This window comes from Elaeis guineensis, chromosome 2 (assembly GCF_000442705.2).
Source record: "Elaeis guineensis isolate ETL-2024a chromosome 2, EG11, whole genome shotgun sequence".
Lineage (NCBI taxonomy): Eukaryota > Viridiplantae > Streptophyta > Magnoliopsida > Arecales > Arecaceae > Elaeis > Elaeis guineensis.
The window spans coordinates 116,446,525-116,586,238 of record NC_025994.2 but is presented as its reverse complement, the minus strand read 5'-3'; the positions used below and the strand labels follow the sequence as shown (position 1 = coordinate 116,586,238).

At 39.5% G+C, this 139,714-nt stretch overlaps 8 protein-coding genes, 2 long non-coding RNA genes and 1 other non-coding gene across 16 annotated transcripts; 4 read left to right on the top strand and 7 right to left on the bottom strand.

Moving 5' to 3' along the window:
* Nucleotides 1-5,760: 5,760 nt before the first annotated feature.
* LOC105040942 (serine/threonine/tyrosine-protein kinase HT1) lies at nucleotides 5,761-12,936 on the top strand. Its single transcript, XM_073252916.1, is given in 6 exon segments — nucleotides 5,761-6,118; nucleotides 6,400-7,267; nucleotides 7,664-8,265; nucleotides 11,118-11,433; nucleotides 11,436-11,572; nucleotides 12,297-12,936. Coding segments are annotated over 5 exon segments (1,923 nt in total). The 5' UTR covers nucleotides 5,761-6,118; nucleotides 6,400-6,639; the 3' UTR covers nucleotides 12,537-12,936.
* Nucleotides 12,937-17,801: 4,865 nt separating this feature from the next.
* LOC140855833 (beta-glucuronosyltransferase GlcAT14A-like) lies at nucleotides 17,802-20,769 on the bottom strand. Its single transcript, XM_073252915.1, has 4 exons — nucleotides 19,444-20,769; nucleotides 19,269-19,344; nucleotides 19,037-19,152; nucleotides 17,802-18,431 (listed from the first exon to the last, which is right to left on the bottom strand). The coding sequence occupies exons 1-4, from the start codon at nucleotides 20,027-20,029 to the stop codon at nucleotides 17,932-17,934; spliced, it is 1,278 nt and encodes a 425-aa protein (XP_073109016.1). The 5' UTR covers nucleotides 20,030-20,769; the 3' UTR covers nucleotides 17,802-17,931.
* A 5,262-nt stretch (nucleotides 20,770-26,031) lies between these two features.
* On the bottom strand, nucleotides 26,032-26,436 carry LOC140855500 (uncharacterized). The gene is made up of 2 exons (XR_012138414.1): nucleotides 26,323-26,436; nucleotides 26,032-26,222 (listed from the first exon to the last, which is right to left on the bottom strand). It is a non-coding gene; the product is annotated as an uncharacterized lncRNA (long non-coding RNA).
* An 8,609-nt stretch (nucleotides 26,437-35,045) lies between these two features.
* Nucleotides 35,046-38,097, bottom strand: LOC140855832 (uncharacterized). Of its 2 annotated transcripts, none has more exons than XM_073252913.1 (3): nucleotides 37,830-38,097; nucleotides 36,422-36,668; nucleotides 35,046-35,626 (listed from the first exon to the last, which is right to left on the bottom strand). In XM_073252913.1, the coding sequence occupies exons 1-3, from the start codon at nucleotides 38,034-38,036 to the stop codon at nucleotides 35,220-35,222; spliced, it is 861 nt and encodes a 286-aa protein (XP_073109014.1). In that variant the 5' UTR covers nucleotides 38,037-38,097; the 3' UTR covers nucleotides 35,046-35,219. The 2 variants fall into 2 exon arrangements, with proteins under 2 accessions (XP_073109014.1, XP_073109015.1); XM_073252914.1 differs by having other exon boundaries at nucleotides 36,422-36,647; nucleotides 37,830-38,096.
* Nucleotides 38,098-45,497: 7,400 nt separating this feature from the next.
* Nucleotides 45,498-46,774, top strand: LOC140855499 (uncharacterized). Of its 2 annotated transcripts, XR_012138413.1 has the most exons (3): nucleotides 45,616-46,084; nucleotides 46,170-46,246; nucleotides 46,382-46,774. It is a non-coding gene; the product is annotated as an uncharacterized lncRNA (long non-coding RNA). The 2 variants fall into 2 exon arrangements; XR_012138412.1 differs by having other exon boundaries at nucleotides 45,498-46,246.
* A 13,059-nt stretch (nucleotides 46,775-59,833) lies between these two features.
* On the bottom strand, nucleotides 59,834-73,142 carry LOC105040909 (protein SPA1-RELATED 4). Its single transcript, XM_010917664.3, is given in 9 exon segments — nucleotides 59,834-60,226; nucleotides 60,368-60,810; nucleotides 61,647-61,706; nucleotides 63,501-63,812; nucleotides 63,946-64,092; nucleotides 64,173-64,708; nucleotides 64,711-65,147; nucleotides 71,501-71,658; nucleotides 71,789-73,142. Coding segments are annotated over 8 exon segments (2,613 nt in total). The 5' UTR covers nucleotides 72,563-73,142; the 3' UTR covers nucleotides 59,834-60,226; nucleotides 60,368-60,621.
* Nucleotides 73,143-89,696: 16,554 nt separating this feature from the next.
* LOC105040900 (probable L-type lectin-domain containing receptor kinase VII.2) lies at nucleotides 89,697-92,183 on the top strand. The gene is given in 2 exon segments (XM_010917652.4): nucleotides 89,697-90,672; nucleotides 90,674-92,183. Coding segments are annotated over 2 exon segments (2,178 nt in total). The 5' UTR covers nucleotides 89,697-89,727; the 3' UTR covers nucleotides 91,907-92,183.
* A 1,695-nt stretch (nucleotides 92,184-93,878) lies between these two features.
* On the bottom strand, nucleotides 93,879-100,818 carry LOC105040894 (uncharacterized). Of its 4 annotated transcripts, none has more exons than XM_073252910.1 (4): nucleotides 100,436-100,818; nucleotides 95,721-95,963; nucleotides 95,449-95,615; nucleotides 93,879-94,043 (listed from the first exon to the last, which is right to left on the bottom strand). In XM_073252910.1, exons 2-4 carry the CDS (start codon nucleotides 95,903-95,905, stop codon nucleotides 93,913-93,915), a joined length of 483 nt encoding a protein of 160 aa, XP_073109011.1. In that variant the 5' UTR covers nucleotides 95,906-95,963; nucleotides 100,436-100,818; the 3' UTR covers nucleotides 93,879-93,912. The 4 variants fall into 4 exon arrangements, 2 of the variants coding, with proteins under 2 accessions (XP_073109011.1, XP_073109012.1); XM_073252911.1 differs by lacking the exon at nucleotides 93,879-94,043 and adding an exon at nucleotides 94,264-94,978; XR_012139201.1 differs by lacking the exons at nucleotides 93,879-94,043; nucleotides 95,721-95,963 and adding an exon at nucleotides 94,264-94,586 and having other exon boundaries at nucleotides 100,436-100,808.
* Nucleotides 100,819-101,857: 1,039 nt separating this feature from the next.
* LOC105041975 (outer envelope pore protein 24B, chloroplastic-like) lies at nucleotides 101,858-118,133 on the bottom strand. Its single transcript, XM_029261507.2, has 5 exons — nucleotides 117,900-118,133; nucleotides 117,725-117,791; nucleotides 107,592-107,852; nucleotides 104,632-104,690; nucleotides 101,858-101,935 (listed from the first exon to the last, which is right to left on the bottom strand). Exons 1-5 carry the CDS (start codon nucleotides 118,131-118,133, stop codon nucleotides 101,858-101,860), a joined length of 699 nt encoding a protein of 232 aa, XP_029117340.2.
* A 1,135-nt stretch (nucleotides 118,134-119,268) lies between these two features.
* Nucleotides 119,269-131,080, top strand: LOC105040886 (probable hexosyltransferase MUCI70). Its single transcript, XM_010917631.4, is given in 10 exon segments — nucleotides 119,269-119,777; nucleotides 120,555-120,785; nucleotides 120,788-120,844; nucleotides 120,944-121,157; nucleotides 121,288-121,397; nucleotides 121,484-121,683; nucleotides 126,571-126,674; nucleotides 129,901-130,088; nucleotides 130,173-130,372; nucleotides 130,656-131,080. Coding segments are annotated over 10 exon segments (1,800 nt in total). The 5' UTR covers nucleotides 119,269-119,506; the 3' UTR covers nucleotides 130,881-131,080.
* Nucleotides 131,081-133,821: 2,741 nt separating this feature from the next.
* Nucleotides 133,822-133,894, bottom strand: TRNAE-CUC (transfer RNA glutamic acid (anticodon CUC)). The gene has a single exon. It is a non-coding gene; the product is annotated as a tRNA-Glu (tRNA).
* Between the last annotated feature and the right edge of the window lie 5,820 nt (nucleotides 133,895-139,714).

The following is a 139,714-nucleotide window of genomic DNA, read 5'->3' as shown; positions in this document are numbered from 1 at the left end:
CATCCACATAGAGGGTCCAAAAGCAATCGGAGGGATTAGCTTCTTCATTGGGGGAGTTCGGGTGAGACTTCAGGTCGTCAACTTCGCCTTGCTCAGGCTCGGCCTCCTCTGGGATGGTGCACTCTGGGATGGTGCACTCTACTATGAAATCTACCAATATTTGGGTCTTTATTGCTGGTCTAGGTCTGTAGTTGATGTCGAATTCTGTGAGCTCAATCGCCCATTTTGCCATTCTCCCGGAGGTGTCAGCCCGGTGCAAAACCGCCTTGATTGGTTGATCAGTGAGTAGCGTCACGGTGTGCCCTTGAAAGTAGGGACGGAGCCTCTGAGCTGCAATCAACAAGGCGTAGGTCAGCTTTTCTAATTTGGTGTACCTGATCTCGACGTCCCTCAACGCACGGCTAATGTAGTAGACTGGTCGCTGGACTTTCGTTTCTTCTTTGACAAGGACAGCCGCGAGGGCCGTGGGAGAGACCGCCAGGTACAAAAATAGTTCCTCTCCAGGTTCAGGTTTCGCCAGCAGCGGGGGTGAGCTAAGGTAGCTTTTTAATTCTTCAAACGCCTGTTGGCATTCAGAGGTCCAACAGAAGTTCTTCGGCTGCTTGAGGGTTTGAAAGAAGGGCAAACATCGTTCGGCCGACCTCGCGACAAAGCGATTAAGAGCCGCTATCCTCCTTGTGAGGCACTGAACCTCCTTGATCGATTTTGGGGCGGTCATCTCTTGGATGGCGCGAATTTTCTCTGGATTGGCCTCAATCTCGCGCCCTAATACCATGAAGCCCAGGAACTTTCCTGAGGTTACCCCAAAAGCGCATTTGGTTGGGTTCAGCTTCATTCTATACTTTCGAAGAGCGTCAAAGGTTTCCTCGAGGTCGGCGACATGATTTCTGGAAGATCTGCTTTTTACAAGTATATCGTCCACGTAGACCTCCATGTTTCGGCCGATCTGCTCTTTGAAGATTTTGTTCACCAGCCGTTGGTAGGTTGCGCCCGCATTCTTGAGGCCGAATGGCATGACCCTGTAGCAGTAAAGGCCGCGATTAGTGATGAAAGCTGTCTTTTTTTCATCTTCCGATGCCATTCTAATCTGATTATAGCCGGAGAACGCATCCATAAAAGTGAGGAGCTCATGGTCTGAGGTAGCGTCCACCAGTTGGTCGATCCTGAGAAGGAGATAGCTGTCCTTTGGACAAGCCTTATTCAGCTTTTTGAAGTCTATACACATCCTCCACTTGCCGTTTGCTTTTTTGACCAAAACAACATTGGAGATCCACTCAGGATAATTGACTTCCTTAATGAATCCGGCCTTGAGAAGCTTATCCACTTCCTCGGCTATCGCCTTCTGCCTCTCCGGGGCATGACTCCGGATTTTTTCTTTTGTCGGCCGATACTTCGGGTCGACTGTCAGATGATGCTCCATGACTTCCGTGCCGATCCCCGGCATATCCGTCGGGACCCACGCGAAAACGTCCGCATTCCTTCGGAGGAAATCAACAAGACGCGTCCGCACCTCCTCCCCCAGGTTGGAGCCAATTAACACCACATGCTCCGTGTTCCCATCATTCAAAGGGATTGGTATTAGATCTTCGATTGGGCCGTCCCTCTCTTCAGTGAGGTCATCGCGGGCATCCAATCCATCGACCGGACAGGGGTCCGCTTGATCGCTTCTTTGCAAGGCGATGTTGTAGCAATGTCTGACCAGGGCTTGGTCTCCCCGGACCTCTCCGATCCCCTGGTTGGTGGAGAACTTCAATTTCAAATGGTAGGTTGAAACGACAGCTCTGAGGGCATTGAGGCCGGGTCGGCCAAGGATCGCATTGTAGGCAGATGGCGCCTTTACCACTAGAAAATTCACCAGAGCCCTGGACTGCTTTGGATACTGACCCGCGGTCACAGTCAAAGCTATCATTCCCTTCGTCGGAACGGCGTCACCGGTAAATCCTATCAAGGGGGAGCAAATCGGTCTTAGATGACCGCCAAGAGTGGACATTCTTGAAAAGACATCGTAGAACCAGATGTCGGCCGAGCTCCCGTTGTCGACGAGAATGCGATGGACGTCGTAATTCGCTATGTTCAAGGAAACTACGACCGCGTCGTTATGAGGGAATTGGATTCCCCGGGCATCTTCTTCGGTGAAGGTTATGGGTTCTTCAACTTTTTGCCGCTTGGGGGATGCAGCTGGTATGTTGGTTGCCTCCCACCGGGATTCCCCCGAGATGGCATTGACAGAATCCGGCAGGGGCCGGTTATCCGGCCACTCCTTATCGGCGACCATAGCCGGAGGCAGTTGTGCAAAGACCTCGTGAGAAGGCATCAGATGAGGGAAGGAGGAGTGGGTGCCGGAAAAGATGGCCGAAAGCGGATCCGTTGAGCGCTCCTTTAAGAACAAGGGTACTGCGAAGACACAGCCCTTCCTCTAGCGCCAATCCTGTTGGTGCAAAAATCTGCTTGCGCCGGAGAAGCTGGAGTCGGGAAAGTCGCGGTCGCCGCCGGGACCTGCAAAGGAAGTCTAAACTGGAGGTGGGGTTGCTCCGGCAAGACCTTCCGATGCTCAAGTCAGTTCTCTGCCTCAACAAGAATGGAGTGCTCGAACGGAGAATTTAGCAGAGTTTCGAGATAAGAAATGAGCTTATCGAATAACGTATCTGGGTCCCCTTTTATAGGCGGAGGAGGCAACGGATTAATGGCGACGTTTGTAACCGTCTGGCAGTGGGCTTCCCAGGGTCAGGCGGAGTTTGCTGCGAAGAGTAGTGGAATGGACCCGAGGCTATCGCTGGGGCGTGCCACGTGGAGTCTGCCACGTGAAGTGGGGCGGCGTTTGTCGTCGTGACTTGCCAGTGGATGGGAGAATCGTGCGGTATCTGTTGCAGGAGGTGGAGCAGGATCGCGGTCGTTTATCGTGGCCTGTCAGGTAGTAATGGAGCCGCGTGGGATCCGTCGTAGGGAGTGGAGCAGTGCTGCGATCGTTACTGCGGTCTGTCAGGGAGTGATGGAGCTGCGCGGAATCCGCCGCAGGAAGTGTAGCAGAATCGTGGCCGTGATTATGGCCTGGGAGTGCAGATCTGTCGGCTGAAGTTCGGCAGTGGTCGGAGTCTGCCCCCACGTAGGGGTCCGGGCGGAGTCCTCCTTGCGGTTGGGGTGGTGGGTGGAGCCCGGCTCCCGTGGGAGTCCGGGTGGAATCCCCTGCAATCAAAATTAGATGCAAAGTCCGGCTCCTGTAGGAGTCCGGACAAGGCTTACCGGCAGCTGATGTCGAGGACGGAGCCCGGCTCCCATAGGAGTCCGGGCGGAGTCCACTTGCGGTTGAAGTTGTTGGCGGAGTCCGGACGAAGTCTGCTTGTAGCTGTTGGAGTTGAGGACGAAGCCCGGCTCCCGTAGGAGTCCGGGTGGAGTCTCCCTGCAATTAAAGTCAGAGGGGAGGTCCGGCTCCCGTAGGAGTCCGGACGAGGCTTACCAGCGGTTGATGATGAGGACGGAGCCCGGCTCCCGTAGGAGTCCGGGCGGAGTCTACTTGCGGTTGAAGTTGTCGGCGGAGTCCGGCTCCCATAGGAGTCCGGACGAAGTTTGCTCGTAGCTGTTGGAGTTGAGGACGAAGCCCGGCTCCCGTAGGAGTCCGGGCGGAGTCTCCCTGCAATTAAAGTCAAAGGGGAGGTCCGGCTCCCGTAGGAGTCCGGACGGGGCTTACCAGCAGTTGACGCTGAGGACGGAGCCCGACTCCCGTAGGAGTCCGGGCGGAGTCCACTTGAGGTCGAAGTTGTCGGCGGAGTCCGGCTCCCGTAGGAGTCCGGACGAAGTCTGCTTGTAGCTGTTGGAGTTGAGGACGAAGCCCGGCTCCCGTGGGAGTCCGGGCGGAGTCTTCCTGCAATCAAAGTTAAAGGTGAAGTCCGGCTTCCGTAGGAGTCCGGACGGGGCTTACCAGCAGTTGACGCTGAGGACGGAGCCCGGCTCCCGTAGGAGTCCGGGCGGAGTCCGCTTGAGGTCGAAGTTGTCGGCGGAATCCGGCTCCCGTAGGAGTCCGGACGAAGTCTACTTGTAGCTGTTGGAGTTGAGGACGAAGCCCGGCTCCCGTGGGAGTCCGGGCGGAGTCTTCCTACAATCAAAGTTAAAGGTGAAGTCCGGCTCCCGTAGGAGTCCGGACGGGGCTTACCAGCAGTTGACGCTGAGGACGGAGCCCGGCTCCCGTAGGAGTTCGGGCGGAGTCCGCTTGAGGTCGAAGTTGTCGGCGGAGTCCGGCTCCCGTAGGAGTCCGGACGAAGTCTGCTTGTAGCTGTTGGAGTTGAGGACGAAGCCCGGCTCCCGTAGGAGTCCGGGCGGAGTCTTCCTGCAATCAAAGTTAAAGGTGAAGTCCGGCTCCCGTAGGAGTCCGGACGGGGCTTACCAGCAGTTGACACTGAGGACGGAGCCCGGCTCCCGTAGGAGTTCGGGCGGAGTCCGCTTGCGGTTGAAGTTGTTGGCGGAGTCCGGCTCCCGTAGGAGTCCGGACGAAGTCTGCTTGTAGCTGTTGGAGTTGAGGACGAAGCCCGGCTCCCGTAGGAGTCCGGGCGGAGTCTTCCTGCAATCAAAGTTAAAGGTGAAGTCCGGCTCCCGTAGGAGTCCGGACGGGGCTTACCAGCAGTTGACGCTGAGGACGGAGCCCGGCTCCCGTAGGAGTCCGGGCGGAGTCTACTTGCGGTTGAAGTTGTTGGCGGAGTCCGGCTCCCGTAGGAGTCCGGACGAAGTCTGCTTGTGGCTGTTGGAGTTGAGGATGAAGTCCGGCTCCCGTAGGAGTCCGGGCGGAGTCTTCCTGCAATCAAAGTTAAAGGTGAAGTCCGGCTCCCGTAGGAGTCCGGACGGAGCTTACCAGCAGTTGACGCTGAGGACGGAGCCCGGCTCCCGTAGGAGTCCGAGCGGAGTCCGCTTGAGGTCGAAGTTGTCGGCGGAGTCCGGCTCCCGTAGGAGTCCGGACGAAGTCTGCTTGCGGTTGAAGTTATCAGTGACGGAGTCCGGCTCCCGTAGGAGTCCGGACGGAGTTGTCATGTAGTCGATTCCACTGAGGACTTCGGCTGTGGGTATTTTATACCCTACACCTTCTATGCAGTTTTGTTTAGAAAAAAGAAAACATATGATTTTTTTTTTAATGATTATATCCTTTTATATTCATCGGTCTAAAAAAAAATTGAGGTTGATGAAGTTGTGAGGATCATCAGACATCCTTCGAACTACTTTGTTTAGTGATGGTCATCTGTCGAATGCTTCCTTCTTTTGAACAAAGCATATATATCATGTGCATTACATACTAGTTTTAATAAAGCGATGCATGTGAACCTAACACAAAAACAAGAATGATTGTCTAGTCCCCATGAGAAATCAATATTCTATATCGAGCAAGTATACAAGCCTTGGGCCACAAGGACGACAAAGAGGTTGAAAAAGCCAAATAAACTAATGGTCTCAGGTCAACATTTGTCTTCGTTGCACAAAATTTCCTATTCTAAGTTTGGATGGGATTTCCTATGAATTTCTTTGCGTGTTTCAACTTGTACCTTTTTTTATTCCTTGTTATGGGGGGGCTATGGGCCTTCGAATCATAAACCCTTCACAATTGTGCTCAAATGGATTTGGCATCGTAAAGTTCGAGAACAAGAGAGCCTTGATCTTATCAAAAACAAATCGAGCCGAATTGAATTATTGGAGCCAAGTTTGTCCAAAAAAAAAAAAAAGAAAACAAAATCTATTCAGATCACCGTACTCGCAACCCTATCCACCTACGTCTTTGCATCCCTACGTCGAGTATAATATGATCAAGAGGGTGGCTGTCTGGCTTTTGTTCCTTTTGCTTCCGAGTTTCACCTACGGCTTTCCATCCAGCGGTCACCACACGTTGGGCGCATGATCGAGCCTCTGCACACCCGAGTGGGAAGTCCGCAGCAGCGTCGCTGATGGCGACGCGCCACATTCTCACCTCCGCCTTCAATTTAGGAGGGAGTGGGGCAATACCCCTCGGTTGCTTCTCCAAGCCAAACGATGGTCTCCTCTTTCTTCCCCGTTTCGGAGGGCGAACAGCAAGACTAGGTGGAGCAAGTGGCGGCGCTGCTTTAATCTCTCTCACACCATCCATTTTCTTCTTCTTTAATTTGAGGTATCGCTTTATCCCTCTCTCTTACTCTTTCATGAGATAAAATCCTTTTCCTTCCTTCAGATGGCGAGGAACCCGTGACCCGACTGTAAAAAGGGCTTCTTTTTTCTCTTTTTTTCTTTTCCTTTTTTTCCTACACTTGTTGAAAAGGAAAGATTTTGATCCGATTTCGATGTTAATGAGGTAATGGACAGTATGGATTCATCCCCCGTTCGTTGAATGGAACTCATGGTTGCTTTTTTTTTTTCCTACTATATTTGGTTTTGTTGATAATTTTCTTTTAGGTTTTGTGGAGGACTTTGATTGAAGTGAGGAAGCTGAGTGCAGCTCGGGAGATTCAATGGCGATGGCAATAGTGCTCAAGGGGCCCTGCTGCTGGTGCTTCCGTGATGGATTTGGAGGGATTCTGGGATCCATGTTCTGGTCGTCGAGGTTTCTTTGATTGAGGTTCTTTTCAGATTGAAGGATTTGGGGTGGAAGTTTTGACCGTTCGGTGGTTGTATTGTTGAGTGGAATTGGCAGAAATGGAGGAAGACTTTGGTTCTTGGGTGACAAGGGCGAAGTTTTCGCAGGCTGTTTATCACCGGTGGGATTCTTCCAGGTCGCCTGCGGTTTGTGATTTCGATTGGGGTTTGAAGCCAAACAGCTCGAGTCTAGGATTGAAGAACAGGAGTTCAAGTTTGGAATTGAAATCACAGAGCTCGAGTATTGAACTGAAGAACAGGAGTTCAAGTTTGGATTTGAAACCAAAGAGCTCGAGTTCTGATTTATCTAGCTCTGCGATTCCGTCATCGGCTCAGCTCAATTCTGACCAGGGACTCAAGCCAAAGGTGTCTGTTTTAGAGCATTCAAATGCGCCTTTGGTCCAGTTCTCTTTCCTACCTGACAACGATCCAGTTTTGAAAGTGAAGAGCTTTAGTTCAGGTCTGTCTGTGCTGTCTAATCCATCTCGGGTACAACTGGATCGCAGCTGGGGACCAAAAACAATGAATACAAGCTTGGAATCTGCCAATTTTCTGTCTGTTCCATTCTCTTTCCAACCAGGTAGTAATCCCTCGAAGCTACAGCCCAAGGGCTCAGATCTACACTCTTCTGATTTCTCTTTCCGTCCTGACAGAAAACCTGACTCGAATCCAAAAAGCTCGGCGTCTGGTAAAGTTTCTAAATCTTCTTGGAGGGCTATAACAAATTATGAGTCTCCTAAATCTAGTTTGTTTACTAATGGTAGAAAACAGAAATCTAAACCCAAGCAGAGGTCATCATCTCCTCCTCCGACTACCATTCTTTCTGATGTTTTTAAAGAAGCTAGGTCAATTACAAAGAGATTCTCAAGCCCCCCACCTAGCAGAAAAAATTCTAATAAGACCCTTCAGAGGTTCATTGGAAAGAGATTCTCAAGCCCACCACGTAGTGGGAAAAATTCTAATAAGACCTTTCAGAGTCATAGATTCACTTGGCCATCACCTCCAAAAATGGGTGCTTTTCAGGATGCGTCTTCAATTAAAGCCTCTGAGCACTTGAAGACTACTTTGAATTCTAACGTTTCAGGTTCAAGCATGGTTTCTGTCTACTCTGGGAGGACTGCAACACTTCCTGATTCTCATAATTCTGTTCTGTTGACGAACAGTAGAAACTCTAAACCCAAGCAGAGGTCAAAATCTCCTATTCCCACTACTGTCCTCCATGATGTCTTTAAAGAAGCTAGATCCATTGGAAGGAGATTTTCTACCCCACCTCCTAGCAGGAAGAGAGCTGATAAGATGCATGAGCATCATAAGCTCACTCCCCCTTCACCTCCCAATCTGAGTCCTCTTCGGCATTTGTCTTCAGTTAAAGCCTCTGAGAAGTTGAAGAGCAGGAAGGACTCTGCTTGGGCAAAATATTTTGATTATGGGGGAGGGAGAGTTGCTGCCGTGGATACCTTGGAGAAATGCACAGTTGATCTCTCCAAATTGTACGTTGGGCTTCGGTTTTCCTCTGGAGCTCATAGCAGGCTATACCATGGTATTTATAAGGATCAGCCTGTTGCTGTGAAAATTATCAGACAACCTGATGATGATGAAAATGGAGTGATGGCTGCACGACTAGAGAAGCAGTTCACTAGGGAAGTCACCTTTCTGTCTCATCTTTATCATCGAAATGTGATCAAGGTACTTGCTCTATTTTTTTTCATTTTTTTGACATTTTATTTTGCATTTTTGATAACCTGTAAATAAATTTAGGATCAGCATGTTGGGAAGATAAATGCAATATGACTAGTTTGCTAGCACCTCCCTGTAGTTATCCACTGAGTTTCAGTGGTCTTGAACCAATCCTGAACTTCATAAAGGGTGACAGCTAGTGAATCATTGATAAATTGTTCATATATATTAAAAAGATGCAAACTAGTAAATAGGGTGCCAACTGGCCTAGGCTCAGTTGGTTGGCACTCTCACTTAGAAGAAGGTTCAGGTTTCATACCCTAGTGGTGGTGTCCCCACCATATTTTTCTTTAGAAAATAGAAATATTTTCCTCCGAATAAATTCCTTGAGCCTAGAGTGAGCTTTCACTATATTATTCTTTATGCTATATTTGTTGTGTTTTTATACTCAAATTTTATATTGGTTATGTACGCCTAGAAGATTTTTCTTTATGCAGTGCTACCTGGACACTTTAAAACCTGGGTGTTTTTTTCATGCCTCGACACTTAGACACTTCATGACGCTTCTTGACACTTCAAGTCAAGAAACTGTGATCACCACAGTTGCATATCAATTTGGCTCTTACATCTGGAAATTTTCAAGTCTAGCACCATATTTAGTGAAGAATACATGATTCTTTTTTCAAACTACTAGCATTGGTCTAACAAACTATTTATTATCCAAGTACATATAGACATTTATAACCATATCTATATAATATGGATCTGTCTCCACATCCATAAAATGTCCCGTGTCTGGTTCTCATGAACACTAGGGCATTTGAGACCTTTGCCACATGTCTAGGTGACATTACTTTTATGTGCTTATAATTGCTTTGAGATAAATATGCTGAGAAGTTATATCGCTTGAAACTTAGTTCCTTTTTTTCCAAGACAGTTGATTGCAATCATATTATCTGCTTAAAAGTTTTCAGTGGGAAAATTGAGCAATTTTCAATGTGGATTGAAAAGAAATTCTGATTGGAAGATTCTTCTTATTCTTTTCCCTGTAGTACAATGGATGATATGTGTAAAAACAAAGAAAAAGAAAAGGATGGAGATTAAAGCATCGTATGGGGATAAAGAAGGAGGTGAGCATCTTGTTGTTGAAGATGGCTCCCTTGATAAGATGCCCTGTGGAAGATGGAGTAGACCTTGGAATTTGGTTAGGTCGATAGAGACTAATTTCCTTGGATGATTCTGATTGGAAGATTCTTCTTATTCTTTTCTCTGCAGTAGAATGGATGATATGTAAAAAGAAAGAAAGAAAAGGATGGAGTTTAAACCATCATATAGTGGTAAAGGAGGAGGGGAGCATCTTGTGGTTGAAGATGGCTCCCTTGATAAGGTGCCCAGTGGAAGATGGAGGGTGAGACCTTGGAATTTGGTTATGCTGATAGAGACTAATTTCTTTGGATGATTTTCATCTCTTTAATTTGTAATCTGCTATTATTTGCATGTTTGTCTCTAGAAGGTCTAAAGTTACTAGAACTTTTTATGGGTGGGGCTCTCGACGTGATTATCCATACTTTGTAATGTTGTGTGTTGTGTAGATTTAATTATTGTTCAATGAATAAATAGTAAAAATGCTTAAAACAACCATGAACTTTCTTAGTTATGGTTTTATATAGCGAGAGAAAAAAAAAAAAGAAGCAAATTTTAATGTTATGTGTAGGGGAAGGACAAGGAAATTAAATGAATTGAATATTTGCTTTTATTTGATGAATACAAGTATTGATATAGGTATAACTTGCATGCTAAAATTTATGTCCTCTTAAATTTTTATCAACTGCTCTAGAAATGACATTATGTCCTCTTAAAATAACCTGGCCCCGTTAAGGAAAAGGAAAGACTTAACTGTGTTACTTTGACAAGGAATGATGGAGGATTCACAAGGAAAAAGAAAGATTGGCGATCAGTTTTAGTCGTAAAGTGGTGACAGGGCTAATATGTGTAGCGAGTCTTTTGAATTTTACATGGGAAGAGAGAATATTTTGGGATCTAATTATAATCCCTGGTTATGCATCATAATCCTGCTTCTGAGACAGGGATTAAAGTCATGCATGGTATTCTTTCCGGTCACTAGCTAGCACATCTTGCATATTGTACCGCACAGGCACATTCAGCAGGGACTGCTATCAAGAAAATAAACAAAACTGTTAGAGATATTTGACTAGCATGCCATGACAGACCACTCTTTCTTTCTCATATACAGTACTTTGCAATTCATTCTACTAAAAGCTACACATGTGAACGCTCAAACATAGTACTTGACCTGAACATAACAAGTGTAGCATTTTAAGATGCTTTAGGAATGTTTGTTGTTGCTCACCTATCTGTTCTAACTGCATACTTGCAAAGAAATCCAACCCATAAACTAACTTGGATGACACTATATTGGTCTTGAAAAGCAAAACTCATAGGAGTTCGAGAAGGTCTGGAAGAGGAATACTATTGTTGAAGCACTACAATTTCACTTGTATGAATGTGTAGTTAAGTCACACCTTTCTATTTGTACAAGCTCAACTGTAGCATATTGCAGTAATATCTTATGGTATGGGCTGATAAAAATTGGTATGTAGCTTTACAAGCTGGTACTGATACACACTGCAGCTTAGCATGTATAAAATAACATGATATCAGGTGGATTAGCACATGCTGCTGCAACATAGATGTGGTCTTCTGTTGGATTGATTTTGCTAATGTTTCTGTACTATTCAATAATCAAATTTAATTGAAAAGACATGGAATTATTTTATAATACAAGTGCATATCAAAATCATCTGTGTTATCTCAATTTGATTATTTCTGGTTTGATGCAGCTGGCAGGGGCATGCAAAAATCCACCAGTCTTTTGCATCATCACAGAATATCTCTCAGGAGGCTCTTTGAGAGCATTCTTGCACAAACTTGCCCACAAATCCCTTCCTTTACCAAAACTGATTGCAATTTCTTTAGATATTGCTCGAGGAATGGAGTATATTCACTCACAAGGGGTCATTCACTGTGATCTGAAACCTGAGAATATTCTATTTGATCAAGACTTTTGTGTAAAAATTGCTGATTTTGGAATTGCATGTGAGGAAGCATATTGTGATGCATTAGCTGAGGACCCTGGTACTTATCGCTGGATGGCACCGAGATGATCAAACACAAAGCTTATGGACGGAAAGTTGATGTTTACAGCTTTGGATTACTGTTATGGGAGATGGTGACAGGAACTGTCCCTTATGAAGACATGATGCCTATCCAGGCTGCTTTTGCAGTGGTTAATAAGGTATGCTTTTTTACTATCACACATTCCTTTTTAAGATCTTTTTTCCTGTATCATCTTCTTGGATAGCATTTTGTCTTAGCTACTGTTATGCAATCTTTTCAATGGCAATAGACTCATCAAAGTGGCATTTTCTGACATCGACCCATCATATTGCCCAAAAAACTTTGGGTGGTGTTTATGTCAAGACTTTGAAAAAGTCACCTTTTTTCAATTATATAGCTGGCCAGTGTTCTGCAAGGTAAATTCTGTATTAATTATCCTTGTCACTACCTGCATTTGCATTGGAAAAATCTAGTTATTAATATATAGAGATGATGGTACTGGAAGTGATGACTCTGTTCAAAAAAAAAAAAAAGAAAAGTGCATCGATCTTTCCATCAATGTTTACAAATTGACCAAAATACAAAATCACGACCATTATTTTATTTTGCCAATGCATGGAGTTCAAATGAACCATCTCTGTAGATGATTTATTCACATGCCATTTTAACATAGCGTTTAGTTTTGTATATTTCATTCCTCCGTATGACACTTTACTGGTCAAAAGGAATAGTTTCTTGTAATACCTTTATATGTTTTCATTGCTACTATCATAGTTCTTCGATACAGTGGAACAAGCTTTGCCACGTTTGTATTTCTAGATTTCTTGGTTTAACTTAAAAAGCGGAGAACATTGCTGGCAACTTGTTATTTATGCCCTAACAACTGTAAATGCGCTTTTCAGAACCTGAGGCCAGTCGTTCCTGCTAACTGTCCAGCACCCTTACAAGCCCTAATTGAGCAATGTTGGGCTCTGCATCCAGAGAAGAGGCCTCAGTTTTGGCAGATAGTGAAGGTCTTGAAACAGTTTCAGTCTGCTCTTGCTCGTGATGGAACACTTGACCAGCTTCACAGCTTGACCAACCAGGATGACAAGAAGCCGCTGTTCCATGGGATCCAAAAGCTCGGACCCTTGCATGTTTAAATTGCTGTAGATTCTCACCCCTGAATCAACTAAGTAGCTTTTCTGCCTCTGCAGTTATCATACTTCCCAACCGAATAGAACTGCAGATTGTTTTCAGAAAATTTTTAAGTGAACAGCTGGTTCTGCTGTTGCATTTGCTCATGAGCGAACAAGTCATCACCGGTTTTGGACACAACATATCCGTTGTATTTGCAAGGAAACAGATCATGTTTCATGTTAGTTTTCAATGTATCTGCCATTGAGAGGTTTTCAACTGCGTTGGTTGCTGTGGACTTTTTGCTGGTTGGTCTCGTTCGTGTTTTGTCTGCCTTTGTTGGTTGTTCTGTCTCACTGTGACTAAATCTATTCTATCTCTCAAGTTTGTATATCTGCTGTTTTACTAAGCTTTTTGATCGGTCCATTTGATTTTGTGTTTTGACCGAACAAAGCTCTTAGAAACTCTCTCAAACTAGTATCTTCTCTATATTCTAGTGGATAAAATCTACTAGTAGGTACTCTGAATAGCTGGAAATCATGTTTTGGATGCTTTCAGAAATCATAACATTTCGTGCTTTCGTCTGAAAGAAAGGTCTCTTCTAGAGTTAGTGTTGTATCCAGATGAACAAGACTCGTTACATTTTGTTAAGACAGAGGTGGGAACCTGCATCATATTCGGTTTCTCATGAGAGGAAAAAGGAAACAAAATAAGGCATTTTGGTTCATAGAAGACCAAACTTGCATTGACAATTAGAGGAAGGGAACTCCAGCTCCCCAACTGGTCAAGCCATATCTACTTTAAGCAAACATAGTTTCTTGGTTTTTTGCCATGGTAGTTACATATTGCTGGTATACTTGTTGGCGTTAGTCCTGTTAGATGAACATATATAGTCCCTCCCACGGGAAAAAAAAGAGAGAAGAACACGGTTCCTCCATCTTCTCCATTCAAGTTGGGTTAAGATATGAATACGATGACCAAAACGGGCTGTTGCTCGTAGGCTATTGGCTAGGTTGACCCAAGACTTGCACCTCCTGAAGCACATGGGGTCCCAACAACCAGCGTTGCACGGTTGTCCCTCACCACAAATACTTCATGTTAGTAAACAATCAATTAGAACCATTTTCCTTTTTTTTTTTTTTATTTTTTGGTAAAAAAAAGAGATCAATATCTACTCTTAGAACTTCTTGCACTGAGAAATTTATTAGTTTACCTTGAATCGGCTAATGAGATGCGCGAGGGAACGCCCAAGATTTTCCGTCCAAGAAGTCCAGCATGGGATATTCCAGCTCGCCCTCAGAAGCCATCCAAAAGTTAGACCGGGGGGAATCAATCTGGCAAAGCTAGAAGTTCCGGTTCATAAAAACACATTTGGTTCTCCAAGGATTCTGCTGGCGTTGTTTTCGTTATAATAATAATAATAAGAAAGCTGGACGCCTGTCGATACATTAGCAAACGCCGCCGGTGACGAGGTCAAACGGTTTCTTCCGGCAGCGCTAATTTGTGCCCTTTGTGGGCCTCGTCACCTTCGTTGGATCCGCTAGATTTCAAAAATTTAAAACTCGATAACTACGAGGACTTGGACGTTAACGCCTTCCTAACCTGCATCAGATTGACGTGTAAGTGTCCTTAAGAGCCGACCGTTCGGCAGCGTTAATTTAACTCTTTGTTGACCGTTCGGCAGCAATGAAGGGAGAGCATAGGTCGGACGCGCACCCACTTCTTCAGGATATTCGGATCTACCCCTATGATTTCGCTCCAATTTTTATTCAGCATATTTTTTGAGAAACGGACAATACCGTTGATTAGATCTCTCTTATATAAAGAAGCACACCGATGATTGGATCTAGCATCAAGATCAAATTTATCTACAAGTTCTGTAAAATATTTCATTTTTTGATCTTTTGAGATATACTCATGTTAGATCAGTGTGAGTATTTCCCCCTCCAAAAAAAAAAAAAACAAAGAGAGAGCATAGGTGGAAATCCAGACAAAGTCATGAGAGCTTTTTTTTTTCCACTTCTTTTTTTTTGGCTCTCATACCTTCCATCCTTATTTTCTCCGACGCTCTTGTCCATATTGCAATGTTTGGTTTGAGTCCGATAAAAATGATATGTATGTTGGATGCAATTCAACTTACAAGCTTAAACCATGACATATGATTTTCAACATTCTTCCCACTTACTCTACTTTCCATGCCTACTTGGTCTATGACTCATCTCCTACCAACTCGCATATATCCGTTCTTTATAAGAGCTGTACGGCTTTTGCCTAGGATACCATTTGTTGAGGAGAAACAAGAAGTTTGGATCCAACTAGAAAAAGACCTTTAATATATATGCTGAAACCTAGATTAGCACCGTCAAAAAGAAAAAAAGAAACCTAGATTAGCATAAAAGCTTAGACCATTAAATTTTGGACTCAATTATCTATATTAATCCATATACCTGTCACTGATTATTTTGTATGAGACAAAACTGATATATAATCTTCTACCTCTGGGTTTTAAAATCAATAGTTGATTAGGAGGATCTTCAAATTCAATGTGAATTATTTTGACCACCATGGATAGGATTGGATAGGATTCAGAAATAAAATCCACCATCAACTAAAATATCAAAGATAAATTTTTAGTTTTGAAGTTGAATTTGATTTCTAATCAAAATCAGAGTTGACAAGATGTAATTTATTCTAAAAGGTGCATTATTGATTTAAGGATAAAGGCAAGCTCACCAAGTTTTTCCCATATTGGGGGCTTGCGGCTAACTTTAGTTGCATGTTCTACCAAAAAAAAAACTTTAGTTGCATGTTTCATATAATGTTTTTTTTCCATCTGCGTCTGACCTTCACGGCTCTATTTTTCCAGAGTATCCATCTCCGGTCAAAAGTAGTGTTCCAGACTACAAAGAAGCATCACTTTCCATCCTCGGTGCACATACATTGGCATTGGGCACCCCTAATTAATTCATTAATTGCCTCCTACCAGCCATTGAAAATTTTGCTGCTTCAATATTATACGCAAAGAAATCCTTCGACCAAAGTATCTGTGGATCATTCAACTGCTATGGTTTTGAGATTATGGTAGATCCGAAAATGTTGTTGCTTAATGCGGCGGTGCCTACAGTCGCACTCAAGGCAATGGAAAGGGACTTCTCCTCTTGGCCATTACTAAAATCTTTGTTGGACCTTCATTTTGCTAGTTCGTGATTTGTCGGAAACAATAGATTTCATTGTTAATGATGCTAATGAGCTTGGTTTCACTGGTCGATGCCTTTCCCTCGCCGGCCTATAGCCTTTAGGTGGTAGAAAAGGAAAAGCAAGGAAAAGAAGGAGAGAAAAAAAATCATTCACCATGACTTTGTATGACAACCACTAACCAACTGATAGCTGTGTTAACCGAGACAATGGATCTAGTTGGTGAACATTTATTCCACTCAGAGCATTAGAGATACTGATGGAAAAGGACTCACAACATGATTGGAAAAAGTTTTTTAATAAAAAATATATTTGCATGGTTTCTATTTCAGTTATACAAATGGTTAAGAAATTTTATTTAAATTTTAAAATATTATATATAGAGTTAGGTAGGATGTGATCTTGTGTATTTGATCCCAAATATTTTATAGTGGAGATCAATAATATACCTCTTAAATGAAAATTGACACTATAGAACATTATCCTTGGTGCAGGAAATGCCTAGAAACAAAAAATCACGTAGTTTCAAGATTTTTAATCCATACATCATACCGGTGAAAATAAATGATTTTAAAGTATGATGGCATGTCATCATTGATTCAAAGTGTAAGCATTTAAACGAGCTGAAATTTGATATATACATATATCATCAAGATTAACGATTTAGATTTGTGAACCATATTGTGTATAACATAATCAAGCTCACTAGCTATGCTGCTACCACTGTTGGAACTATATAATTTACAATTTTAAACTGTTAATCTTGATCTAAAGATGTTTAGGATTTAACAAGCAAAATGTGATTGTAACCATATAATTTACAATTTTAAACCTTTAATCTTGATCTAAAGATGTTTAGGATTTAACAAGCAAAATGTGATCGCCCCCAGCTCTCCCAAAACCTACAAAGCCTGGCAGGTTCTGCCATCTAAAGCATGATTCTTTTTTCCTCCCTTAGGTTTTAAGCACCTGACATGCTTCTTATTGAACGCACGGACGGACGGACGGGTGCAACTAATGTGCTTGGTCGACTTCTAAATAAATAAATAAATAAAAAGGAACTTAAGAAGAAGAAGAAGAAGAAGAAAGGACCGTGCGCTTGGTTGTGTGAAGCCACCAGAACTCGGACCCACAGTTTCGAGGAGGTCCACCAACCAGTGCTATGCTAGCTGGGAGAGAAGTTGCTTCGTATGAGACTGCCAACGTTTATCCTCAACAGTTGCTTAAGTTGACTCCCCTGTAAAAAACCTTGGGTTTTATCCTGGGTCCCAATCAACTCAGAAGGATTCAATCACTTCATTACTTGGCAACCTCTATGTCAAGGAACATCCTCAGAAGTTTCAAAACATAATCTGACAAAAAAGTTGTTATTTTCAAAGATTTGTTGTGCAAATAGTCCGTTAATATACTCATGTTAGTACTTGACCGCATCCGATCTCTTGTACAGTAATTGTGCTTGCACTCATAAATGTAACAGTAGTGTGGTTGCTTCACTTCTAAAAGGAGAATTCTCAAAGACAACAAAAATGGAATGTATAAATCTCTCTCTCTCTCTCTCTCATGTAGGTAAGTGTACATTTTTCATCTCTATGGTGTAGCATACATCTTAAAAGATCAAAATCTCACAGAGTATTAGTTAGGTGATAGATTCCAACTGAATGTACTGACATTGTTGTGGTCAGATGCAGGAGACATAATCCTGCATTAATTAATTAACTTGGGAGGACGATTGCTGGCTCTCCGTCTAGAACTGAGATGGCAGCCTATAAAACATCCAAGAGCTATGGTTTCGGTTGTGTTGCAGCATGAAATTGCCGCCATGTTCACAGGTAACGTCTTCTTTTTTGGGGCCCTGATGCGAAGCTCATTTCAGAAAGAGCCATCAAATCCTTTGACAAGATCAATAAGCTAAAGGAATCACAACTTAAGCTATGGTGTCAATAACTCAAGTTTGTTGACGACCCTAAGAGTAAACATAAGGCTTCAAGCACCCAACTAAGAACTAAAAAAAAGAAGAAAAAAATCTGAAATTTCTTAGAATCACCTTCCTGCCAGAAATTTTACCGTTGGTTAGATGTTGTATGAACCTTGCACCATGCGGAAACCTCAGACAAGTGACATCTAAATAATTCCCAAATTCTAGTATCATGTAACATTTTGATTCTGGGCTTACTTTACCTTCAAGACCTATAGCTCTCATTGTTTCACCCAGAATTCTGACAGATCTTATTTACACTGGTTCCAACCAGGCGTCTTTAAGTGAACTATCCTCTTCATAAGCTTAGCTAGCCTATGAGCCCCAGGTCCAGGCTTCAGCTGTGTTGGATCCCCAATCTCCGAGCATGGCGGATTTCCCACACACCATCCCCCAGGGATAAAGCTCCCATTATTCCGGCCAAGGAGGTCTGCGTCTATCTTATCGAGTACTGTGACGTTTGTGCCGAACTTGCGAGCAAAGGGTGCATTGCTGCCAATCATTTTAGGGACATCGGCTAGGGAGAGGACGTGAGGATGCTGCTTTGGGGGCACATCCCATGCAATGTAGTGGAGGTCATGGTTCACCACCGTGCCCGCGAACTCCGGCGCGTTGCAGATGACTGTTTGGAAATAGCCTTCAGGTGAGGAAACGAAATTTGTGTAGTACATGAGGAGAGTTCTTGGTAGGTTGTCCCAACCCCAGACACAGTACTCGACGAACTCCCGGGTTAAGGCCATCCATGCAGAGCCTGTTAGAGTAGCAGCAGCAGTAACAATCAACCCCCAAGAATGAGTGATGGAATTCAATGTTTGTTCTATTAATATAGAAGGTAATTTTCTTTCCCCAGGAAACCATAAGAAGGGAACATATTTGTTCATGTAAGCTTTAGCCTATTATGTGATCAGGGAAGTGCTACACTGTCCCACAGAATTGACACTGAAAGCAAAAATATTTCGCTATGAGAAGCATAAGATGATTGCAGTTTAGAAGAAACTATTTAAACATAGCCCCAAGGTTTCTAAGATTCTTTTACTTGAGAGGATCAAAGCAAATATGAACGTAAAACGAAATTTTGGAACCCATTTAGGAAAAACAGATTGGGTGGATGACCTGATCAATTTATACTAGCTCAAGTAGAGAAGTAAAACTGATATCTAACCTGCCTCAGAATGACCTTGAATATTTACTAGCCGAAGAAGGTACAGGGTCGATCAGATTAAGTTAGATGATGTATCGAATTCTAGTTTTCTGGAAAGAGTAAGGTCTTAGAGAAGATTCCAGAGATCGAAATGTATGAATGAGAAAGCTGCCCTTTCCCTAGCCAAAACTAACATGATTTAGTAGAGAGTTTACCTGTAAACAGCTTAAATGCAGTTGGTAGCTCTCTATTGGGAGTCACCGAGAAGATTTCCTTTTTCTTGGACATATAGAGCCCAGGGTCTATGATTAATGGCTTTGCCCTCTGCATACTGTAACACCACCAACAAAACCAAATTCTCTTGTTATGCCACAAGATTTCTTCAGTTCAGACTGCAAAAAAGAAACTACCATGAGGCCTAAAAGATGATAGAATGATGTTGCTTACGCCTTCCATCCCAATCGACTCGTGTGCTCGACAAAATTCAGATTCCTAGGCAGTGATGAGAAGGTATGGAGGATATCTACACCCACAAACATAAATCATTAAAATTACTACACAGAACAATGAATCAAACCAACAACAATTCAAAGCAGAGGAGATCCAAAAGGCCTACACGCACCATCTTGCGTCATGAGAGGATAATCGGAGGCACTGAGGTTTATGAACCAATCCCAATCCTTGCTCTTCTTGAGAAGTATAGCACAAGCATGAAGAGTATTGGCAACCATGGTCGGCCCTCGATATGTAACCATATTAGCCTTAGTAATCACATGAACATTGCCGACCTTCTGATAAACTGTTTCATTGGCCACCCGAGAAGCCAATTCCGATCTCTCAGCAGGAGGGGATTCCAAGTCCAGATGGACCACATAGAGATTCCGAGGGTGGTAGAGAGCCTGCAATGTCCTCCATAGGCAATCCAAGTCACCCTTCGATCCCGAGACAAAGTAGGCCAGCCGGGGAATCGATGGGCCGGCAGGCGGTGGCGGGTTACTGGAAAATTTGATTTCCACAAACTCAGGACTCGGGCCCGTCAAATTCCAGGCTTTGAAGTTGGAGAAGATGCTGGGGAGGGGGGAGAGGAGGCCCATATTCATGGAGGTGACAAGGAAAATGATGCAGACAGTAGTGCTCAAGGCCAATGGACATGCCCATTTCTTCTCCATAATTGGAAGCAGAGGAGCTCTTGTCTTCATACATTCCATCGTATATCCCTATACACATATATGTATATAATAGTATATCCTGCCCCTTGAAGCAGTTTATTATGTATGGTTCCAAGTCTAGCTATATATACTAAAACTTCTGCAACGAAAAAGAGATGAGACAAGGTTCAGTGCTGTGGGATTCCCTGGAAACTTTTGATGCTAATACGAAGGTAAACGACACGGGATGAGCAGAGTGGAAGCGCTTTTGTGTAATCCACAAAGGAGACGCTGAAATTTAGAATAAACAAATGAAAAGAAGAATAACAAAAACTAAAAGAAATTAAAAAAACAGAAGGTTGAAAGTTTGAAACTTGAGAATAAAGAAATGGGAAGAAGAAGAAGAACATCAACAAATAGAAGAAAGATATGAAAAACAGTTTTTGAAGGTGAGATTATTTATGGAGGGAGTAACAACAAGATCGATGGAGTAAGCGTGAGTTTCTTAAAGGAATTTGTTGAGGAAACCGAAGCGGAACGACGACGGTTATGCTATATGAAACTAGTTAAAAACAAAAGGGGATCCAAGAAGAGAGAGGAAGGTGACAAGAAGACAAACAAAAAACAAACAAGAAGGAAGTGGACCAAAGCTCTCGGACAAAAGAAAGGATGAATCCCAAATCCAAGGAGGAAAGCCTCGTTCTTATCAGAGGAACAAGAGCTGAAAAAATACCATGGAAACGCAGAGAGGATTGGAGGTAAGCAAGATGAGAAACAGAGAAGGAAGCTATAATTTTTCATCCCATGTGACATACTCTTGTGTATTAATTATTGTTTTCAGTTTTCTTTATTAGGCTCATTTCACCTCTGATTGTTTTAGCACACACATTTTTGAGTCCCTCCCTTTCGCCAATGTTTTACAGATTGGCCATAGAGGGAAGACGGGTATATTATGGAAGAAGGGGGGTGGAAGTAACTTGACCGTCGGTTACATTTATGTGAGCTAATAAATCGGCAAACAGTTGTATCTAATGGGCATTGGCATCGCATTCACGCCGCCCAAGACGGCAGCCAGGTCGCCGAATTCAACCCTTGGCTCGCGTGGTTACGTAGCCATCTCTCTCTTCCCACGCTTCCGGCTGGTTGAGAGCTTTTTGGAGCCGTGCGCTTGCCACCCTTCATTTCCATGCCTTTTTTTTTTTTTTTTGGAATTATTTTTCCTTTTCCGTGCCTTTTCCTTCAGCTAACACCAACGGTTAAAGAATTAAAATTCTACTACATCGTAACGTTTGTAGTATCTAAATTTCGTCCAACACCAACATGCACGTCTGGTTCTCCTTGTTCATTTATTTTTGTCTATGCCATCCTCAAACAATGTTGCATCTCTTTTTAAAGAAAATGAAATACACATTTCATGGAAGCTACGGCACACTTGCAGTTAGATAATTAGTTTCAAAATAGGGATAGTAATAGGTTTAGATCAGATAGATCATTATTCGCCCCATACTTGCCTCAAAGCCAAATAGATAGAATCTTGGAGCAACATGGGATGGTAGAGTTAAAAGAAATGGGTTGGACGAAATGGGTCGTACAAAATTATAAAAAATATTTTTTTTACATATAAATTATTTTTTATGTTAAAGAAAGAATTTGTGAAGAAAGATATATCCAATCATATTTGGAGCTAATTTTATTATCATCCATCCTATTTGGATCCATTCAAATTGGATACCCAATGAACCGAGTAAATTATCATCCCGAATTTCAAGAACCTTTTGAGACCACTTAGAATACACATTCTATAGGAGATCCTAACTAAACTTGATTTATAAATTTGAGCCATGATCATATACTATTTTTATCTTTGAAGCCGCTGATGTTACTTTACCAATAAATTGGCCGGCACCTTCATGATTTAAAACAAATTATGTGATGTCAAGGTCATACATCTGACCTCTAGTAATCTTGTAGAGCTTACGGATTCTTTTTGTTAAAATCTCGAGGTTAAATATAATCTGGATTGTATATCATGCACGTTCGCTTAACTTGCATCATACCACTGCGTTACAAAACAAGGACAAACGGTTTGTACTTGAGAGGTATGCCTGCACGTGAATCTCTAGTGTCCACACAATCAGTCTTCCACAGCAATAAAAATTGTTGCCTTCGATGGAAGGTAGAGTCTGTGTCACTTCCAAAGAAAACTGCAATAGAAAGTATAATCTTTGATCCAAATGATCTATTGTTTAGAGGTTTAGGAATATTTTCAAAAAGGTTACCGTCTTACCGGTATCGTGTCTCACATCTGCATGTGCTTTCTATCAACCAGAAGGAAAAAAATAAAAAAAATTACACTAAAGCTACAAGGGGCAAATCAAGCTCCAAGAAAAAGCTCTTCATCCGGTTGGCTATGTGTCAAGAGAGGAATGGCATGATTCACGAGGTCAAACAAATTATAAGCATGACGTATCCTTGAAATCTTTTTTGATAGTAAGATTAGGACACAACGCATTTTTGCATATTATATATTGATTAGCCATGTCGTGGTGGATGATAGAATAGTGCTAGCTAGATAAGTTGAGCTTCGTGGCCAAGGCCTAACTTGGATGATTTGAAACTTTCAGTTCTTTAGTAATTGACACCTAAACGCATTATAAAATAATGGGTTAATCAGCCGGATTATTTCTGTGCGAAAGAATGACTCATCTTGTTTTAGCGCTGTGCATCATTGGAAGACCTATACAAAGAAATAGCAAGAGCAACTACAGAGTGCTTTGAGATCTATACGAGATATGACCTAATGATTGATATGGTGAAAGAAGATCAACCATCCTTTCATACGAAAGGTATGAGTCGAAGCCTAAAATAATATTGACCAATTTGATAAGGAAAAACAAGCGAGGCCGCTTATGTGAAGAAAAATTCATACCAGCAATGATGCAGTCACATCGACAAACGTTAGTGCGGCATGGGAAAGTGAATATTTGAAAGCTTGACCATGCGACTATGAGTTGCGGCCGGCAGCCACTGCCTTGCAAGCCCCTATGGGAGGCCACAAAGAAAGGAAGTACCTAATTAACTAGCCGATGACTGGTTCGGCCTCACACTGGTATAATTCTGGGGTTCTCGGGGAATTGTTGGTTCTTGGGGAATTGGGTATGATTCTGCGAGTATAATGTTGCAGGGGATTGCGGTCCCACGATCAATTGTGATTGTTCCCAGTCTTCTATCCTGTCTATATGTATGCTTGTGGTAAATGTGCTTGGTTTAATTACCATGTGAATTTCACTGGCGAAAATCAAGTTTTGCATCATAAAGTGTGACAGAAGACTGTATAATCTAGATGTATTTCTATTATACATAAATAGAAAAATAAGAACATTTTATTTTTGTATAAAAATTGGAGAATTTTGCTTTATATAGACTTTAGGATTAGAATTTTATTTGAATTCTAGTATTCTATTTATATACAATTTTTTATTAAAATTTTTGATTTATGTAAATCTATTATTATATAATTGAGAATATAAGTTTGTATTATTGAGATTTGAAAATATTGAGTTGCCTTCACTCTTTATCTTTTTTTTTTCTTTCTCTCATCCCCTCTTCCTTCTCTCTCCTTTTTCTCCTTTTGTAGTGTATCAGTTCGGTTCAAGAGCATCTTATTCTTCCTGCCTTTCGAATTCATCCTCCATCAAAATGCTATAAGTCTTCCGCATCATTTTTAAGGATTGTAAATTACTACTATTATTCTGGTCCTAAAACAACACCCTAACCTCCTATCTATTGCAATGAAAGTTAGCTATGCTTTACCCTAGAATCTGCAAGGTCATCACCTTGCTTGTCATGTGAGGGACCAGAAGAATACCAGACCTAGGCATCCTAATGGTTCCTAACTTCATGGCTCCTTTATTTGCCTCCATTGAGCAGCTTTGTAAACTATGCGTCTATATATTATACAAATTATAAACCAATGCATGAGCAAGAAAAAAAAAATTGTTAAGGACCCTTTTGTCAATGCATTTATTTTTTATTTTATTTGCAAACTAAATAATAGAGATCGAGATAAAAAATATATATTTGATGCTATTATTTTTATTTTTTATTTCAAAATATTTTTATTATGTCAAAAAAATATATTTTTTATACTAAAGCTATAGGTGCCAAATTTAGCTCCAAGAAATTAAAAGCCCTTCTTCCAATAGTGGGCTATATGCCAAGAGAGGATTGGCATGACTCACGAGGTCAAACAAATTATGAGCATGATCTGGTGTAAAGCATCTCTTATGACACCAATCCTCGAAATCTTTCTTGATGGCAAGATTAGGACAAAAAGCATTTTTGCATATTATATACTGCTTAGCCATGTTAAGGTGCATGATAGAATAATGTTATCTAGATAAGTTGAGCTTGGTGGCCAAGGCCTAACTTGGATGATTTGAAACTTCTAGTTCTTTGGTAATTGACACCTAAACATGGTTGAATCTTTCATGCGAAAAAATGATTCAACTTCTTTTTCTTTTTTTTTTAGCGATGTGCACCATTGAAAAATCCATGCAGATAAGATAGAGTCCACAGTTGAGATTTATACAAAATATATATAATTCAATAGTTGATGCTACGAAAGAAGACCTTTCATTCTGTGGTGTGAAAGGTACAAACCAAAGCATAAAATAACATTGACCTACTTGAGAAGGAACAATAAGCAAGGCCGTTATACGAAGGAAAATCCATATCAGCACGTCGACAAACTTTAACGGGGCACGGCAAAGTGAAAGTTGGAAAGCTTGACCATGCGAGTATAAGTTGCAGCCATCGCCATGCACACCCAATGCCTACATCACACAGCAACGTCGGAGGCCACAAAAGAAATTATCTATAGATTCTTAGATTGAGCTGAACTTATTTTTAAGCCCCAAAATTTTTCAGATAAAATAAAATTTTTTTAAACTATTTAAAGAGTTATTTTTAGGTCCCTACCATCCACAGATTTATGTTCAAATTATATAGTTCTCTGATTACCTAGTTTCAAGAATTAATTATACAGATTTAGGTTCAGATTACACAGATATATATATTGGTTACACTGTTATTTTATTCGGTTATATAGTTTTATTATTCGGTTATATGATTGGATGGCAGGGATCTAAAAATAATTCTTTAAATAGTTCAAAGAGATTTTATTTCATTTAAGAAGTTTAAAAATTTAAAAATAAATTTAGATCAATTTAAAAATCTGTAGGTAATTTTTTTCAAAAGAATACCCACTTAACTAGTGAACGGCTGCTTGGGCCTCGGACGGATACAATTCTGCCGGTTCTCTGGGGAATGGCCGGTTCCCGAGGAATTGCGTATAATTCTGCGAGAATAATGTTGCAGGAGAATGTCACGTGAATATGCCTCTCCAGTCTACAATTATGCTCGTGGTAATATATGCCTGGTTTAATTACCATGCACTACAGGAAAAATGGCCATTAACGACGCTATTAATGGTCATTAACGACGCTTTAAAGCGTCGCTATTCGGCTTTACGACGCTTCGAAAAGCGTCGGCAAAACGTCGACTATGCAAGAGTGGGGACGAATATCGCCGACGCTTTGTAAAAGCGTCGTTATTTTTTAACGACGCTTTAAAGCGTCGTTAAATTTGTCTTAACGACGCTTTAAAGCGTCGTTAATGTAAATCTTTACGACGCTTTAAAGCGTCGCAAAAGACAAATTTAACGACGCTTATAAGCGTCGTTAATGTAAAAATTTACGACGCTTTAAAGCGTCGCAAAAGACAAATATAACGACGCTTATAAGCGTCGTTAAAGGTTTTAAGAGGAAAAAAAAATACAAATATTATTTAAAAAAAAATAATACAATACATTCCTGTACGAAATCATATCACACCTGTACAATACAATAAACATGTATAATCACCACATTCACATTCACACCTGTACAATCACCATCATTCACATCACCTGTACAATACAATAAACATGTACAATCACCACATTCACATTCACACCTGTACAATCACCATCATTCACATCAAAAGCAAGCTGAAATAGAAAATTTAATCAAACCAAAAGACAATATTTTATATAAATAAAAATAAAGTACTAATCGTCCATTACAATCAAGAGTAATATAAATAAATATAAAAATATAACAAAAATAAAATAACATCAATCTGCAGGCGGATGGTCGTCGTTGTCTCCACGTGACGTGCCGCTATCTCGATGGGTGCCTGATATGCCAGGAGCCTACAAAAAATATATCAAAAGCATGATTTGCATATCTATAAATAAAATATATAAATCATTAAATTAATACAAAAATATATATTTAATATTATGTGTTTACCTGAGATGAACCATACATCTCTAATAAAGATGTAAGGCGATCAATCTGTCCCCTCATGGCCTGCATCTCGGCACGGCTCTGTCGCATCTCCTCCATCTCAGCGGCACGACTCTGATGGCAACATAGATTCTCCATGAAAAATCCAGTCGGTATAACCTCTTAAAAAACCATTCCATACCAAATGTTCTTCAACATTTTGTGGATCTAAAGAAGAACTATTTACACATTTCCGATATGGACATAAAATCTTTCCATTCAAACTACTTTTCTCCATACCAAATTTAATGAAGTCATGAACTCCATCTAAATATTCTTTACTATTCCTTGGTTTATTTATCCAACTTTTGTCCATTGTAGGATAAAACTGACCGAACTTGCAATTTATCTAAAAATAAAAAAAAATTATACAATCTATATTAATGCAATGAGTAAAAAATATCAGTCATTTCATAAAATCCAAAAAAATAACAGCTAGATAAAGTTTACATAGTAAATGCTTGCTATCATCAACTAATAGGTAAAGAAGGTCCTATCCCATTCAGAAAATGTATTAATTCTATAGGTCAATTACAAAAATCAAATGATATGCAACAAGAGCCGAAAAAAATTTCGGCAGCATTTTCCCTTAGTTCTTCCGTATAGGAAGAACAAAAGGAAAATACCATCCGAAATTTTTTCCAAACCTCTCAGCATACCATTTGATTATGGTAATGACCTATAGAATTACTCACATTTTCCAAACTGTCCATACTGGACAATCAATTAATCAATGTACATAATTCTTTTATCCGTACAAAAATAAATAAATGTACGGATATAATAGAATATGTACATTAATCAAAAGATGGGTCTATGTTTCGATGCAATGTAATTTTTTTTTAAAATTAATTCATAATTAACATTGCCTGGCATTAAATTCACAACCATCACAAAAACACCCATGAAAATCTACTTAGCATGCATTTGAAAATCTAGCCATTTCTGTGATAAAAAGTTGCAACTAATACTATAATTTAATGAGAGATTATCAACCAACTTGAATATTTCACAATGATATAGAAAACTATGCACCATGTGCTCATAATCTCCATATAACATAAAAGATATTTAACTTTTCAATCACAACAAAATGATCTTTGATCAGATGGCTGCGGATGAGATGGACTTGTTTAATCCCAATGACATCCCTCTTCTCCATGCACTCAAAAGCAAGATGCTGAGGTAAAATGGTTGGATACAGTGGAGTACCACCTTGGTGGTGAGTGGTACCTCTCTTGCTGGTTGACTGGCTCTGGCACAGCAACAGGGGAAAAAGATAACAGAGGTGTTTGCCCTGTGGCAGCTGAAATTTATACATGAAGCTTGTGGCTCTAAACAAAAGCTTACTTCTAATGGTGGCCTGCCCATCACTGCAAACCAACAATCTCTAACAAGTCCGATGGAAAAAGTTTTAGAATGCCTCACTTTGACTTGGTCAACCAAACACTTTTAGGCCTGTGATGAGTGAAGAACAGTTATTATATAAGGACGAGAAGATTTGCAGTTTGCTCTTTGCTAAGGAATTAGATTATTCTTTTCCAAGAACTAAGGTTCTGATCAGGGTAGGACGAGAAGATTTATCATTATTCATTTGCATAATCTAATAACATAAGTTATAGTGAACTAGCATCTTGGTGCCATGTAAAGGACTTTTTCCTCTCTCTCTCTCTCTCTCTCTCTGTGCATGCACGTGCATGTGCACGCCTGCACATGTGTTTGAGCCGAGATGTGTGTGACATATGAATTTACAGAAAAAAAAATCCCATATGCATAACTATGATTTTGTTGAGACTTTTAATATTTCTAACATAGAGTAATTTTCTTTTATCAGACCGCTCATAAGTCTCGGTCTTCCAATTAGACTCCACATAATGAAGGAATTAAATATAAAAGAAAGGCTATGCACCAAGAAAAAAAAAAAAGGCCAATACCTAATCAAGAGGGGTCAGACGAAAATATTTCAACCAAAGAAAAATCTCACCTCTTGCTAATGAAGAAACAAAAAACTCTTTCGTGGACAATTTACAGGCGAATTCCAGTAACATACTCAGGTAGTCCAGCAAGAAGAGCTTCTTTCACTAAAATAATAGGGATAATGAGTATATAGAAAACAAAAAGCCTATTCTTTCTTTTTTTTTTCCATGATGTACATGGTAATTAAAGGGTAGAACACTTTGCAAGAACTAGGAGAAATAGGGAAAGATTTAACATGTTAATAGACTGTCTCATATAGACCCTTTCTATTTAGCATTTCAAGTCCTCACTCACGGATCTCTACGCTCCAACTCGAGGGGGAGTAATGGAATCCTAAAGATTCTTCAAACTTTGCGTTGATAGAATTCTAAAAATTCTTCAAACCTTGTACATTTACCTGCATAATTACCATGATTATTTGGTCGATTTGAACAGCTCAGTCATAAATTGATTTATAGGATCTAATAAGAATCCTAAAGCTTGTTCAAACTTCTCACAATTATCAGCACACTTTTCACATATATTTGGTTAACTTGGGCAGGTTTGTCATGAACGGATTTACAGGATCTAATATAATTTCAAATATTGATTTATAAGATTTGTGTACATCCTGAATTAATTTTATAAACATACTAAATTTGTACAAATGATGTATATATATATATACCTCATTGCTATGCTCAATAAAATTAGGTTATTCTAATCTTGCTTATGATCAAACAAATTAGTTAACTTTCTGCACAACTTCTATGTCTACTCTAGTATACTCAATCCTCAATCTGCTACAACAAATCTGCCTTGATGTAAAGCACAAATCAAGTCAATGTGTGCCAAAGATATGGTAACACCAAATAAAACATGCTGAATGGCACATCATGCAAATCAGAATTCTCACTCTTATTGATTCATCTCTCAGCTATAACCCTGAAGCGTAAGAACATATATAAGCATAAAAGTTGAAGTGGTGTGAACACAAGTAAATTATTATACAAAGAAAAACAGAGGAAGGGAAGTGAGAAAGCACAATAATTGATAGGAGATCAATTAACAGGATTCTGAGAAAGCACAATAATTGATAGGAGATCAATTGACAGGATTCTGTCATTGGTTCCTTTTCAAGCAGATACACAATTGGAGAGCAAATCAAAAAAACACATGGAGGAAAAATGCGGCCTTTTTACAAGTTCAAAATTCATCACTTAACAATAGAAAAGAATGGATCTTTTAAGGAAATTTTAGCCTTCTTTTCTGAATGGCTGCTTAATAACCTAAGATTGTCAGCTCTCTAGGCCTAAGTCCAGTACAAAATGAGTTCACATGCTGCAGGATTTTATGTACATAAAAATGGTTACAAAATCAGGCACCAACAATTTCGGAGGCCTATGTGCCATGATACAAGAAAATCCAACAATTTTACTGTGCTTAAAACATGTGTCCTCGCAAGATGACCAAACTGGCGATTTTATCCTCCAAATCCCGGCCAGCAGCTGTCGGAATACCTCAATCGACCAAATCCCGGCCAGCAGCTGCCGGAATACCTCAATCGACCGACCGCTGACCTCTCTGGGGACTGAAGACCCCTTTTTCCGATGATGAGGGAGGGGAAACCGTCGGTTTGTCTTGATCCGGTGGTTCCAAATTTACCGCCTGCGATTTTTTTTTTTTTTTTTTTTAACAATGGGTTGAACGCCGGTGATCTATTCCGGCACCCCCTTTCCGGTCAGCTATAAAAACTTGATGCCGGCCCAGATGGTTGCCGGCGTCGGGTCCGGAGGTGATAAAACCCATCTCCTCTTGAATCTGGACGAGATTCAAGAGGAAAAAATTGAATTTACGCCGAAAAAAATCATTATGAATAACATATCTTACTTTTGTGCCTGCGAAGATGGCCACCGGGAGGGGAGAGGAGAGGAGGGCCGGTGGGGAGGGGAAGGGCTTGGACCGCGCGGGTGGGCGTCGACAGATGCGGCAGCAGAGGGGATCGAGCGACGGACGGTGGTGAGGCGTGGACGGCGGGTGCGCATGGACGGCAGCTGCGGTGCCGGCGGCGGAGATGGGCCGGGGTCGGCGGAGAGGATCGGGTGGAAAAAATGAAGGGGCGGCGGTAGATAGATTAGGGCACGGGCGGGGGTATGAAGGAACCTAACGACGCTTTTTAGCGTCGTTAAATAATGACGTAAAAAAGTGTCGGTATTGTTTTTATTTCACGACGCTTTTGCTAAAAGCGTCGGCGTTGACAGTGCCCAAATTTCTCGACGCTTTTAAGCGTCGTTAGATATCGACGCTTTTTAAAAGCGTCGGCAGGTCAGCGCAACCTGCCGACGCTTTCCAAAAGCGTCGGCAAAAAATGGTCGGTATTTATCTATTTTCTTGTAGTGATGTGAACTTCGCAGTCTACAATTATGCTCGTGGTAAATATGCCTGGTCTACAATAAAGTATGACAAAAGACTGTATAATGAAAAATATAGATATACTTCTATTGGACATAAATATAAAAACATAAAATTATATTTTTATTTAAAATTAGAGAATTTTATTTTATATGGACTTTAGGATTAGAATTTTACTTGAACTCTGGTATCCTATCTATATACAAATTTTTGTTAAGATTTTTAACCCATATAAATATATTACTATATAATTGAAAATTTAAATTTATATTATTGAGATTTGAGAATATTGAGTTGTTCTCACTCTCTTTATGTTCTTCTCCTCTTCCTTTTTATCTCCTTTATTTTTTTTTTCTCTCTCTTTTTTCTTCTTCTGTATTGCATCAGTTTGGTGTGAGAGCATCCTATTCTTCTTGTCTTCCAAATTTATCCTACATCAGAATGTTGGAAGTCTTCTAAATGATTTTTAGGGATTGTAAATTACTATATATTATTATTCTGATCCTAAAACAGCATCCTAAACTCCTGTCCATTGCAATGAAAGCTAGCTACGTTACACCCTAGAATCTGCAAGATCTTTACCTTACCAGCCATGTGAGAGATCAGAATAATACAAGAGCTAGGCATCCTAGCAGATCCTAATTTCATGGCTCCTCTGTTTGCCTCCATTGAGCAACTTTGTAAAATATGCATTTATATTATACAATATGCCAATGCATGGGTAAAAAAAAAAAATGTTGAGGACCCTTTTGGCAGTGCATTTAGTTTAGGGCAATGCATCTATTTTTTATCTTATTTTAAAAATTAAATCATAGAGGCCGAGATAAAAAAAATTATTTGATTCTCTATTTAAAAAAAATATTTTTATTACTTTTAGTAATAAAAAAAAGAATTTCTTAACTCATTGTTTTCAAAGATAATCAATTCATATGTTTTACCATTAACACGGATATCATTTCCATCATTATCATCATAACAACTATTGTCTCCATCATCACCATTGTTGGTTATATGACTGTCTCTATTTCCACTGTCACCATCATCACCACCACTATCACCATTTCCACCATTACAACTACTGTCATAGCCCTCATCATTCAGCCACTTTTGTCAAAGTGATGCCACCACCATAGTCTCTACTATACTATCACCATCATTATTATCATTATTACCACCATATAGTTGATATTTCTACCATCAATATCGCCAACACTTCACCATTATTGCCACTACAACCACTATAACTTTTATTATCTTTACAACCATTATTACTGTCTTGGTCACCATCATAATATTATTGTTTCTAAAAATAGTTGGTTATATCAAGTAAATTTCTATTTTAAAAAAAATTTAAAATAAATAAAAATAATTTTATGTTTTATTTTTAAAAGGTAAGGAAGATAAAAGTGATGCTAACTATGCTGTTGATAAATTTTGAGGATTGGCGGCAGAATTTTTAGAATTCCTGCCATGAAACCGTATCATTGCCTATCCGATCCACATTAGACCTGAAAGCCCGTGCCCAGGAGGTGGTGGATCCTCCATTTTCAAAATTTCTAGTGGAGATGCTATGGACAATGAACTGGCTTTTGTAGCTTCGCTTAAAGAACGATATACGAATCTCTCATGGTAAGATTTGAGAGTTTTCCATGATTGATTCAAATTTAACCGCTGTTGGCACTAGTTATAAAATAGCCCAGATTTGACTCGTTCACTGATGGTTGGGAACGCGTGGCTAGTCTGCATTCTTGAAGTAATAGATTTAATTAATATTTTGACCTGGTCCAGTTTATTGTTGCAAAATTAATGCTTCGCCGGTTGGAGTTGGGTCTCGCTCAAAGACTAATGCATTCCACTAGCTTAATAGTAGGTTAGTTTCGAATTTGACTGGGAGTAGGTCAGATCTTGTTCTGATCGAACCTCTCGTAACCATAATTTCTTACGCTCGACTAGAATAAGTGGACCACACGAATTGGCTCCACATTTAACCTGGCCACTTTTCAAGGGACTGGGCTTTTAGGTGTGCCTTGGCTGCAGCTAGAGCTGAGTATGGGCCAGGCCCCGGGTCTAACTTTTATTTATTTTTAATTAGATTTTGGGTTAGGCTTATGCAAAATTTGACATTTTTTAGGCTTGAGCTTAGCCCATGATTAGCTCTAATGACAACCTAAGAGACAGGCTTTTGTTGGATTGTAATAAGAGAAAGTCTTTGTGCATCGAGTGTGGTGTAATAAAATTGACATGGAACACACCATCCAACTACATTATAATACGTAGCCATCATTTTTCAATGCGCATTTAATATCTATAGTTCTGCTTTTTCGTTTAAGATTTTGAATGGCAAAATATTCCTTCTGTTCTGAAAAAATTATAACATCCTGTGGTCAAATTATGACTTTCTGTACACAGAAAATCATAATTTTTTTTTCAGAAATCATAAAGAATGAAAAGTATTTTTGTCATTAAAAATTTACGAATGTTTTAAATGACGAAAATACTCCTTCCTTCCTTATGACATTCTGTGGTCAAATTATGAATAAAAAGTCTTGATCACAGGATGTCACCACAAGATGTCATAATTTTTTTAAAAGATGAGGAGTATTTTCGTCATTCAAAATTTTAAACGAAAAAGTAAAACTACAGACATTAAATACATATTGGAAAGTGATGACTACGTGGTCCAATTAGATAGGACGATATATTTTTTTTAAACTATATGTGATGTATAAAGAATTACTCTTGTAATAAAAGTAAGTGACTGCCGTGCTCTGATCCAGTTAGTGTAATCTCTAGTAAAAGGTTTCCGGACAGGTCCAAACTTCTATAAAAAAACTGGATATCCCTTGTCTTTCTTTTCGAGAATGTTTGTTTCCACCATGTTTCTAGAAAAGCAAATGAAGTCATGGATTAGGCCGACACAACGTTTGTTTGGACAATCCAATTGAATTTGGATTGAATTTTCAACAAAATTCATAGATTGACAAGTTCATTTGAACATGGACATATCAACCTAATACACCTTAACCCGAATCCTGTGGAAAGGAAAAAAATCTCAATGGATCCTTCTTTTTTTTTTTCCCATCCGTTCACACCTACAAGTCCACAAGCTAAGATCCAGGCTGAGAGTTTGGGTGTCCTTTAGAAGATGTACGCTAGATGGCCAACAGATGAATCTCGTAGGAATAGAAATATCCAAACAGACTCTTAGTGACATCTATAGAAAGGATTTTATCCCCCTGAGCTTAAGCAAGTGGCATATCTTGATATCTCGAGGATATATTGCCAGGAACCATGTAATGACCCTATCTTGAATCCAAAAAAGAAAATGAGATGCAGGTTCAACCTTGGAACACCGTGCATGCAACCGAACATATAAGTTAGGCCCAATTTAAGGTCAAGAAGGGAACACCGTCTTGAGTCACTAAGCCGGATATAAAACTTGCTCGATAGGCAAGAGATAGCTACTCCATAAAGCCCTTCCTCACTCACTTCAACCAAGATTTAGCATCAACTAACCCTGTTCGTATATCCATGATATGGAAGCTGAAGAAAAAGATAAATTAGACACTATAACTTTAAATGATAACATCAACATCAGTTGTGCACCTTATCCTGCCCTAGCTATTCAGTTCTTGCTCGCAATGCGATACGAGAAACTGGCACATTCTTGGATGTGATATCCTTCAGACCTAGCATTCCTCTAAAGGGAGAGTTCTAGTGATTTATCTAGTATGATGTGCATGACAGAGCCAGGCCTACCTAAAGATGAACTGGTTAGAATTCCAAAGGTTGTGCCTTCTCGGGCCTGGAGCATTCTGACCACTTTCAGGCCAGGATGGTCCCAATTGATTAAGATTCTTATCCCTTTGTAAAGTGAAATAGATGCAGCCCTGCCCATTGTCATTATTAAATGAGAATTAATGTTGGTCCGAGTAAGTCTGCAAGCATCCAACTCTCAAGCGACGTGGGCCTCCTGACAAAGTGGTCTCAATCTCAACCTTAGCCAGAGACATGTCGCAAAAAGAAGACGCTTCTAGTCGTTTTCCTGGAGCCCAATGGGATAAGCTTGATCTCAAAAATTAGTTTAATAATTAATAGGGATGCTTGCTTTGGTCATTTTTCTCCTCCTTCTTTTGGGTAACATTTGGTCATTTTTCTTTGAATTATCAATGATGCTCAAGTGCTTGATTGGAATTGAAATTGGTCATTTTTTTTCTCCTAATTAACCCACTGTGCACCAAGTTGTCTAGCTACCTCGGCTGCTTCATTTCTTCTAATACATGAAGCCCAGCAAGTGTCCATGAACTGCCAAACAGAAGTTAGCACTTAACACACTTTCACTCATTTCATTTTCTCGACATACTTACAACTCTCACGCTAACAAGATCATCACTCAAATGCGGAACAAACACGCCAAAGCCGGAGTAGAAAGAAGTGGATGAGGAGGATGGTGATGAAGTAAGTAAGAAGCTTTTCTTCACAATTTTAGGTGATCAAACAACTTCCACAGCAGTGCAGTGCAAGTCGAAGGTCAGCATCGAAGCTCTAAGCTTTGGTTGCCGGTCGGACACCGGGGTTGGGTGGAACGGCCAAGGAGCAATCCTCTCTGGTGTCCCAAGCCATTTAGACTGCATGTACTTGTGCTTCCTCCATGGGCCCATGTGCATCTTGTTATCTTTCATGCACTTCTTTGCTGCGGAACACATGATCTTGATCACATTCTTTAGCTTCTCTGACTTGCCAACAAAGACCTCTGGAAGGCAGTTTACAAGGTTGGTGTATTCCCGGCTGGCTCTGGCCATCTCAAACTCTGTGCGGAAGTTTAGCTCTATGACTACTCTAATTGGGCTTCTTTTGCCATTCTTTGCCTCCATTACTATGTCTACATAACTGTGTTCTCCTGTGGACATACAACCCTAATAAGTCATATATTAGTGCAATCATATCGGTACTAATGCACCGGATCGCATCATAATACGTCATATACGGAATATGATGTAAATGGCAAGATATTATGAATAGAAAAGATAATGCATTAGCGAAAAAAGCAACCGACATGGGGAAGTGGATGATACATCCTGAAAGGCACTAAAGATACCAAATATCCAAGAATTGGATGTATACCGAAAAGCTTATTTGTCAACTGATCAACTTTGGGCCCGCCATAGATGCACTTGGTTAACTTTTGCAGATACTGTAGCCTAAGCCTAATCTGGCATGTTCGAAACAAACCCAACTCGTTGGGAAAGATACTTTAATCATCATCCACCCACTTACGTTAATATTTTGTGGCAACCTTACTCATCTAATCCAAACTTACCTTTCTTTTTAGTAAAAAATACTCCCTCAACTAGTTCGAAAAATGTCCAGCTTTGTCGCTTCATATCATGTAGTGGAGATGTCACACATGTGACGTTGTATTGTCATATAATAATGTCCATAAGAAGTAGATATTTTTCCAAATGCCGGATGGAATCTGGAAATAGCTCTCCGTACTAGGTTATTTTTTTTGATGAAACCTTGGCCTAATCCAAACCTATCCTGTTAAAAATCTCCCCCAACTTGGTTCTAAAATATCTAACTTTGTCACTTCATACCATGTAGCTAGTGGAGGAAACAACGTACCTCATGCGATGATATAAATTATCATGTCACATTATGATGTGAACATAAAGAAGAAGAGATCCCCAATTACCTGAAGGAATATTTGGGGACCGCCTCCACTTGGACTTACAAAGGGCGCTGTTATATCCTGCTTCCCGGAGCCTTTCGGCGATGTTTCTACGTGCACAAGTCCGGCATTTCTGGGGCATTCGATTCGGGCAGATGCAAACAAATCCCGTGGAGTGCATCTTCTTCACAGCATCCTCCGTCGCCATCCGTATCTTTGCTTCCACCGAGCTATTCTTAGACAGGGCCTCCTGGCACAATCCATTGTACAACTAGATCTAATTATATCGTCATTAAATAAAAATTATCAAGGTAATAACAGTTAAACACCTCCTCCCCCAACCATGGTCTGTCAATTGCTGGCACCCGCTCTCTCCCAATAATTTCATCGAGAAAATAAATTGACACGAAACATCCACCAAAAACGGATCAGTATAAAACAAAACTCTCCCTTAAATCATACTAAGTAATCTAATCGATTATATATATATATATATATATATATATATATATATATATATATATATATATATATATATATATTGGGGTAAGTCAATTGATCTCTGACTCAAATCAATCGATTATCAACTCTGACTCAACAACAGCCGACCGATCAAACATACAACTTCGACTGACTCTACATCGATTAAATATGCAGTTCCGATTCTTCATCAACCAACTGAGCGAACCGCACCGATTTATTACCGGTTGACTTACTAATGATTTGATTATTACTGATCGACAGCGGACGACTTAGACTATTGGCATAACATAACTATTAATCGACGATCACGTATGGATTCTACCGACATATGGTCGGTTCTACCGACATATGGTCGGTTAATCTGCTCAACATATCATAACCGTTGCGAACAGTTACCGGCCGCATATCACGGCACGATCAGTGAGAATTAATGATCTACTACGTGATTATGACCTGATGATAAGTACCATAAAATATGGATCATGTCTGACGATTACGACAATCTCATTTATAAAAGAGACAAGAGAACAGGATTGATAATCTTACGCTGGATCAAAATTTTACTACTATTTACATTAAATTTCTATCTGACTTAAGCATCGAAAAGTCTCCGTCGGATACAAATCTGATCTGTATCGATACTATTTTGTAGGTATTCATTCCCGATGACAAGCAATGAAAAGTTGACAGCAACAATATCTATATTGGGTTACATCATCTCGACTCTCAGATTTGATAAACGCCTGTACATGTTCTCAAAAGATAATATCATCTGCATGCAAATAATTTTCAGCAAACAAACAGCTGCATCCTTCTTTCATATATTTTTGAATCTGGTTGGTGTTTTTCCAAAATAGTACAATCAAAAGAATAAATCGTCCAACATTTCTTTCAAGTGATTGCGAGATATTTTCATAAAAAAATTGATATACATATATATTGTACTTACTTGGAGGAGCTGGTGTTGCGTCTCCCAGAAAGCCTTGCTTTCTAAAGCACCGCTCTCGGAGCCGTCACTGCCATCCTCTTCGTCGCTGTATCCACCATTAGAGTCCAAGGGGTCACCGCCCCATTCCTTTCCTTCCTTTCTTTCCCCTTCTTCAAAGAAACCCAACACCATGGCAGAAAGGCTCGCCATACCCATCTTCTCCTCCATTACTCTCCTCCTCGAAAACTATTCGTTCTCGGATCCGAACCCGGATGATGCCCAAACTCGGTGGCTGCGATGGATGACTCTATATACGAGGGCACGAGGCAAGGTGGGTCCCAGGGGATAACGTGGACGAACGGGCCGCCGGGAACGTGCGTCGGACAGCTAAGGATCCACGCGGCGTCTCGCCGTTGTGTAGGGCCCAGACTGCGGGGTGGGGATCGAGGTTGGTGGTTCGGATGAGGGTCAACAACAGCACAGATCCACGTCAGGTACGTTTGTCCGCCACTCAATTATAAGCCGTGGGTCCCATACGCTGTCCCAAGTATCTGTCGGAATATTCGCCCATCTCCCTCGCTCGTTCCGATCGTTACGCTCACTCGCGGATATACGTTTGGGATCATAAAGCACAGGAAACGTCTGTTACCGAATCGTTCCATGCATTGCTGGCATTCCACGCGGCAAGAAGAGGTTCTCTTTGCATCGGGCTTGAAGAGTGACTACGGAGAACCGCTTTAAATTATGTTATACGATATTCCGGGAGAGCCCTTTGGTTTTTTTGTGCGCTGATGGCGGAGCTGGACACCGGTCAGCACCATCGCAGCGCCTAAGAGTGACCGGAACGGCGCTCATCCGAATGGATTGGCTGGCCTAGAAGGGTTGGGTGGAACACTGTATATTATTTATGAGGTAGCTTTCTTCTAACCCTTTCAGTGGATTAAACTGGCTTAAGCTGTGGTTAGCTTGGGCCGCAGGCCACGCTAGCTTAAGTTCGAGGATTATATCTAGAATCTAGAGCCAGAGAGAGCCGGTGATTTTAAGATGTTAAACCAGTTATTTGAATTTTTCTAATTAGTAAAATTTTGAAATAAAAAAAAAGATACCTTGGAGATCTGATTTTAATATGCTGCATGAGAAACAATTTGCACAAAATATTAATAATAAGCTCTAGATTAAATAAACAAGTAAGAGTCTCTTTCGATGGTTGAATCCAAAATTTCAAAAAATTCATGAATTGCACCAATCCAACGATCAAAATATTGAATTATCAATTAGACTAGAATTTTTTTTGTATTTAAATTATTTTTTGACTGATCCAAATTTTATAGAAAAAAATGATCTTAACACATGATCTTTAATTCAATATTTTTGACTATTATACTGATCCATTATGAATTCTATAAAATTTTGGATCGGAAGAATATAATTTAGATTTATTTGTCTCAAAAATTTTAAGAATTCAGTTATTCTTGATTTTTTTTTCAAAAAATTTTATCTCGAATTTATGGTTGGATCTCATAATAAACAAGACTGAGATTTATGGTCCATCAACTTAGGTTAATAAAATTGGGACGCAGGAACAAAAGAAATTTATCCTCATCTGGAAAACTTAAAACAGTGGTCTGGCTTTCCTTTTTTTGAAAAAGACATTATAAACATCCATTAAACAGAAGCGCATCATCATGAGGCTAAAATAAAGAGATGGTGGTTCTTATCCCGAACGTCCGGTGGGGCTCGGACCGCCCCCTCCCATCGGTCAGACGAGCGACAGCTGTACGTCCGGTAGTTTTTATCCAATACCGGCCCGGCATTTATGTCTGTCCGACGTCACGGGCCTGGGCTTGTCGGCTTCTAATCATGCCGTGAATAGGGATAGGGAGAGATTATCCGCTTGCCCGGTGCACCAGCTCAGCGGTGCATCCAGCCAATTATTGTTCACCACGTAACGTGCCTCGCAACAGCGGAAAGTTTGCAAGCGGAGATGAAGGTGGTGGCCGCGTACGTCCTCGCCATCCTCGCCGGAAATGCTTACCCCTCCGCTAACGATTTCAAGACCATTCTTGAATCAGGTCCAATCACCCCCCACCGACCCCCTTCCTCATGCGATCATTTTGTTATCTCGTTCTTTATCTTGGTTCAGCTCTGTTGACGCGAAATTTTATTCAAAATTAGAGATACTAAAATGAAATGATGTTCGATGAATCAATGACAGTCAGATCTGTAAAAAAAATTTATTAAAAATAATTCTGATGAGGATCTTTCAATGCTCAAGTCAGCTTCATACGTAATAGATAGAAAAGAGTATTTGTGAGATGAAGAAGAGACGTACCTTGGAATCCCTTTGTTTATCTCTTTTATATAAAAGTCGGAGCCACGAAAGAGCATGGAACTGACAAAAATCCTGTCTCCCATTAATATTTTTAAGAATTATACCTAGCAATATCATTTCATAGCACGTGGGAAGCCGTTCACATTTATGGCATAGACTAACAGGGGGCTGCTGGAAGATGTGAAAAGCTCATCATGACTACTGTTATTAATTAATGAGGGTTTATGACGGATCATAAAAGATGCCTCCCACATTCATCATGATTGACTGTTAGTAAATATTTGAGGACCGTAAAAGTAGATCGACAAATGAAAGGGCTTCGGACCATGGAGTACGAGGACTTCAGCATGGCCAAAGTGAGATTCGATTTTGACAGGAACAAGTGAGAGCATATTCTCTCTCTTCACCCTATGGCCACCATCTTTGCTCTCTCCTCCACCTTTTCTTTTTATCTTATTGTATGGCCCTTAGCCCATGGGAAGATAAGACGTTAGAAAAGGAGGCATTGATGCCTTTATTATTTTTGTATGGTCACCTCCTCTCCATGGCTTCTTATATTATTATTATTTTTATCCTATTGTGATGTCTCATAAGAGAAAAGAATGAGCGGAAAAAAAGCATTTAATGCTCCTTGTCAGATCCATGTGACCCAGGGGCAGATACTCGAGTATGTGCACAATGGATAGCACAATCCGAAGGCCTTCCACCTCATGTCTTTGACCGATACAGGTTTACCGCCCAACAATAACCCCTCTTACTCTTGAGTATGAGTTATAACAGGGTCGAGCGAAGAGAGTACTATTAATTTGTCGAAGACGTACCGAGGTCATCCCTTCACTTTGGCTTTTGAGGGGTCTATCACATAAAAATAAATCTTAGATGTCTGTCATATTGGAATGCTCGCACAGCTAATCTAAACCTCAGCATTAGAAAGGTATCAGTTGGGTCTTTCATGACTCTTTGCTGATTTTTTACCAGCTATACTATTGGCTGATGATATAGAACAAAAAGTTTCTTCATCCTCACATTAAGAAGTATCCATGGTGGTCTCAGCATTCAGTTGGTTGTTGAAGATAATTCTAAAAATATTTTCCTCTCATTCAGATCAATTTGATCTTCTGCAGACATCTCACCATTGAACTGATTCTACGTTTACATATAACTCCTTATCTTCAAGTCGTAAAAGAGAACCAGATCCAACTCTTGAACTATCAAGAGATGATCCTGTGGAAAATGGCAGAAGTTCATGTTGAATCGCATGACCAAATAGAGAGTAAACCAAAAGATGCTCTAGTGAATAGGTCTCTGGGGCGACCAGTAGACTATCATGGTATATAGAATTGTGGAAAATAGCAGCAATAGCACATATTGGTATAGATATCTTTCCAGACACAGATGTGGTGGGTTCAGTGTTGATGGACCTCGGTGTCCATACATGGGTTCAGTGTTGACGGAGGAGCACGCGGGGGAGGTTCCAGAGCTATTGATCTGACAAGGCTCGCACAAGGGCCATTGGTCTTAGCTTAGTTGTCAGTGTGAGTGCATGAGAGAGATCTTGTGAGGCCCCAGGCCAGCCGATCCCGACATCGGCTTTTGACATCAGCCGCCCAGGATGAATCTGCTGTCAGACAATTGATGTCAAGATGAATCACTGGGTTCGATGTGCCTCACGAGAAATCGATGTTGATGAAGGCAAGATGCGCATGGGTATGGGCAAAAGGGGGGTTCGGTCGGGGATGAGGCGCATGGAGATGTAGGCCGAAGGGGGTCCGATCGGAGGTGGGACATGCAGAGGCAGCGTCGGTTGAAGGGGGCGCACGCGAACATCTCCGAAGAGAGGAGGGACATGCGAAGGTCGGTCGAGGGAGCGCATGGAGGAGGCCCAAAGGGCCGATGTAGAGCACCTAATCCCGGCCTTGGAGCCAACGGAGCGCATGGGGGGGATCGGCCATGCGGGAGGCCGTCCCGAGGAGTTTGATGCTGCTCAAGAGGGGATCGAAGTCGGAGGAGTTCGACGTCACTCAAGAGGAAATCGACGTTGGAGGAGTTTGGCCAGATGGGTTCAGCACCGCTGGGGATCAGTGTCAGAGAGGTTCAATGCCGTTGCTGACAACGTCCACACGATGTCATCTTTGGAGATCGCGATCCTAAGCACAGCGAACACGGGGGAGGCCAATGTCATCTTTGGAGCCGATGGAGACGCTCGCAAGGCAGGCCGATGTCGGCTTCAAAGCTGGCGAGAATGCTTGTAGTGGAGATCGACTGCCCGATCCCGATCACGGCACAGGGGGAGGCCCATGGCTTCCTGATCTCAGTCACGGCATGTGAGGGGAGGCCCATGACTTCTCGATCCCGATCACGGCGTGGGGGGGGAGGCCGATGTTGTCCTTGGAGCAGATAGAGACACTCACAGGGGAGGTCGATGTCGGCTTTGAAGCTGGTGAGGATGCTTGCAGTGGAGACCGACTGCCCGATCCTGATCACGGCACACAGGGGGAGGCCATGGTTTCCCGATCCCGATCACGACGCATGGGAGGAGGCCGATGTTGTCCTTGGAGCCAATGGAGATGCTCGTAGGGGAGGCCGATGCCAGCTTCGAAGCCAACATGGATGCTTGCAGTGGAGATTGGCTACCCGATCCCGATCACGGCATGCAGGGGGAGGCCCATGGCTTTTCGATCCCGATCACGGCACATGGGGGGAGGCTGATGTTGTCCTTCTTTTCTCCTCTCCCTCTCTTTTTCTTCCTCATCTATTATTTGATCGTGTTGTTTATAGGTGGATGGGGCTAGAGAGAGCGGCATGTGCCGAGCTCAAGTGATCCAGGGCAAATCTAAAGCATGTGTTTGGTGGATAATGGGGTGATCAGGAGCTGACAAAATACAAGAACAGTGCACCATTTGGTGCATCGATGACCTCTTAATGCATGTGGTACGGAGGCAATTAAAGACAATGCTGATGTTCTTTTAATTAAGGACCTTATTTTTTATTTTATATATATATAAGTATGGTTTGATCTTTTCTGATCAAATAATAAAATACTTTGAATTAAAATTTTTCATCTTCATCTGTGTTCATTGCTTCGGTCTTCATGTGAAGTTGCATTTCAAACATAAATATGCTTAAATTTGCACCAGTGAGGGCTTCTACCCCTTACTGAAGAGCGGGGGTCTTCGGATAGTGAATTTTGGCTTCTACCTTGATCACGGATAAACATGAGGATGTGCATGTAGGGAGTTTGTGATACAATCACAACCCAACAAACATGTAAGCATCTAAACTGAGGTCTTTATCTACACTCCCATCGTGGTAGGGACTTCATCTGCACTCCCACTATGGTGAGGGCTTCATCTGCTTTTTCATTGAAGAGTGAAGACTTTGGCTGTACTTTCATTGAGCAGTGGGGTTTTCGACTGCACTTTCATTAAGCAGTAGGGGCTTCGGCTGCTTTTTCACTGAAGAGCGGGGGCTTTGCTTGCTCTTCTACTAAATAATGGGGGCTATACCAGTTCTCTTACTGAACAATGGAAGCTTTGTCTGTTCTTTTCAAGGGTATAAGTGATCGTTCATGCCCTCCATAGAAGTTATGAGTTCTGTTAGGAAGCTCTTGGATCCTGTTTGACTCCTCATTAATTGCTTTGGCTTACACCTGAGCTTTTCGTCAATTCGAGCTTATTTTTTCTTTAGATCAATCTAATTCTAGACTGTAGATCGGTCTAGATTTGACTTCAGCCTCAGCCCTTTTATTTTAATGCTCATAGGCCTGCAATTTTTCTAAGAGGAAAGAAAATGAAATGAAAAGTGAGGGCCTAAGAATCTCTTACCAAGAAAATCTTGTGCAAGTCTTTTGAGGCTTGCTTCCTCTTTCGATTCAAAATGCATGCCCTCATTATTAGACCCGATCGAAAATGTTTGTAGGGGCATTCTCCAATCCATTCAATTTGTGGCCATGGAAGAGGGAGTACTTGAGCAGTTGGGTTCGGCACTATTTACGAACTCACAAATCACCCAAGGAGATTCCTTAAGAAGTCTCTCCGTATCATGTTAAGAAAAAGAGAAGACGTCTATAGGAGATGTTAAATGAATAATGAAATAGGCGTAAAGTCCCATCATAATGGGATATAGACAAAAGATGGGGGATCAAGATTAACTCGGAATCTCTTTTACATTTTTATTCTCCCTTTTTTCCCTTGTTTCCAGCAAATCTTTTCTCTTTTTCTCTTTCTCTCTCCTTTTTCTAATGCGTACTTGAAAAAAAGAAAAGGCATGCGAATAGAAAAATAGTCCCTCAAGCGAGAGGAGATTTCTTTCGAAAACTGAGGGTTCGGCCAACTTTTATTTTTGGAGATATTTTGCCATTAGGGTGACGTAACGGAGTTCCTATGATCACTCCTCATGAATGAGTTTGCATCCTCCCGATTTGAATTATTTGCCCTCCATTCTTAGATCTAACCCAGAGAGCTTAAAGGATACTGGTGCCTCTCATTTAATAAAAGCTTGACGGTCGCACAGTGTGAACCACCTCATTTTTTTTGAAAGCCAGTAGAGGGGGTTGTCAGGCTGGGAGCCTATAGAGTGGGTTGTGAGATGCCTCCGATGGATAACAGGGAGCATAGTCTATAGCCAAAAGTCTTACCGGTGAGGAAGCTCTTCGCGACAGTATAATAGCAGATAAGGTACTCTTTTTCAAAAGCGAACAGTCGCACAAGCACCCGATGCCAGTGCGAGGGAGCCCGACCCTCCTTCTAGCGCCAATCTATTGATGCAGAAATCTTTTTGGAGCCGGAGGTGCTGGAGTGAGGCAACGTTCGATGGATCGACGGTAGTTGGACCTGTAAGAAAAGTTCCGTCGGAAGTGGCTCTGGCAAGGACCCTCCGACACTCAAGTCAGATTCATGTGCAACAAGTAGGAAAAAGTGTTTGTGAGAGGGAGAGGAGATGTACCTTGGGGTCCCTTATTTATCTCTTTCATATAGAAATCGGAGCCACAGGAGAGTATGGAACTGTCAAGAATCATGTTTCTCATTAATGTCTTTGGAAATTATACCTAGTAATATCTTTCATAGCGAGCCGCCCATATTTATGGCATAGGTTGACAGGGGCTGACTACTGTTATAAATTCATAGGGGATATAGCAGGCCATAAAAAATACCTCTCACAGTCATCATGACTGGTTGTTAGTAAATATTTTGGGTCCATAAAAAATGGATCGACAATGAGAAGGCTTTCGATCATGGAGTATGCGGACTTCGACATGGCCGAAATGAGATTTCGGTCTTCACAGAGGTAAGTGAGAGTATATTCTCTCTCCTCTCTCTATGGTCATTATTTTTGCTCTCTTCCCTATTTTTTTTTTTTTTTTTTTTTTACCTTGTTGTCTGGTCTTTAGCCTGTAAGAGGATGAGACGTGAGGAACGGAGGTATTAATATTTTTATAATTTTTATATGGCCATCTCTTCACTATGATTTTTTTTTATATTTTTATTTTTTTACTCTATTGTGATGTCTCGTAGAAGAAGAAAATGAGTGAATAAAAAAAATATTTAATGCTGCTTCTCGGATCCATATAACCCAGAGGCACGTACTCGAGTATGTGTCCGATAGATAGCACGATCCAAAACCCTCCGCTCTTCGGCCGATACAGATATACCCCAACAGGCTCTTCGATCCTTCTTCCTATCAATGTTTCAATCGGACCCTCTTTCTTTGGTTCTCGATTCATAGTGGGTGCGGAGCCAGGGAGGAGAGAATAGATCTTCTGCTGACCCAGGTCAAGGGGATGGACATCACAGAGCTGATCGCGGCCAGAAGGAAGAAGTTCACCTCGGCCCCGCACGGAGTAGGCGTTGCCGCTGTCGCCGTCGCTGCGGGCGGCGGAGGTGGCGCTCCCGCCGCTGCGCCTGCCGCTATGAAGACCAAGAAAGAGGAGGAGGAGCTAGATGACGCATGATCCTAACATTGTTCTCTTTTCCCCAAAAAAAAAAAAATCTTTTTTCACAATTAATGTTTTATTTAATTTTGTGATGCAGGATGTGGGCCTTAGTTTGCTTGACAGAAGACCTTCATGCATCGTGCCCTTTTTGGAATTCAAACGGCAGTTTTGATCGTAAGGGTTAAACAGAAGAATGTGGTTCTATTTCCATCTTCTTCTTTTTGTTTTTTCCTTTTCTTTTTTTGTTTTAAAAAAACTAATGGAAATCTTGATCCATTTTTCGCTTGAATCGAACATGGAAAACTGAAGACGGAGGATGCGAGCTAGGATTTTGGAAGAGGACGGAGAGCCAGGCAGAACTGTTCTCCTCCAGATCGCGATGCGGGTGGTGACGCAGGATGCAAGAGATGTTTGTGGAGGGTGTCGTTCACTCAAAAGAGGGTGGCGGGGGGTGGGGGATGCTCAGGGAGACGGTCAGAGGACACGGGTGACATTATCTCTTCTTCGTTCGCTTGCAAGTATATGCCGCTCGAGAGAGAGAGAGAGAGAGAGGGGGGGACGGCTAAGATTCCGTTCGCTTGGGAGGCAGGGCGGAGCGCTGGCTTCCTTTTTCTTCCCCCTTTATGCTGCGGTGGCCAGGTGCGGTACGTGGTGAAAAATTGCGGTGCAAAATAATTGGCTCCATATGCTATTAAATTTGTACATTCGGAGTGGTGTATAATTTCTCTGATCTCTGGGCGTTATTTAGGGGTGGAAAGTAGGTTAAGTTTAAACCATCTATCTTATTCATAAATATATAATTTAATTTTATAAAAAATTTTGAGCTTGCATAAATTTTTAATTTTATTCTAAACTTTTGTTTAGTATAATAAGAATATTAAACTTTCAAAATTTTTCAATTCAAATTCTAGTTATGATTTTCATCAGCCTACCGTAACAGAGTTATGACGTCGCTTATTTATACAGTAAAAAAATTTGCTTATGTGGCAAAAATTAGGATTTTCATCCGTTCCAATCTAAAGCTCTTCTTATCTTCTTAGTACTGGAACACTAATGATAGCCTTGAGAGAGATGGTGTTTACCTTTGACGAAAAGTATTGATGACTGATCCTCGATTTCTATGATGGAGGTAATATTTTCAGCTTGTATTATATCGTACCTATAAATATATTATAATTTTAGATTTTTTTTTTCATAATTTCTAATCTTTACATCATGGATCCCTTAATTAACTTGAAAAATAATGTAAGAATTGTTTTATCATCAAACATTGATAGTGATTTTGAGCAGAAAGTGACCCAAACCATTGATGAAAGATGAATAGAATGGTGAAATTGGAGTGAAAGGAAGTTAGAGATAGAATTGCATTAGTTTTGATCGCTACTAATCTAAAAATGAAATCTCTTCTTTCTATTCAAAGGAGGTAGAAAAGAGAGAAGATAATGATCCAAAGGAAGGATTTTTTCACCTTTCTATTGATAGAAACCCCACACAGAAGAAAATAACAGAAAGGAGAGAAAAAAAATTTTAAATTTTTTTTCAAATTAATAAAAGAAAGCCACATAAGCAGATCACATGTATCACGTGACACCAATCACGGCAAGCAGATAGAAATCAGAGAAAGGGTCTAAATTTAAATAATTTAAAAATTCGATGATCTAATTGTACTAAATAAAAATTCAGAAAGAAATTAAAAATTTTTAAAAAAATTTAAAATTTTTTATATAATTAAGCCTAAATATATTGCTTCAAAATATTTTTTTACTGATTAAAATAACATATGCCATAATTTATACATTCTCTTTAAACTCAAACAAGCTTAAAACTCTAGCTAAATTTTATGCAAAGCACAAGCTACTCGTCAATAGCTAGCTCCTTTTATTTTTTTTGGTACAAACAGACGGTCACACTATTTTGGTGTAAGAGCAGTACTAATGAACAAAATACAAAATATCCCATAGGACTGGCTGGCAGACATCCTCTGGCCTTCAAATTCAGTCCCCCGAATGCTCCGCCACAAAGGCTACAACCCAATCTGCTGTGCTATTTGTCTTCCTGTAGATGTGGCAGATAGATATCGCAGCAGATTAACGAAGGAAAGTCCAAATGTCACAGATCAACGGATGAGCCTCTTGCTGCTTCGAGCCATCCTGGATCCAGGCAATAACGGTAGCAGGTCGTCCTCGATGAAGATTCTTTCCACACGAAGCTCCCACACTGGAAAGATGATGCCAGCCCAAGCAACGTGAAGCTCCATTCTGGGACTGAGGGCTCATAGAGATGGAACCCTCCAGTTGCTAGCAGTCCGCATCAGGGCCACGGATAACGAAACTAGCTCTACCTCTGCTCCCCCCTAATACTACCATCAAAGTTTACTTTGACAATCCCTAAGGGGGCCTCTCTAGAGATAAATAAGGCTCGCTAGGGTGCTACTGGAGTAGCATAAGAGTCCCAGTGATCAAAGGTATTAAGGGGATCAGTAGCAACATCAAACTGAAGGTACTTCACAGCGAGGCAACAGGCTCTCTCTAGCACCTTACGCATAGAAGCCACCTCACCATCGAAGACTAGACAGTTTCTAGAAAGCCAAATCTGATAAGATATATAAATCATCTAACTGCCATAGAAGTGCTCTCCCTCAGTCACACTCTGACGAATCATACTCAGGAAGGACTCTAGCCACAGGCCACTACTCGACTCCCAGGTGTAGACACTAGCCTGTCTCCAAATCAGCCTTGCCCTCAGATAGTGCAGGATGGCGTACTTGATCAACTCCTCGAGCACCCACATTGGATTGGAGATCGGAATGTTCATGCCCCTCCCTCTAAGAAGAGTGCACGTCGGTAAACGATCTCAAGCAAGCGTTCAAAAGAAGAGCCTCACTCTGGGATGGATAGCCATTCTCCAAATCTATGCCACCTCAATCCTCCTAACTACCATCGGTCTGCACATTTGGGTTAGGTCACGCAAGGGGATCTTTGAGCAGCAAAACTGACCCCAAACCTTCACGTCCCTACAGGAATGAATCGAGATCAGAGTGGCTAGAATCTGGTCAGCAAGCTAACCACCAAACAGGCAGTTGACCTCCTGGACTCACCAACTCCTGCCATCCTCAGTCATTAGGTCGCAAACTTACCCCTGAGCAGCCACCTCGCTGCTAATAAAGGTCGACTAATGGAAAAGGGGCAATCTTGAGATCCAAGCATCAAGAGTCACATCAATCGAATAGCCATCCCCAATCAACCAACTGACCTCATCCATCATACTGAGACCTCGAGCACAGATCTTTCAAATGGAGGAGCATCCATGAGCTGCCTCGATCGAAAGCCCCTGGCTCCACTCCTCGTATCGGGCTCTCATCACTCTGCTCCAAAGATAATCCAGCTAAATAAGGAATCTGATAATATGTATGACGATCAAGGCCTCCTTCCAGACCATAAGGGATTGGATCCCTAGACCACCATCCTCACAGGCTGACAAATCACCTCCTAGGTTAGAAGATAAATCCCATGATGGTCGTGACCAAAGCCCCAAAGAAAGTTTTGAAATCGCTGCTCCAGCTCTCTGAGATAAGAAATCAGCACAATCATGTTTGCCAAGAGATAAACCAGGATAGAGCTCAATACTGACCTCACAAGGCTCTCCTGCCTATCAAAGAGAGGATAGTAGCTTGCTATCCCTCGAGGTGCTCCTGGATTCGCTGCACCATGGGTCTGCACTCGGCTCTCTGGAGATGCCTCTTTGTGATCGGAACACCTAGATAGTCAACATCCTGATCTGCTCCTAGATCCCAAGCCTCATCCGAACCACCTGCTTAACCTGGATCCGCGTCCGAGGGTAGAAAATGATCGAGGACTTCTGAAGGTTCACCATCTGGCCAGATGATCAACAATAATCTCGACAATGAAGGCAAAACACTCCGCATTTCGAGTCGAGACTCGATCGATGAGGAGGCAATCATCTACAACAAGGAGGTGTGAGAGCGGTTGGACACCATGGGCAGGCCAATAGGGCTCCAGCATCAACCTCCAAATAGTTGCCTTCAATGCTCGGGATAAAGCATCAGCGCACAAAATGAATAAGTAGGGGGATAGAAGGCAACCTTGGTGAAGTCCAATGAAAGAATGGAAGAACTCCGTCGAGATGCCATTGATCAGGATGGCAAAGCTCGAGGCTCCATGCAAGCCATGTCCAACCCATCCACCACTCTGAAAAGTCCAGCTCCTGAAGAGTCTGTCAAAAAAGGGCCAGCTCATCCGATCGTATGCCCGCTCCATATCCAACTTGATCACCATCAGGCTGCGGCGACAGGGGGCATGCTGGAAGTCATGCATTAACTCTTGTGCTAGCAGAACGTTATCGATGATGGACCGTCCACCAACAAAGACACCTTGCTTCGAACTAATCAGATGAGGCATGATCAGCTTCAAGCAGTTGACTAAGATTCTAGAACACACCTTATAAAAAGTGGTGCAGAGGCTCATCGGTCTAAAGTGACTCGGGAGCAACGCATCAGGGCACTTCGGGACGAGAGTGATCAGAGTCTTCTTCCACTCCATCGGAATGCTCCTGCACTCAAAAATCAGCTGAATCGCCTCCACCACCTCCTCACGAACAATCAGCCAGTACCTATAGAAGAAAAGTGAAGGAAACCCATCGAGCCCCAGGGCTTTATCCTCTCCGAGGGACCAAAGGGCCTCACTCACCTTCTCGATCGACATCGGATGAATCAAGATAGAATTCTCCTGCTTGGAGATTCAAGTCATCGACTGGGCCCCTTGGATGGGGCAATCCTCCCCCAAAGGTGCCATCCAACGATCCCTGAAAATTTGAAGGAGCTGCCCGCGGATCCCCTCACTATGGCCCTATCATCGCTGTCCCATAGCTGCCTAATGCAGTTGATGGACTTTCGGATCATAGTAGATTGGTAGAAGAATCTGGTATTCCTATCACCCTTTCGAATCCACTGGATCCTAGAGTTCTGCCTCTAGAAGTTCTCCTACTATCTCAACAAAGAGTGGTGCTCCAAGAGCTTACCCCGAAGCTCCTGCAGTGCCAGCTCCTGGAGTCCCCTATCCCGATCCTCCCTCAACTGCAACTCCATGATGTCCGTCTCTACCTGCTCGACCCATCCGAAAATATCACCCACCTCATGATGGTTCCACCGAAGGAGCCTATGTCTAGCAAGCTCCAACCTCCGAGTCATCCTATACGTCGCATCCACTGCAAGAAAAAAAAATTTAGCAATAAAATTATTTGCGACGAAAATATTTTCATCGCAAATATATGTATTAGCGATGTAATAAAATTTACAACATAAATAATTAATTATTTATGACAGAAAATATTTTTTTCATAAATAATTTACTATTTATGACATAAAATTTTTTTTATCATAAATATTAAATTATTTACGATGAAAAATTTTTATTATAAATAATCAATAAAAAATTTAAAATTTAAAAAAATAAATGATAAATTATTTGTGATGAAAATTTTTCATCCTAAATAATTTTATTTACGATGTAAATTAAATTTGCATCGTGAATAATCAATTATTTGTGACACAAAATTTTCGTCACAAATAACCAACAAAAAATCAAAAATTTTAAAAAAAATGAATGATAGATTATTTACGATGAAATATTTACATCATAAATAATTAATTATTTATGATGAAAATTAAATTTATATCATAAATAATTACTATTTATGATATAAAATTTTTATCATAAATAATCGATAAAAATTAAAAATTTTAAAAAAATAAATGACAGATTATTTATGATGAAAATTTTATATCATAAATAATCAATAATTTATGATGTAAATTGAATTTGCATCGTAAATAATTTTATATTTACGACGTAAAATTTCCATCACAAATAATCGATAAAAAATAATTTTTTTTAAAAAAATAAATAGTAGATCATTTATGATGAAAATATCTATAAATTTAAAAAATAATTTAAATATTTTATGATTGATTTTTTAATCATAATTTTTTTAATATTTTACAACCAAAAAATCGATCGCAAATATATTTTGTAATCGAATATTTTTTTTATTTTTTTAAATATGATATAATTTTAAAATTTAAAATCTATCTTCACCATTCATTATCTAAATAATTATCATTAGAGTATCATCATAAAAGACCATCTCGATCTGATAGCTCTAGTTATGTCGATCAATAAAATTTGATTTTGACAGTCACAAACGACTGCATGATGATCTGATAGATAGAGACCACCGATGGATCTAAAAATTTACAACAATGATGTCGATGATATTTGTAGTATACTATTAAAATTTTATTTCAATTAGATATCATTATTATAGTCAATTTAGCATGGGATGATTTGGATCGTTAAATAAAAAATGAGTGATCAAAAGATCAAACGACATCCGATTATGAGATAATTTTTTAGATAAATAATCTTTGTTACTACTTTAATCATTTTTATGGTAGTGATCATAAAATCCAAACCGTACGTATATGAACCATCCATGTTAAGTAGATCTTACAAAAGTACCTGTATAATTACTTAAGGACTTTAAGAATGAGTATCAAGAGACATATAATTTTGGATGGTTCATAGACACACGATTTAAATTTAATAATCACCACTATACAAACAATCAAAGTAGTAGCAAAGATTATTTATCTAAAAAAATTATCTTATAATCAGACATGTTTGATCTTTTGATCACTCATTTTTTATTTAACGGCTCAAATCATCCTGTGCTAAATTGACCATGTTAATGATGTCTGATTAAAATAAAATTTTGATAGTATCTATAAATATCATCGAGATCATCGTTATAAGTTTTTGGATCCATCGATGGTCTCAATCTATCAAATCATCATACAACATTTGTGACCGTCAAAATCAAATATTATTGATCGACATAGTTAGGGCTACCAGATCAAGGCGATCTTTTGTGAAGATATTCTGATAATAAACAGTGAAGATAGACTTTAAATTTTAAAATTATATCATATTTAAAAAAATATATTATATGATAAAAAAAAAAGATTTTTGCGATGAAAGTATTTGCTATGAAAATTACCATTGTAAATAATTCATATCTATGATACAAAATTTTCATCACAAAATAATTGATGAAAAATTAAATTTTTTTAAAAAATAAATGAGTCAATTATCATTGACGTAAAAATTACGTCGCAAATAAGTATTATTTATGATGTAAATATATTTTGCATCATAAATATTAAATTATTTATGATGTAAAGTTTCTGTCACAAATAATCGATGAAAAATTAAAAATTTTTAAAAAATAAATGATAGATTATTTATGAAGTAAATTTTATTTGCATCACAAATAACTATTATTAGCGATAGAAATTTTGATTTTCATCGTAAATTATTTTTTTGAGAATTTTTTTGGTTAAATTTTTTTAGAAAAAAAAATAGAAAAAAAATTGATAGAAATTATTAGCAATGAAAAAAAATTTCATCGCTAATAATTATTTTAGTGATGGAAATATTGCGCCGCTAAAAGTTCTATTAAAATTGTGCCCTTCACTTCCATTTGCCTGTCACTTCCCACTAAACCCTCTCCCCCCTCCCGGGCTTCCACGACCGACGAGTGAGCCCCCATCGTGACCATCATCACTTCTGATCTTCTTCTCCATCATTGCCGCGCCGCCACCACTGCGAGGTAAATCTTTGTTTTTTTGGCTCCACAGGAAGGGAGGAGTGGGGTGGGGGGCACAAGTGGAGCGAGCCAGGGGAGTGGTGGTGATGTGGGGTGGGACGGAGGACCGGGGGTGGGGGCCATTGGGGTTGGGGGGTGCGAGTAGAGCTGGCAAGGGGGTGACGCAAGATAGGGTAGAGGACGGGGGTGGGGGCCACGAGTGGAGCAGGCCAGGGGGTGGGGGTGATGCGGGTGGGGCGGAGGATCGAGGTGGGGTAGAAGACGGGGTTGGGGGCCATGAGTGGAGCAGGCTAGGAGGTGGGGGTGACATGGGGTAGAGGACGGGGGGGTGGGCCGTGGGGGGAGGGGCGCCGGGGGGGGTGGAGGGTGGTGGTGACGAGCCGGAGAGTGGCGGCGGTGGTGGGGGGTTGTGGCATATAGGAGAAGAAAGGAGAAAAAAATAAAAAATATTTTTTAAAAATAATAATTTATTAATAATAATAAGTATTAAAAATTAATAATGATAAGTAAAATAAATTATTTAAAAATAAATTATTTTTTATAATAAAAATAGTTATATTTTTAAAATAATGATAAAATATTATTTTTAAAAAAATAATTTAATGCTTTTGCTTGTTATAATTTAATACTTTTACTTGTTTAGTTTCTGTATTTTATTATGATTATGATTTAATGTTTTAACTAGGATTAGTCGAATCCGAGATTTGATCTGGGATCCATCCGGTTCGACTCAGATTTGGTTCGAGATTCGAGTCGCATCCGAGTTGGGATTCGGATCACAATCTGGGTCGGATCGAGATCGGATCTGGATCAGGAGCTAGTCCAATTCGGGTCGAGATTCGGGTTGGATCTGGGTACATCTCTCATTTTCGTAGAGAGATGCATGGTAGTGATTTAATGCATACATTGATGTAATCTTACACCGGCTCAAAGGGAGGTCGTCTATAGCCACTTATAGATAAAATAATATTTAGTAAAATATTTAATTAGCACTGTATTTTTATAAGATTTATTATTAGCAGGCTGTATTTGATATTATTGATTTTGAGCACGATTACGTGAGGCGAGCTGTGGATGACCATCTATGCTCATATTTCAAGGATTATCGGATTGCATTCATCACCACTAGTATGCTGTAGTGGAGGACTAGGGGTTAAAGGTAGTGCGGCAGCGGTTATATGACCGCATCAGTATCGAGGACCAGGCTGTCATATGCCGCAGCTATAAGGACCCGACATATAGGTTAAGCATCCAAATTTTTTTTAGAGTTTAATAATTAAATCATTTATTTTTAAATTCAGTTAGTTACTTACTAACTTGACTGTTAACTGTACATGATCGATGTTTTCGAAATACTATGAATCGGGTGAGACAGACCATCTTGCACTGTGAGGGTTCGAGGCCATTCGCTCGCCATATAAAGTAGATGGTAATAATTTCTATTTAGCATATTTTAACTTTTTAACTATTTAAAAAAAAATTATTAATTTTCTCAAATTACACAGAGATGTAAAAAGTGACAAGCTTCCTGATAGGATCGAGATCTATCAGTAGACCCACTAGCGATAATCAGGAGAGTAGATGGCAGGGAGCCAGGAGCTTTATGTAAATTTTTTTAACTATTTTATTCATCAAGATTTTAATTTTCAGTACAAACTTAGAATAATTATAACTTTAATTTTCATGATCGTATGATAGAGATGATCCCAACCTACCCTGAGGGCTCGACCACACCCACAGATGACGAATTCTGTGATCAGATGCTTAGTACGAGATCCTATTATGTTAAGAGCTAAGATATGGGATCAGAGCTCCCCCATCCTCACACTCATCTAGGCTGACGTCTATGCTACCTGCATGTCTGGCTAGCGGAGATACAGAGACAGACTGTTGAGGATCAACAGCGGACTGCTGAAGATCGACAGCGAGCTGATGAGTTGGCTGCACACGTCGACTCCTACCAGCCGTTGCAAATGTAGATAATGGAGCGGATGGTACAGATGGAGATAATGATGAAGCTGATGAGGCAGCAACAAGCCAATCCATCATGCTCCATTCGTTTCTCTTTTCTAGATGCTGATGCTTGATGGTTAGCAACTTATTTCTGTATTTTTTATTTTTATTTTGAACCTCTTGAAATTATTAAATTTATTTTTTTATAATTATATTTTAATATAATGAATGATCAAATTTATTTTTGGATTTATTGTGTGAATTTTTTATTTTTATTTTATAGATCATAAATATAAATATAAAAATATTAAAAAATATAAATTTATAAATTATTTTTTAAAAAAATATTATATTTTAATTAGCGATGAAATTATTTGTGATAAATATCCATCGCAAATAAACTTATTTGCGATGAAAATCTTCGTCGTAAATAATTTATTTTTTAAAAAATTTAAAAAAATTAAAATTATTTATGATGGAATATTTTCATCGTAAATTCATCTATTTGAATTTACGACATAATTATTCCATTGTAAATAATTTTAAAAATAAAAAAATTACGATGAAAAAATTTCATTGCAGAAAAATAATTATTAGTGTTAAAATTATTTTTTCATCACAAAATATTATCTATGCCCCCATTTTTAACAACAAATTATTAGTGATGGAAGTTCCATCATAAATAATTATTTGCCATGAAAATTTGTTATTTGCACCGCTATATTTGCATCACAAATATCCTTTTCTGTTGTAGTGATCCCCACACACAGGCATCCTCCACACCTCCCGAATAAAGTTCCACAACCACGGATAGAGAGTCCAGAACTTCTCAAATCAAAATGGGGTCCTAAAAAGGTCAAGACCATCCATGGTGATGAAGATCGAGCAATAGTCCAAAGCGATCCTTGGCAGGTGCTAACATGGTACCCTAAAAAATGATGGATCCACTTCGAAGAAGCAAGCACCCGATCGATCCTCTTCTAGGCCCAAGCCGTCCCCTGATGGTATTACACCAGGTGGCCCGAGGACCCGCATAGCCCAGGTCGATCGGACTAGCCTCACTGATGAAGTCTCTGAACTCTCTAAACTCAATGCCATCCCCTGCTTGCCTACCACCTTTCTTCTCATAAGGGTCCACAATGCAGTTGAAGTCACCAGCAATGAGGGACGGCAGATCCGTAATATCAGCTTGAAAATCTTAGCCCAAAGCACCCTCCGCTCCCTATAGTCAATGCTCGCATAAACACCAGATAGAAGCCAGGATTGCCAGTCTGCTCTAAGATGACTAGAGCCACCTGCTGCTCACATCTATGAAAGGTGTCCACCCTGACGGAGCCGCAACACCACATCATCAAGATGCCTTCCGATAGATCTCTGAAATCCACCGCATAGGAACTCCAGGTCCTCGGGATCCGCCGTTGGCCTGAGTAAGACTAGCTCCGAACAGCTGGGTATCGCTTAGGACACAAACATCATGACTGTACTCTGGATCAATCGATCGAAGGTCGATCGGAATGAGGGCTTCCCTGCCCCCCGGGTGTTTCAGATTAGTAGTCTCATGGAGAAGGCACGACCGGAAGGAGACCTTCACTAGGCCCCTCTCCATCCTGAGGTCCTCCCCCAGCCCCATCATCCATCGGATTAAGTGGCTCTATGCTCACTCTTCCTTCTGGATGGCCTATCTCAATCTGGCTATAGCATCCTCATGGGAAGGGTCCATACCGTCGACCGACTCCTCGGACCCTCACTCACGATGTCCTCCGAGTGTCATCCTCCAAGCACAGCTCATCATCTGCACCGACATCCCTACCCTGTTAGGGATAACTGGCTCCCAAGCTACCCTATCAGTCTCGAAGCCACCTCACCCACCATCTCTGGAGCTCTGGCAGAAAATAGGAAGACCCCGGACTCCCCAAGGCCATCTGCCTACTCCCTGTAAAGCTCAGATGAGGCATGGGCCTTCCCTTTGGCCCTAGTCTTCCTTGAAGACTGCTTCTTGGGGCCATCCAACTCCAAGTCCTTTCCACTGGGCCTGAGAGGTGCCCATCCCACATGAAACTCAAGGGGCCAGACGCGCTTGGGCTGGGTTGAGCCCGCCGCCCCGGCCTACCTCCTAGCCCGCACGAGATGCCCGTTTCACTAGGCTCTCCATGCCACGGCCAGCCCCACCGCCCAGCAGGCCGAATGGGTTAGCGCCCGACTCTAGGGCCTCCCCATCCCAGCACAGATCTTGGCGCCATCTGCACCGTCCATCCTGACGGATGATCTCCATCGAGCAATTTGATCAGTTGGATCTAGCCGTTAGATGCTGCAATCGGGTTGACCCGCTCTGAGTCCGCCACAGGCCCAACCGATCCAGGTCGACTCGCGACGGTTTGGCGAGTTGGCACCCCCATCTTCTTCCAACCTTCGTCCGCCATCTCAGCCCCCACTTCGTGCCACTGGATAGCCGGCAGCCATGGTCCCAGGCATGGACCTTCCACTCCCAGCAACCCTTCCGGCTCCTCTACCCGAACCACATTCTCCTGGTTCAAACCGATCGCCGCACCCCCAGAAGTCCCTCCGGCCCAACACCCCTCCTCTTGTTGGTGGAAGAAGCCGCAGCTTGGGTAGACCCCCTCTAGGTTTTCAAAGACAAAACACTGCCAGAAGGGCTTGTCCAGCCCTTTAACGAGCACCCCCGGCCTCAACGGTCGGGAAAGCTCGACATGAACACCCGGGCAAACCCCAGTCGTCTCATCTCCAACATGCAGTCGTCAACGGAGGAGAGATCACTGGCAGGGCGCACAATCTCTCGGATCGCAGACTCCTCCTAGTACTTCGCTGGTAAGTGCGGCAGCCGGACCCAAACCAGCGCAGTGCTGATCGCCCCGTCCGTCGGAAAGAAATCTGGCCGCCATGGTTCCAATGCCAATGACTGCCCTGCCACATTCCCCGAGCGTCGAAGAACCACATCTCGTTCCTCAGCATCTCCAAACAGAAAGAGGAGGAACTCCCTGTCTAGTCCACAGACCGTCACCGATCCCTTGATTTTGGCATGGAGCCAAAAATCTCAGGCCACCAAGTCCGGCGCCACCCACCTTCCCAACTTCTCGCCACCACCGCCGTAGCCGCCCAAAGCTCCGATCTCTCCTTGAGGCCCTCCGTCGGAGCCTCGACAACCTCTGGAAACCACTACGACAGGTCGCTCACCTCCGTCGACGATGGCTCCGACGAGATCCAGATAGTACGTCCCTGCATCGCTCTCCATGGTCGCCATAAACTCCGGCACCAGCGACAATGGCAGCCCACCGAATCACCAGCAATCACACCAAGAAAAGAGCACAAATCTTAAAGCACCAGTTCAAACGGACAACGTAACAGACAAGAAAAAGTCACCCTTGATAGCCACTGCATCATCCTAGCAAGCTCCTCCAACAGCTTTATTTGAGAAATGTCTGGCCCAAACAAGGGAACGGGTGAAACTCTAGGATTACATCCCATAAACTACTCAAAAACATGGCAAAATTTTCAGGTAATTGAGTGATCCAACTGCAATTAATGGTTTTTTTTAATTTAAGAAACTGCAATTAATGGTTTCAACACTTTGCCATTTGAAAGAGGTTCAGCATTCAAACTAAGACAGTTTTCACCTTAAGGTTTGACATGAGAAATTGTCCCTGCATTTAAAATGATTGATGGTACTCCTGTGTTTCTCTAGAATTATTATGATTCAAGACATATGTTCAAGTCACAGGAGCTATATGCTGCCATTACATTTATTTCCAAATTTAAGAATCATAATATTACTATATAGTTAATATTTTTATTTCATGTTTACTTGTCGGCTCACACGAGTGTGGCGATACAACGTAAACTTTTCCGGTTGCTTATCCACTTGTACAAATGAAAATCAAGATAATTCAAGTTGTTTATCTACTTGTGTTCATTGGAATTCAGATGATCAAAGTAATTGAGATTCTAAGCACTTGGTCAGGATATCCGAGACATTTTTAGTGCTGTGGATATCATCCACTTTCATGTTTAGGTTTATAATTTTTTGTTAAATTATCTTCAGGTTTCTTACCCCATATACGTTGAAGAAAATATTTAATAATCCAGCAAGAAGACTAAAAATGCATGTAATTTCCTCACCAAAATGCGGCAGATTGTTCTCAAACCCTTTAAACAGCAATAGTCTCAGTCAAAACAAGCACCTTAGAATACACAGTTTAATTGAAGGCAAACAAGTTACCAGGAGGATTATATCTTTCATTCAGCAAAAACAAATGGAGTATATCATGCGCTGTGTGATTCCTAAGCAGATGCCGCTCCTGTTCAAGAGGAAAGAAGCAGTGGTGGTACCCTGCGTGAAGACAACTTGAGATACAAGAGCTTGTGAATATGCCGAAGATGGCATCTAACACTGCACCGTACAAGGTCGGCAAAGAACGAGACAGGCACATGAACTTAAAAGACACTAGAAGTTCCACGACTACTGATTTCCGTGTCTTGCAGCAACATGACAACTGATCTAGTCTGAAACCAGGATTATTTTAATTAACTAATTGAATAACATAAACACGATGCACTACCAAATGGCAGTCAAATAAAAGTGCGTACTAAGAAAGCTGAAAAACTGGAGTAAAAAGTGCTCATTTGATCAACTATGGTGCATACCTCTTATCAATGATTTACACATCATTCCCTCCGTGTCTCCCTCTTTTTCTTCCTTCCCTTTACATGTTACATCTGCTATCAGCTTTCGCTATGCTATCGTTATGGAACCACCAGATTCCAGAACTTCACCCCAACAGATATCCATGCTTTCGAACCACCAACTACTTCAGCTGGCCTGTGAACTTTTCGAGGATAAACATCATTAGGTCGACAAAGTATTTCCCTATATATGCAACCAACTTCTAATTTTGGAGTCACACCATCTCCAAGATTCTGATATTCCCGCTAGAATTGGCGGCAAGCAAGGTGGAAGATTGGCCTCGCCAGCAGACACATGAAATGAACTGCGATGCATCATCAACCTCCTGGCCAGATATGGGGTCTGTAATGTTGAATTTGTATGACAAAACCGGCATCGGAAAGGCTTTGTGATAGATAAAAACCTGATAAAAAACAGTACAAGATATGATTGACATAGAAGGAAACATAAGGGCAGGATTGCAGCAGCAGTGAGTGTGAGAACGTATATAACAGATGTCCTCCAAAATGATGTTCATATTTTCAGAAAAGTGCAGACATATTGCCTGTGTCAAAGCTACCAAATTGCAATGTTACCGAAGCATGAAGCAATGTGCAGGCACATCTGAATAACATGGGAAGTACCATGTGAAAGCATAAGAGAATCATGAAATATGCTTGTTTCATGTGGTAGAAACAAGGAATCTCTTCCCGTCAAGTGTTCTTCGAATGTCCTGTCCTCATCATTACACTAGACTGTTGTTTCCTAAAGACTTCAACAAAGGGCACAAATAAAGACATCATTTCACTGTCTTGAAGCATGTTGAAGCCTATAGTGAACCTTCCATTACTGCCTTTAAGTAACACCTATATGACACTACTCATTTTGGTCGGTCATCACTCTGATGCTTCAAATTTATTAAAAAAATTATTGTACTCAGTGTTGCGCAGATTGCCTGGTCATTCCTTGCAACACAGTGGTAATTTGTACAGTAGAATTTGGCAATTTAAAATCAAATGGCAAGACAATAGTCAAGCAACAAAAAACAAGAAAAGAAATCATATGAAATGTATACTTCTTGATCACTATGCTGTTCAAGTAGGCTTTCTATAGTCTACACCATTTGTGTGGAAATACACATACACATACACATATACATATACATATATCTTATATATATCTTGCACTTAATGTCATTTAAGTTTTATCATCTAGCATTTGTTACATCAGGTAAATAGAATAGAAACATAAAAGGCATACCTCATTAGTTTCTGAACCTGTAGCAATATAGCCATCAGAAATAGATAGGCCAACAAAATTCTGCAGGAAGTAAACAAGAATCAAATGCCAATGAAAGAAGACAAATGCATTGCAAGAAGAATGCTTTCAAGACTGACAAAATAATTAGTATATTTCTAGAAAAGAAAAATGGACTAGCTGCAAATCAAAAGTTTGACTTGAAAAAAGATTTATGCAAGTATTTCAACTGGGAAAAAATAATGTTGCATATAAATCAAAACAATATCAGAAAATGCTAAGCATTCAGTTTTAAGCTTAGACAAAACATGTCTCTCATTATACAGAATTTTGTACTGTTGAGGCTTAGCAAATAAAAAGAATATAAAAAACATAGTAAAGCAAGCAATAAGAATGATGAATCAAAGCTTCATGTATCAAACACAGTAGCTAAGCTAAAGCAAACTAAATAAAACTGAAGAACATGAAGAACCTTCAAACTTAACAATATAGTAGAAGTTCTTAGTTATGATTTTTTTTTTTCCTTTTTTCAACAGCTGAGCTGATAGCAGGAACATTAGCATATAGCATCACTATCTCAAAGGATATCAATAGTAGTGACAAGGAAAATGTTAAGTCTGAAGAAATACCTGAAGATTATAAAAGATGTGAACTTGAGAACTGGGTCGTAAGTGAATGCTCCCAATAACTTGAACTTAATCAACTATATGCACTTCAAAAAATACTCAATGTATTGGTCCTAGGAGGGTTCATTTAGAATAGAAAGAGCTATTAGATTTTTTTTCTTTTTTAAGGGCCTGGTGGGGAAGGTGGCACGAGCAGTCCAACATTCAGATATGTTTAGGTATTTCCTGTATCAGAATGCAGCAGTGGCCAGTCGATGCTTTGCAACTAAAATCAGAATTTAATGATGGTTATATTAGAAAGTCCATTATAATGATTTCACCATCCTGTTTATTGTGCTATAAATGCATAATAACTTAATAATAGTCATTAAATATGGGAAGAATTCTTATAACAACAAACGTAAAAGCAATTAAATCCCCAATGGCATTACTTTTTGTCCATCATTAACATATCGATTTTGCATAAAATAAGTTATTGCATATTCATAATACTAATAATAAATAAATAAATGTACATGATATTGTAATAGGACTGATATGAGTTGTTATCTGTTTTCTATAACAGCTATCAACATACATTACAGCTGAGATATATTTTAATTAAAATTTTCTTTCAATATTTTTTGACATCAATTTTCTTATGGAACAACCATTGTAAGGTGCATGATGGTTCTAGGCCACAACAGTTATATGCAAATGATGGCATTACAGAAATCATGGGATGAAGTGGTAATGCCACACATGCAAGCTGCCTACAATACTAGTGGACGATGAACATCTCAAAGACACTGCACAAGACCAGAAAAGTAGCCCTGTCTGATGCCAAGAGTCTCAAGATGATGTAACTCAACCACTGAAGATCAAGTTGCATTAGTAAGTAGTAACATTATGAAAGATCTGAAAATCCAAGGGCTCCTAACATAAAAAGCTAAAAATTTACTGTTAATAGGATAAACGAGAGCATATCATTATATCGATGCTTAGAAGGATAAGATAATGCATTGCAGACAATAAAATGATCTTTTCAATGATTCTAAGATCCATGAAAGGGAAAGGAACTCATCAATGTAAGTCAAGTTTCGGCAAAACAGAAAGCTATAATATATTAGAGAATAAATAAATTATTTGAAAGCGATCAAGTTTAATTCTTGTCTTTTGATGCTCTATTATCATGTTGCTAACTATGATAATGACTATAATTAAATATGTAATCTTTAACAAGCCAGAATACCTTTACATTTGTATGCCCTGTGAAAGTTTGAAGAGGGTTGTCTAGCATCCTTGATGTACTTGAAGACAAGTCCCAAAGTTTCAACGAATTGTCAGTGGACGCAGATGCAATATTTGATGAATCTAGATACTTCACATAGCTCACAGTCTTTGTGTGACCAACTAATGTATAAAAAGGCATTCTCATGTTACGAAGATCATAGCAGTAGATTTTATGATCTGCTGAACCAATTGCTAGCGAGCATGCAGAATCAGGTTGGAACTGCACGGAGCACACATTTGCCTTTGTTTTGATAGTACCAATGCTTCCAGCCTGCAACAACAATCCAATGATGGAAATAACTTATTGGACATGTCGGTATGAGGTCAGCATGACTATGTTTATTTGATGATGGTGATACAAATAGTCAAAAGCTGACATACGCCAAGTGCAAGAATAGAATTGCCTGATTGATATTCCACAGTTTCACTGCGCCATCATCACTTCCACTAGCCAACTTTGTTGGATCAGCAAGCGAAAAGTCAACAGACCATACACGCTTCTCATGCTCCCTCATTTCCATAAAAGCATGGCTTCTTGTAACATCCCAAACCTGTCAAGAGTTGGACTTTAGCATTATATAAAAAGTCAATTAAAAGACTAAAAGATTTTTAAACATAATGGACAGCCTACCTGCACTCTACCTTCAAAGTCACTTGAAGCAATCTGGTTCTTGATATAATTATTCCAGCAAATACAACTTAGTTTTGACCTACTACCCATTTCAACTACAGGATAATGAATGTCACGATCTTCACTCAGAATCATATCACATTCAAAAATTTTAATTTTCCTATTTATCCCGGCGGCAGCAAAAAATTCTTTATCCCGATCAAAACCCAAGGAGCATACTAAATTTGAAGAGCTTAACAGATCACCTTGCTTTAGTTCAGCCTTAACTTTTAACTTGCTGAATGACATAAATTTGCATAAGCCGTCAAGAAATGGATTTATCCATCCATTTTTTCTTCCACCATAATGGCCTTCTTTAGAAACCATATCATCAACGGAACTTCCTTCACTCCTGATAACTGATCCTCTCTCACCACTAGTAACTTGATTAACTATGGGTTTGCTTGATGGCTTCACCATCCTGTATCTCGTTGAGAAATAGGCTGCCTCCAATTTTTTGAAGTTCTTCATTACTTGAGAACTTTTTGACAGAATATTTCCTGAATCTGAGGGAGTTTCTCTGGTCTGAAACCTGCATCAAGCATATTATTATGCTCCTCTTCATTTAAATTTTGAATTCCTGGTCTGAAGCGTTTTCTGGAAGTACAGCAGGATGAGTCCTCATCTATTGCAGGATACTGCAACTGTGGGTCCTCTTTATTTATTGCTGAATGCTCTTCTTTGTCTGATTCTGTATAGGAGCCTCCTTTCTGTTTGAGAATTGACTGCTGGTTTAGAACCTCTTCTATGTCAGCAGAGAGAAAACAGATTGTATCATGCAACCGATCAGCAGCTTCCTGTTTTCTTTGCTGCAGCTGCAAAAGAAATTCCAGGAGAAATTCCTGATCTTCTATCTCCTCCCTTAACTTGATTGCTGCTTCATGCTCTTTCAAACTATTTTTTGGTTGATTGAGGAACTCACTTTGCAATATCTCACTGCCATATATAACACGAAAAGGGGTAAGCCATTAATTACTCACATGGCCATCAAAGCATATAGTTTAATAAGTACAACAATATATGTCAGTTCTGATTTTATAAAAAGAAGAAAAAAGGCCTAAAGAAGCATTAATTAGCTAGATATATGACAGAACATATTAGTCAAGCACATGCAAATGATGTAATAGACTACTACTGACAGCATATTCCGCAAAAATATGGAAATGCTATTGAAAATGCAACTCACCGAGGAGTTCAGTCGCAATCTGGAAAAAACATGGGCATGCAAACACGTTGCATATCTGGTGGTAGGGTTACTTTATTCTTTTATATAGTTGTGGAGCTGCAACATACTTAATGTTCCACTTTCAAGATAAAGGTGAATTTTCCAGCAAATATTTCAGCTCCACAATGAAATAAATCAACAGAGAAATTTGTCACAAAACAATGGAAAGGCCATGACATGCATTTCTAAAGCTGTGAGTCCATATTTTCTTGAAACGAAGCTGACAAAAGATGTAGCAGAATGCAAGAATGCAACTTAAATTATGTTGCACCTGTCACAACTGATGGAACAATGAAAGTAAAGCAAAAGGCAATATTAAATTATGCACTGTCAATGCTAAACATAGTTGGCATCAGACTGAACTAAATGAAATAACAAGCCCCTAAAATTAGTTAATATTTAGATTGGAAAAAGAAAAGAAAATCAAGGAATAAATCTGGCAGCCACCTCTGAGTTGCTCGTCTCCTTAAATATAATATTGTTGATGTGAACTTTCCAGCATATAGTATTGCTTATGCTAAGTTTGATTAATTTATATTACTCTTGACAGGTAAAGGGGGTTGAGCAAGAGTTCTCGAAACTCAAAAGTGGAAGAGAATGGAAAAAAATTAAACCTTAAATGGGCAACTGTAACATAGTATTCTAGCCTTTAAAAAAGACACGCACATGCATACACGTACATGCACTAGAAGGGCCCAGAGATGAAACATGGTGACCAATTTAGTTGGAGTAACTTATCGCAGAGGCATTTTAGAATCATTAAGGTACCATTAGAAGGGGGACAAATAGGGTTTATCCCTGTTTATACCAGAGATACTTCCCAAATACCAGGACCTGTCAGTTGGGATAAGCTATCACCTTATCTGGTCAATACTGCCTTAAACCCATTAAACCCTGCTGAAATTGTACCTAGGGAACCCTGGTATATTTTAGACCAGGGTATATGCTGGTTTAACCCTGTCCTCTTATCTCCGTATTAAAGCTGAAAAATGTCAAACACTGGCCACCTTCTATATTATATTAAATCATATTATATTTACTACAACTTATCAATATATAATGCTTATACTATATTATAATATTTTTATTGATTATATAACACAATATTATTCATAATCAAGCAAAAATGAAATAATATTATATAGCATTATATTGTAATATTATACTAATAACATAATATATTATACACTATAACATATTATATCTTACTCTATTATATTTCAAGGTTCATTTACAGCGCTGCAATATACAATAAAGATATAGAAATGCATAACAATAAAAAAATAATATAGTATCACATACTATATATTTCAATTATATTGCTATAAAAATGTTTCATTCCTCACAAAAATATAGAAACATATTTTATTACCTAATGAATATTGAATAGGAGGGATTGTGAGGGCAAACTGTGTAGTTTCATGAAGAAAATCAACTTTTTCATCTACTTATCCCCAAATAAAGTCCAAACAGCATTTCTCATCCCCTAAGTATCCAAACACATATGAGTATAAATGCAATGATTGCTTAGTATAACTATTTTTACCCAAACAAATAATAAAGTTTGTACCTATTTATACCAGTATAAATTAATACCTTTGGTTAACTTCTTGTTATCCCCAGAAAAACCATACCTTATCCACATGGTGCCCAAGGAACAAAACATGACAGAGTAGGACAAATAGAAATGCTGCTACCTCTACCCAAATCTTCTTTGAAATTTAGCTCATCTCAGTTCTCTGTCGAAAGCAATGAATAATTGAACTAAAACCCATACAACCATGCAATTTCGCAAAGAAAAGCCACATTTAAATTTATATTTGATGCCTCTGGAAAAGTATTCTGCAGTCTTATCTAACAAATCAGAAGCTCTTCTTGCCTTTGGAAACACAAGAATAAATCCAATCCATAGTCATTATAGCAAAGGCATATGAAAGCACATGCATGATTATGATCATTAACAACTACCATGTTCAGCAAATAGAATAATCATCAAGTACCAAGCCCATAAAACTGATCAACAAAGTTTCTCCTCAAGTAGTACAATTACTTCATCCCTCGCAATCTGACAGGCTGTTATCTCATAATTCCGAATAAATATTATCCAAATCTTGGAAATGCAACGAATTCAACTACATATTAGCTAGCTACCATGGAATATTTTTCTGATAATATCCACTGGATGCTTGAACAATTGCTAGTTAGAAATTTTAAGAAGTCTGCATCTCTTAATAGTATTAGCAACAGCTATATCATTCAATGAAATCAAGCTTTTTGGCCAGGGTATCAGTCACATTAGCTCTTTCCTTGAATGTAATTCAAGTTCTACTAGTAAGCACTTTTATTAGCATTGGAGCAAGGGGTGAAAGCAGACTGGATAATATCCATCTAGGTCCGTTTTCATATCCAGATTTATCTAGATATGGATAGAAATTTGAGTGTACAATTAATATCTACATTCATATCCATATCTGTTAAAGAAAAATGGATGTGGATATGAATAGATAATTACCCAATCCATATCCGAATATCCGATTCTATTTGTTATGCTATTTAATTTTATATAGCACTCATGTACTTTTAAGAAAAATATATAACTACATTAATATGCTATTAACTTGATTTACTATCCACTTAGTAACATCTTTGATCCTGTGGTCATAAAGTTTAATAATCTCACTTATATCCATATTTCCAGCATCCGCTTTATATCTATATCCAATTAAAACACATATGATATGAATTTTTTCATCCAATTAATATCCATATCTGTATTTGTGTTCGTCCAACAAAACAAATTTAGATATGGACATACTGGTATCCGATCTAGTTTCAGCCCTAATTGGAGCACTAAACACTTTTATTAGCATTGAAGCACTCAACAGATTTTGTAAAACAATTTATCATAATGCCTCTTGGTTGAAAATAAGCATGAAACGACGGATTAACAAGACTGTCTCCAAGATCTGAACATCTCAACCACTGCATAAAGAGCTTGAAATATACAAAATATAGTAACACACTCAGCAACATGTGCTACAGAATGTCTCTCTTGGTTAACAAGCACCCCAATAAGCCAGTAACATGCATTACATGAAACATTTCTGTCTGGCAGCCTTCAAAGTAACATCCCAAATTCACTTTTTAAATTAGTCATTTCTAATGTTTGCCACAACTTAGCAACACAAACAAACTTGTTTCCATGCTTTCAGTGCCTTGAACCATGCAAGAATCAAATATTCAGACTTGTATAGTACAAAGGAGCCAACCACCGAAACTTCAAACTGGCTGATCAACTATGGCCATAAACTTATACAGGGCTAATCTGAATAAAGGTTTGACAAAATCTGAAAAACACAACATCAAATTGCATGAAAGTATGCTACTGAAGTAGAGTCATGATATGAATGGTCCTGGCTCTTGAAGAAGATGCCCTACATGGCTGTCATATGGCCAACAGAGACGAGCATTGAAAATCAATATTTTTACAATGAAAGAACATTATATCTGTCTGTCTAAGCTATCATCCCACAATCAACCATTATCAGTTTAAGATCAGCCTTAACATTTCTAGAATACAAAGAAAAATAAGCTCTTAGGCATGGTAAATAGAAGTAGACATGCTCAAACTCAAATAGTCAGATCCCATAACTTATCACAGAATCTCATTGTGGCCCTTATGCCATAGTCTATAAACAAGTAAACCCAAATGACAGACTTAATAAGAACAAAAATTATGGCACGACTCTGTGGCTTTGCAACATTCATACGACAATTGATTGGCCCAAAAGGTTAGACTAACTAATATGAGCATTGCTTGTGAAATGGCATCTTTCACTAACCAACCAGCATTTATTTCATGATGTATTTCTAGAATTACTCTTTCAAATGAATCCGGTCAGTCTCTAAGCTAGGTATAGGAGAGCTTGAATTCAATTTTTCCTGCAATAAGAATCATGTATGACCATAGGAATACTGGTTGGCAAATTTTCATAAAGACAAAGTTGTACAAGAAGATTTTTAAAATGAATAGACGAAAAAATTGAGAATTGAAAAGATAAAAGAAATGAAATTGCAAAATGTGGAGAAATAGAAAGGACAAAAAGTAATAAGTTCAGAAGAAAAAAAAATAGTGAGAATAATCAGAAGGGAAAAGGAAGATATGCAGAATGAAAAGGCAAAGAGTTACGATATGGGGAGTATAGAAATTCAAAGAAAACGAGAATAAAAAAATTGAAAATATGAAAAAATCCTATGTCATTGAAGTTAGGTTGCGTTTGGTAGCTGGCAATCTATCTAGATTGCTGGCAATTTAAAGGGGCCCCATCGGATTACTGCGTTTAGTACATTCTTTGAATGGTAATCTGGACTGCTTGACAATCTAGATTACCTTTCAGAAGGTAATCCAGATTGCCTAAGGGAAAGATGGTTATCCAGATTATCAAATATTTGGTAATCTGACAATGAAATATTTGAACGAAACTATCCTCATCAAAAAAATAAACTAAACACCTCTTTCCCTCTTTCCATTGCGTTAAGCCGCTCATGTTGTTGCCTCCAAGCCCTAGCCACCAAAATCTCCCCCTCTCACCTTGCCTCCGGTCGACTCGTTGCCATTCAACTCATTGCCGGTGACAGCTCTTCAGCTGGGGAGCCGAGGTGCGGTGGCTAGGGCAGTGCGGGCGGTTGGGGGGCCAGGGTGCGGTGCCGGAGGTGTAACGGATGGGGGGCCGTAGGGGGTGGGGTGCGGGGACCGGTGGGGTGGGTGAGGGCGGCGGTGCAGGTGGACGAGGGCGGTGATGGAGGTGGCTACAGGAGGCACGAGGTGCGGGTTCGTCGGGGGGCCAGGGGGCGGTGCGAGAGGGTGGGAGGAGTCGTGGAGCCGCGAGGGGGTAGGGGAGGGGTGTGGCGTGCCGCAGGGGGTAGGGGGAGGGGTGTGGCGTGCGGGGGAAGAAGAAGGAAGAAAAAAATAAAATAATAATAATAATAATATGTATTAAAAAATAATAAACAAAATTCTTTCAGATTTTTTTCATAATAATAATAATAATAGCCATCGAATCATCTATTTTGATAATAAATAATTTTTATCATTAAAAAAATTAAATCAATAGTTTAATTATTTTTAAATTTTAATATATCAAAAAAAATTAAATTTTTTAATATATGTTACATAGATTGATCTGGCTAAGGATTTGGATCATTGGTTCTACTAAATATATGTTAAAATGCTAAACTAATAATTTGATTTAAGGATATTTTAGGAATTTACATTACCAGTAATTTGATTGTCATACCAAATATGTCAATCAAGATTTCTAATAATTTTACTGCAAGTTATCTGCATGTACCAAACACAGTAATTAATATTACTGGTAATTTAATAGTGCAATCTATACAGGTAATCCAGATTATCTTTTAAGATTGTCTGGCGATGCACCAAATGCAACCTTAGAATTTTTTTTTTTTTAGATACAGGTTGGATGAATATGGAAGCATTCTTTTGTTCGATGGAGCAAGAACAGGCAAAGTTCATGAAGTACGAAGATAGATGGTATGTAAGTGCAAAGTGGAAGAATGTACATGTTCAAGATCCTGCAGAAGAAAGCAATTTTCATGAGTCCTTCACATCAATGGAGATGGCCCTAACCATTAACTTGTTGAAAAGCACTGGATCTTCGCAAAAGCAGCACGTTTCCAAGCACCTCAAGGTTCATATTTTTCAAGAAGCTACAATCATGCATAGTTGAAGGAACATTTAGTTTAGGGTGTTGTATATTAAACCAAATTTTATAAAAGTGTTAACTAAAGTCCTAATGCACTAGTGAAGTCATTATTAGTAGAGTGTTAATTAAAGTCCTAATGCATGAGTAATTTTAACACAAAACAAATAAGATTCATTTTCAAACAATCATGTCGGACATGTTCCCAATTCAAAGGAGCAAATATCATCACCTGCCACGAGAGATCATAAACTATATATCCTGCAAGAAACGAGCACTCGCAGAAGCGAAGCAAATGGAAATTTGGAACTCGCCCAAGCTTCTGAGGAGTTCAAACTGACCTGATTTTCGGTCTGCTTTCCGGCTTAGGGTGCAACAACCACAAGCAAAAGGAAGCTTCCTTTGGCCACTTGAGCAGCAGCTGAGGAGGGAGAACACGATGTCTCAAGTTGGACATGGTCCTGAGCTTCTCATCCAGTGAGTCGAACGTGCAGAACAACTGACCAAAGATAAATTGACAAATAAACAAACAGACAAGCCCGACAAGCCCACCTTGCAGGCTATAAAACCGGCAACAGTAAACAGAAGGCAAAAAGAAGCATTCAAAAACCCTAAGTTTGGATCTTGACCTCAAACAGAAGAACACCCAATCGGTAGATATCCGAGGCGAATGTACTTGGATTGCCGCCGGCTTCCTCTGGGCTTGTGTACCAATTTAACTCCATAAGCAGTATCTGCTTTAAAGGAAATGCCTTTTTCTCCTCCCCCGCCACCTCCACCTCCCCTCCACCGCCCTCCACCTCCTCGGCGTACGCGGAGCCCGAGCGCAGGCAGCTGGTGTCCGACGCCCTCTTGGAGGTGCCATCCTCGGGAGTCCCCTCTTGGTCCATGAGCCGCCGACCTGTGGGGTTATCGTCGGAGCCGCCGCCAGTGTCCTCGCAGGAGTCGGAGCCGGAGGTGGAGGAGGAGGCGGACTCGATGAAGGAGACGCGATTGAAAGACGATAGAACGAAGCAGGAGGGGCGGACGTTGCCGACAACGACACCCTGCGAGTGGGCGAGGCTCACCGCCTCGACGATCTGCCGGAAGACGTGGAGGCTCTCGAAGAGGTCCACCGGACGCCCCCGCCAGTCCAGCCACTCCCTCAGGCTCACCTCCCCGCGCTCCTCCGCCGCAGACGCCATCGCCGCGCCAGCCGGCCGAAGGCTCCCGTCCTCGGTGCAGGACAGAAGGCGGCCCATCTCCTCCCCCTCCCCTTCTTCCATCGACTTGCCTCCCCGGTCGGCCGCCGCCACCGCCGCTGCCGGGCCCAAGCTGTCGCTCGAGGCGACGCAGTCGGTGGTGTTGGGGGCCCTACAAGTGGAGGACCTCTCCCACCCCGACGCCTCCTCCGAGTCCTCCATCCCTCCCTACATCGCCCCGATACACGACCCAGAAGACTCTAGAATCAGGAAACCAAATACCAAGAACGAACGTTTATGCTTTCACGACCAAGATCACAACCACAAACCTCTCCCGCTACCACCGAATGCGAACTTTCTCGCAAAAAAGCGCTCCCCCTCACCAACCCACCAGCAAGAAAGGTCCTTTGTTTTTTGGGAAAAAGACCAGCAAGAAAGCTTTAAACTCAGAAGAAAAGCTACTACAGGTACTCGCTGATCCAGGAGAGACAACAAAGAGGGAGGGAGGGAGAGAGAGAGAGAGGAGAGGAGAAAGAAACAAGAGGTTGGGGGGAGGGATAAGGATCTGCTGCTCCAACCTGGGAAGGGAGCCACACAATCCAGGCTTCAATTGCGCCCGACCTCTCGTTTGTTTTTCCCCGTCGACGCACCTCAGCCTCACAAATTCGCAATACCATCGTTTGCTTCCCCTCCTACAAGTACACGCGGCTCCTTTCGCTCGCCTGTTGCACGAGCACGCCTACTACGGGGGAACATAGCCGGCCCGAGAGAAAAAAGAAAGACTACACAGCAACAAGTTTCTCAGCGCACAAGCTGTCACCTTGCCTCCACTTGGACCCAAGAAGTTGACTTCTGCCCCTAAAAGAATATTAGGAATGGCATTTTCTCCTCGAATGGGGAAACCGTGAGGCCTTTCGTAGTAGAGTTGGTCGTCACGCCTCAGAGAGTTGGCGTGATTCTTTTATCGCGAGGTGGGGCCCACGCTCCAATGCTTCGCCTCCCACGGTCACCGGTTCTCGTCCTCTCTCTAGCTTTAGAACATAGGGGCTACGTGGCGGAAGGAGATCCACACAAGTGGGACTCGGGGGGTGGGAGGGCTTGCGGACGACGGTTGCCAAAGGGGAATCCCTGGGGCAAAGCTGGGCACATAGGGGCAGGTGATCATTTATTCTACGAGTTCGGTTGTCTCTTTCGCGCGAAAGGATGCTTTACTCTTTTTTTTTTTTCATGATATCAACCGTTGGATCGTACAAGGATCACTTCGTGATCTATACAGGAGGATAAAAAAAAATAATAATAATAAAAATAAAAAAAAGTTCAGAGAGATAAAGAAAGAGAGAGGGAGGACTCAGAGGAGCCCGTGGGAAGAGAGCATGATGGAAGGAGGGGCTTGTGGTGTTGTCCCACCAGATGAGTAAACTAGGGGGAGCAGAGGTTTTTTCTTCTTTTCTTTCTTTTTTTTTTTTTCCTTTTTTTTTTTTGTTTTTTGGGAATGCTTTTTCTGGATAAAAGGGAAGCCGGGGAGTTGCCTTTTGTGTGGGGAAGTACCAATCTTTTTCTTGCTCGGTTTGGGGTTGGGATCCTGAGACGCTGGCCTCGACGTTCGCTGGAGCATTGTTGAGAAATATATAATTAGAGCCGGTTTAGATCCTTTTTTTTTTTCCTTTTTAGATAAAAATAAGTATACTAAATCATTTAAAATAAAAATATCCATAAAAATTAGTAAATAAATTATTGGAGACAGCTTAGATTCTTGAACTCCCAGTTGGGAGACTCCATGCTTTTTTTTTTTTTTTTTTTTTTTTTTTTTTTTGCTTTTTGAAGGAAAGACCGGTGCTATTGATCCTTGCATGCAATAATTATGATTTTTTATGACCATATGAATCATTAGATCGTATCTCATAAAGATCTTAAAATATTTTTAATTCTCTCTTGGATTTTTAGATCTTTATTGTGTGATCCAACGGCGCATATTATGAAGAACATGATTTTTCCGTACAAAGATGCGACCCAGATCCTTGAGAATAATATTTATCGTTTCTGAACACGATCCGGCCACGTAAAATGTCCGTATAAGTACGAGGCTAAGTAACGAGTACGTGTCAAGCGCATGGCCACTTGTTGCATGCGACTGACTGGCTCTTTTGCCGACCAAACTGTCTCCACATATTTGGTTATGTTTACTGAGATGATGAGATACGCATGCATGCATGCATGTCCATCTATCTTGTCATTGGCTAAGCAAGCGTGGCAACAAAATGTTCCATATTTGCTGCAAACAAAGCAGATCGGTGGTTGTTGGGATATATCGATTGACTCCTGTACGCTAATTTATCTTCGGATCAATCTGACTGACATCCGACTCTACCCACCAGACCGACGGATAATTTCGACAATGACTGTCGATAATATCCGATCAAAGATATATCGGTCGAGCAGATTCATACTATTTTCGACCGACCGAACCCATATCACCGACTCACTGTCAGAGGTGGCAGCCGACGTCCGACTTTCACAAGGTACCAGATCAGCCGACGGTGTCTCCGAGTCACCACCCGACGATCCGACAGCCGAATACCGACATACAGTCGGCCAGACCGTCCAAATGCCGTACAACCGCTATGGGCTGTTCTCCTGCCAAGGACATACCGTATGACCACCATGGGGCGTTGTCCTACTAAGAACATGGGTTAATGACTTGACAACCCACGCTGATTTAACAGCCTCCGACGATTTGACAACTCCCCAGTTGTCTGCACCATTAATGGCGGGACCATACCGCATTCTACTATAAAACGGGGTAAGGCAACAGTTTTGGTAAGTTTTAAGCAAGCTTTCTCAAGCGCTCTAAAGTGCCTTTAAGCTCTTGAGCTCTCTAGCTCTCTCTCCCTCTCGCTGAGTTCCACTATTGCCTAGTCTCCTTTCTGACTTGACCGTCGGAGGGTCCCCGCCGGAGGCATCTCCGGTCAGGGAGGACTTTTCTTGCAAGTGCGCGACCCCGACGATCGGGCGACGGAGGGATTGGCCGCAATAGATTTGGCATGCCAGGAAGGGGTATTCGACAGAGGTAAGACAACAAGCTCCATAGAGCTTGAAAAATCTCTCGAGATGATGAAAACCAGGGCTCAGCGATCGAGAGCTATCAGGTCGGTGAGGCACTCTTCCCGTCGGGAAGAGGCTCCTCCTTTACCCTCCATAGCAGAACCCAGCTCTCCACACCCGTGGTAACCACGGAGGCGTAGATCGCGACGATCGTGCGACAAATGATCGTTCTGACGAACGCGGTCAAAAACCTCCAGCAACAACCGGCCCAGTTGCCGCAACCGTCGGTGGAACAACTGGCGGCTCACCAGATGCCGTCCAGAAGTAGCCGCCGATGCCCGCGTCAACTTCCATCTCCTCCTTAAGAGCAGCCGTCTCAGCACTCCCATCGAGAAAGGGGAGGCGACCACGGTGCGACACCCGCCTATCTCGGCATCCCTCTCCTTCCCAGCTGGAGCAAGCGAGGAAGGAGAAGCGGCCACGGACACCGTCACCTCACTTTCAAATTTATCGGGAGATTCAACCCCTGGGGTTTCTCAATATCGATGGTTGGACGACTACGAACGTAAGTTCGAAGAAATCGACCGTCGGCTTGCCCAACTCCAGACGGATGGTCAGAAGTCTTCGAACGACGTCGACTTCCGGACCACCCAACCTCTCTCCCGATTTATCCTCAACGAACCGATCCCTAGTCGGTTCAAGATGCCTCATGTGAAGCCTTACGACAGCTCCACCAACCCAGTGGACCATCTGGACAGCTACAAGGCTCTCATGACAATTCAAGGGGCAACCGATGCCCTCCTCTACATCGGCTTCCCCGCCACGCTTTGTAAAACTGTCAGGGCCTGGTACTCCGACCTCCGCTCAGGATGTATCCACTCCTTCGGGCAGTTTGAGCATTCTTTCGTGGTCCGTTTCAGCACCAGCCGGAAGCTGCCACGAATCTCGGACAATCTTTTCTCCCTCAAGCAGGGAGAAAATGAGACACTCCGATACTTTATGGCCCGATTCAATGCGGCCACACTTGAGGTCCGGGACCTCAATGGAGACATGGCTATCTCGGCTATGAAGAGGGGGCTAAGGGGGTCTCGGTTCACATATTCCTTGGACAAGATCCTCCTCCGACGTATGCCGAATTGCTGGAGCGCACGTATAAATACATGCACGCAGACAAAGGAGCTTCCGACCGATGCCTGACCGAGGGCATGGGCCAGAAGGAGAAGCGAAAGAAAAATCAGGCTCCTACTGAACCCAGTAGGCCCCCCCATCGATAGACGAGTCTCGCCCCGACGACGGAGTTTGAGACCAATGCATCGCAGGTACGACTCCTACATCCCTCTCCCCGCTCCTCATGCGTAGATCCTGATGGAGATTGAAGGAGCGGAATATCTACGACGGCCTCGGCCTCAGGCAAAGGGCCTCGACCAACGTGGCCTGATCATCGATCGTCGAATCTACGGCTCGATCATTGATCATTGAACCAACGGCTCGATCATCGAATCTACGTCTCGATCGCCGATCACCGAACCAACGGCTCGATTGCTGATCACCGAATCTACGGCTCGACCGTCGATCGTCGAATCTACGGCTCGACGGCTTGATCGCCGAATCTATAGCTCGATCGTCGAGTCTACATCTTGATCGTCGAATCTACGCCGAATCTACGTCTTGATCGTCGAATCTACGCCGAATCTACGTCTTGATCGTCGAATCTATGCCGAATCTACGGCTCGATAGTCGATCGCCGAATCTACGGCTCGATCGCTGATCGTCGAATCTACGGCTCGATCGCGGATCGTCGAATCTACGCCGAATCTATGGCTCGATCGTCGATCGTCGAATCTATGGCTCGATCGTCGAATCTATGGCTCGATCGCCGATCGTCGAACCGACGCCTCCACCTCTGAAGGCAAAGGGCTTCGACCAACGCGGCTGACTAACTTGCCGATTTAGCTTCGACTAAGAAGGGCAAAATGCCAAGACGACCGTAATTCGACTTGCGACATGCCGACTTGGTCACGACCGATCGAAGGATATTCAGCTTGCCATCGTTTATCATACACCGTGACGTACCCGTCCGACCAAAGTCCGGGCGATGGGTATTCGACTTGCGACATACTGACTTGGTCACGATCGATCGAAGGATATTCGGCTTGCCACCATTTATCATACGTCCCGACGTGCACGCCTGACCAAGGGCCGGACAACAGATATTCGACTTGTCATCATTATCCTATCCGAATATGTCGGACACTACTCGACTATCAGATTCTACGACAAAGATCGAAGGGGCAGAATATCTACGATAGCCTTCATCTCTGAAGGCAAAGGGCATCGACCAACGCGGCTGGCTAACTTGCCGACTTAGCTTCGACTAAGAAGGGCAAAATGCCAAGACGACTGTGTCATACTCGCGATATACCGACTTGGTCACGACCGGTCGAAGGATATTCGGCTTGCTACCATTTATCATACGTCCCGACGTGCACGCCCGACCAAGGGCCGGACAATGGATATTCGACTTGTCATCATTTTTCTATCCAAATACGTCAGACTCTACTCGACTATCAGACTCTACAGAATGATCATGTCGACGTGCTACGCCCGACCAAGGGTCGGACAATGGATATTCGACTTGTCATCGTTATCCTATCCGAATATGTCGGACGCTACTCGACTATCAGACTCTACGAAATGATCGTGTCGACGTGTTACGCCCGACCAAGGGCCGGACAACGGATATTCGACTTGTCATCGTTATCCTATCCAAATACGTCGGACGCTACTCGACTATCAGACTCTATGGAACGATCGTGTCGACATGCTATGTTCGGATTGGCCGACACCCGATCCGACATGTACATCCGACCAAAGTTCGAGGGCAGATGCTCGACCTAAAGTCGGGATGACTCTCGACCATCGGATCCTATGCAATCTGTACGACAGTCAGAACGCCGACCTGCGATCGGGGCTTGCACTGCCCTTAGCACGGCGCATGCCACTGACTACTTTGATCAGCTATGCTGGATCCTACCGAACGTCCTAACAAGATGTGTCGGAGCTACGACCTATACTCTCGGGGATGGCTCGGCAAATCAAACACTTTGAACCGCATGCAGAAAAAAGTTTAAAAAATCTTTGATTTCATTTAGTTGAAGTGACTTACAAAATTGGACCGAAGTCTGGTTACAAAATTGGGACGAAGCCCGATTACAAATATCAAAGACAAAACAAAAATAAAAGAATACAAAAGTGACGGAGCAGACACTCCGACTATTCGTCGGAGTCGACTTCTTGCACCGGAGAGAGTTCGGGAGCAACCGGTGTGCCCGCTCGGGTCGGGGTGGGATCGGAGGTTGGAGCGCTTCACCTTCGGTAACTCATCCCATCGGTAGTGGGTCGGCCTCCTCCTCTGCGGCTTGGTCTTCCGACCCCGGAGGGACGACGCTACTCAGGTCGAGCTCCGGGTGCAGACTCTGAATCGCGTCCCGGGCATCCTCGTACCCCACTCGATAGGAGGCGAAGCCGCTCTCGAGAAATTTCTCCAATACTCATCCAAGCCACGAAAGTCCTCCACCGCCCGGCTCAGTGCCTCTTTGGCCGACTCAGCCTCCGCCTTCGCTATGTCGACGTCGGCTTGGGTGGAGGACAAGTTCTTCTCGGCCTTAGCCAGGTTCTGCAGGCTAATCCGAAGTGTTCGCGCTCGACCTCAAGCTCCCTGATGCAGCCATCCCGCTCACGCTGCAGCCGGTAAACGGAGCGGGTCTTGCACTGGACCTGCTCGCGAGCCGACTGAAGTTCGGCCTCCGAGGCAGCTAGGCCATTGGTGAGTCGAAAGATCTCTTCCTCGAGCCTAGCCTCGCGGTCGACCGACAACTTCAGTTGATCCACCAGCATCGCGTTCTCAGCTTTGGCGGTTTCGACCCTATTCTTCCAGGCCACCCGGACGTCGTCGAACCTCCGGTACCCGGCTTCCAGCTCAGACATGCTGTAGATCAGCTGCAAGTAGAAGGCCGATCGTCAGAAAAATGAAATGATAAAAATAACAATGAAGAGGAAAGAAAAAGAAGAAGAGCTCACCTGGATCATGGTCGGATAAAAGGAAGAAAGCATGTCGGACACCGGCCGACCCTTCAAGAGCTCCCGGTCGGTCGGGAGAATGGCTGCCTGACACAACCTCCTAGCCAAATTATGGTTGGCTAGGGCCGACGCTCCTTCAAAAACCCGAACGTCGGACGATGCGACGCGGTCCACCGACCTTGTGTCGTCCGCCGGCGCCATCGGAGCCTTCCCCGATCGGTCACCCAGGCCCGAAGATTGGAGAGGGATGGGAAGCTTGAGCTCGACTGAGTTCCTCCCGAGGGTGCAACGGGAGCCGCCGCAGGTCATTCAGGCTCACGTGCTTCGGCCCGAACCTCTTCCATAGGTGGGGGAGCCGACACTCCTTCGGCTGCCCCCTTTACCGCCCCTTCCTCGGACGGTGCCTCGGGTGGCACCGCCGGTGCCGACAGGGCGATGACCGGCTCAAAGTCCGACGAACGTTCGATATCGGGCTACGCTGCTGCCATTGCAATGTCGGTCGGGGATGATATCTGAGGCCTCTTGGGAGGCCGCGAAGGTCCGACCCCGGGCGCCGGTCTCTTCCTCGCCGCATGTTGCCGAATGTCGGCATCTGTCAATCTTACTCTTGGCGGCATACCTGCAATTTCAACAAAGAATCAGCATAGGTCCGAAGACGGATGAAAAAATAAAAAAAATAACCGATAGACCAAACTGTACCTAAATGGGGAACCGAACTCAGGCCGGCATCGTACAGAGCTTGCTCGGTGATGAGCTCCCTCTACTTCGGCACCGACACACCTTTCAGTCGGTGAAAGTCCTCTCGGTCTCCAGCCTCCATCCGACTGTTTTCATTCGGCTGAGTCTGAGGGTCGCCTCAGTGAGAAGGAAACCCCCAAGGTAGCGAAGAAGAAGCAAAGAAAAATTGATTCTTCTACCCATGGATCGACGATGGAAGACCGGTGATGAACGAAAGACCCTTCCAGAGATTGAAGAACCACCACCCTCGGGCTTTCGAATGGGATCGGAGGATGAAGAACGCCCGAAAGAGGGAGATGCGGGGAAAGGTCGGCAAAAGCTGACACAACAAAGCAAAACTGATTATCAACCGGACTGAGTTCGACGCCAGTTGCGTCGGGCAAAGTCCGTAATAATCCAAGACATTCCGGACGAACTCTGGAATCATAAAGCGAAGACCTGCCCGAAGGTCCTCGATATAAAAAGCCACCTGGCCCGGAGGCGGGTTGCTAACCCGATCCTCAGCCCCAAAGGCGAAAAGCTTGAACTGCTCCGGGATACTGTACTGCTCCTTGAGCCGTTCGACGTTCGGCCCTGAAAGCGAAGAAGCATCCACCTCTGGGGTCGACCGGGAATCGTCGGTCGGGTTCCCCGACGGACTTCCTCGTGGAGAGGTTCTAGCCATAACGCTAGCCCCAAAAAGGAGAACAAAAAGAAAAATGCCAAAGGAGAAAGGATGCAAGGAGACAAGAATGGAAAAAACTTCGAGAAGAGCTTTCAAAGGAAGAGGACGGAAACAACTACCTGAACTAGGAGACAACTCGACAGGGCCTCAGCGCCAGAAACAGATTTACAGCAAAAAGTAAAATTTTGGATGTAAGTGCCTGCATATATATAAGGCCCTTCGACGGTCGAGATGAAAGCACGCCGAACGAGGGTTTTTCGGATGTCGACACATGGCAGCACCTGGCCCTTCCTCGGTCCGACGGTTCGACACACCTGCCTCTAGATCGAGCCACGTCGTCTCCATCCGCATGAATGGTTTCGGTCTAATAGCCCCCTGATACGTGGTGAAAAAATCGCATCTCGGAATTCATTAACCGACGGCGGTTCGTGTTCCCAAGGAGATGGCGGTTCGTGTTCCCGAGGAGACGGCGGTTCCATTCCCAAAGAGGCGGCTATTCGCGTTTCCAAGGAGACGGCGGTTTGCATTCTCAATGGGACGTCTGACATCGGATCGTTCGTTGATACGGTCGCCAGAGTCGGAGCAAACGTGACGGAAAACCACTCCTTTCGTCCGAAATCGTCACCCACATGGAAACGCTAGCCAACACGACATCCGACTCAGGAGTGGGGGGGGCAACTGTTAGGATATATCGACTGACCCCTGTACGCCGACTTACCCTCGGATCCGACAGCCGAATACCGATATACAGTCGGCCAGGCCGTACAAATGCCGTACAACCGCTATGGGCTGTTCTTCTGCCAAAGACATGCCGTACGACCGCTGTGGGGCGTTGTCCTGCTAAGGACATGGGTTAATGACCTGACAACCCACGCCGATTTGACAGTCTCCGATGATTTGACAACTCTCCAGTTGTCTGCACCATTAATGGTGGGACCATACCGCATTCTATTATAAAACGGGGTAATGCAACAGTTTTGGTAAGTTTTAAGCAAGCTTTCTCAAGCTCTCTGAAGCGCCTTTAAGTTCTTGAGCTCTCTAGCTCTCTCTCCCTCTTGCTGAATTCCACTATTGCCTAGTCTCTTCTCTGACTTGACCGTCGGAGGGTCCCCGCCGGAGGCATCTCCGATCAGTGAGAACTTTTTTTGCAGGTGTGCGACCCCGGCGATCGGACGACGGGGAGATTGACCGCAACAGTGGTCATATCCAAAGTGGGTGATGGTTAAACAAGAAAAGGGATCCACCAGCAGCAAGCATGCATAATTTTGTGATTACCAAGAAGAAAGCAAACGTTCTGGTTCATTGCATCTGGAAGATATTGATTGTTACCAATTACTTGAGTAAATATATGATTGATCAACCAAAAGGATTGTCTAGGGCTCCTTAAGTTTATGCCTCCAAGGACCTTCAGGTTACCATGGCATCTAAGTTCTATTAGATTGACTCTGTACTGAGCAAAATTTAGGGAAGCTCTAAATTTTTGTATACCTATATTATCTGAAATAAATTAATTTACTCGTGACTAAATATATCCTATTATTATGAGTATCAGCGAAAAGTCAATAATATCTAGAACCTAAAAATTTCATATAATCATATTCTTCATGCATATTAGAGTACACACACAGACATACACAATTAAGAGTCTCACGCATTTGATCAATATGCTGCTAGATATATCATGGTCATGAAACAACTGTTCAGATCATATGATGAGTAATCTCAGGACCAATCTGGACTGATCATATGCAAACTCAATCTAGGTTGATCATAGAAGGCTAGTCTCAGAGATTGAAATATCTAAAACAAAATAAAAATGACAAGACAAAAAATAAAATAAGTTAAGACAAATAATTCAACAAAATTAGCCATATCGAAAGGAGGGTTGATGGAAATCAACTACACAACAAGCTTGGAGAAAAGATAGGATAGGAGAAAAATCAGGTAAAATAAAAGGCAGAGATCTACTTACCCACCTAACTTGCTTCTTGACTGATGTACATCTTTGGATATGAAATTTGATCGTTTCCTTATGGAAACGTTTACATATATCAGTCCAATATTGTCCAAACTACCCTATGATGAATGATAATATCCTGCAATTCTAGATGTAGAAAATTCCTATAATTTACACGAAGCAAATTTTTATTAGCTAGCAACCCCGGCCTGCATCCAATTAAACAAAAATAATATGCTTGTATTATGAGCCATTATAAAAATTGCATTCACAAGTAGGAAGTGTCTGCTGGTTGTCTTGTAAAGGGACCCTTAGCTTATATATGCAATCGGCCATAGCCCAACCCCAAGCTTGAACAATCACTAATATTTTTTCTTTTCTTTTCTGAGACTACAAGAAGCTACTCCTCACATGCTACCGTGTATCCACTCCATTGCTTGAAGCTGGGGCCGGTATTCCAAGTCACCTGTGGATCTGGAATTCAATATAATCAAGGGTCTGAAGCAAGGGCCGATATCTTTTGAATTCAAACCTTGTCCCCCGCCTAAATTGGTAAAAGATTTTACCTTCCAGACCAGGATTTATTTGATGTCTATTATTGAATTGAATGTACTTAATTTTTTTAAAAAAATTAAGTCTAGATTTTGGGCCACGGATGCAGCTAGAATTATTGCTGGTAGGCAAAGACCACCTGCTAAATTATGGGGTCTATTGCCGTTAGACATACTACCTCTTGGACAAGACTTTTACCCCCTATTTGATTGTGTCATGAGAGAATGGATGGATAAGATTAGAAGGATAGATGGTCTTCATCCACTGTTTCATTAAAAAGTTGCATGAAGGATAGATAAAAAATGAGAAATTATCCATCCATCTTAACCCATTAATTTGCATCCTCCCAAATTGAGAGCATACAAGAAAGGATGAATAGAACATTGATGAATGTACGGATTCTTGCATTTACAAAACCACTTCTCATTAATTTTTTAATAAAACTATAATATTTTTTTTATTTTTTATTCATATTATTTATATATATTTTTATATACACTATTAATCATATACTACTAATTTTATTACTAGTTATTTTAATTTTAGTATATAATTTTGATAATACTAATTAAATAATTAGAATTATCTTCAATTTCTATATTTTTTATTACTTTTAATTAACTATTTATATAACTATTTAAATTAAATTATAAATTAATTAGTTATTTAAAAATTAATATATAGTTAATTCATTGATAATTAATTTATAAAATCATACATTAAATTAAATTAAATATTTATATAATTCGAATATAATTATATATTATAAAGACTATAAGTTTATACATTATTTTCTTTTTTAGTATAAATAAGTATTATATATTGATAATAATAATATTTTTATCGAAAAATAGTCTAGTAAAAATATTGTATAAATATCATTTATTTTTTTTCATCCCTTCTAGGCCAAACAAAGAAGAGAATCATTTTCATCTATCTTTTTATGTTTCATCAAATATATGAAAGGATGGATGGATCGAGATTCATCTTCTCTTTTATCCATCTTTTCTCTATTCATCCTTCGTATCAAATAGAAGATTAAATCCATCTTAACAATTTGAAATGATAGCATCAAGCTGCACTGGTTGGTTTCCAATGATGATTATGTCCCTGAGAGGAGAAGAAGCTTGAAAGCTTGTATGACCATAAGTCCACTGGGCCACTCTCATCATGAGCCCACTAATGTTTTTGGTTTAGATGGATGATGATTTGTGTATTGAGAAATTTTTGGTGCACTGCAGATGGTGCAGAACCGCGTGCACCATCCATGATGATTGGCTCATGCCCTGACTCCGCATGTGAGTCAATCACCACGGACAATGTGTGCATTTTGATTTCTCTTTGTACATTAAGTTTTGCTTTTCCACTTTAGAGAAATCCTCCAAGGAATGAATTTTGTAAGGTTGTTTGGAATTGAAAGAAGGTCAAATAACATAAGAATACTGAGCTTTATATATGATTGCTGGTAACCAAATTTCATTGTAAGAAAAATAAAGTTGGAATCCTAAAAACCAAACGAATCTTGCTCAGGTTTGGATATGGTCATGTCCAACATTAGGATAATAAATAATTCCAAAATATTTTACATGAGTACTATGAATTTTTGTGTGTGTCTATATATATATATATATATATATATATATATATATATATATATATATATATATATATATATATATATATATATATATATATATATATATATAAAGAGAGAGAGAGAGAGTACTAGATTTAGCTACACTCAAATGGATCTCTACTCAAATCCGGTCATATATAGAGAGAGAGAGAGTACTAGAGGTCTCACATCGATGATCGAAATTATTAAATATACTTTACTATTTTTAAATTATTTATAGAAAATATATGATTTGGAGATACTTGGTCTATGCATCAAGCGATTAACACACACACCACACACACAACATATATATATATATATATATATATATATATATATATATATATATTATTTAGATTATTTATTTTTTTGATCATTTGATGCATAGATCATACATCTTGAAATGATATGGTTTTTGATTTGTGAATATATAATCTAGATGTAGTAGATCAAATCCAATATCTCATATTATTGATATGGAACATCCATCGTCCAATCTAGACCTAATCAAATCTGAGTAGAGATTTATATGAGAATAGTCAAGTTCTACTCTCTCTCTCTCTCTCTCTCTCTCTCTCTCTATATATATATATATATATTATATATATATATATAGGGCGTATGTGTTTTGCTTTTGCATCTTTACATTTTATTTTATTGCATATAATCTATTGAATTTAGACAAGAATCAATCTAAGATGATGGTTTGTGCCAAAGGCCATGAGCAATGGTCATGTCGGGTGAACTTCTGTGCCATGAAAATTTATCACAACTATGAACATGGTAGTAATTATCAAATTAGATTTTATCATAATGCCGTCCGCCAATGAAAGTAAAAAAAATATCTAAAGCATGATATTTTAATAAATTATTATGAAGCTATCAAACTTTTAGTCTAGTTTAAATAGAATTAAACTTGATAAGTAAATTTTGAAGCTGACTCTAAAAACTTGATTATGCCATCGAATTTGGATTTTGTAAACCTTGCAGGGTTCAAATTTCCACGGCACTAAATCTATATAAACTCTAAAGAGAACATACTAAGATGTATATCATGAGGCAACCGAACTAATCAAAATTTTAGTTTGGTATGAATCAAAAGTTTAAACTTGATAAGTAATTTTTAAATATAGATTTAATATTTTTATGTGGGTTCAGATGTTTTATATAGCCTCCGAGTAAATACTGTACAATGATATGCTACACAGAGTAAATCGATTATGCTGACCTAAGATTCAAAATAAATATCAAATAAAAAAAATATTTATAAGAATTATAAAAAAAAATTATAAAAAAAATTAAAAAAATAAATTTATTTAAAAAAATAAAATTAAAAATTATAAAAATATCTTATGAAAGAGTCTTTATATGTATAAATAATATCACTTCTCCGTGGATGAAAATTTGATTTTTATTTTAATTCAAAAATTAAAATTTATTGAAATATAAATTTTATCGCTGTTTAGAAGAAAATAATTAAATTGAATAACAATAGGAATAATCGAATACTTGCTCCTCCATCGACTCATCCTTCTCCTCTGACTCCACCACTTCTCATCGATCTCTTCCTTCTCCTCCTTCTCTTCCGACCTCCTCTACCAAAGATGTTCACCAGCATCCTCCTCCGCTTCTTAGCTCTTCTATCAATATTTTTCTTCTCCTTCTCTTCCCCCACCTCATCCTTATTTCGACCCCCACTCTCTCTCTTTCTTCTCCTCTCTTCCTATCAGCCGGTTTTCATCCAAACCGTGGGCTATCATCTTCCCCGATGACAGCATCAACTATGAAATTATGGATTCCATAAAACAAGTATCTCTCTCTCTCTCTCTCTCCCCCCCTAATTTATTATATTATAATTACTCCCCGTGTATTTGCATTCTATTTTCCCCTCCGTTTCTCTATCTCGTTCTCGCCCCTCCCTATACAACTTTCCAGCCAGAAGACCCAAATTTGCAAAGCAAACCTACCAGCTTCAACGACGCACCTTTGCTCGATTCATATTCTCCCCTCTTCTCCTCAATTTGTATTCCTCCTTTGCATTGGTGGTAGAACAAGCTATGACCGAAACCAGGCGATTCAAGATCTATATTTAATTTTTCTTTTTTTTTTTTCTCCTCTCTTATTCTAAATTTGCATCCCGGGTTGGTAGATCTCCAAGGATTAGATTTTATGAGGGCTTTTATTTAAAAAAGAGAGAACTTCATGGTTTGGGAGGGAAAAGGATGGTGTAATTGAAGAAAACAATAGATCCTGTACTTGGATACCAAAAAAAAAAGAAAAAAAAGAAAGAAATTTGTTTCTCCTGTCCAGGGCGCATTTGGATTCATAGGCCCAAAATTCTCATGAGATTCATGATTTAGGCGTATATAATTGTAAAAAAATCAAATTGGATTAGGTCTGTATTTAGAAATACTCAAGAGTCCTATAGGATAAAAAAAAAAAAAACTACCCCAGTGGAACACTTTATTTATCTTATGGGATTCGGGCTGATCCATCCCAAAGGCTCCCAGGCATTCTGATTGTGTACGCCTAAATCATGAATCCTCTAAGATTTTAGGCCCATGAATCCAAATAGATCCCTAGCTTGCACAGGAGTCCAGAGTTCACATTATGAATGTGTTTGGTAACAGTGGCTTGCCTTACTTTATTCCAACCTTCACGACTCATGGCTTGGTAATTTGCTTTATTTTGGGTTGCACAAAAAAAAATTTAGAATTCGACGTATTATAGTTCTAGCTATGCAATTTAAAAACGTCGGTAAAATACCTTTTTACTGTAGTGACTAATCGATTAAACTAGAGTAACCTATACTTTTGTGATTGTTCACCTTTCTCTCCTGGACCACGTGTGAACTCTCTCTCTCTCTCTCTCTCTCTCATCCGGGCACTTATTGGCTGGTACCATGTTTAACATCATAACAATGTGAAAGGTTGGGGCGCCTACCCTAACAAATAGCTTTTCCAGAAGAGGATTCGCCGACTTACCAATGATCAGATTATAACTTGTCTGGTGGACCCGTTTCAAGCAAAACACTTGCGTGTTTGCATAGCTGGCAAAGTCCTTGTGGTTGTACCTGGGATTGAATTTTGCCTTTATCGGGGTGTAGGAGGCCGCCGGCTTACGGGTCTCCTCTAGTTCTGACTTCAATAGATGGAAAAAGAGGCTTTGATTCTTCAAATGACATGTTTGAGGTTTAGGTACTAAACTCCCAAGTGGTGCAATTGAAGAAAATGATTTTCGAGATTTACAATATAAATAGGCTACATATGATATATTCCAAGGATCATTATCAGAACGTACATAAATATATACATGCATGCATGCATCCGCACACGCGCACGCGCATATATATATGAGTCGATCGGATTTTGACTCAGATTCGTTCAGATCAAAACTTTGTAATAGAGATCCTACATCAATGATGTAAGTCATTGAATATGATTTACTATCTCAAAACTATTTACACACAAAAATCATATGATTTGAAAATTCATAATTTATGCATCAAATAGTCAAGTAGTCAAAAATTGGACGATCTAAATAAAATTGAATTAAATATATCTTTTGATCACTTGATGCATAAGCTAGAGATTTTCAAATCATATAATTTCTTATGTGCAAACAGTTTTGAGGTAGTAGATCACATCTAATAGTTTGGATCATCGATGTAGAAATTTCATTGTCCAATTTTGATCTAATCGAATCAAGCTCAAATTCGATCGATCTTACTCAAATCTATCCCCCTCTACCCCAACAAACACACACACACACATACACACACACATATATATATTATATATATATATATATATATATATATAGTGCTTTTTGTAATTTAGCTATTTGAGGCAAACTCTTATGGATGATACTACTCAAACTCCAATTAACAGATGATATAGCTACTGTGTAACACTGAGGTCATCAATAATTATGTTGATTTATCACCCTCGTTCTGTTTAAGTACATTGTAGCCATCCATGTAGGTCGACTGCCAAAGTAAACATTGTAGACATTGAAATATTATTTTATCTTATATAAAAGACTTTGAACAAAGAGATCCAAATAGCTGATGTTGCTGGTTGTAAATTAAGATCCAAAACCACCAACCATATCTTGACTCTGCTCCTTCGCATCAATGAGATGCTGCTTCTTCCTCATCAATGATATGGCACTAAAGTCAGACAAAAATGCACCTGAGAAGTATGCATCACGTCAGCAGTGCATTAGAAACAGATCATGATAAGTTGGCTAAGCGATACTCCGAGATGAGCGCATGATAAAATGAGACCCGTTAAAATTGAGATGCACGATTGATATGGTGCACGTACTGTAGGATCTAGTTTCTTGGATCCAGCTCCTCTACTGCACATGCAATGCACCATCGTATACGGTGCATTATATTGACCGTCCATCACACTACAAATAATGCACGCCGCATGAATGTATAATCTGCCACCACAGATATTGCAATGCACTTCAGCGTATCCGCGCTCTGATTTCTTAATGCTCCCCAGGACTATACACCGACCGAGTTCAGGTGCCTGCGACCGACCTCTCTTCAGGTTCGACGCCTCCTAGGGGCGCTGTCCTTCTTTGACCAACATCACGATCGTCGAATAAACAAAAATATACGGTGACGTGGCAGCCACAGGATCAATCCATAACCATGGTCTCTTAACCCTCTGTTTCTAATCCTAGGGTCTGGGCACGCATGCAATCTTTACTCTTCGTCCCATATGCACCGCACGTGCTCACTCTTCGGTAACGTCCCCACGACTGGACCTTCTATCCGATTACGCCGCTGCCGCCCGCCCTCCCCCAAAAGAACCTTTCACACGAAGAAAGTAAAATTACCCAATAGACCCCGTCTCTCAGATATTTTTCGTGGCTTTACCGCTACAGCCGATCATATTTCATTCCAAGAATTAGGGCAAAATGGCCATTTTACGTCAGAGGACCTTACAAAACACCCTGCCTTGGCGAGAGAGCGGCCGCCGGTGCTGGTGCTCTCTACTCTCATGAGGACACCGCCGATACTCCTCTTATCACTCCTAATATCAGTCCTTTACCACCCTCCATCCTCCGCTGTCGATTTCATCTTCAACGGCTTCGAGCCCGCCGACCTAAACCTCTACGGCGACGCTACTCTCAAGCCCGGCACCGGCCGGCGCTACCTCTCCCTCACCAACGCATCCGCCTTCTCCCTCGGCCGCGCCCTCTACAAGTCTAAAGTTCCGGCCAAGTCTTCCGCCTCCGCCGGCGGCGTGCTCCCCTTCTCGACATCCTTCCTCTTCTCCATCGCCCCCATCCCTGGCGTCCTTCCTGGCCACGGCCTCGCCTTCCTCTTCGCCCCCGCCGCCGGCACCCTCGGCGCCACCTCCTCCCAGCACCTCGGCCTCTTCAACATGACCACGGACGGCGACACCGCCTCCCGCGTCCTCGCCATCGAATTCGACGTCTTCGAGAACCAGGAGTTCAACGACATCAACGCCAACCACGTTGGTGTCGACGTCAATTCCCTCACCTCCGTCGCCGCCTACCCCGCCGGCTATTGGCCAGACGATCCCTCCTCCCCCTTCGTCAACCTAACCCTCAATGATGGTTCCAACTACCAGGCCTGGGTCGACTACTCCGGCGGACGGCTCAACGTCACCATGGCCCCCGCCACCCTCGGCCGGAAGCCCCGCCGTCCCCCTCATCTCCATCCCTCTGAATCTCTCCGCCGTCTTCCTCAACGAGATGTTCGTGGGGTTCTGCGCCGCCACCGGGATGCTGGTGGAGCACCACCGCATCCTGGGCTGGAGCTTCAGCAACTCTAATTTCTCCGCCGCCGACGGCCTCATCACCTCCGATCTCCCCAATTTCAAGCCATCGCAGCCAGGATCCAGCTTGAAATCCAAAGCCCTCATCGCGGGTATCTCACTCGTGGCCGCAATATTCGTGGTCTCCGGCGTGGCGGCGGCTCTGTTAGTGGTTCTTCGCCGCCGTCGTTGGAGAAAAAATAGGATCATAGAAGAGGAGGGGCGAGGAGGCGACGGGGCGATGGAGGATTGGGAATTGGAGTACTGGCCGCATCGGATTGGATACCGAGAGATCCTCGCTGCCACAGACGGATTCTCTGCTAAGAACCTGATTGGCTCCGGCGGCAACGGTAGGGTGTATAAGGGGATCTTGGCCAGCGCCGAGGTCGCGGTGAAGGTCTTCTCGCAGAGCGGCGCCGACGAAGCCCGGCAATTCGCAGCGGAGGTCTCCAGCCTCGGCCGGCTCAAGCACCGGAACCTCGTCGGCCTCCGCGGCTGGTGCCGCACGCGCCGAGATCCGGCCGCCGGTGGCGGCAGCGGCGACGAAATTATGATCCTGGTGTACGATTATATGGAGAATGGGAGCTTAGATAATTGGCTCCACGCTGCATCGGAACCGTTGGATTGGGGATCGAGGGTGAGGATTTTAAAGGACATAGCGGCGGCGGTGCTTTATCTGCACGAGGGTTGGGGGGAGGCGCGTGTGATTCACCGGGATATAAAGTCAAGTAATGTGATGCTGGACCGGTGGATGGCCGGCCGGCTCGGTGACTTTGGGCTGGCGCGAGCCCACCCACACGGCCGGGCGCCTGGGACGACCCGGGTGGTGGGGACTGCGGGGTACCTGGCGCCGGAGCTGTTTCGGAGCGGCCGGGCTACGGTGGCGACAGATGTGTACGCCTACGGGGTTCTGGCGCTGGAAGTGGTCTCCGGCCGGAGGCCTGTGGAGGAGGGGCGGCCGCCGCTGGTTGGGTGGGCGCGGGGGCTGGCGGTGGCGGCAGTGGTGGACCCAAGTGTGAGGGAGTGGTGGGGTTCGACGAGGCGGAGTCGGAGCGGGTGGTGGCGCTGGCACTGGCATGCACCGTCGTCGACCCGGCGGCGAGGCCGACGATGAGGCAGGTGGCGAGGGCGCTGGAGGCCGGTGATGAGAAAGCGGACGGCGAAGATGGGGAGAGCGGGGAGGCGTGGCTTCTGGACGCGAGGTTGGGTTCGGGGACAGTGGAGCCCGGTCCGAGATTTGGGGGCCCACCGGCACCCACCAGCACCTGACTTTCGAGGAACTTCGGCAGTCGCTATCCAGCTCCATGACGCTCTCCGATTCGGACATCATCACGGAGGGCCGCTGACACGAGCGGTGGAACGCGTCTGTTATGAAATTGTGAGATTTTTTTTTTTTTTTTAAATTGTCTAGATTTGAAGTTTTTTTTTAAAAAAAAAGAACGGTGAGGGATGGAGATGATACAATTTCTCCCCCTCCCGGCCTCCCCCACTGAAAAGGATTAAATTATTAGGATTGTTAAATGTTGTTTTTGGGGATTTAGTTTAGCATTTCGGAAAGAGCTTTATGCTCTCACGTATTTCTTTTCTAGTTGTATTGGTTTGACACGAAGAATATTTATAAAATTATTCGCAAGATTAGTTGTACTCCGGACGTTTCAATCGCTTTCAAATGTGGTTTTTCAGAGTAGTTCTGCGTCGCTTTTCGTAGAACAATTGGTACGAATGGTACGAAGGACAAAGGATGCATGATCGAGTTTAGAAATTTGTTTCAGCGGGATGGAAAACGTTTTGAGTGGATTGTCAAACTTGGGCATGACAGGCCGAGATTGTTTAGAAACTTGGGATTAGCTCCCGTGATTATTAATGACCTAATAGGATGCCTAGATGTATTCAAGTCACAGATGTTATAAGAAAAAAATCTTTGAGGGTCGCCAATCAGAAGTGGCTGGAAAGGACAGAAATTTCCATCAATCACAAGATAATGAATTACGAAATCGGGGCGGCGGCTTGGGGAATGAAAGAACAACTTACCAACTAAGGTGATGGAACTTAATGGTCTAATAACGTCTCCCACAAGAGTGCAGCGACCGCTATCCTTCTCCTTCCCCCACCCCCCAAAAAAAAAAAGAGAAAAAGGGATAGAGATGGCAATAGGTAGGGTTTGGATCGGGTAGTATACTACCCATCCCCAAACCCGAACTTAATACCCTATACCCAAATCCTACCCGATACCCAATCGGGTAAGAAAAAAGATATCCATCCCCATACCCAACGGGTTCGGAGATACCCGTGGGTAACCCATTTCCCCATACCCAATCCATACCCGCCCCATACCCAACCCATACCCATCCATTCTATACCAAAAAAAAAAGTAAAATAATTTTATGCATACTATCAATCAAAAATAGAATTACCAATTATATATACATACATCCATACATACGCACATACACACTTCTAACACACACATACATACATGCATGCATACATATATGCATGCATACATATACATACATACATATATATAATTATATATATATAGAGAGAGAGAGAGAAAGAGAGAGAGATCATATATATGTGTGTGTGTATATGTGTGTGTATATATGTGTGTATATATATATATATATATATATATGTATATGTATATATATATATATTCGGATATGTATATATGTATATGTATATATATATTCGGATATGTATATATGTATATATATATATGTATATATATATATATATGTATATATATTCGGATATGGGTTCGGATATTACCCATATCCATAGGTTCGGATCGGGTTCGGATAGAAAATAGCACTACCCATACCCTACCCATACCCATACTATAGTTTTCGGGTTTTACCCAAACCCGAACCCAAACCCAGTCAAACCCTATTTTTCGAGTTTGACCGGGTTCGGGTAGGGTGTATACCCATCGGATCGGATTAATTTTGCCATCCCTAAAAAAAAGGAAAAATGTACATAGCGTTTCCAGGTTGCTACATCCAATTATGTAATAATAGAAAAGAACAGTCAACAGTTAATATATCTGATTTATTATTTTGATTGCGTCCCAAGCTATCAAGATGAAAATCCACCATTGGCCGTTTATTCTCTAGCTTGTCAAGTAATCTTGTCCTCATTGTTCTTGTTGACCCATCCATCGTGGTTTGTCAGAAGCCATTTGTGTTCCCACAATTGACAAAGCTCTGTTAGTATGGGATAGCTTAGAGTGGTTGCCTTGGCTTCATTTGCTATTTTGAACCACAAAAAGGAAAGAAAAGCCAAAAGCGAGATCAATTAAAATAACCAAATTGTTTGACTGTTAGACCCTTCTTTCTCGAATTTAAAGATCTCTATCTTCAAGAAAGCTAACATAACGACCAGCTGTTTTTAAACGGTGATGAAACCAGTTGCAATTAGTGCAACTTCTTCCAGGTCAAAGAACCGATAAAATGCGCATATCCACTCCAGTTGCAAAAGGAAGAGAGCAGCCGTAATGCATTCAGCCTAACAAGCATGGGTGGAGTTAGGTCCACCCTTTTGATCATACAAATAAAAAAAGTAAAATATTGTATATAGAATTAGTCAAAACCATGAGGGCAAAAATCATCGATGTGATTCACATGCAGTAGATATTGGTTTCTCTATATGCCAGTTGAATTGTTGGTGTCTAAAAATTTATGCATACCCCCTTTACAACAGCGCTTGCAGCTACCCACACCAGTGACACTTCTCTTGCGGCATTCTCACTGAACAGCCCTTTCCTTTGGCATACCTCTTTGACCCTGTTCATGCTGATACAAGAGTTGTAGCTAGTTGTGGAGCTGGTTTCAGTATCAAAATTAATGACCTTAAATAATAAACTGAATGCGCGTTGGTGAATTTGGCATGTTAATGCCAAAGCGTTAAAGAAGCTATATTGTCAGCCAGCACAAGACATGGGAACTAGTATGCATCAATCCATCTACGAATCCATGACCAAACAATTAATAACAAGAGAGTAACCAGAAAGCAAGCCTATTTTATGTAGAAGTCCATGCAGATAGAAGAGGGTAAGGCAATAGAAACAATTAACACTAAGAATTCGGAGGCAAGGAGCCATCATCAAAGTCACACTTCCGTGCGAGGAAAGACAACTACTAGCGGTTTTCCTTGGAAGAAGCAGCAGCATTATTGCCACAGGGACCTGATAGCATCATCATCTTATATTAAGGGGAAATTGAAATTTATGATGCAACTATTACCAGGAAAAAGATGATGCAGCAATAGAAATATTAACTTGATGACGACTTGATGCCTTTGACAACATAGCAAATATATAAATGCATTGACAAAGGCCTGATACTCTAACCAGAAAGAGAGAAAATGGAAAGGTTAGATATTCACAATTCAACTCCATATTATCAATGCTTAAAATGATCTTACTGATAGTGACTACTTGATTGCCTACAGGCTGAAAGGTGAATAGATTATGGTAACCAACTCAATGCAATAATTTAGCTATTTAACCATTTGTTGCGCTCCAATGTCATCACAAATGAAACCAATACCTGTCTGTAGAGAGACTAGAGATAAAGGGGATACAGGAATATCTAGTTTGAGACAATTATTTAATGGTTTGTCGAGAGACTAATGGTAGAACTGTAGAAGGGTTACCTTCCTCTCCCATCCACTCCGAAACATTGGTATTCAGAACATAACCGAGCATCAGATCAACATCACTGAATGGGCACGGTAAAACTTGGAGTAATGACCTTGTCGCCTTCAAGCTTTCCCATGACCAAATATTCTGGCCAATGAAAAGATGATTTTTCCCAAATCTCCTGACCAAGAGGGCAAAATCTGATCAGAGTGCTTCTAGAATTGGAATTTCTAAATACAAAGGAGATACATTTTAATAACTGATGATATGTTTCCGTAAATTCTACCAGATTCGGCAGCATAGGCCAGCAAGAGGGAAGGGAGAGTATGCGGAGGCTGCATGTCCCAATAGCTGCTGGAAGGAAAAATAAAAAGATCTCTTGAGGTTTTTTTTCCCCTTCCCACAGGAATTGGGGCCTGCGACACCCGTGTGCCCTCTTTCCATCTCATTCCATTGCATTCTCTCCTTCATGCTGCTCTTCGTCCACCCATCCTGCCAGATCCTCCAGCAGGATGTTTCCAAAAAGGCCCTAAAGGTATTGCACTCATAGAACTCAAAAGAAAAGTGGAATTTTGAAAAAGAAAAAATGTCATAGACATCTAAATAATGGGAAAAAAATACATGGACTGGAAAAGGTCAAATTTAACATGCCCACTCAACAATATCAACATAAAATCAAAAGCTTACCAGCTACAGAAAAAAGAGAACAAAAGAAAGAGAAGAAGAGAACAATAAATTAAGTTTCAAACTTTTGGAAAGCACAAAAGCAGGAAAACAATGATGCACTGCAAGTCCTCACAGCAAGCAACGGCACAAAAACTATCAACTCCAACAAATTGTATATCCCACTAGTGGAAAAAATTATTTTGCTCCCTTTACACAGGACTTCCATGAGACACACACTGTAATATACCCAAGTAATGCACCTAACCTGCCACTCCATGTTGAAGATAGTTGAAAGAACTTGTCATTTCTTTTTTTAATTATTTTTTAATTTTCATATATAGTGCACCTAAACCACCTGCCACTCCATGTTGAAGATAGTTGAAAGAACTCACACAAAATCATTTCTTTTTTTTATTATTCTTTAATTTTCATATATAGTATATCTATGTCCATCACTCTTAATATTCAGGCTCTTCTTTCGCTTCAAATTAATGAGTTCTGTCCATGATTATATTTGCCAGACACCTATTTGTATGTGATGTGTGAATATATGTACCTCCTCTCTTGTTTTATTCCAATTCTGGAACTCATACCTGTGCGCTAGTGCAGCATCCATGACTGAGTTACCATCTTTTAGTTACAAAGCCTATGACAAGAGTAAGTTTTGATGTTTCAAATTTAATTCCTGGAGCTATTGTTAGCCTTTTACACAACTGTAAAAAAAACAATTTCCTTTCATTTGAAGAAGTTTAGCTTTGACTATATTTTAGTATGAAAGAAACTAAAGAAAACCCAAATGACATCAAGAAGCATTTTATTGTCAGACTGTGTGACTTAGAAGCATGCTAGAGAAAAAATTGATAAGCAATTTCTTAATTTCTTAATCAGTTCCATTTTTAATGGAGTTTTGACCAAGAGACATCCAAAGTAAAATTAGCTAAACCAGTTTTCTTTTTATATTTTACAAATATTTTTGGCAATTACAGCATAATAACTTCAGCAGAGGTGGATGGATACAACTACAGCTGGCAATACCATTTGAGCAAAGAAGAGATGAGATACTGATTGATGCAGTGCAGTCAACCATGTTTCTTTTTTAATTATCTTGTCAAACTCCAATGCAAGATCAGGATCCTGATTATAGGACATCATATTGGAGATCTACATACAAAAATCAAAATAAGTATGTTGCACTTGCTTTGTCTGCTATAGTCTTGCCCAGACAATCTTTCAAGATTGCAAGGTTGTTAGTTTAAGACCACATGCAGATGTGAGAAGATATTGATTTATCACTGCGTTTAAACATCACAATAAAGTCTCCATTGTGAAGTTCTGGGAACAGTGAATCCAAAACAATGGAAATATGCCCTCTCCATGATTCCATGTTAATCCTAAAGCTTTCAATGACTGCAAATTATATGCTCACTGTTTAGGTACCAACCAGCCAATGATAAGTATTCATGTTTTGACAGCATAATATTTGCATGCTTCTTAGCCCCAGGGCCTTTTTATATTTCCGGGATGGAAACAACATTTATGAAACCAAATCTGCAAGAGTGACCTTATCATGAGGAATTAGGGATGGCAATGGGTAGGGTGCTTGCAAAATTTGCCCTACATGTATCCGAACCCATAATAAAATCTTGCTACCCGAACCCATCACAAACCTGATTATGAATTAACCAAAAATCCCAAACCCATCCCATTGAAAATTGGTATGCCCACCAGGTACCCGAACCTGCCCGACTAACCCTTGTTCATGTTCATATTACCAATGAGAATAAACTTCATAAACTGAAAATTTTGTAGCCAAAGTAGAATCCTTTCGATCAAAAATCCCCAAACCCTACAAAATATCATGCTTCTACCAAGATCAAGCTCTCAAAAACTCAAGGGACCAACTCACACCGCCACAACTCGCACAATATCCCATGTGCTTGAGAAAAAAACCCCAACCGAAACCTAAGAAACCCCTCCGATCTCCCTAAGGTGCTCTCCTTCCCCAAAGATCTCCAAAAATGAGAATGAACTGAAAGAAAAAGAAGCCAAAAAAAAAAAAGAAACCAATCTATGTGGGAAAAGGTCTTATCTTTTAATTTTTTCTGTCTTTCCTTTGTTTTCATTGATTTTCCTATGTTTTCCCCCTATTTTTCCTCTGTTTTTTCCATCCTCAAGATTCCCAATCAGGTGGGAGGCTTGGAGTGGCGGCCGAGAAGGCTTATATGATGGCTGGGATTTTCTATTGGTATTTATAGATATGAGTTTAAAGGTATAAATATGTTATCAATCAACTTATAAGGAGGGCCAAATTGTGCCTTATTGGTTAAGGTAGTCATTGGGCAATCCAAGGATTCAAAGTTCAAACCATCTCATCCTCCTATTATATTATATATTTTATAAAAAATTATAAAATATACATAATCGGATTCGGATAGTGGGTACCCAAGAGGCAAAAATCCTAAACCCATCCCAAACCCGAACGAATTTTAATTTTAAATCCCAAACCCTATGGGATATGCTAAATGGGTCTTATTAGGGTTCAGGATGGGTTGGGTGCCAAGAAAAAACCCACCCAACCTCCATCTCTATAGGGAATAGGATAATCATTTCTATTGTCAATTTCTAAGACCATATTAAAAGAGATGCCAAAGGATGAGGATAATAGGCTGTTACAGTTATGAAACTTTACTTTGATCCTTCCAGAGTTCTTCAGAATCTTAAGGACTCAGTACATTTCAAAATATTATTAAGTATGTGTGTTTACAATTATGACATTTTGCTTTGATCCTTCCACGGTTCTTCAGAATCTTGAGGACTCAGTACACTTGAAAATATTATTGTGTTTTTATATGATCAAAACCTTTGTGCAGATGGCTATTGTAGGAAAAATCCTTATTAGTGATAGCTAGACTGGGGCCACAAATCTGCTCCTCAGGAGGAGTGCTCCTTTGGAGAGGATGTACAAATGAAAAAAGAAAGACAGATTTGAGGAGGGTTGGTAAAGAAAGAAAAAAGGCCCTTGAGAAGATGTGATAGAAGTTACAAGGAATGATTTAAAAGTGCCCAGTCAATTGGAATTTATATACGTTGCTAGTTAGACACAAAAGGATACTCATGAATGGTAGAAAGTTCCATAAATGGCACTTGCTCATTACAATTATACTGACATTTTGTCCCACTTCAATATATTTAGATCGAACTGACTTAATAAATGAAAAATCCACCCCTGTTATAAGCGATAATATGTCCTACTTTGAATGTGATCAAGAATGTCAGGCTGGGAAAATTTTTGCCTTAACATAAGAATATCCTACATTGCATTAATCCTACTCCTCGAATTAACTCCGGATGCTTGGTCAGGATAACAGTATTTTAGGACTTGATTGTCTTTCTTCTATAAAGAGGGTCAGTGTACACATCAACTATAATATATATTGCATTCTGCATAGTTTCCATATCATGTCAAGCATGTGCATATTAAACATGTGACAGCATAATCTAATCTTAGAGAAGATCGATTCAAAATCAAAAGAATGGCTCTATCTATTTCTGGGCAACTTTGTCATGGTTTATAGTAATATATGTTAATCCATTTAAAAAAAAAAAAAAAAAAAAAGCAAGCATACAGGTGAAATTCACAGCCTGAGACATCTGAAAACCTTGTTAACAGATTCAAAAATCATGGTAGCTTTTTTTTAAAAAAAACTTTAATAAGATTTTTCCAGCACGTAAATTAGGTGTTTCATCCTATAATCATTTTCCTTCAATGCAAAAATCATTAAATTTTTTCCTTTATGTACTTTCACATATGATTTTTGACTAACGCAATGGATCCTGGTAAACGTTCTCAAGCAAGCATGTGTAGTCTTTGATGGACTAAACCTTGATAAAAACAGGCATAGAGGGTGCTGTAAACATGTCTTGAAAAGCGTCTGATATGTTAGCTAAATCTATGACACTGTGCTTTCTAATGCCAATAGCTCATAAAAATTTTCAATTTTATATTTTAGCTTTGTGAATCAGCTGAAGTTATCAGTTTTGGTGTATTTCAAAAGATTTTGGGAGTTCTTGGAATATGAACTTTTTAGTTAAACATTAGAAAGATACGAAATTTTGAATCACCACAAAATAAACAAAAACTGAGAACAAACAATTGCGACAAGTTCTGCAAATAGGGTGGGATACATTAATGTATTGATTAATAAAATAAATATTTCGATAACTAATTCAATGAATTAGTCTAAGATCCTACAAAATCTCTAAATTTCTCGTGTGTGTGTACACACTACAAATTTCCAAAGAATATCAAGAACTAAAGAAAACAGCTTGGTTTACCGGTTTCACGAAGGCATCAGCAGCCTCCTCTTCGCCACCGATTCCATCCCTCCAAATGGTCACGGCCTCCTACCACCTCATCGACGCCGCCGCCGCGTCCATCCGCACTGCCTTCGAGGAGCACCGTGTTATCTCACCGGAATCAACGGTCCCATCGGCGCCGCCACCAGCACCTCTGCTTCGAGAGTCATCGAGATCAAGGGAGAATTTGGCCATCAATTTGGGAGCGATCGAAATGCGGGGAGATCGAAACGCGAGGCGAAGTGAGAGAGCAAAACCCTAGTGAGGTCGCCTCAAGAGAAAAGGGTTTTTGGGTTGACGGCGCGCCTTCAACTGCGGCCGCAGTAAATCTCGCTGTATAGCACGTGCACGGTGGGGGGAATCCAACGGCCTCTGGGTGAGTCATGGTTTATTATTAATAAAAACGCTTTGTAAGCCCATCATTGTGTGTATTGCACCGAGCCCGTCAATCCTGCCAATCTCGTCGAGCCACATTGATGGACGCCGTTTGGCACCTGGTGATTCGGACCGCAGCGTTGGCCTTATTATTATTATTATTGTTTTAAAGGTCAGAGACCTGTTATGATTAGAAGGTAACGCTTCATCTTTTCTTTTATCTTAACGTTGTTTTCTTGAGCAAATTTACATATAAACCTTTTTTTTTTTTTTTTTTTTCTTTTTCTTTTGTAAAAAGAGGAGATTTTGTTTTAAAGGAAAGTTACAGCAATTGTACAGATAATTTGATATAACATAAACACAAACACAAAGCCTACCCTAGCACCCTGAATATGGTAAGATGATACAAATCTATACCGCAGTGAGTTGAATCACAAAACAGCATGCAAACAAACAGAACTCCTGCATTTGTAGACCATCTGCATCTTACTGAAGAGTTGAGCAACTGTTGCAAAGGAAGAAAAGGTGCGTGGCATAAAGCTCCAGTGACAGATGCTCCAGCAATTGAGTTGCAGAAACAATGTACACAACATGAAGCTCGTTCCCTTCATCGCCCTTTTTATGCGTCTACCTGTGAGCATAAATACAGAGTACGGTATAGAAGTGCAATTGAACAGAACACAAGCTAGTGACATAACTATCCAGTTCATGTAATGCGGAGCCAGAAATACTGATGGCTAAAATGTACTGTGTAGGTGAACATACTCTTTCTAACAGTTGAACATGCTCTACCTTTTGTGTTTGATGCAAGCATAGGCTTAGACATTCGACCATACTTTGACTATTAGAATGGGTACGAGGGTGTTGCAAAGTTGCAGGTAAACTGCCCACATGGCTATAAGAATAAAGAAGCTGAGATGCAAAATTTCGTCTAGCAAAACATTCCTTTTAATTTTGTTACTTTTTAATTTTTGAACTACGAGTATACTTCCTACAAATTTAAAAATATGATCCGCGTCAAGAAGTCTAAGCAGTTGTTTTTAGGAAGTCCAAGACAATTCCATGGAATGGTCCAGCTTGGGCTTGCCCATCGTTAGCAACAACCTATGGGGCCAAGCACATGGGGTATAGGATTATGATGCTGCTTCGTAATATTAGGACATTTGGAGATTTTGAAAGATCTCGGCTCATATTTTCAAAATGAGATTTTGAAATCTTGACCATTATAATAAATCTGAGATTAAAAATTTTATTTAACTTTTGATTTTAAAAATTATTACATAAAAACATATCTTAAGGAAGCAAAAATGTGATTAAAAAACATTGATTGGTATGAACATATAATATCAGCTGATTTCTTATATTTTATCTATTTATATTGGTCGAGATAACAGGATCAAGATTTTAATAATTATCATAATTGAAGATGATCAGTTATGATATAAACCAAGATTTCCTTGTCTTTGTTTGTTTTTTTTCTTCCAAGTAGATGTGAGGTCTTTATTCACGATGGAAATTAATTGGCCGGTTGGATGATTTAGGAATATTGGACCACATACTTGCCCTCAGGAATCCGGTGATGTTTGTCTCATGGCCTTGCTATTTTTTTCACTAATTGAAGCAAAGCATGTCTCATGTGGGTGACCTTCCTCCTTTAGGGCAAATCATGAGAGTATATGGTTAATTTGTTGATGCCATATTTCTTTTTTACTTAATTAGAAAGTAAAAGTACTGCTAAAGATTATGTCAAAATAATTGCAGCAATTGATCTTTGATAAAAAAAATTATAATTATAATCATGAAAGGGGTCCAGGAGTTAGTAGATAAATGATTAAAATCTCATCAGTCATTGCTCAACAGTGTGTGAAAATAATTTGTTTTAGCCCAAGATCTCCATCTAAAAAGATCAATTAGAAGACATTGTCTAAGTTATTGACTTTTTATAAGTGCTGAAAATCTATAACGTATATAGCCAATGTAAGACTAAAATATGCCAGCATGAGTCTTCATTTGTTCTCTCTATTTAGGCTTTAGTATTTTTATTTGGCTAAAGATTCAAATATGCTTGTAGGGTAGATTCAGGATGCCACGAGCCACCCTGAGACAGGTATGGGTCGGAGATGAGTATGTGATCTCCATCTAAAAAGATAAATTAGAAAACATTGTCTAAGTTATTGACTTTTTATAAGTGCTGAAGATCTATAACGTATATAGCCAATGTAAGACTAAAATATGCCAGCATGAGTCTTCATTTGTTCTCTCTATTTAGGTTCTAGTATTTTTATTTGGCTAAAAATTTAAATTCATTCAAATCTAATTATAAGTATAACAAATCTAATAATGAATATCATAATCAACTCACGATAAATCCAAATGGGCCATGTTGAATGCCTCTGAATCCATTGCAGTTATGAGCCTTTGTTTTGGTAAGAATGAGTCTTATTCATTTGATACCATTTATATGACCCAGAATCTTACTCAAGTAGACTAGCAGGAAAGTACTATTTGGGTTCTACCCTGTATAAGAAATCTAGTATATAGCATGAGAACGAGTCCTTACATGATTAATGATGGTATTATTTGTTTTTTTGGGAACTACAAATGATATTATTTGGAACCACTAGCTACAAAAAAAACATTCTAAGTTAAACCTTGAGATTAGCAATGATGGTTGCGCAAGGAGAGCAAGATTGCATATCATGATCACTTCTGGTAGCATGGTCAAAGTTATGTTGTAACATTTTTAGGACTATTACTTTTATTAAGATTTCTAGTGGTTAAAATATAAAAGCATTCCTTTAGAGACATATAATTTCATTTTTTAGTTCAATAAAGTAAATCATCTTTCTAATTTTCACATGGCACGTACATCATTTATGTATGTGTCATGATCTCGTAGGTTCGAAGAATCAAAATTAATACAAACTTCTATACCATGCAACCAACGCACATCTTGGAGTGAAGCCCGACCCCCTTAGACTAAATCACCGGCACTACCAAATATATGTGTCATGATCTCGTAGATTCAAAGAATCAAAATTAATACAAACTCCTATACCATGCAACCAATGCACATCTTGGAATGAAGCCCGACCGCCTTAGACTAAATCATCGACGCTACCAGCCATCATCGTTTGCACCGAACGGGCTACAGCATGCCTCCCCTGCTTCAAACCTCCTTCTCCTATTCCAAGGAGGCTCAATCTCTCACCCTCCGGCCTCCTCCTCTCTTTCTACTACTGCCACTTGATTGGCAGTCATCCCGAGTCCTAGAAACCACCCAATCCCCTATTTCTCGATCAAGTCTTCTCCTGCTTCGATGACCCCTTCTTGCTTTAATCTCTTCTTCCTCGACTACCAGATGCCATCGTCACAATCCTCTCCCTCCCTCCCCTGTTGGTTCATTTGTCGATTATTGTCAATTATTATCGTCGATTGCCATTGCTGAAAATCATTCGGGGAGTGCTTGGTTCGCAATCGAAATCGGAATCAGAATGGAAATGAGAATGATTTAGAATTAGAATCGGAATGACCAAATCCTCTGAAGCACTTAATTCGTAATCGGAATTAGAATCAGAATTGGAATAAAAATTTAAATCCATAGAGTAGATTAAAAATTGATTTCTATATAGATTGGACCATTCCTATTCTATTTGGGAATCGAAATCGGAATGAGATTCTTTCCAACCAAATGATTGGAACGAGAGTCATCCATTTTTATTTTGATTCCAGACTTTCACTCCCTCCAACCAAACATCCCCTCGACTTTTTTTCTCTATGCTCTGTTTGAAACTGCACACTTCCCCTCCTTGCCAATCGGACGTTTGGTTGGCATTTGCTCGGCTCTCTTTGTTCCACTTTCCTTCCTTGCTCCTCCGCTCCACGATCATAGCCGTGGGTGTGCTTCACCCGTCATTGCTGAACTCCATCGCTTGGAAGCCGGCTGAGTTTGAGTACCCCGTCTCTCAAATCCCTTGCCCCACGCCCTCACATCCTCTGTTCTTCTCACCCCTGATTTGTTTAGGGATTCAACCATGCGGACAAGGAAGGATTTAGGGTGAAGTTTTACATTCTAATTCTTTAACTGAGATGAAATCCTAAACTTCCCACTTATTTTATTTTTGAAAATTTAATTTTGATCAGTGTAGCTTAGGAAAAACATGCGATTAGAGTAGTTTTAAGCATCAAACTATGAAATGGAAATTTAAAAAAAAAATGATCTATTTAAATGCTCAACAAGTGCTTGGTCCCAGACAGATGGGTTTGAAGACTCCCATAAGGATATTTGGTTTTCTTAATTATGTTAAATTATTGATATTAATTTAATTAGATATGCTAGGTGTATTTTGCAGTAGACCAACGCATCCTAATTGGAGTTCTAAAGGTAAGAATTTCTCCATGCTTCCTCGAATGAATGTACAATTTAATATACTTTTTTTTATGATAAAGATCGAATGAACTTGATAATATTTTTATATCTTTTACTAAAGGATTGATGAACATATAAATTTGATATAAATGAGACTTGCATAATTTGATAGTTGGTGAAGATAATAAACTAATTATATTTATTATTGTTCAGTTATAAGCTGAAAAATAATATTATCATTTATGTGGGGCTGGTTTGCATTGAGCTGTTAGCTCATCATATATTTTTTTTTTTTTCGAAGTCATAAGATGCATTTTAAGATTGGATTTATTGATGTGAGGCGAAGAATGTTTAGGATATTTTTGATATTATTGGATATTATGCCTCGTGATTGTATTTATTGAACATATATAATAAATTATTTTATTTTATTATTGGAAATGATCATTAAATTAATTAATATTTTGATCATTCAGCAGGTCCTGCACATTCCATAGCATCATGTCTTGTGAAATATACGGTAATGTCACATACGAGCTACGGATTTGGAGAGCGAAATATAGAGTTGCTAAATTATTTTTTTTTATATAAAAATGTTAACAATAGTAACCGCCAACATGAAGAAAATGGGAAAAAAACAATAATTAATATTTTAATCTAATAAAAACTGAATGCGCTCTAAGATCTACGTAAGCATGAAGGAATCAAAATTCTACTTGCAACGCGGTTGGAAACATTCCACTTGAAGCATGGCACGGTACACCCCACCGACAAGCCGGCACGTTTGAATGCGCAGCTGTCCGAATCTAAAGTCAAAACTAAAGCTATCAGAGATGTTCCATTGGGCTCAAAGTAGCACTCTGTAGCTGTCACTCTCTACGGCCACGGTACCATAAGAAACCAGTTTTTTTCTTTGAAAATATGCACACTGCGATCAGAAACCCGTTTAGCCAGTTCTCTCTCTCCTCCTCTCGTGGGATCCACAGAGTGAGGAGATCTTAGGAATGGCCTTCCTCTTTTTTCTTTTTTTTTTTTCCTTTTCTTTTTGGTTTCAACGGAATGCCCCTTTAATGGTGCCTCTTTTAATGACCTTGCAGCTTAGCATTCCCTAATTTCTCTTTAATTAATTCAGTTGCCTAATTTCTCTTTAATTAATTCACCTTTCTTAATTTTGTTCTCCTTAATTTCTCTTTAATTAAGTATTTTCGTTCATTTCTCATGGTATGCTTGTTGGTAAGGAAAATTGCAGATAAAATTTATTTTTTATTTTTGTTTAAAAAAAATATCTAAAAAGTATATTGTTTGATCTCTGAAAAAAGTCTTTACTTTTATGAAAAAAAATTTATTTTTATTTTTCACCAGTTTTATTGCAACCAAACATATTCTATGCATGGGATATGTCTTGAGTTACTAGAAGTTAATCATGTACTAAAAATTGATTGAATTTTTGTACTCTTTATTATCAAATCATATAATATATATTTATTAATAATAAAAATATAATTACCACTCTTACCAATTGCCATTGATAGTACTATTTAAATATTATAATGGCTATATAATATTTTAGGATGGTATCTATTACATTATCAAACTAATAAACACTAGCTTTTGTCATTTTATTATAAGACCAAATATGAAGAAAATATAGCTATTTTAGACATTTTCTATTTATAGAAGATATTTTTAAATTTGATTGTTATCAATTTTTCCTTGAAAATATTAGTGTATTTATCTACGTTCCTATTCTTCTGTTAGTATCCATTATTTTCATTATAATGTTAACTAGCTTAGAACCTCATACGATGCACGGCATGTAATTATTTTTTTAAATAATATTTTTATAAATTAAAATTTTAATATAATATAAAAAATATCATAAATGATATCAAATATTCTAAATCAAAATATAAACTCTGACACATATATCCTTTTGTCTGGTTCAAGATTTGCAGCATATTTAAGTTCTCTCATCTTCAACACATGTAAATATGTAATTCCCCGTTATTCTAATTTACAGCGGTTTGGATGATTTTATAAATTATTTTATTTTAAAAATATATTTTATTTTATTGAGCTATTTATAAGTAGATTATAAGCTATTTATAAATTATTTTATTTTATTTAAAACTTTACATCAAGTTCTAAATCATATTATTGCAGACATAAGAAGAGCAACTCTGAATAAATACATGAGATAGCATAAATAAAGATAATTGATAACTTAAAGAAAAAAAATTTTATAAAAAAAATTATATTTGTGCTTAACATGCATTATAAGCTATTAGATAAATATTATGAAGATCCGAAGAGCCAAATTTCATAATTTTTTTTTTCTAAACTCATCATTTTTTATTATTTTTATCTTTAATTATTTTTTATTTTTTCTATCTAGCCCGAGATTCTTCGATGATGTCTGGTAGGTAGCCTTAACTAAATCACCCCCTTCAAACTTTCTCGTCACCGCAAAATCCCATGAGTTCTTCGACACATCATAATACGGCTCCAGCACAGTCCTCCTTAGCACCTCATGGGTGTATACATACTTCACCTTACAATTTGCCAAATCCAAAGCATAACTCATCGACACCTTGTTCGTCAGATCGAACGCCACCGAACTATCGATGCCCACCCGATTGTCCCCACGAGCATGTTGAAAATTATGTTCTAAAACTAATCGTTTGACGATTGTGCTAATTATAAATATATATGAATTGATAAATAATAAAAGTTATTTGATATTTTTCATCACAAGGATACATCTTCCAACGAACTCCTTAGGACTACTTTGATCAATAAAGGAGGATTTATCGCGTAGTCCCTAAATTGGTTCGCGACCAAACGATATGCTATTACTAGGAGGATAGCGATATCAAGTGTAAGTCGTTGTGTGCCATATGCGTTGGTTGTTCTCGTAACCAAATAGTATGAAGATACTGGTATGGCATACAGGTGAGATATAGGAGTATATTATCATTGAACGTGATCAACTGCGGAGCACTCTGTTGTCAAGAGTAGCTCGCGAAGGGTATGGGTATAAGTGTCCCTCTGACCTGAGATCACTACGGTGACTTGCAAGCAACTCACTGTACTTTGGTATCGGACTAACTGAGTTTCTAATTCAATAATGAAAGATTTTTGAGTACAGTCAAGTATTTATCAAGTCGGTACGTGAGTCAAGATGGAATTGACCCCTCCGAATTAGTAGGAGATATGCATCAGTGTATTTTAATTTAGCAAAATCTGAGTCCGGATAATCCATGTGATGAATTTAAAAAAGATTGAAATACAATATGGATGACTTATTTAGGATTGACAGTTAAATCCTAGATCATCCTCGAGCATTAGGATCAAAGGGATGAATTATACGGTAACCATACGCTAATAGGTTCTTAAATATTGCTTCGCTATCATTCGACTTATCCGGACGTCGGATCATCATTGCTAGATGGTTACATCGATTAGTTCAAAAAGGTGTTCCTATGCTATCAGCTTAGGTTCGAACCTATGAGATCATACTCAAAAAAAATTTCTGACTGATCATGTAGCTGATTAACGATTAAGAATCGATCTAGAGCTTAATCATCAATTCGATTAATGATTAACCTTATGCAAAAATTATAATAAATTAATTCATCAAGTGTTAGTAAATTAATGAAAGATTAATTAGTAATTAAATTATTGATTAGCTCAATTTAATTGAGCAAAGAGGATTAAATAAAATATAATTAAATTAGATTCAATTAGGTTTGACCCGATTAGGTTATGAAATGATCTAATCGCTAAGGAAGAATTATCTCTGATTTGATTAAAATTTTGGTTCAATCAATTCTTAATTTGATTAGAATTTGATTAAAAATTTATGAACCTAATTAGATTAAATTTTATATATTTTATTTGGACTAAATCAGATATGATTTGGTTTGGATTCAAATAAGAAAACTTAGAGTCCTTATTGGAATAGGACTCTTCTCTCTGCGCCAATCCAGATTGCATGCCATATATCTCTACACATAAAATTATTTTATGTGAGATTTTATACACCAAAGAGTCTTTTTTCTTATCCATCTCACATCCAAATCTGATTTAGTTTTGATAAAAGGAACATTCTTAAATTAGATTTCAAAATATTTTTTATCAAAAAAATCTGTTCTCATCCAGATCAACCTCTCCACGCTAATAAATTTTTTTCTCCTTATATGTGTAACATTTTGAAGAGATTTTTTATGTTTACCATAAAAAAATATGGGAAGGGGCATCCCATATTTTTTGGCATATTTTGAGATGTGAAATTGTGAAGAGAGGCGGAATCCTATAAGAGTCCAGGATCACTAGGACTCTTCACCCCACCTCCTTACATACTTATAAAAGGGGCTTTTGTGGATTTTTTTTTTGTGTGTAAGATACCAAAATAGAGCTCTTCACATGGTAAAAGTTTGGGCATGGTTCATGATGTAAAAAATAGAGAGGAGGATCCTCTTTCTTGGGGTATGCGTAAAAATCTGAATTTTAAGTTTTTGATTTTAAGGATTTGGGAGGAGGAAATAAATTAGAAAAAAATTATTTTCTTCTTCATATTTCTTTCATCTTTTCATCTCCTCCAGAAGTCCATCTTCAATCTCTGAAAAAATTTCAGAGATTTGAAGAAAGGATCCAGATCAGTTAAAAAGAAGGTCTTCATGTGAGCTAGCATTCTCGAGAAGACTGATCAGATCGGGACTTCGAGTGGATTTTCTGTAGAGTCCAGATACATATGCGACTGTGAACAACTAGTAAAGATCCTCTCCACCATATCTCTCAGTAGTAGAGATCATCGATCCATGATCAAGTATGGAGTTTTGAACTCAGATTAGAAGTAAATATGATCTATTGCTCATATGCATGCATGCTGATTTTGTCTTCAGATTATTTCAGATTTTATATGTAACATAACATGTCATAAATTCTAGAGTAGGTTGATTTGATGATTAGATTATATGCATATTAGATTAATTTGATTAATCTAGTTGTCTTCCATTGTAATTTTTCAAAAAAAATTTGAAATGCATGCATGAAATCGCCTACGTATCCTAATAGTGGTATCAGAGTCTAAATTCGTTATGATATGATTTATGTACATATTAAATCTAAATTTTAATTTTATTTATATTTGATATATGATATTTTGATCTAAATTTAATAAATAGTTGATCGCACAACTGACATAAGGTTGTCCTGCTGTAGGATTTACTCCTTACAGTGAAAAGATTATCCTAGTTTGTGCTGATCGTTGATATCTGATTTTATATCATGCATGTGATATTTATGATCTGATTTAGATGTGATCTAAGATTGTAATCAGATCTGATGTAATTTAGATTAGATCTAAATTCAAACATATATGATATGTGATTAGATTAGATGATCCGATTAGCAAGTATTCGAATTGGGTTGATCACCAGGCCGTCCGGTCATAGTAGCAAGAAGGGTTTAAAGGCCCTCTCTTCCTATTCGATGGGTTGCTCTTTTGATATGTAGCGGTGCCATGTGATTAGATCTCATAAAGAAGAACGTGAAAGAAAGAACTTACTTTCTTGCAAAACTCTAGATCTTGAAACTCTAGGTGTTGTTGTATATGATGCAAGTTGTGAAGAAGTTAGTTACATCTAATCTTATTTAATCAAAATTATTTTGATTTAAAATCATAAAAAATTTAGATTTGATCTAAAAAATTTTATAATTTACATGTAAAAATTATTTTCAAAACCTAAACCCATGTTCATGCTGAACTTAATTAAGAATTAAGGGTAAAATCGATTAGATTTAGAATTATGAATTAAAGATCTAATGTCATTCATATAAAATATGGGGGTATGGGTTAGCTCAAAACAAATCCTCTTAATTGGGTTAGACCTAAGGTTAGAATCAAAGAGTTAATGGACTAACTAGAGAAATTGATTAAATCTAACCAAATATTGAATTAGATTAAATCAGAATTTTTCTAAAACCAAACAATAATTATGAGATCAAGTCCATATCTTTGATTAGACCAAATGGACCTTGATTGTGACTCAGTGGTTGAATCTGAATCATTAGGTTGGTCAAATCAAAACTAATTAACCAATTGATGTCTAAGGTAAATTTGGCATTTCGATCGGTGCTTGTTAATTGAGATCGGCTTACCTGATAATTTCGATGGTGTCTAAGGCAAGCTTAGCAGATCCTCCCACCGATCTCACTTACCTAACCAATTTGATGAATTATATCTTGATTAGACCACTAAGTGATTCGAGTTGATCCATGTCATTAAGGTTGATCAGTGTGACTGATCTAGGTATCATTTCAACTAGCATGACCCTGATCTAATTCAATGACTTAGTGAAGTCAGTGAGAGCATTGTGGTTTACTGATTGATCTCTTCTCATCTCTTCTCTAAACTGATTCTTAAATCTTCTAAATTATTAGGTCTATAAAATGAGCTAGTTATAGGGATAACTAGATCATAGCCTCCTATTAAGGTGAATGATAATGGGTTCATTATTTTTGATTGACATTGCAGGTGCTAGCCATCTGGTGTTCTCTCTGAATGATAGAATTATCATTCATCATATGATAACTCTATTGTACTATCTGATGATGGTCGGGTTGATCAAGCCATCTTCGGATCTGATCATTCATTTGTTAGAAACATTGAGTAGGTTCATGTTAATGGTTTGATCTAACTAGAACTTTCAGTGGAGGCCCATCGCCTACTGAAATAAAATCTGGAGCAAAATTAATTACTAAAAATTATTTGAAGAAATAATTGATTAAGAACCTACCTATAGAAGCATATGGATTGATCGAGCCATTCTCGAACTTGTATGTAGTCTGTGTGTATTCTAATATCTGCTAAGAAATTAAGGTAATTTCTCGGATTGGAGGTAGAGACTACCAATTCGACTAAAATAGTGAGAGAATCTTTAGATTAAAGTCCGAATCTTTAGGCTTAATCAATTCATAAACATAGAGATCTTGTATTTTTCTTTCAGTTATGGCTAGATGTCTGTTGCTCCATTCACTGTTTGACAGTGACTGATTTATAGGATCCAACTTCAATAATTGATATCGAAAGTTGCAAATAGTTCTAGAGCATGAATGGATCCTAAATATGATTATGGATCCAGCATCTGAAGTTTTCACATCCAACACATATGATGCGATCAAAGGCACTTATCAGAAGTGGCTACATGATCAAATCATCATGTGGTATTTTTGAGAGCAGTGAAAAATATGAATTTAGTTATAAATTTGATAATGCTCAATGGGAGAAAATCCTTAAAATATTGAAAGAGTTCTTTTGTATCTCTGAAGATATGTCTTCAGTGGGATAACAATTCTTTGAGAAAAAAAAAAAGATATAAAAGAGTCGTGTTTGGGCTAATGAGCTCGAACTGACAAAAGAGTCTAAGATTAACCTAGTCTGGCAATATCCCTTGATTCGAACAGGCAAAGAAAGTGAAATCAGCAAAGGGTTGCTGAACAAGATACTTATATGATAATATCTTGTGATTTTTCTATCTGTGATACCATTATCTGGGTATTGGATATCAGAAGTCTACGCAAATTATTGTAATGACTTCAGGATAGTAGAAAGTTTGAAAACAGCAACAGGTTCCTGAACATTGGAGATGAAAATTATGTTCCAATCTTAATATTTAGAATCATCGAGCTTATTTTCAATTCTAAGAATATCATTTTAGTGATGGTCACTATTATCTAATGATTTTGTGATATCATTATGAATGATGTCAAAATCCTGCAGACAATTGAAAAATGACATTTATGAATAATCATAGTATGTTAGTGTATTGTACACAATCAAACAAATTCTCTAAAGTAGATAATGTCATGAAAGTCTATCTTTGGCAATTTAGGCTCAATCATATAAATAAGAATAGGATCAACAGGCGATAATTTTTGAGGTCAATAATTGTGAATCATTGTCAACCTGTCAATTCTATCTCTTTAGTAAGATGACCAAGTCACTTTTTGTTGAAAAAGATAAACGAGCCAATGATATTCTAAATCTGATACACACTGATATATTAGATCTACGAACATGTTTATCATAAATTTGGATTATTTGAAATATTCAAATAAATCCATAATAAGGTAGACAAATGAACTGGAAGAGTATTGAAATCCTTCGGTCAGATCAAAGAAGAGAATGCTTTTTCGGTGAATTTTTTGACATATCTAGAAGAGAATAGGATTTTCTCTTATTGAAATCAATTTTATTAGATATAGTTCGATCCATGATGAGGTTTATAAGTCTGTTAGTCTCTTTTTAGGGTTATGTTCTTAAGACTACTTGTTATGTTCTGAACTAGATTCTAAATTAATCAGTTGCAAAGACTCCATATGAGACATGAACTAGCCATAAGCCAATACTTTTTTACCTTGGAGTTTGGGAGTGTTTGTTTTATGTTAAGTATTTACAGATAGATTAGCTTGGATCTTGGTCCTATATATATATATATTATTTTATAAGATAATCCCAAAAGATCTAGGGGATATAACTTCTACCATGCTAAAGAACAAGAGTTGTTCAGAATTTCTTTTAGAAAAAAGAGTATCTAGATGAAGGTACTGATGTGTTTAATATAGAACTTATGAAGTTCGACAGGTAGAAGAACCGACATAATCTAGTGAACCCATAGAACCGGATTTGATTAGATCAAACTTGGAATCTATTGTAAAGGCATCTGAAGGAGATCTGGTAAAGTACCGTGTTCGTCGGATAGACACTTTGATATCTAGATCCGAGATGTGATCCTATTGAACTCGATGAGAACAATAAGGATCTGATCACCTACATGGATGCCATGCAGAGGTTCGACTCCGAATAATGGCTTAGAGCCATAGGTCTGAAATGAAGTCTATAAAGGTCAATGGTGTATGGACACTCATTGATCCACTCGAAGGGATAAAACCCATAGAGTGCAAGTGGATCTCCAATAGGATCAGAGTAGCACAGACAAGAAGGTGGAGATCAAAAAAAGCTCATCTAGTTGCCTAAAGATTTTGTCAACATTATGGTATTGATCATAATCAGATATTTTTTCTTATGGCAATGCTAAATATTTTGGAGTTGAAACGTGCATTTTGATAAGTGATCAAAATGCATGACTTCATTGAGAATGAAGAAGAACCCTACAAGTATAAATGGGTTAATAGTTCTATGAGTGTATTTTTTACTTTGTATGTGAATAAAATTTTTTTAATCGAAAATGACATTCCTTACATTACAGGGAATAAAGGTTTCGCTATTATCATAGTTCTCCATAAAAGACTTAGGAAAAGCATCTCTCATCCTAGAGATGAAGATCTATAGAGATAGATCTAAGAGGCTGCTTAAGTTTTTCCAGTCCAACATACATAAGGTGTTTATGAATAGAATTTATTCTATCATTACACCACGTATGAGATCGGATATGGTATACTCACTAGGATAGTGAGTGGATACTTGCAAGATCTGGGTGAGAATCACTGGAAGGTCATCCTTAAGTATTTGAGAAATACTAAGGATCGGTGACTCGGTTATGAAGAATCTGACTTAAAACTTGTAGAGTATGACTCTAATTTTCAGTTGGAAATAATAATAGCAAGAACGTGTCGGAATACATCCTTACCTTAAATAATGAAGCAATATGTTGGAAAGATTTTAAGCAAAAAAATATAGCCAAATTCAAATTGTGAGGCAGAATGCATTGCAGCATTCGATGCTTGCAAGGAAGCTATATGATTGTACAGGTTCATTGGCAAGCTAGGAGTGGCATCCTCCGATGATGGTCCTGCTGTATTGTACAACATCGGAACTATAGCTCATGTCAAAGAGCCGAAATCTCATTAGCTTACCAGGTATTCTACATCGCTATCACCTTATTCAAAAAAATCTGTTAAGGTGATATCCATCTTTAGAGGATCGACAGAAAGGAGAACGTGACCAATCCATTTGCTAAAGCCTTGATATCTAGGAGTTCTGAGATGATAAATCAAAGATGGGTATGTGATACTATACTGATTGACTTTAGTCCAAGTGGGAGTTATTAGAAATTGTATCCTAAAGTCAATCATTTGAAATTATGCTAATTATAAATGTATATGAATTAATAAATAATAAAAATTATTTGATATTTTTCATTACAAGGATACATCTTCCAACGAACTCTTATGTTGTGATGAAGTTCTTAGGACTACTTTGATCGATAAAAGAGATTTATCGCGTAGTCCTTAAATTGGTTCGCGATCAAATGATACGCTATTACTAGGACGATAGCGATATTAAGTATAGGTCGTTGTGTACCATATACGTTGATTGTCCTCGTAATCAAATGGTATGGAGATACTGATATGGCATGCAGGTGAGATATAAGAGTACATCATCACTGAATGTGACTAACTGCGGAGTACTCTACTGTCAAGAGTAGCTCGCGAAGGGTATGGATATAAGTATCCCTCCGATCTGAGATCACCACGGTGACTTACAAGCAACTCACTATACTTTGGTGTTAGACTAACTGAGTTTCTAATTCAGTAATGAAAGATTTCTAGATATAGTCAAGTACTTGTCAAGTCAGTGCGTAAGTCAAGATGGGATCGATCCCTTCGAATTAGTAGGAGATATGCATCAGTGTATTTCAATTTAGCAAAATCTGAGTCCGAATAATCCATATGATGGATTTGAAAAAGATTAAAATATAATGTGGATACTTATCTAGGATCGACAGTTAAATCTTAGGTCATTCTCGAGCATTATGGTCAAAAAGATGAATTATATGATAACCATATGCCAATAGGTTCTTGAATATTGCTTCACCATCATTCGATCTATCCGAACGTTGGATCATCATTACTAGATGGTTACATTAATTGATTTAGAAAGGTGTTCCTATGCTACAGGTTTAAGTTTGAACCTATGGGATCACACTCAAAAAAAATTTCTGACTGATCATGTGGCTAATCAACGATTGAGAATCGTTCAAGGGCTTAATCATCAATTCAATTGATGATTAATCTTATGCAAAAATTATAATAAATTAATTCATCAAGTATTAATAAATTAATGAAGAATTAATTAGCAATTAGATTGTTGATTAGCTCAATTTGATTGAGCAAAGAGGATTAAATAAAATCTAATTGAATGGATTCAATTAGATTTGATCCGATTAGGTTATGAGATGATTTAATCGTTAAGAGAGAATTATTCTTGATTTGATTAGAACTTTGGTTCAATCAATTTTTAATTTGATTAGAATTTGATTAAAAATTTATGAACCTAATTAGATTAAATTTTATATATTTTATTTGGACTAAACCAGATGTGATTTGGTTTGGACTCCAATAAGGAAACTTAGAGTTCTTATTGGAATAGGACTCTTCTCCCTGCGCCAACCCAGATTGCATGCCATATATCTCCACACACAAAATTATTTTATGTGAGATTTTTTACACCAAAGAGTTCTTTTCCTTATCTATCTCACATCTAAATCTGATTTGATTTTGATAAAAGAAAGATTTTAAAATTAGATTTCAAAATATTCCTTATCAGAAGAATCTGTTATCATCCAGATCAATCTCTCCATGCCAATAAATTTTTTTCTCCTTATATGTGTGACATTTTGAGAAGATTTTTTATGAGAGATCTGTTGGAGAACTGATTTATCATAAAAAAAATGAAAATAGGCATCCCATATTTTTTTGGTTTTGGGACATGAAATTGTGAAGAGAGGCAGAACCTGTAAGAGTTCAGGATTACTAGGACTCTTCATCCCACCTCCTTGCATGCCTATAAAAGGAATTTTGTGGTTTTTTTTTGTGTGTAAGATACCAGAATAAAGCTCTTCACGTGATAGAAGTTTGGATATGATTTATGGTGTGAAAAATAGAGAGGAGGGTCATCTTTCTTGGGGTGTGCGTAAAAAACCTAAATTTCAGATTTTTGATTCTAAGGATTTGGAGGAGGAAATAAATTAGAAAAAAAATATTTTTTTCTTCGTCTTTTTTTCACCTCTTCATCTCCTCCAGAAGTCTATTTTTAACCTCTAAAAAAGTTTCAGAGATTTAAAGAAAGATCTAGATCAGCCAAGAAGAGGATCTTCGCATGAGCTAGCACTCCCGAGAAGACTGATCAGATCGGAGCTTCGAGTGGATTTTTCATAGAGACCGGATGTGTGTGTGGCTGCGAGCAACCAGCAAAGATCCTCTCCACCATGTCTCTCAGCAGCAGAGATCATCGATCCGTAATCAGATATGGAGTTCTGAACTCAGATTAGAAGTAGATGTGATCTACTGCTCATATACATGCATGCTGATTTTATCTTTGAATTATTTTAGATTTTATATGCAACATAACATATCATAGATCTTAGAATAGGTTGATTTGATGATTAGATCATATACATGTTAGATTAATTTGATTAATCTAATTATCTTTCGGTGTAATTTTTTGAAAAAATTTTGAAATACATACATGAAATTGCCTACGCATCCCAACAGGACATACGTATAGGTCAAACTCACCATCTTGTCCAAAATCCTCACCGAATTCATGAACTGAAACCTTAGATCCTGAAGACAAAAAAACAAAGATCAGAGATGACACATGAAATCACAAACCTTACCCCTAAAAGTCGAAGCTTGCAAGGAGAAGAGGGATTGGGGGATGCGACGGATTGCCTTCTTGGGGATGTTGTAGTCGATGATGAAGGAGACAAGCTTCTCGAGGGAAAAGGCGAGGCCGTTGAGAGAGGGACCGTGGACGAAGGTGGCGTCGGTCATGGAGGCCTTGAGCTTGAGGTCACCGGCGTTGACAGCGAAGGTGGTGGATGCTGAGCTCTTATCCACCTCGTATCTCCCCTTCACGGAGCTCCTCCCTCCCCGATCGGCAATGGATTTTTTCGGCGATCTCATCGAGTCTCAGCCACTATGGTTCAAGGCCACCTCCTTCCTTCGCTCGAACTTCAAGCCAGAGTCTTATATCGCCGACCTCCGCTCTTTCGTCCCTCTGGAAAGCCTCATTGTCGAGCTCCGTGCTCACCTCGCCACCCTCAAGGCCGAGCTCGCCGGCCTTGTCAAATTATTTGCTGTTTTTCATCCTCAAGAGTCTCGATCGGATGGGAGGCTTAAAGTGAATGAAGCTTTTTCCAAAACTCTTCCAATCCTTTTATGATCTCACTCCACATCGTTTCACTCCATATGATAAAATAATTTTTATCCACGTAGCAAACGGAGATAACCCAACGTGGTAACTCTATTTTATAATATACATATATGATTCCAATTGCATAGGATAAAACAATTGAACAAATGTCAAATAACGACATTTTATTACAGTCAGTAACGGGCTAACTATTCAAACCTTGTCATTGGCTCCTACAGCGACCGGCTATAGCCGGTTAAATCCATGGCAACGTCAGCATATCATCACCGTCCTATTGTTGGAGGCTGTTCTTGTGCATAAGCGTAATGGGGGTGGTTATAATGTTCCTAATCTTATTATCAAAACAAAAAAAAAAAAATGTTGCTAATTCTAATTAATTATTAATAAATATATACTAATGAAAAAATTAAGAAATTCCCTGTCCGCCTTCCTTCCCCCACTCTGGTATATAACCACCGCAAGAATTTCCCATCTTCGTCGCCAAAGCCGGCACTCGGAGACGGACAAGGATTCGATGGGCGAGTTCCGCGGAAACCCTAATCCCCAGCCCCAATCCTAGAAATCCACCGGCGATAGCAAGAACAACCTCAAGATCCCCTACCCTCCGATCTCTCCCGCTCTATCCCTCCTCCGAATCCAAGAAAAAGATCGTACTTTCTCCTTGAATTCCACCAATTCCCGCAGTTTCTTGTACAACAAGATTTTGATTTCTTGGTGTCCGAGGCGCATTAGCGAAGTCTTGATCTTTAAAAGGTCTCTTTTTATTTGGAGGAAAAGCTATCTTGGTTTTAGATTTGAGGAGATCCCGTGGGATTTATATAGTTGTACGTGTTTCTTGGAATTAGATCGCCTGATCCAATGAGCAGAATTGGTGGGATCTGTCCGAGTTGGCTATGAATCGGTTCGGGATCTTGAATTCTTGTTGAAGACGCCTGTGGGATGTAGATTTCTCTTTTTGGTGGGTTTGGATCTCTGGCATTGGAAGGGGAGGGCGGAATTGTAGGGTTTCGATTCTTTGGTTTTTGGTTTTCTTCTGTGCTTTTCTTGATCACTGTACATTTGTTGAGAGGGATTTGGAAGGGAGTGGGGAGATGAGAGCAAGGCCCGTGGCGGGGGAGGGACAATGACTGGAGGGTCATTGGGTCTTCGATCGTCGGGGAGTTATGGATCACTGCAAGCGCAGCCACACAACGGTGCCGCATTGCCGATTCAGTCGACCTCTGTCTCCGTCTCCATCCGCAAGCCGCAGAAGATGCTCCTCCAGAGCTCGAGAGAGAAAGAAAGGTTCCTGCTATGGATCTGCAAGCTCGCTGGCAGGAGGAAGATTGGGATGCTGCTGGTGCTGATCGCTTCAGCTGCAGTCATTCTGTCTTTCATCTCTGCTATGAGTAAAGGTCTGACTTTTCTTTCAATTCTCACCTCTCTTTATCCAGTTTACCGATCTATAAGTAGATGCTTTGATCTTTGAATTAAGTACGGTGGCATTGCTGATAGACATGTTGGACGGGATTTTCCATATCTATCTGTGAGTACAAATTGTCAGCATAAGCAGAGAATTTCCAATGTTCTATAATTTTCTTGCAGTTTCAAGTGAAGTTTTGCCTGATTTTCCAATTCTGAAAGGTTTCATTTTATGTTTCTTGGATGTGGATGGATCATGTGTTGATTCTTCTTCATCTCATTGCCATTAGGTTATATATTGCTCTTTCGAGAATCCAGATGGTAAAAAACATAAAAGATTATCTTCATTTATTGGTGCCTTCGGGGAGTAGTACAATATAACTGTGTAACTACTTGTCGCCTATAATTTGAAGTTGCTCTTGGTTACGGTCACCACCCACGATATTGCTGTGATTCCTAGTTTAAGTTTCTCCAGGTATCAGAAGTATGGATAGAAGTTTATTATAAAGAAATCACTGGTTTCTGTTGCTTGAAACCTGTAGATTATCAAACTTTCAACTAAGTTGTCCTCTGTGTATTCTGCCAACTGCGACTGGTTATCTACAAAATACCTATTATCATCATGAAAAGAATTCTGCTTATGTATTATGTACCAGTATTACTGCATCAAAGTTGAAGTGGTTAATTCTCTTTGTTTCTTTTTGATGATCTATGATTTATTCTGCTAGCAATTATCATAGCAGATAATCTTGTGTCATGGCTTATTTCAGATGAAGATGCATCAGAAGTTCCTCAGACTAACCTGGATTCTTCATATCATGTCTGGGGTCTTGTAAGCACTGGCAAGACAGCATTGCATAATGTGACACCTCCCTTGACTTCAGTAAAAGAGTCCAAGACAGAGATAACAGCAAATCCGAACCAACAGTCTGCAAGTGGTGATAATGAAACCCAGCCTTCTGTTCCAGTTCTTCCGCTCAGTGCAACTTTTACACGGCATCCTTGGAAAATTTCTCCTTTTCTCCCCCACCAGCTGACAGGAAACGTACTGGCCCACGCCGTAAGTTTGGTTTGATTATCAAAACTTTTAATTCATTTCTCTCTTAATAATTTTGTCATGGCACTGATGATTTCATTACTTAACCTCTTTTTTCTGTAGCATGCCCTGTGTGCTATATCCCTGCAGAGCAGGCCATGGTCTTCATGCCTGCTTTGCCATCAGCATCACCTGTCCTTAAGAACTTAACTTATGTTTCTGAAGAAAACTTAGCAGTGAATGAGACAAATGGAGGTACTATATTTGGAGGACATCCCTCTCTGCAGCAGAGAAATGAATCTTTTGATATTAGAGAGTCGATGTCTGTGCACTGTGGGTATGTTGACTCTAACTTGTTGCATTTGTTAACTTTTAGTTTCAATCTGTGTACATACTTGGATCAATGATCTGAATTTTTTTTTTCAGCTGATGTTAGCATCTCAGTCAACATCTTTTGTTATTGTCAGATTTGTTAGAGGAAAGAAACCTGGTCAAGGGACTGGGTTTGACATAAATGATGCGGATCTTCGTGAGATGGAGCAATGCCGTGGGGTAGTTGTGGCCTCTGCTATTTTTGGTATCTACACCCTACTACCTGCCACCGCTGCCCATGATTCTCTTTATCCAACTGAAAGAAAAAACTTACTTTTACATGATGACCAGGAAATTATGATATGATGCAACAACCGAGAAACATTAGTGAATATGCAAAGAGAAATGCGTGCTTTTATATGTTTGTGGATGAAGAAACAGAAGCCTACATAAAGAACACCACTAACCTGGACAGCATTCAAAGAGTTGGGTTATGGAGAGTGGTGGTAGTTCGAAACCTTCCTTATGTAGATGCAAGACGTAATGGAAAGGTACCCTTTTTCTTTTACTCAATAAGATTTTTTTCTTAGATTTTAAAATATAAGGTGTAGTGATTGTCAGCCTACTTTTGGCACACCTTTATGTCTTTAGAATTTGCATGAGAAAATTTGTTTATTTATTGTTTGAAATTTATTTATTGTTTGAAATTAATTGTTTCTGTCGGATCACATATTTCAGTATTTTGAAAATGATTTTCCTTTGTCTTATACTGGATTAGGGATAAGTTGGAATTTTCTGTTTTAAGAGTTTTACATATCATATTTTAGTGAAATAATGAGTGGAAGTGAGAGACTGGAGATGTAAAAGGTTCATGAGCCCTGATAACTAACAACCAAATGTGCAAGTATTCTTAAGGGCCTAAATCCTACACACAGGTGGTACCAACACTAAATAGTAGAGGGCCTCATTTTTAAAGATACCAAAATGCACATTGTTTATTTCTTTCAAGCACATCTTCAGCCATTTTTTGAAAATGTCTGACAGAAACAGGCAGCTCTTTAAGGTAGAGCTAGACTATTTATCAGCATGTCTCATCTATCATATCCATTTTTCTAAAGAAAATTCTTCAACAATGAGTTGATCTCATCAAAAATCCTGTCCCAAAGTCATTTGCTAATAGTTGGCTTGGTCCTTGTGACTGTAAAAGAGGCAACATGAATTTGTACTTTTTGGCCTATGTTGTGTCAAGGGAATCCCAAGTTTAAACATATGTTACATATAATATTCTTTCATATGGGGATTGATTGGCTGAAAGGACTCAACAGAAGTAGGGAAAAACTGTTTATAGTTGAAGAAAGACTCATGGTCATTGGAAGCAATCTTAATGCCTTACAAATGATAACATTGTGTAACTCTTGAATTGGTAATTTTGTCACTATTAAAGTTTAAAACATGTACATTGCTGTTCATGCAAGATAGAGGAGATTATGAGGAGGCTAAAATGACATTTTATAGTTTAGCTAGTTGTAGGATTGTCCTTTTCTTCACGATTTTGTTTTGGTTAATTAAGTATTTTTTTTGCCATATAAATATAAATTCCGTGGTGATATGTGAACAGAATTACAGTTCTGCTGATGGATAATGAGAATTGGGGATATGTCCATATGATTTCATGCACATTGGACTGTTGCTATTATGTTCCTTATATATGTTATGGGCTTATGGCAACAGAGTATTTGGCCATTGTCAAGAAAAAAGAAAAGCATATGGGTGTAGAATTGAAGCTGACTGCAAAGTCTCTCTCTCTCAAAAAAAAAAAAAAAAGAGGATGGATGGCAGTCTTTTCTAAAGGTCTTAGATCAATGCACATGAGAAATTAGTGAATAAGAATTTCAAAGAGTAACTTTGCTAATTATGACAATGACCATAAACATTTTAGCTAGACTTCAAGTGCTGCCTGGTACTGCTATAATATGCAACACACATGCTGCAAGTGGCTGTCATGATAAAACAGGACACTTGTTGAGTAGGTGTATGTTAGTCCTCTTATTGTGATTCATAATGAAATTGAATGGTACCCTTCTGGACTGAGCTTTTATAATGACCAATTCTATGAACTACACATTCTCCCCTTCTTTGGAAGGTTCAGTTTCACATCTTTACTTAAATACCCAACAGAGATATTTTGGATGCACATGGTAATGGTCAAAAATCAAGATCCAAGATTCCAAGTGGTGAACATAGGTTTCTGCTTGGTTTTTCCCCCATGAATTCAATGAAATAGAATGAACAAACATATTTTCAAGAATTAATTTGCATGTGAGCAAGTTTTGGATGGAAATAGTTTTATGCAAAAAGTAGTTTTTCACTAATAACTTAATATATCCAAATTGCTTGACTTGATCCTATCCTGCTTTGCCATTTGATGGATTATCAATATCCCCTAAACACATAGTATTTTCATGTAATCCATAGTTTTTTCTTTTTTTGCTACAAACAATAGAATAAAAAAATTGGAAAGTTTTCACTTTAAAATTTGAGCCCCTTCTTAACTTGAATTGCTTACTGTTATATCATGCTAGTTCTTGATAGTCCATTGAATATCATTAATTTGTGTAATAAACTTAGCTGTATTAGTTATTACAGTGTGCATCTAACTTGATTACCAGTATGTATTTCTATTTGAATGCTGAAAACACGTCTTATTTACACTAGGAAGCATTTAAACATAAATGAGATGTTACTGATATGTTTGTTTAGTGAATCCTAGTCTACCTTAAGAAATTTTCTCAACAACGTGCTCCAGGTGTTATCATCACTTTATCATATAGTGCATGTGCTATGCAGACCTTGGACTGGTCCATATAATCCTTTTGTTTGAAGAATAGTTTGGCTTGGTCTAATTGATTGAAGGACAAACTGTTTTTCGGCCAAATACAGTCAATATACTGTCATTAGACAAGAAAAGTTAACTATTTCTGGAAAGATAAGCTTTTAGACATGGTAATAAGGCTGAAAATGTTGCATAGTTTTCTATAGATGATAATGGTGATGCACATGAGTTTGGGAGAGATGAGAATGTTTGAGTGTATGAATGGTAAATCTTGTTTGGGTGGATCACTGGTAGAGCTAGAGTAGGCATGTTAAACAAAACCCTGGGATTATCTCTTAGAGGGGGTGAAACCTATGAAAAAATTGGATGCAAGTTATGAGTTTAAAATGCCTGCATTGATGACTGTCATGGCAACATTTGGGGAGTGAAATTTAATAAAACTGATTTAGAGAGACTGGATTAATCTTATTTATTGTGATTCTGATGAGCAGGCAAAGTATGAAGCATGTGGTATGTTGACATAATATAGTTAGAGACCGAATTATAGTGTGTGTACTTGCTTTTGCATTCTCATGTTTCTGTTGCCTTTCCCACGTAATATCACTTTGTATCTTGGATTGGCTTTGTTCTTTTAGGATGGTTGAAAGCAAGGTCTGTTGTACCGACCCATACCAAATGTACCATATCATACTGATAAAATATCAATATGATACTGAGGTTCGGTCCATAATATGAGTCAAACTGGTCCGTACTGGTCCATACTAAGCGGAACCATCTCGTATTTCCTGGCATTGCCTAAAGCAAGGGTGTATACTGTACCAACCAACCTGTCCCACCCACCTTTGGGCAGTACCATGATGAAAAATGGGAAAAAAGGGGTTGGGAGCTATGTCGGTATTGGTGTGTACCATACCATACCATACTATACCATGCTCAACTGGTAACATATCAAAATAGTACCTGGTAATGGTATCATTTATATTCAAACTTAGATAGCAAACTATTTTGTGTTTAATGATTAGGGAATATTTTACCATATAAAAAGCCTCGTAAGGATCATGGCCTGTTCTTCCACCTTCATTTGTATATATCAAAAGATCCTATCTAATTTTTACTGTTCTACATCTATGTAATTTAACCCAGAGAATTTTATCAATTTTCTTTTGGACACACTTTTGTTATAAATGTTGTTTTCAAAGCTTGAAGAATTACCTGAACGATTTTAGCTTTTGCCCATGTATTTGGTTGGTAACAAGAGATCACTTTAGTCAAGGGCAAAGTAAGAGGAGCTCTGTTTGATGCTTACTAGAGAAGCAAAGATAAGTATTAAGTCTTGACAAGGCCAATAGTGACTGTTGGATAACAGCAGGAAGTGGCTATGAAGTGTTTAATCAAATCTAGCACATTAGATGGATCATACCAGGAGTTTGGTAGATGATGATTTTAAATAGGTTACTTTTATTAGTGCTGAATAAGGAAGTTTCTTGAATTAGCAAGTATAAAAGTAATTTAGAGCGAACCTAGTAAGGCATATTGTTTATGAATATTAACAAGCTTGGAAGTTCCTGAGAGTTAGAGCACCCAAAATAGGAGTTTCCTTGAAAGACCCACAAGTTTTTTCTCTTTGCTTTTGTGAAAAATGATCCAAATACCAGGGAAAAACATTGAGAAGTTTTAAACAGAGTCCTGGAGACCCATAAGTGTTTTACAGTTTTAACATCCTCGAAACCATCATCCATCTTTTCCTTTTTTATCCTACCCTCAGAAATTCTCTGCTCCTTGTGATCCAATGAACTTGTTTAGTTTATCACTCTCTATGATAAAGGTGACCTAGTTCTTGCAATGAAGTTCATCAGGCTAATGTGGATCATCTAGGAGTCCCAATGCTTATTTCAATCCTTGCACATGCCAAAGAAGTAAATCTGCATTGGATGAATGTTTTCTCATCCCTCTTGGGAAATAAAACACACTTATCAGTGTGGGATAAAGGTGATTCATGGGGTTAAAAGGATTTAAAAATTTTATAATGTTTTCTACCATTCAAACATATACAAATTTTGATTTCCTTTTTTGAGCAATCAATAGTTATAGCGTTGACTTCCATTTCTGGCTTTTATCTGCTTTTCTATTATTTTAAGGGTGGCTTGCCAAGACATCCATTGATCACCTGTACCATGGCTTGCCTTTCCTTTTACCATGCTGCAGCTGCAACTTTCATTGAATGGTTCAACTTTTGGACTTTGGACCAGAGTTAGAACTACACAATTAGAAGTGTGGCATAAATAATCCAGTAATCAAAGTTAGTACAGATGTACTTGACTGATTAAAGGGGTCCCAGAACAGCTCTGTCTGCCTGTCTCTTCTTCTCTGCTTCACATTATTGTCCTTGATATTCTCAAACATTATAGCACTAGGCTTTTTTTTCTTGTGCAGCAATCATTATTCCACTGATGCCATGTGTTGCTTCAAAATGAAACCCTTGAAAATTATGCTATCCAGATTTTTGATCAGATAATTTTTTTCAATGGGTTGCTATTTTCTTAGTTCATGTTTTGCAATGCCAAAGAAGTTATTTAGATGGTTTCTGACAATAGGCTTTTGGCAGGTTCCAAAACTGCTGCTCCATAGGCTTTTTCCTAATGTGCGGTTTTCTCTTTGGATTGATGGAAAGCTTGAGCTTGTTGTGGATCCCTATCAAATTCTTGAGAGGTATAATACAAACTGAAAGCTTAGCTTCTTATCCATATCTAATTAGTATGCATGAATCAATTTATAGTGAAGCAACTACGTTCTTGGAAGGGTCTTAGTCAGCAGCCTTCATTAATAATACAACATGATGTCATGTATAGATCTATTATATTTTTTTGGAAGGGAAGTTGAGACAAAAAAGGGTCTTAAAAAATTCTTGTGGACCAATAGTAATGTGTGTGATTATGATAGTAGTTCTCATTTCTGAGTGTTTTGAAAAACAGAAATTGCATGTGTCCATCAGGTTAATGCATAGAGCGTTTGTGGTATGTGGAGCACATATGAAGCCACATATGCGGTTCATATTTTTTCAAATTTAAAATAAATGAATATGTAAATGGTTAAAAATTAGAAATAAATCAGAAAAATTCAAAAAAAAAAAAAACAGTTATGCATGTTCATTACTTATTTGAGATTTTTGAGTGCATATTCTGAATTCTAACATAACATGGCATATAAATGTAATATAATAACAGTATCATCCAATGAAGTATAGGCTAGGCTCAAACTTGCACGAGGAATAAACTATGAGTTGCAATAAAGTATTGTTAGAAGCCTGCAGTACATGTTTCATAAACAAAAGTGATCTGGAATACTTCTAGGTAGTAATTGATGGATATACTATCCCCAGCACTTATTCATGCAATTTTAATTTCTTCTCCCATCCAATGAGAGGAGTAGCTTCATATCTATTAGTTTTGAATCTGATCTGAACCTTATCTAGTAGATTTTAGTTAGATCCATGGCCCTGCTTTCTTGAGACTTATGCCATGAAAACTCCACCTCTGTGGCCTCATATGCGGGATGTGGCCGTATCTGCAGCCTGCTTATGTGGCCTAGGATATAAAGGGACCTGATATGCCTTGTGTGGTGTGTTCAGGGGCCACCTCTGCATATGCAACTACATAAACCACTTTTCGAAGCAGTGCTAGTTTTGCTACAATATTGTTAACTGCAAGTAATAATAACTAGAACAGTAATAAATGAGTGATAACTTATATGAACTACCAGACCATTATTGGTATAAATATTTAACTCATACATCTTATGTAACAAAAGCATATATACACCTGCAAAGCATACATAGCATATTATTTTTCAGTTTGGACATAAAGTCGTACCTATGCATTATAAGCAACCATGGCAACTACTTTCAGACCTATACTTCAGTAGGTTTAGCCCAGGTGGTTTACCTCACCTAAGTGAATAACTTCTTGGCTGTGATAGACTTGTAAATGGCAAGTATCTGATGTATGCAAGCAAGGGTTAAACATTGTGGGTAGCAAGGTAAATTCTCATGGAGAAATTATGCCACAAGAAATTAAGGGACTAAAACATTAAATCCAAGATAGTAGAATCTATCCATTGTACTTGAAACATTTAATTCTTCATGTGAATTTCTTTAGGAACTACTGATATTGCAATTGATGTTTTGCCAAAACTCTTTGTAGGTGGAGGAATTTATCAACCTTCATGAAGGAGCACTCCTGTTGCACCACTAATCTTTAATGGAACTTACTCTAGCTTAAAGCTAAATTGTCATCTCTGCTTCTTCTTCCTCCTCTTCCTCTTCTTCTTCTTCCTTTTTGATTTCTTATGAACCAAATTGGATTATGTTCTGGCAATTCCTTCTGTTTTTCCTATTAAAGCTTTCCTGTGTTGGGAAATAATAGCCTTATTACAAAATGTTGCACCATGCAACAATTTTTTTTTGGGAAAATTTTACTTGTACAAGCAATCCTCCACCTCATGTTCTGAGTTCTTAATTCTTCTCTTAATGCATTCACTGTTGCTTAAAAATGCAAGCTAATCTTCACACTAACAGGTTCCAAAAATAGTAGTTTGGCCTGACCTAGGATGCTACACCTCCATTTTTTTGTGGTAAAATGTATACCTGCTTTGGATTCTTCCCTGCATCCTGAGGCTTTTTGAGGTCATTTATGTCAGGATCTTTTTAGACCGTGCACTCTATTGAGCAAAGTAAAATGCGATAAACAACACGTTTTTTTTTCTTGCCATCTTTGAATCTGCATGTATCACATTTCTAGAAACATAAAATGTTATTTGTGCTTTCTTATCTTAGATTTTGGACTTATTAGATATTCCTTCTGGCTACTACGTTCTCCCTCCCTCTCTCTCTCTCTCTCTCTCTCGCACACACACATGTGCGCAAAAACAGGCACTCATGCCAGCTCCTCTTGTGCTTAGCCTAGAATCATAATATCTGTTACTTAAAAAATTGTGAAATCTTCCTATTTTGAAGCAGTAAGAAACAGCAATAAAGGGTAATATTAAACATTTATCTTCACTGGTAATTTGACCTTGACCTCCAAAAACTTCTAGATTGTTTTTGAATGTTTGAAAGTGGAAAGTATAAAATATAGCAGAACTATAGGAAATATAATTTTAGATCTCCAATGGACAAGGCCTGAGGTCTGTCCTTAGATAAGAACATCTGGTAGCATCTCAAATGGTTATGCTAAGAACAAGTTATTACAGAGATATTTGAGTTTGTAGATACCATGTTGCTACTTTTGTTTTCTTGACTTGGAATGAATTTATTTTGCCATCAGTGTTTTTGTGGGAATTCGCTTGGATTTGCTCTGTTCACCTAGGAGATAGTACCAGCACCAACTCTTTGATAGGTGGTGCATGCTTTGCAAACAGAGAATATGCAGCATATACGATGATTTTGGACTCTTCCTTTGCAGCATTGAATTGTTACTTGCTAATAGACACGGGCAGCACATTAACATGTGCACTGACACTCCACTCACCTTTATGCAGATATGTATGTGGTATGTACTAAGTGCATGCATTTATACCTATCTGTGCGCATGCGTGAATGTCCATTTGTGATTTTATTTCTCTATGTTGGATGTCATTTCATTATTGGTGTGTTACCAATAGTGCGGATTTCTTTAGGAGTTGGATTGTGAATATTGGGTTGGTGGTACTTGCACAAACTTGAGCTAGTTGTGAACCTCGTATAGGAGACTTGGATGGAGAGATCTTTGATGAGGCAGTTAGAATATCATTCTTCAATAATTCATTAGATGGTGCACTGCAATTTAGCTCATATTTAGATGCTACACTTGGAAATTATTTTAAGTTTCTTCAGTGTAGACATTTGGGTACCTTGACTTATCTCATTATCTTCTCAAAAGCTATCTCTTATTTCTTTCAGATTCTTGTGGCGGAAGAATGCTACTTTTGCGATCTCTAGGCACTACAGACGCTTTGATGTTTTTGAGGAAGCAGAGGCTAATAAAGCCGCAGGAAAGTATGATAATGCCTCAATCGACCACCAAATTGAGTTTTACAAGAGAGAGGGTTTAACACACTATTCCCTAGCTAAGCTTCCTATTACAAGCGGTGAGTGCTGGATTTTGTTTTATTGTCAACACATTTCTCCAGTGAATGCTGAAATTTTGTGCATGTGATTTTTGTTATCTGCAGATGTCCCTGAAGGCTGTGTGATCATCAGAGAACATATTCCCATCACCAATCTGTTCACCTGTCTGTGGTTTAATGAGGTTGATCGTTTTACCTCTAGAGATCAACTCAGTTTCAGTACTGTAAGGGACAAAATAATGTCTAGAGTAAACTGGAGTATCAACATGTTCATGGACTGTGAAAGGCGCAACTTTGTTGTTCAGGTACTTCATTTATATGTCTATATTTTGTAAGATTGCCACTATAAAATGGTGCTCCAAAAAGTCGAAAAATGTTCTGTTATATTATTTGATGGTCCTTGATATCAGGAGGTTTGCGTGATTGCTTTCTCTATCAAATGCTATTCTGCACTCTTGAACTTGTACTTGTTGTTCTGCTTGCTTTTCAGAAAGCATGTTGAAAAGTTTTCTGCAATTCTTCTTTTGTTTCCTATTGAAATTAAGTTAATTTTTCGGTCTAATGCATTTATCATGAATGTCTTTGCAGGCATACCACAGAGATTTGTTAGAACAAAGGCTTGCTTCCTTGAGCCATCCACCACCTCCTGTGGTGGTTCATGAATCGCCTGGAAATTCAGTTCCACGAAATGTTCTGCATGGGATTGCGAAAGCTCCTCCATCCAGGAAGCTGCCTATGAGGCGTGGGAGGGATAGGAAATCAAGTTCCAGGCATCACCGTAATAAAATTGTAAGAGAGAACAATACAATCTAAATTGTGTAATTTTTTTTCCCCAGGTCGCAACATAATTCATTGCAGGACACAGTATTTGGACTACTGCTCGGTAGTGGGCTCTATTTACGGAGTGCAAAAGGCTCTATTATTTTTTTTCAAAAATTGTTGATAGTCATTCATTTTTTTTGTAAATAACCAATTTAAAATAAATAGCAATTGAGTTGCTAGTGCTTCCCCCATGAACCAATCTGGCTTTTGTGATTTGATTGAAGGGGAGAAGTGGAGAACTTTTCTATGCATATCCCTTTTATTTTGGTTAAACAATATTCCAGTTTGTGCAGGGCGTAAGCTGTATTTTGTTTGTCCTGTTGGGTTGACAGCACAATTTTTCTATCATAACAATTAGCAGTCCATATTTGTCAGAACTAATCAAAGTTTGATATGAACAATTTAGCATGCAGACTGAATAGTCTAAGTTTCCACCATATTGTTTGGTGATTGATGGGAAATTCAGAAAAAAACTAGGCAAAGATACTGTGAAGAAGTAAAGGCTAGTGGATTGGCTGAATCTTCCTCATAAACCGTTATTTCCCAACTTTCTTGCACGGAGTACCGAGTAGCATATGGCTGTTGCGGCCCTGAGGTCATTCTTTCTCTGCAAATGTTTCCCTCTACTTAGAAGGCATGGTTTTATTTGATGGGAGGTCAAACAACTAAGCATTGACGTTCATAGTTACTGGGAAACCGAACTAGAAAACCAGTTCAATTCTTTGGAGAAACTTGTTGAGAAATGTGAATTTGACAAGGAACATATTGGACTCCAAATAACAGAGCTATGAAAAGAAGGGCATGACAAAGAGAGGGAGAGAGCTTTGTTACCAAAACCAAAAAAGAGAGGGAGAGAGCTGGGAGACTGCGAGGAGGAAGGGGTGCGGGGGGGAGAGGGGGGAGCTTTGTGGATTAATTTAGCTACTCACCAATTGACCCCAACTTGAGAAATAAAAAAAATCTATTTAAAACTAGTTTATGAACGGTTTTCAGATGGATTTTATTATCTTTTTTTGGTAAATTATCTTTCAAACATATTTTGTGTAATATTTTTGCTTTCTTTGTAATCACGCTTCTCTTTTCTCACATCAACTGATCAAGATTATTATGAATATCTGATCCATATGATTGCTTTTATCCTTCTTGAAGGCATTTTCTACCGATAAATTTCATATGGGATCATGCCAATCTTTTCTGGTTCTGGCCCCTAGGGTTCAGCGTGCTTGGCTAGTCTACAATGATTCATTCATAAAAGGACTTCTAAAATTTTTAAAGTTCTCAATGAAATGATACAATTCATGCTCTTATTGTGCACACTTTACATGCTTTAGTACCTCAGCCTGTCTTGATGCACATCTAGTTATGTTCTTGATGGGGCTAAAATGCTTGGGTTGAGACCCAGCATGTCACTTCATGATGTGATTTCAAGGATCAAATGATTTGCTTTCATAAATCTAGGCAGACTTGTGAGGACCAATTTATGAAGAAAACATCTCTACCATATATTGCATGAAAGATCTGGAGTTACTGTATTTGGAGTCCAGCATGCATGTTAGACTTGGAAGCGTTTCATATGGAGTGCTAATAATAATGTAACAACAAAACAGTAGATAACGCTAATAAAGCAAGCCCAGCATCCTTGTTAGGGCTGAACAGTGATTGGCTTAAGTCTGTTTCCTAAGGATTTTGTGATCGGTCCATTGTTTCAGCATTTCTTCTTTAACAGGTGCACGCAGATGGTGATCACTCGATCATATTATACATGCATCTCGTAGTTCAGTTGCATGGCATCCGGTGCTGTAGCGGAAACGAAACTGTTTGCAACTGGTGTGAATGAACTGGACGTATTCCACTTTTCTTCAAAAAAAAAAAATTGTGTGAGATTCCTTAATATCACACATGCGTTGTCTTAGGCTCGTCACCACTAATCTGAACAATCTATGTGTGTGTGGTTTTTGTAGTTCAAAAGTGTTTGAACTGTTGGAGTCTGCCTGATGCTGTGGGACCGATCAAACCGACTTCTTAGAAAAGAGAGAGAGAGAAAGAGGAGCGAGGAAAATTCAAAATAGTATTATGCTGAAAGTGCCATGGTATTGCATTCTCACTCTAGGTGCTTGTAACAGAGGATGGCTTATCATCGTATCCGAAATATCTTTTTTCCCATTTTAAAGGAGCGTAAGTGCCTTTTAGCTTCATAACCCTTGTTCTACAAAATCCATTAGGAAAAATAGGGAATCTATGGCAAACTTATGGTCACGCTTACCTCATATATTTCACTCACCTACACGATGTGAATGGTGCTTCATGTGGCTTTGCACGCCGATAGCCGTGTGTTCTTGTGGGTTGATTCATCAAATATTTATTTTAATATGCTACTATAGAAATGAATGATTATGATTGATTATATGGTATATATCATGTAGGATATAATTTCTCCGCCTTCCTTCGTCTCCTCTCCTCAAAATTGTGGTTATTCCTTTGGTTGCAGTTTTGAAGTTGATTTCCCTTACCGCGATATCTTTGGTGGGTTTCTTTTGGCAGGAGTATTGTTTTCTCAAATGGTATACCAATAGTGGATGAAGTTTGAAGGATTATTAGAAAAGGGAAAGGCTTGACATTTGGTCTGTTGCCTGATTGCCATTCGGTATTTTTAGCTCGTATAAAATTAGCATTTTATTATAGTCTCTGCACCCAGCTAGTATGATATTTCATTATTCTGCACATGGTGATATTTATATTTTTATGCAGTTATAATATATTTTGTATACCATCGTGCCTAAGGAGGGACAATCTGACAAATCATATAAAAAAGACCGTCAAAATGAATGGACAAATATAAAATTTTCGGTGGACAAGGTGGCAAACCGCTTGCCTATTTAATAGGACCCAGAATTAAGCTGGCCTTAAAAGGCAAAACGAATATTTAAAAAACTTCCGTTGCCGGGACTCGAACCCGGGTCTCTCGGGTGAGAGCCGAGTATCCTAACCAACTAGACTACAACGGAGGGTACATGACTCTGTATTTTTTGATTTTTCTAGGGAAGCTGGTCGAAGTACAAGAGCCCTTTAAGGAAGCAAGTTGAACGAAGAAAATCCCTTTTAACATGGGAAGCTCCCGAAACAATGACCTAGCTGAATTATTTTGTGACAACTTCGCCCCAAATTTAGTACGATTATGTTATCAAAAAATTTAACCCATGATAATACGAAACCAACATTCATTTTCTTTAAATATAATAACAATGCATTATAAATAAAAATAATAATACTATTTAATTTAAATATTTAATTAAACTAAAACTGGTTCAGAGCATCTAAATCCAAAAGTAAATATCAATCCAAACCTCAAAATTTATAATAACTACAAATCCATAAAAATAAACTAAATTTTTACTACAAAATTTTCAAACTTGCTTCGCAGATTCTAAAGCCTGAATTTTTTTCACCGGTCCTAGCCTTATTTCTCTGTACAAGAAAGAAAAAAAGAATATGAGCTACACTAGCCCAGTAAGTAGAACTTGCGCCTCCTTATCGGATCAAGCATAATTTTTTTATGATAATACAGTATTTAACAAGTAATAGATATTATAAAAATAAATATTTTATAGAGCATATAATAAAATAAGTTATAAGTTCATCATGCATGTATAAATCATGTATATTTCACAATCATGAATCATAAATCATTTTTGTCATGTATTCATGTCATGTTTCAAAACACTGCTCTCAGATATTCGTGCTAAGATCACTATTATATCCTGACATGACCATATTTCTTAATCGACAGAGTTCTTGATTCATGTGCCAACTTTATACCCGTTGGCAGGGCCATGTTTCATGTGGATGCTAGCTCCGGATGTCGACCTTCCCGAAGGATTCATTCATAGCTATTTGAGAGATTTTAAAATTTTCATATATTTTTTTTAAAACATACATATACATAATAATAAAAAATAATGAAATTCATGCTTCATAATCATGCTATTTTCACAAGATATATTTATGAAATCAATGTTCATAATAAAATATATTTTTTCATACAACATATGCTGATCTTTATTTGATGAAAAATATGATTTTATTAATAAAAGATCATATGCATGAAAATCATAAAATTTAAAAATAAATAAGAGCATAAGATCCACTTACTTCAATCGTCCTAGATTTTAGTCTTCCTTAAATGAATCAGATAATCCTATTTAAAATATTAAATCAGAATCAATTTTTATTCTATAAATTTAATAAAATTAAATAATAACAAAAAGTGATTGATTGGGTGACCAGTCAGATAAACCCCCCACATTAAATCGATTCGGGATCATAGGTCCCTAAAAGGAGAAAAGATGGCCTAATATAGAATCCATAGGTCTTCTTAGAGAGAGAAAGGAGGAGAGAGAAAATTTTTAGAGAGAGAAAATTTTAGAGAATGAAAGTAGAAAGAGAAAATGGAGAGAGAAGATAGGGAAAGAGAGAGAAAGAGGGGAGAGAGAAAATTCTTCTTTTTTTTTATTTTTTTTCTTTTTCTTTTCCTTTTCTTTTCTTCTTCTTCTTCTTTCTTTTCTTTTCTTCTTTCTCTTCCCGACCGAACAGAGGATGGATCGAGGGGAGGGGCTTAGTGCTCGAGCTCCGATGAAGGGCGGTGGCATGGTCGGATGTCCAATAGTGATGGTCGACAACGGAGAGCAAGGGATCACTGACAACAAGGCTCGACCGACGGGAGAAAATTTTTTGAAAAAATAGGGGACCCGCCCCTTTTCTTTTTATTTTTCGGTTATTGGCTAGTCACCGACGGTCAAGACCTTCAGAAAAAGAGTAGAGGTGAGGGTCCCATCCTAAAGGTGAGATGCCGCAAACGATGGCGTCGGTGGCCGAAAAAGAGAGAAAAAGGACTTGTCCGAACAAGGCAGAACGAGATCTTCATCTTTTCATGGATTTTCCGACGATCCCGATGGCCAACGAGAGTGCATGAAGCTATGAAAAAGAGGAAAGAAGAGAAGAAAGAGAGTCAGGGCTTACTTTCAACTCCGGTGAGGTTTTCGATGAGAAATTGAGGCGAACACAAGAACAGGGTCGGCAGCTTCAATGAGAAATTTTGAGAGAAAGAAGACGGAGATTTCAAGGCTGATCATGGCTGGCTATTGAGGGAGAGAAGGGAGATTTATATGAGTCTTCCCAAGATTTTTCAGTGGCCTTAGGAGTCCTACTCCTGGTCGGACATTGGGAAGAAGAAGACTCCTAATGGGAGTCTTTGTTTTCTGTTTCTTTTTTTTTTGTGGACCTGATGGGTCAAACTTAGGTGGGCTAGGTTTTTAAAATCGAGTATTACATTCTATCTCCCTAAAAAAAAATTTCATCCTCGAAATTAAGTTATATTGTTTGAGATATTTACGGTTCTTCTTGGCATTATCTACAATAAAATAATCTACTGGCAAAAATTATCGAATTATAATCAGATTAGATTAAGATCTATAGTATCCTTTCATTATCAATAAAATTCTTCATTATTTACAACTAATGTATTCTATAATATTTTTGATTTAAAGGATTAATAATTCTAATCAATTCAGACCACCACGTTTTTGCTGCGCATTCTGATCTCAACTTACCAAATTATCTAAATCTATCAAAAATAAAAATATCTTTGTATGTTAAATCAATCAAAGATAGATCCAACTTTCAGATTTATATAAAATTTAGGGCAAAATTTAAAGTTTCCTTGTCATTACTATCTCTTAGGTATAGCATATCAAAATTAATTTTTCATCCACCTTCTATGTTTGAACTTATTACATAAACTTCACCACTCCTCAAGAATCCAATATGTCTAGAATTAATTTAACCTTCGATTTACCTTACAATCATTTAGACAACTTCCAAACCAAATTTTTTTGCAAAAAAATTAACATCAAAATCAGCAAAGTTATCATGTCCTTTATCCATATAAGTTTAGCATTCCAATGTCATCGAATATACCTAACGTAATATATCAATACCTCGTACTTTATTTCAGGGTCAACACTTCTCGTACTCAGGTCAACCTTACTAACTGAAATCCAAGATATAATTCATCAATTCTATTATAGACATCATATGTCACTTATGCATAAATTTCATCATAATACCTATTGATTCGAAATCAAATTATTGAATCCTTTCTTTTATATCTATCATGTTCCTCATGATCTTAACCTCAAGTTCAAATATCACTAAAGTCACAATCCCGAATAATGATAACCTTAAGCTCAAATACTACTTAAGTCATATTCTCTAGTGATCATAACATATACTTTATATCATTCTATGACATCCTTAATGATCATAATCTTAAGCTCTGATATTATCCATCATACTCCACTTTATCACATCCTATTGATCATACATAAAGTTTTGATATGACTTCATAATCTCAGTGATCTTAAACTTAAGCTATGATATTATTCTATCATATCATAATCACTTATATCATAATCCTCAATAATCATAACCTAAGCTCTGATACCATTCTGTCATATCCTAATCACTTATATCATAATCTCCAATGATCATAACCTAAGCTCTGATATCATTCAATGTCACACCCCAAATCCAGAATATAACACGACCATGTTATCAAGGGATTCAGCTCGTGATAACACGAAGCCAACATTCATCTTCTTTAAATATAATAATAGATGTATCATAAATAAAAATAATAATAATATTTAATTCAAATATTTAATTAAACCAAAACTGATCCAGAGCATCTAAATCTAAAAGTAAATATCAATCTAAATTATAAAATTCATAATAGCTATAAATCCATAAAAATAAACTAAATTTTCAAACTTGCTTCGCAGATTCCCAAGCCTGGATTTTCTTTACCGGTCCTAATCTTATTTCTCTGTACAAGAAAAAAAATATAAAAAAAATATGAGCTACACTAGCCCAGTAAGTAGAACTTACGCTTCCTTATCGGATCAAGCATAAATTTTTTTTTATGATAATGTAGCATTTAGCAAATAATAGATATTATAAAAATAAATATTTCATAGAGCATATAATAAAAAAGTTATAAACTCATCATGCATGCATAAATCATATATATTTCACAATCATGAATCATAAATCATTTTTGTCATGTATTCGTGTCATGTTTTAAAATATTGCTCTCAGATATTTATGCTAAGGTCACTATTATATCTGTGACAGGGCCATATTTCTTAATCGACAGAGTTCTTGATTCATGTGCCAACTTTATATCCGCTGGTAGGACCATGTTTCGTGTGGATGCTAGCTCCGGATGTCGACCTTTTCGAAGAGATTCATTCATAGCTATTTGAGAGCTTTTGAAATCTTCATACATTTTTCTTAAAATATACATATATATAATGAAAAAAAATAATAAAATTCATGTTTCATAATCATGTTATTTTCATAAAGCATATTCATGAAATTAATGCTCATAATAAAACATACTTTTTCATACCATATATGCTGATCCTTATTTTATGAAAAATATGATTTCATTAATAAAAGATCATATGTATGAAAATCATAAAAATTTAAAAATAAATAAGGAGTGTAAGATCCACTTACTTCAATCGTCCTAGATCTTTAGTCTTCCCTAAATGAATCAGATAATCTTATTTAAAATATTAAATCAGGATCAATTTTTATTCTATAAATTCAATAAAATTAAATAATAATAAAAATGATTGATTGGATGATCAATCAGATAAACCCCCAGATACTAAATCGATTCAGGGTCACAGATCCCTAAAAGGAGAAAAGATGGCCTAATAAGAATCCATAGGTCTTCTTAGAGAGAGAAAGGAGGAGAAAAAAAAAATAGAGAGAAAAAATTTTAGAGAGGGAAAGTAGAGAGAGAAAATAGAGAGAGAAAGAGGGGAGAGAGGAGAGAGAAAATTCTCTCTTTTTTTTATTTTTTTTCTTTTTCTTTTCTTTTCTTCTTCTTCTTTCTTTTCTTTTCTTCTTTCTCCTCCCGACCGAACAGAGGACGGACCGAGCAGAAGGGCTCAGTGCTCGGGCTCCGACGAAAGGCGGTGGCACGGTCGAAGGTCCGACAGTGATGGCTAACAACGAAGAGCAAGGGATCGCCGGCAGCAAGGCTCGATCGGTGGGAGAAAAATTTTCAAAAAAATAGGGGATCCACCCCTTTTCTTTTTATTTTTCGGTTATTGGCTGGTCACCGGCGGCCAAGACCTTCAGAAAAAGAAAGGTAGAGGTGAGGGTCCCATTCTAAGGGTGAGACGCCGTAAACGATGGCGTTGGTGGTCGAAAAAGAGGGGGAAAGGATTCGTCCAAACAGGGCAGAATGGGATCTTCATTTTTTCATGGATTTTCCGACGATCCTGATGGCCGATGAGGGTGCATGAAGCTATGGAAAAGAGAGGAGGGAAGAGAAGAAGGAGGGTCGGAGCTTACCTTCGACTCCGATAAGTCTTCGATGAGAAATTGAGGCGAATACAAGAACATGATCGATAGCTTCAATGAGAAATTTCAAGAGGAAGAAGACGGAGATCTCAAGGTTGGTCGTGGCTGGCTATTGAGGGAGAGAAGGGGGATTTATAGGAGTCTTCTCAAGGTTTTTCAGTGGCCTTGGGAATTCTACTCCTGGTCGGACATGGGAAAGAAGAAGACTCCCAATAGGAGTCTTCGTTTTCCATACTTTTTTTTTTTTTTTTTGTGGACGTGATGGGCAAACTTAGGTGGGCTAGATTTTTAAAATCTGGTATTACAACTTCTCTGTGGCAGTCAAATCAATTAATCCATGTTGCATCTTGGGAGCCGGAGGACTCTTTGGCAGAAAATTAAATTACGTGGCT

Excerpts from the sequence above, each read along its gene's own strand:
- LOC105040894 (XM_073252910.1), bottom strand. The coding sequence starts at position 95,905 with ATGAAGGAGAGAATGCAATGGAATGAGATGGAAAGAGGGCACACGGGT. Across the intron at positions 95,616-95,720 it reads GGCCTATGCTGCCGAATCTG|GAGATTTGGGAAAAATCATC; the intron begins GTAGAATTTACG and ends CCTCTTGGTCAG. Across the intron at positions 94,044-95,448 it reads GGAGTGGATGGGAGAGGAAG|CAAATGAAGCCAAGGCAACC; the intron begins GTAACCCTTCTA and ends GGTTCAAAATAG.
- LOC105041975 (XM_029261507.2), bottom strand. The coding sequence starts at position 118,133 with ATGAGATCGCCGAAAAAATCCATTGCCGATCGGGGAGGGAGGAGCTCC. Across the intron at positions 104,691-107,591 it reads ATCGAAGAATCTCGGGCTAG|AGTGGAACAAAGAGAGCCGA; the intron begins ATAGAAAAAATA and ends GCAAGGAAGGAA. Across the intron at positions 101,936-104,631 it reads CCGATTGGCAAGGAGGGGAA|GTTGTTGCTAACGATGGGCA; the intron begins GTGTGCAGTTTC and ends TTGGCCCCATAG.
- LOC140855832 (XM_073252913.1), bottom strand. The coding sequence starts at position 38,036 with ATGGAGGAGAAGATGGGTATGGCGAGCCTTTCTGCCATGGTGTTGGGT. Across the intron at positions 36,669-37,829 it reads CGCAACACCAGCTCCTCCAA|TTGTACAATGGATTGTGCCA; the intron begins GTAAGTACAATA and ends AATTAGATCTAG. Across the intron at positions 35,627-36,421 it reads GTCCCCAAATATTCCTTCAG|GAGAACACAGTTATGTAGAC; the intron begins GTAATTGGGGAT and ends GTATGTCCACAG.
- LOC140855833 (XM_073252915.1), bottom strand. The coding sequence starts at position 20,029 with ATGGAATGTATGAAGACAAGAGCTCCTCTGCTTCCAATTATGGAGAAG. Across the intron at positions 19,345-19,443 it reads TCCTCTCATGACGCAAGATG|ATATCCTCCATACCTTCTCA; the intron begins GTGCGTGTAGGC and ends TTGTGGGTGTAG. Across the intron at positions 18,432-19,036 it reads TGCATTTAAGCTGTTTACAG|GCTCTGCATGGATGGCCTTA; the intron begins GTAAACTCTCTA and ends CTACTCTAACAG.